Genomic DNA, 129,485 nt, shown 5'->3' with positions numbered 1-129,485 from the left:
TTTAGGAAGTATTGGTGTAATCTTTTGCTGCCCTTGACTTTATTAGTGGCTTCTTGCAAGGTATTATTTTGCACATCATCACTGCAATTTAATGGTGTGGATTAGCTCTGTGTGAAGCAGAGGCTGCTCCTGCTCCCTGTGTCATCCTGCCACTGCCCCAGCTCACCCCTGTGAGAGGACATGGCTGTTGCGGTCCATGGGCAGAATGAGCCCCAGACTGCTGCTTTGCTTGTGCCTTACCTACAACTAGTTAGTCCCAGAGTACCTGACTGTCCCAAGGATTGTAAGCCCTGTAATTTGTAAACTCAGTTTGAAAAGACTCATCTCATTCAGGAAGATTCAGGTCAAATTGTCCTCTCAATTTTTGGTGCAACCCAAAGTAGGGAGAAGATGGTTGTTCTGCTGGTCCCTGTTGCTGGGAACTGGGAGAAAGTCTTTTGTATGAAACATATATAAGCTGCTCTTGGAAAAGCAATGATGCAATAGTATTAGGAACAACTATTTTTGGAATGTTCTCATCACAAATGTTTGATTTAAGTTAACTAGCTCAGCACAACAGCAGTCCCACGGCTGGGGTTGGCTGCCCCGCTCCTGGGTCAGAAATGGGAAGAGACAGGAGTTTTTAACACTGGAGTGTTCTCCACAGGGGAAACTGCAGTAACATTGACTGGGACCACAGTACAACAGTTCTCTACCATAAACACTCAGAACAAAAATAGAATTTGATAAATTAAGTCTATAACTAAATAAATCTGTAACTAAATCTATTACTAAAGCAGTGATAAGCTCTCCGTTAGATCATTAAACATCTATTAAAGCTTTTCTTTCAGTTTCTGTAGGGTGCTGCATCTTAACTTCTCCCATTATTAACTTCTTTGTATAAAATACTTGATGCAAATATTTAAATAAACAACTTTTGTGATGTTTGCACACATCAAATGGATGGTGTAGACTCCAGAAATTACAGTAACAGACTTCACTCCCAAGTGGTACCAATTTCCCACTCTAAATAGGTTACATAAGCCCTAGTTAGTGGCTCTTTTAATTTATGGATGGTTTCTTTTTAATGGTGAAATGTGTAATTAAAAAAAGCTAGAAATAGTTTTTCTGAACTCGCTCTGGAAAGGGAAGGAGAATTTCTGCAATATTTTTTTTTCACCCAAACATTGCATAATAGAAGAAATGTCAAAGATTTCCATGGGGTTTAATTTCATTCTTCATGTGGCTGTGGTCATACAAGAAGTTTGAACACTGCAGGGGTTGGCAGATTTTTGGAAGATCATGCATCCTGGGATAAGTTTTCAGCCTAGGCTTTACCAAAGAATGCCAGTGGCCTTATTTTTCGAATTGTGGTTGTATTATACACTAGTGTGCCTTTTATTTTTTATTTCTTCTTTTTTTTTTTGTCTAAAAAATAGCCCCCCCCAAAAAAAGAATAGGTGCTGGTTGGTAACTGGGTATCTTACACATGGCCCCGAGCATGACCCGTTTGTCAAATCATATCACAGAATGACAGGTTGGAAGGGACCTCAAGGCTCATCTAGTCCAACCTTTCTTGCAAAGTGCAGGTATCCCAGCACCCTGTCCAGCTGAACTGTATCCAACGCTGGGGGATCCACCACTTTCCTGGGGAGATTATTCCAATGGCTGATTGTTCTCATTCTGAAAAACTTTCCTCTTGTGTCCAATTGGAATGTCACCAGAAGTAACCTATACTCATCACCCCTCTTCTTTTCCATGTGACTCCTTGCAGAAAGGGAGTCTCCATCTTCTTTGTAGCCACCCTTTAAATACTGGAACGTGGTGATAAGGTCTTCCCTGTGCCACCTTTTCTCAAGGCTGAGCAAACCCAGTTCTCAGCCTTTCCTCATACAAGAGGCTTGGCCCTTGGATCATGCAGAGCTGGCTGCAGAAACAGCATTGCTGCAACTGCAGAAAGGTAACACAAGGAAAAACTTCTGAGAGTAACAGCAGTTACTAGCAGCACTAAGTCTTGGTCCAGCACCTATTTAAGGTCAGTATCAAAACTGATGCTGTGGCTTCTTTGGGCCACAAGCTAGTGTTTCCAGGCACTAAAACTCTCTGGGTAGCGTGGGGCTTTCTAGGCTACATGGTGAATGTCTGAATTTTTGCTGCTTGTAATTAAGTTTATGGATGATGAGGATCTTGCAGGATCCGGCCTTCCCTCTGCTGCTCTTCCTCCCTTTGTGGCCTAAGACCTAACTGTTACTGGGTGAGAGGGTTACAAAAAAGGACTGTAAAATCATAGCATTCCCACTTTAAAGCCTCCCTCTCTTGGCTTGCTGTAATTGTGCACGTAAGGAGGAATATTTTGTGCTGTTCAGATTCTCTCACAGAAAGAAGTAGTAACAAGAACAATCTGTGCAAAAGAATTTAGCGCATTAAAGATGGGGGCAATAGTCATTCTCATTTGTCCTTTTATGTGAAACAGATTTTATTTTAAATGTACACTCTGAGTAGCTTAACCATATCCAGAAACTTGTTTACCAGGGTAGAAGTAGAATTACCCACAGTATAAATTAATAGCATGAGTAGAGGTAAATTGATTGTACTGCGTGATTCTGCTTAGTCAGCTCAGAAGTACTGCCGGTGCTCACCTTGGGCACGTGGGAAGTGGGTGTCTCCTGTGCTTGAGATTTCATCAGGCAGCATATTTACTCATGTGTTTCACATCTGCTTCAGCGAAGCTTGTGTTGTAGCTCTGCTGTAGGCGTTGTATTTCTGTGCCGCTAGACACGGATCTGTCCTGTGCTGGCTCCTCTCTTTTTAAGATGTGTCACTTTGGATTCATTTTGTGCAGTGCCAGATTTCACCAACATGTGACTTGTCAAAAAATGGTGCAAATTGAGAATGATTGGGATTCTTAAAATGAGAACAACCCATTTGTCAGTGGTACCATTACATGAAATGCCATGTAATGGTCTCCGTGAAGCATGTTACCTGCTCCTGCCGTAGAAAGAAATGCTGCTCAGCAGGAGCCTATAGGAAAGGCAGGGGATGCTGCCCGCAGGCGCAGAATTGCTCTGCGCTGTTTGTAAATTTGAGATTAAGGTTTTGAATAAAAGGCACATTTATAAGGATCGGTGTTCCGTCGGTCAGACAGCATCTCTGCTCCAGCGCAGCAGTTTCCAATGAATCATTACCTCCTGCTGTTGGTGTGACTGTCCTGGACCAGCAGAGCCATCACTGTCACTCTAGACAGGAAGGTCCCACATGGAAGTTGGCTCTCCTGGGCCAGCCAGGGTGCTGGGAACTCCGATGTGTCATGTTTTTATTACCTTTGGCTTTCATCCTGTTCCAAGAGTTAATGGATAGGACCTTTGAGGAGAGACCTCTGGACCGCAGCAGATGGTGGAGCAGCATGTCATCTTGCTGCAAGGGCAGCAGCTCTGCCAGCCAGCCTCTCAGCCCTGCGAGGCAGGATCTTTGCCCCGGAGATGTTGCTGGAAATGTTTATTGCTCTCCAGCTGCACCTCTATTAGGCTCCATCCTGTTCTCCTTATGTTTGACAACCAGCACACCATGCGCTGTAAAATTTCAGAGCCCTAAGTGAAGAGCAGCCAGCGTTTTAACCACTCCCTTGCCAAGGCATCCTTGGCAGGAGCCAGCAATGTGGGAAGAGCTCTTGCTGTTGGAGCTGTGCTGGTGATTAACAAGCCCCAGGAAGCGCAAGCACCACCCTGCGCAGCCAAGGTTCACCTCCTGAATTCCCCCTGGGCAGCATCGTGCCTGATTTCCCTCTGTGTGTGCATGTTCTCTGTTCATGCAGATGTAGTTACAAATCACTTGATTTGCACATAAGATCCTTTTCTTAGATTGATTTTTAATGCTAAGTGGAGCAGTTACATCCTGCTGTTTATTAATGTAGCTTTAATTATGTAGTATGTCATCTTGGCTTTTTTCTAGCCTGGAACAGTTATTTCAAGCCCAATGACAAACAGAAAAATGATTTTAATGTTGATAGTGAATAAAATTAAACAAGAGCATTGAGATCTTTTCACCTAAAGCGTGAACTGGAAACTAACACTGGTTCTTCTCCTTAACTCTTTCTGAGTCCAAGGTAAGTGAAATTCCTGGAGAAAGGGAAGGGAAGTTTTAAATAGGATCTACACTGTCATTGTCTGCTGTGAGCTACTCCAGAGAAGCCTTTATGAACTGTTGTTTCCAGTGTGGCATAGGGACTTGGACCTTCCTCACCCTGACAGCTGGGCTGCAAAGTGAATAAAGTTTCTAAAAGACCAAGGTTAAATGCTATCAATCCTTCATCTACCTATCTTTCTGCAGGTAGGCCTCTTTACAGTCTTTATTATCCATTTCTTTATTTGTCAAGATGCATTGCTGCCTTTTTGCTGGATCCAGGTAAACTAACCAAAGTGGCAGTTTACATTTTAGGCTGAAGCTAGCGCCAGAATTTCTCAAGCAACTGCCTATAGACTAAAGTTTGATTTGAAGCTGCCCAGTTTTGCTTATAGGAAGTCTCAAGCCTCCTGCTAATCAGATTTTGATATCTGAACTTTCTTATATATGAGGAGAAATGGGGAAGAAAACAAACTTTCTAAGTGAAATCACTATTTGTGACACTAACCTGTAAGGAGAAAATCTTTCCTAAATCAGGTGGGAAGAAGTGCATTATGTTAAGCGTCTTTGTGGAATACCCGTGGCTGGTGTAAACAGGTTACATCCATCCACACCCTCACCCAACTCTTGGGTTTTGTTCAAGTCCAAGTTGAATTCTTGTGAGTCCTTGTTACTGAAGTGTGGAACTAATTTTTGCAGGTGCAGTGTTCACCATAAATAGCCTTCAACAGAAAGAAACATCTTGTATTTCACATGTGAATGACAGCTATTTCCTTCCACAGTCTAGGTGTCTTTTGTGATCTTTCACCATCAGGATGCTGTGCAGGGCAGTGATTTATACAGGTTCCCACTCTTCTTTCTTTCAGCTCCTGCTGCCATTCCATCTCTGAAGAACATAATGCCACAAAGCCTTCAGTAAAACCAGAGCCTGGAGGAAATATCAGGTGTTAACATCTAATAAAAAACTAACACGCTTGAATGAACCGGGATTGCAAAGTACCTCTTGTACAGCCCAAGCAAGGATTGACCTAATGCAGAGGTTTTATGATGGTGGCAGGTAAGGACTAATTATAGACCCTGGACTCCATCATGAACTGACTTGTCAAGTTAACTTACTGACTGAAGTACCTACAATTACATTGTGGGGCTTTCTACTCCTTTGTGTAACTGAATGCAGTTGCTCCTGAAGAAATGTAGCGAGTCAATCTGAGGTGCTGAAAGAAATATTGCACTAGGAATTACACTGTAGGGAGCGCTTTATACGCTTTAGGGTAAATTAATGACCAGGTTTTGGGGTTTAGGAAAAAAAATAACACAACAAACTTTGTGCACGAATACATACTTTAAACTATATTTTCTTTCAAATGCCAACTCTTTTAACAACAGTGTAAATCAGATTTTACAGACCATGTATTTCAAGTCTGAAGTTCATTAAATGTGTGAAATTCCAGATTAGCTGCCGGGTGTGGCCAGAGCCCCAGTAATGAACTGTAAATTGTGTTCAGGATATAATATCAGATTCCCTTGCCTGGGCAGTGATATTAAAGGGATAAAACCACCTTTTCAAAACAGTCATAACCTTTCTTTATGATCTTTATTTAGATTTGCCACCATATGATGTAGTGAGTGACTGCATCAGTGTTTCCATCAAGAACCTAAGGTACAGGTGTCCAACTGGATTAGTTTGTGGGTTTATTATTAATAAATCATCTTATGTCCTAATAGAACTGAAACAAATGCTACCTACTTATACATGCATTTTTGCCAGTGCCCTGACAGTGGGCGGTAATCTGCCTTTGGATACAATATCACTCTAAACTGCAATTCACTCTGAACTTCTGTGAAATAATCACTTTGCTGTATTCTCCAGCTGAGTCAGGAGTCAATAGTTGTGGGCATTTGAGTCCAGTGATGGGTTTCATAGCTGTCTTCTTGGTCCAGGTTTGCAAAGTGCTTCCTGAACACGCTTTCAACCAGCCGTCAATGCTTTCCCTTTCCAAAAGCTTTGCAAACACCCCCTCCCAGCCATGCCACCCCCACCCCGAGAAGTGGTTGCTGCTGTGTGGAGGAAGGTCCATGATGAGAACTGGGAAGCTGCTGGTGTGCGGACATGTACCCAGGGGCTGTTGAACCCATCCCCTAAAAGGAGCAGCCAGGGAAAACTGCTCCTAACCACCAGCAGTCAGAAGGATCTCTGTAAATTTCAACCTTGGTTCTCTACAGTAACTCCTTGGAAGGGGAAGGTGAGTTGAATAGCTGGGAATAAAACAGTTAATGATGCCATTCTCATTCCAGAAACTCTCTGTGAGCTGGGAGCAATGTGTAAAAGTGACCAGCTATTTCCTTGTATTGTTGTAACAACTAAAATTTAGGGGACAGTTGTACCCAGCTTCTCATAACAGAGCAGGCCAGAAAGGATTCCTGGTTCTTATCTGCCCTGGGAAGGACACTGGAGAGAGCAGCTTGAGGGCTGCTGTAGGCTGAGCTGACTGCACCACCAGGTCTTGACCAGCAAGTCTAGTTTCTTCTTCTCCCTTTTTTTTCCTGTGCTAAGCAAAGAGAGTGAGCTTCATCAGCCATTTCTGATCCCGGTATGACCATTAATGGGAATTTCCCACATAGCAACTTTTTATGGGGCTAAACCCCCAGTGTTAAGAAGAATTGTCACTTCTCATGCATGGCTGTTTGTTGGTGATCTCTTCCCCAAGTGTGGCCTGGTCACTGCACTTACTGTCGCCTAAGCTCTACAGCACAGAGGTAAATGGAAACATGCTGTTTACTTGCCTTGCCCACATGGGGAAGCACCTCTCCAACTCCCAGTGTGACTAATTGTTCATAATTATTTGAGTAAGTAATTGCTCTATTTGACTTTCTTCTTCTTTCTGAACCATATCTTAAAATCTTGGATAATGAAATAAAAAACCCCAAACACATATGGGTTTACAATCTTAAAGAGAAAATATCTTTGGCAAGAAACTAATCGGAGTATGTAGCACTGTACCACAGACAGTAAATTATCCTAGAATGGGTAGGATTAGAAGGGGCCTTAAAGCTCATCCAGTTCCAATGCCCTGCCACAGGCAGGGACACCTTCCACTAGACCAAGTTGCTCCAAACCCCATCCAAACTGGCTTTGAACACTGGCAGGGATGGGGCAGCCATAGCTTCTCTGTGCCAGTCCCTCTGTCACTTTAAAGCCGTTTCCTTTGTGCCCTTGTCAAAAGTCCCTCTTCATTCCCCTTTTCCCTGTGATTATGGGGAATACATGTAAATTTACAGGTTTTCGGCTCGGATGCTCGGGTTTGCCTTCTGCCCGGAATCCTCGTTTTCCCTCTCGTGCAAATGAATTTCCGAGCCTCTAAAATTCCCGATCCGAGAATCAGCGCGGCTCTTGGCATAATGACGGAGCCAGGGCAGAGTGGAGCGGCGTGAAGGTGCCGGAGGCGGGTGTCGCGGCGGAGGCCGGGCCGGGGTGGGTCGGGATGCAGAGGGGCCAGAGGATGCGGCGAGGCCAGGACCGGTCGGGATGCAGAGGGGCCGGAGGATGCGGCGTTCCGGGGCAGGTGGAGCCACTGACATTTCCCTGGATAAACCCCAACCAGATCTGGCTTCTCAGGTGGCTGAGGCTCGGAGCAGGTTTTCCTCCAGCGGCAGGTGCAGCCCCGGTAACCCTTTCACACATAGCACGAATTTCCATACACGAGTGGTGATGAACGTGAGTAACTACCTTGGGAATGTGCTTCACTGCGGGCAGTGCCCCAGGTTCCTGCAACGGGTAAACCGGGAAACTGCAGCCCAGGATGGTATCATATCATCCCATCCGAATTAATTATATCTCCTAGTCCCATATGAGGATTCTAATTCGGGAGCTGCCTTACTGAAAACAGCGAGAGCGGGGTCCTATTGTTCTATGAGCGAGCTGAAATACGTTTATTTTTTTCCTTTACAGGAAATTTTCGAGAGGAGAGGGAAGAGAAAGAATGTTCTCTGCACTTTCTTCAGTATCTTTTTGTATTTGTAATTTTGTTTTCTGAGGTTGCCTTTGTTGAGGAAAAGGTAAAATTAAAAAAAAAAATTGCTCTTCAATTACAAAAAAAAAAAAATCTTTTAATGTTCACAAATAGAATCCGTTTTTAAAAGCCAGTTCTTAGGGAAAAAAAAAAAAAAAAAGAAAAAGAAAAAAGAAAAGGAAAAAAAAACCAAAACCACCCAGCAAACACACACAACCAAACAAACCTCAGCAGCAAAATTACTTTAACTAAAAAAAATTGCCTTTATTGAGTTTTGTTGGGGAGGGAGGGAAGGAAAAAAAATAAAAAAAAAAAATCGACCAATTTTCATTGTAGATGAAAAGCTATTTCTCATTTGGAAAAAATGTTTTGATGGGAAAAATTCAAGCAGTCCCAGTTCCAATCTCGGCGAGCTCTATGTGGGTAGATTCCCCTGGCCACGTGGAGCTCATTACAAGATCAGACACTCCTTTTGTAACTTAATTAGGGGAGTGAATATGTTATTTAGACAAGTGCATCGTCAGAACTGAGCCTGGGTTGGTGACATGGAGTCGGGATGCTCCAGGACTGTTCATGGGATGGAGGGAGGTGCCGGCTCGCTGGACTCCAGGAGGCCGAGCTGCAGCTGGGGAGGGATTTGGTCCTTTCTGGGTTCCGGTCGGGAGTTCTGTGAATGTGTAAGTGCAGCCGGGTGTGTAAACTTGGTGTCCGAGCACCGATCTGCTCAACGGCTTTAACGCGCCAAGGTTGCGCAGGGGAGTGCACTGTACGCGGTGGCAGACTGAGGGAGAACACTATTTACTTTGGAAGGGTGAGGAGCTTTTGTCAGAACTACTTATTGTTACTGTGAGTCTGAAATACCTTTTGCAAGTGGAAAACAGAGATGTCTCCATGAAGTCTGTGATGATAAACCCCGCCAGCTGCCCCAATGGCCTGAGAGCACATCCTCAGGAAGCCTCGATGCCTTATCTCCTGGAGACCATGAGAAATTAAAAGTAGCATTTAAAAACCAGGTTTACTGCCAATTGACAGCGCGGGGCCTCCCGCGCCGAGCTCGTTCTCCCCTGGGAGGGGCAGCGGTCCTGCCCGGCGGCGGGGCGATGCTGCGGGGGGAAGCCGGCACCCCCCTGAGCTGGAACCCTGGGCTCTTCCCGGAGGCCCCGCTGTCCCTGGCCTCCCGGAGCTCTTCTACCCTGAGCAGGGAGCCCTTTGCCTGGAGCCCGGTGCTGGGGACGGACTGAGCTGCTCCTGAGGTCAAGGCCGGTCTCCAAAACTTCCCCGCGCCGGGCCTGGCCGGGCCATGCGCCCCCTCCTCTGTCCCCGAAATCTGAGCACCTCGCTGGCAAATACCTGAGGGTGCCATGGGCATGGAGGGGAGAGGTGGGTCCGTGTTGGGGGGCAGGGATGCGGTCCAGAATGTGCCCCAGAAAGGAAGAGGAAGTATTCTCCTAAAGAGGGAATAAATAGCTAAAAATATTAGCTATTAATAGCTCCGTACCTCCAAAAATAAAATCCCTTAGTGATACCAAAATAAGAAAGCAAAGGAAAGTCGGAGGTATTTGGCCTTCCTTTGAAAAAGGACGCTAAAAATAACTATATATATATAAAAATCTCTCGTTTCTAGGGAAAGTCTCTGCCCCCGCATCCAGCCTGCACAGTTATATAAGACTTGAACCGCATCCCCCGCTCCTTCGCGGCCGCTCACAACGCGCTGGGGGCCGGAGCCAGATGGAGGAAGGTTCCGTCAGGAAAGTTTAACTCAGCGGGGAAGCTGCAGCCAGTGGAGGACACGATTCTCTCGCTGAACTCTCCAAAAGCCTTGGAAATCTTACAGTTGTGTCATATGCTGGTTTGGGGAATGCGAGCAGTCCGGAGGCAGCCGCCAGCCCTCTTTCACTTCTTTATTTTTTTTTCTCTTCGCTTTGCACTGAGTTTAATTTGGGTAGCAGGATTCAGCATTTTTAAATTGGAAAAATCTTGGTGGAAGAAGATATTTTAGGAAAACCCTGTCATGTGAACTAGCGGGAGCCGATCAAACCGAGCTATTAAAAGAAAGATATTGTATTTTTAAACGGTCCAGACTAGGGCAGCCAACCTGTGTGCCATAACCGCCGAGCTGGGGCTGCTCCCCCGGCCGTGGGAGGAGGCGAAGCTTTCCGTCGGGGTCGCCCATTCTCCATTCGCTCGGGGATGCCCTTTGGCAGGGCCCCGTGCCTTGGGGGCCCCCCAAGTCGTGTGTGTGTGTGTCCCTCCTCTGCACCCAGCTGCTCACCATAAGCCCCCAGTTTCCAGCTTCTCTTTGGTGCACCCACTCCTCTAAGCCTCTTCCCCAGTTCCTCCTCCCTGCATCTCTCAATGCAATTGGTGCTGGGGTGACCAGGTAGTGCCCCAATGAGGAGGCTGGGCGGTGGAGTGGAAGTCGGGCGAGATTTCTAATTGCTCTCCCACTATTAATTAACAATTGCTCTGCAGGCAAAGCAGCAACCTTGGTTTCCCTTTAATGACTCTAAATAGAAATCAGTTGGTTCTGACTTCATTTCACCTGATGCCAATAGTGGGTGCAATCAAGCACCCCAATTAGCCTGGACGGGATACTGCTCCAGGTGAGCTGCTGGGCTCCATCCCGCTTGGGGCCGGTTTTTTTTGCATGCTCTCCCTCATAAAGGTTTTAGCTTCAAAGCTCCTCATGATGAGAGCTGTTACAGGGTGAAGACCCTGGCTGGGGGTCGATGTCATGTGCAGCGTTTCGGCGCTTCGCTGCCCGCCTGCGGCTCGGGAAGGACCCAGGCCCCCGCGGGGCGATGCTCTCAAGCGGCATCTCTGCTGGGTTTGCGGGGGGGCGGTGCTCAGTCTGCACGGTGGCCGGGAGGAACCGGCTCCCCCCGAGCACCGGAGGAGGGATGCTCGCTGCCGGGGGCTGGGGGGAGCTGCGGGGTTCCCGGGAGGAGCTTCGGGGGGCCGGTGGAGGTCGGTTGCATAATGGACCCACGGAAGGTATTTCCGCCTCGGCACGTCCAAAAATGACAAGGGTTAGGAAAGTGAGGTGCGCTGAGTTTCCCTGGCCTGCCTGCAGTTGCTAGCCTGCAGGACAACAAACTCGAGAAGCAGAAAGTTTGATTGCGATACCTCCTTCGAGTCGATTTTGGGACTCAGGGAGTGAAAAATGGAAACGCCGGTGCGGGTGCCAGCCAGCCCTCCGCGCCGGGCCGGCCAAGTCCCGCCGCAGTGACTCACCCCGCTGCTGCCCGGGGCTCCCGCTGACCCCGGGGCCGCCTCCTTTGGGGGCGCAGATCGGGCCGCGGGACTGCGGCACCCCGCGTTTTCTACACGTGAATTCCTCACCTCTCCGCAATAGCGGCGTGCAAGCTCCATCGCACGGAGGTGCTGAGCCCAGTGCGGCATCGCTGTCACGCTGGTAAAGCTATACATTGCAAGGCAGCACACGGTTCATGACATCTCCGACTTTATTTTCCTGTTTTCTTTTGCTTTATTTTCCTGTTTATACATAGGACGTGTAAACACACGCGGGTTGTCTTGGTTTCGGAGGCTTCCTTGGCTATTTCATTCTTGCTAAGCTCCACGTGTATCAATGGAAATCCATGGGGTTGCTCCTCTCTCTTCTAAATGGATCTAAAAATAGAAACAGAGAGAGGTCTGTGAAATGCCACTAAACAAATTAACAGGGTTGTTTTATTTTTTTTTTTCTCTCTTTCTTTTCGTCTTCTGTATGAAGAACTGAGCCAGTGGCAATTAGAAGCCAAAACCTCTGCCAGTAACAAGATGGGTATTAATAGGGTGCTGGAGATTTTAAAAGACATAAATATAAGCTGGGGACTTCGGTTTTCTGAATGATTTATTCAAAGGTAAAGGCAGCAGCAGCCCGAGCTTGTCTCTACTGGGAAGAAGGAAAACTTCTGCACAGAAGCCCCGTTGCTTTGAAAGGCTTTGCAGTTCCTGCAAGTTTTGTTTAAAAAGCACACAGTGGGATTTTTAACATCATCCATATTTCTTTCTTTCTCGCTCTCTAACTTTCTGCTCAACAATTAAGTGCTTGTGCTGTAGACTGAGAAAGCCGCAGAGCTGCCTTGGCCCGGAGCTGGGAGACGTCATGGATTCCTGAGTGTGAAGTTTGCAGGAAAGCCCTCAGTTTGGGATATGGAGGCGATCCAGGGGTTTCCATGGCACTGGGATAAACAGGAGGAAACAGTGAGGGAATCCCGTTATTTTACAGCATTCAAAGACTATAAACACTCGGAGCAGGGAAGGAAGTGGCCTTTCCCTCTCTAGTAACCCTCATCTCAGAGCAGAGAACTGACTTCACTTCAGGAACAAGCTCAGCCCAGTTCGGATCCCTCTTTGCACCTCCAAACACTTACGGAGGAGGCGAGCAAGAGGGGCTCCCTCTGTCCGGGCGGCACTGGTTGAACATGGTTTAAAGAAGAGTTTTTTCTTCCTTTTTTTTTTTTTTTTTTTTCCCCTGCTACTGTGTGTTTTTTTTTTTTTTAATATATATATATATATATATAAAATTCCTGATGCAGAGAGAAGCTGCCTGCAGGCTGGTACACTACCACCACATCATGAGGTCTATGGATCAAGGTAGGGTCTTCCTCCCGCGCTGTGTGTCTGTGTGCGTATCCCCCATGCACTCCCCTGCTCCGGGGGTCCCTCTGGGTCGCTCCCCGGGTTATCCCGCCGGCTTCTCGGGGAGGCGGAAAACGTTCATGGAGAGAAAGTCCCTTGGGAAGGGACTGGCTTTAGGCTTGGTTTTGAACTGCTCCGCGACGGCGGGTACAAATCCGCGTGGAGAAACCTTTGAACTCCAGCTAGAGGGACTATCCTCTTCCACGCTGTCACCCCGGGGTCTCGCTGACCGACAGCTTAACCCTTCCACCGCCCGCCTGGGTAGGGGGCTGGGAGCGTTGCAGGCGGCTTCTCCGTCCGGGCCCGGCGGCTCTGCGGCTCCGTTGGGCTGAGGCCGGCGGCTCGGCTGCTGAGCTACCCGCGGGGATACCGGAGGCTCCCGCCGAGGCCGGCACCGTCGCGGGGGGTGCGGGCAGGGCAAACCGTGGAGGGCTTGGAGGGGGCTCGCTCCCCTCCCGCCGCGGTGTGCTGGTGCCGGCAAGAGTTAAGCGCGGAGAGAGGAGGAGTCTGCCCCGCTGTCAGCGCTCGGTGCGCGCCCCCGGCGCCCCGCTCCGTGGGTCCGCTCCGACCCAAACCAACCCCCGCCTCTGCAGCGGAGGTCTCCTCGCTGCCAGCCCGGCCCCACAGAGGCGGGGGGCAGCCGTCTAGGAGGGGCCGCGGCATCCCCCGTCCTCCCTAGCCGCTGCGAGCGAGGCTGCGGGCCCCGGGGGAGGGCGCGGCGCCGGGAGCGGCCCCGCGTGGGGACGCGGAGGGGCTGCAGGCACGGCAGCGACTGTGCAAGACCGGAGCGGAGCCGGGGGAAGGGGCATCCCCCGGGAGATGCTGGCAGGCAGGGCTGGGGGCTCTGGGGGCTCCGGGCGCAGCCGTGCCTGGAGCTGCTGGGGTCGGTGTGGCCGCTAGCGGCGGGTCCTGGCGGAGGATGCTCCGCATGAGGAACACCCCTCGCCGCCCACAGCCCGGCGCTTGTAAAGCACCGGTGGACCAACGAGCCCGGCTGCTCCCACCGAGCCCTGCCCGTTCCCCCAGGGTGCCCGGCGCTGCGCCCCGCGGGCCGGGCGGGAACCGCAGGTGAGTTGCGAGTTTGACAGGGCTACCGGTGCGGGGGGCAGGAGGAGGAGCCGGGAAGCGCTTTTCCATCGACTCGTTCCAACTCAGAGTTCCCCCCCCGCCCTCCGGCCACCCGCCGCCAGCGCTGGCCCCACCGCTGAGTCAGAACCGCCCCGGGGCCGGCGGAGGGGGGGCGGGGTGGGGGGCGAGTATCTTCAGGGCTCCGTCTGACCGGCCCTTCGTAGCGGCTGTTTGTTTTCTCCCACCGTAGCAGGCTCCCCAGGCACCTGCCAAAACACACTCGTTAACACGCACACCCGGAGCGGATCACCCGAGAGCTCTGATCCTAGGACAAGCCAATGGAAAGCCTCTGAGCGGCTTTATACCGCCTCAGGATCAGGCCATTGCCGTGCCTCGTCTATCGCGGCTTTCTCCAGACAGAACTCCCTCTCTCCTGAGAGCTTCAGCTGCTTTTAGTCACTCTCATAACACTCCGGAGAAGTTATTTTTCTGCAGAGAAAGCAGGAAAGGGAAAGATAGGAGATTTCTTTCTCAGTGCTGGCAAGGTCCCACTCTCACCTGCTGTAGGATAGCGGTGGATCAAAGCACAAGGCAGTGCTCCAGTGCCAGCTGCCACAACTCCTTTGATTGCTCCGCAGCTCTGCTTTCCCCAGAGCTGTGCAGTCACACACCAAAGTGAAAGGCACTGATTTATCTTTTTTCAGATCCAATGTTGAAGACCACAGTAGCCAGATGAGCAGGGCAGTCAGCTGCACAGCAGAGCCCAGAGATGCTTCACAAAGAAAATGTTCCTGGGCCCCAGCATGCCTTTTTCCCTTATATGAAATACGTGCTTCTGCCAGTGGCATAGGGGGAATGGGAGCAGACCGTGGCACCAATTCAGCATGAGGCTGCTAGGAGTTAATAGCGCCTGGCTTTGGAGGATTTCTGCACCCTTGTATAACAAAGTGCAGGAGTCTCATTAATGTAGGGTGTGGAAATTATGTGTTAATAATTTTAGGTCCTAGCCCCCTTTTATGCTTAGAGCAGGCTCAGAATGTGAAGGGAAGTCTTTGCATAGCCTAACACCCTGCTAGCAAAAAAGATGCTTCAGTAGCTTTGCTCCCTGAGCTGTGCTTCTGCAGGTTCATGCAAGACAAGCCAAGGCAGAGATTTTCATTGGGTCTTTCCCACCAGAGATTTTCATAAGTCCCTGTGTCATCTTGTTGTCCCACATTTGTTAGTGCTCTGTTACTTGAGGTAGCCCCTCTCTATCTGTGAGCCTCCCCTGTCACACCAGCTGACAGTCAGCAGATGATTTCAGAGCCTTTCGTACAGGGCAGGAATTGCATTCACAGATGGGATGGTGACATAATTGGAGCACTCTTCTATAACAGCCCAATAGCTATTCTAACTGAAATGTTTCATCATTCATTTTTTTGAAAATAGCCAAGGATAATAATATCCTAGAACTTCTTTTCCACTACTGGCTTAATCTACTTTTTTAAACTATGATATGTGCATTCCTTTGGTTTGCACAGCAGACTTCAGTACTTAATGGGAACATGGCGATATGAGCAATTTTTCCATTGTCCTTTCTTGCCAAACCGCCTTAAGCCTGAAATTGGGGGGTAATATCTCTGACTCAACCTGACCCCAAAATTGAATAGTAGTATGTGTGCCTCTCAAAGGAAGTACCAGGATATTTCTTTCCCCCTTGCTCTTTTTTTTTTTTCCTCTCTAATAGCACTCCCCACACACCAAACCAAGCAACTAGTCACTCACAGTCTGAGCTCATTTTAAAGAGCTTGGATGGAGTCCATGTGCAAGTTTGAGTTGCCTGTTAAATTTCTAATGCCTGCCACATACACCCTTAGAACACTTAGATTTTTCATTGACTCGTATTTTCTTTGGGTTTCAGCTTCTTAGTTTTTAATCCACTTTTCTCTACCTCTCTTTATTTTAAAGAGTTTAGTATGGGGGTATTATAGTATTACAGATGCAGTGTAAATTACATGTCATGTAGGCCACATAATAATTAGCAAAGTCACTGAGAAGATCATCCAAAACTGCCTTCAGCTCAGAGCATCATCTTATCCCTTGCATTAGTGAAGTTGTTGGTACAGGGAATACAATGGGATAGTCTAAGCAGGAACTGAAAATAGTAAATGACAGATTACATTTGCAGTAAGTTTAAACACTGAGAACTATGTTAAGTGCTTTTAAAATCATAGTTTGGATTACACTGGAAACTACTCTTTCTTTGCTTTGTTTTTGGATTCCTTGTCCCCTAGTACCTAGGTAGCCCAGTATTCACATACTTTTAAAGTTTATTAAATCAAAGCCCTGCCAAATGCAAGCACTGATCCAACCATGTGGAAAAGGAGTCCTTCCATTCTCCAGTTCCCTGAAATGGCAGCACAATGTATTTCCAGTTCTGCTCTGTGTAGAGCCTGCTGCAAGTATACGTGGCTGCAATTTTTGTTAATGCTGCCAAGGACAGACTTTGCTTAAGTTCTTGAAACACCTTTTTGGCTCATAAAAACAGCTTTAGAGGGAAAAAAAAAGGAGTTAATGCTGACTCCCAGATTTCTTGGGTGGGTGCTGTGAGTCCAAGTGAAGCTGTGACCACTTGCTGGGGTTGTGATCGTGTCAGCCTTTTGATAGTGGTAATGAGAAACAAATGGGGGATCCTTGTAGAAAGGAAGTGTTTCTGATATGAAAAAGATTGAGATTTAGGGAAAGTAGCTACTATTTCTAGTCTGTGGATGCTGTATTCCAGCCTTTCACTTGAGCCCTAATAGAAAATGAGCAGTGGGAAGTATTTATCACATTATTTGGGTTTTTCCTTTGATTTGGAGTGGCTTGATGCTTTTTCTGAGTGTATGTATTGAGCTGAAGAGTCCACAGTCTATTCAAGTCTAAGTAGCTTCCCTGCCTTTTCTTCATCGCTAATTATTAATGACAGACTGTGGGTAGTATTTCTCAGTTATGTAGTTATAACAGCTTAAACTTGAACCATTTATAATGTTCCATTCTCACTGTGGGCTCAAGAGCATGTTTTGGGTCTAAACAACGCTCAGCCCTCGGAGGGCTCCAAAATCTACAGCTGTCACTTCAGCTGAATTCTGCAGCTGCTTGCACCTAGTAATGGGTTCATGCATCTCTACTATTTAGGCCAGATCCATATTTTGTGACATAACACACTGGTAGATTCCAACACCTCCCACAGTGCATTATAACTCACACCTCTGTGCACTCAAAGCATGTGGAAATCATTATGCCTATATATTATGCCATAGTGGTCGTAAGGGACCGATGTCCTTATGTGCCCTGAGAGCTGCAGAAGGGAGCAGGGGGAACCGAGTGGATGGTATGCCTGGTAGCTATTGCTGCTTGCATCTGTCAAGTTGTTGCTGGGCAAAAGTGTTGAATCCTATAAGCTGAGCTAATTCCTACATTTCTCTAACACTTTTCTCATTGCTGTCTTGTCAACCTAATTCCTCGCCAGTGTCAGAATTTATGATTATATGTATTAGCAGTGAAACTATTTCAGATGACATGGTCATCTTGGAAAGCAAAAGGTACATTTTCCATTTGTGGAGTATTACTAATTCTAGGAGTAGCTGAGGATAAGTTTGAAACTTCACATGCTTAATGGATTGCAGGCGAGCTAGGAAATAAAGGATTGGATAAAGATTTAGCAGAAGTTGGGGTCGTTTCCCCATGCTTTCCTGCCCGTCACCCATTTCTTACTTAAAAAGGCCAATGTTATTGTTCATGTCTTTTCTTTTTCTGGCTAATACAAATAATGCTACCCAATCGTGCGCCATGTGTTGTTAGCTGCAAAGATGACAGCTCTCTTTAGTGCTAAGCCAAGATCAGCGAGTATATTTGGTTTTTCTAATGAATTTTAAATAGAAGGGCCAATGATAAAAGGCTAGCGCTCTGGCAAACGGTAAGCATCATTTTAGAACAAATATAAAAATAGGCTGATTTAATATATGATTTCTTCACATTTAAACAATTCAGAAGGAGTCAAGCTCTCAGACAGAGCAGGATGTGCTCTCCAAGGGGCCAGCAGCCTCCATTCCCCACTCACACTCCTGAGGGTAAGAGCTCAACCCCATCTGCAGCTTCCTGGGGTGGCCTCATTTCGGAATGCTGGTAGCCAAGACCGCTACTCACTGGGTGCTCTGACTTCCTTGTCTGTGCCTGGTGGCAGCAGAGCCCTGTCTCTGCCTGAACCAGACACTATGAAACTACAGAGCGCAAGTGCCTCATGTAGTATTAAGAATTGCTGCAGCAGATGAGATAGGCTTTAACTGTGGTCTCCAGCTCAATGACAGAGCGAGCACTGGAAACTTTTCAAAACAGGCTTCAGCAGTCCCTGCACCGTTGCCACATCTGGTCTGGAAGCAGCATCTCTGAGAGATGATTCTCTGCAAGGAAAAGCATCATCTGAGCATCTCTGAAAAGCCCATGACCTTCTCATGCCACTTACACATGTGTGTGTGTACACGCACGCAGGGCTGTGTGCTGCCCATATGGAAACCCAGCAAAGTACCACTCATGGTTGTTTTTGCAGTGTGTGCAGGAGAAAATTCAAACGCTTTGGTCCAAGGAAGTCATTGTGTTACTATGCATATTACGCATTAATGAGAAAAAAAAATGTTCTTTTAGTTTCGGCCAAGTTAAAGCATAGCATCAATTGCAGTGCAATCACTCATTAATCTACTGACTATGAATATGGGATAGAGGCTTTTCCCTCTCCATTTAAATTGTGTTTCTCTTTGGTGGGAAGTGTATAGAGTAAATACACCAGTAGGGCTCATGCTATTTCCTGGCACATCCCATCTGCAGGATCACCTGCCCTTCCTGAAAGGCAGGTTTCCTTATCCCTTGGCACTTCCCAGCAACAGATGAATCATGGAAAGGCCTCGTTCTGGTCTGATAGTTCTGCATCTGCCTTCATGCAGCTGCAACAGTGGTTTTTGCAGTCTCCTTACTCCTCTTTCACTCCCAAAGCACTGTGCACTCTTCCTGCTCACCTACAGATGCCTCTAACGTCTCCTGGCAGCTGCTGCAGGGTAATGGCCAGTACAAGGGTTGCTGCTAGGACTCTTCAGAAGCTCAGTATAGAAACTGATTTCAAAGCTTAGGAAAAGTCTGAATTCTCGCACACGGGACTGGCAAAGGATGGTGTAAAAAGGTGTGATTTCTCATTACTTGGCTGGCCACATCAATGATAAAGGTGACAGGGTATGAGCCTAAACGTAGATTCTGGTTTGTGTGTGCTGTAAAAGGCTTTGTGTGACCTTAGACAAGTAACATAGAGTCAGATATGTAATGTGGTTAATGCTGTTGCGCTAACAAGCTTAACAAATATAAACAAATTGAAGTAAACACCAAAATACTTCTTTAATGATCTTGGTCCATTTGCCTTTGCCTTCCTTCCCTGTGTACAGACTAAAAGCATTTTGCAGACTCAGAGACCTGCTGACAGCCATCGGTACACTAATAAAGGGAACCATACAAGCAGGTAAGCGAGGGAACAGAGTCTTCTGACCACAGATGCTCTGAACACACAAATTTAGGATCTCCAGTTACCCAAGAGTGAAATCATTGCTGGTTGGCACAGCCATTGGAGGGGTAGAAGGCTGTTGGGAGGCAGTGACCAGCACTCTGTGAAGAGCCTGGGGTAGATGTTGATGAATAGAGTCAATGTGGCTGAAGGTACCTGGGGAAGTTGGCAGGGCTGGCATTGTGGTCAGCAGGGAACATGGCAAGAGTCCATTCTGTGAAACGCTGTTTGTGAGGAAGGCAGGAGGAGAACAGAGACCTTGTGCTTGATGGACTTTATGTTTCTCAAGGTGCTTCAATCGAGAGGTTGGCCTGTGGCTGCAGAATGAGACACACCCAGAAATCTGCCCTCTGCCGCCTTAGCAGCAGGCTGTGCTGGGCGGCAGGAGCACATGGCGTGAGACACATGAAGTGTGGAGAGGGCAAGGGCAGCGTCAGGGCCGCCTGGAGTTTCTGGAGACCCTGGAAACCTCAACAGAAAGGGGCCCGACTGCTGGGGAGGAGGCGGCTGCACGGAAGACAGCAAGTCATGCTGGACGTAGAGTTAACAGCGCAGATGCTTCCCGAACGGGGGATGATCTGCAGGCTCCCACCCCCATGCAGTCCCGCCCCAGGCCCCATCCTCCGCTTTCCCCACCACGACCCCTGCAGGCATTCCCCGGGGATGCCCCTGTCCCGCGGGCTGCGGTCCCGCGGCGGGGCCGGTGCGGCTCGGGCCGGGCTCCTCCCCCCGGGGGCGGCCCCGGCAGCAGGTGGCTGCTCGGGAGCAGGAAGCTGCCACCGCTAATCGCGCCGGTCCCCTCGTGTGTCGCCGCCGGGCCTCCTCGCCCGCAGCCCCGTCGTCGGGGGCAGCCGCGCTCGCTTCGGCGACCCCCGGGAGACCTTCTCGCTTGTTTCCCCGCTTTGTTCCCTCTTTTCGCCTCCCCTCTACCTCCTCTCCACTTGCTCTGGGAAGGATACCAGCGGGCTTCGCTGCGCCGGTCGCACTTCGGGCTCCTTTTGCAGCCGGCCGGCCCCGGGCGAGCCCCCCATTCCTGCCCTGCCGCTGCCGGGCAGGCTGAGGCCGGCATGAGCGCCGCCCAGGCCCCGGAGCCCGACCTTCAAGAGGGGGGCCTCGGGCATGGCCCCGATGCGGCCCCGGAGGGCAGCCCGCAGGAGGAGTTTGACTTCTCCATCCTCTTCGACTACGACTACCTGAAGCCGATCGAAGGTTGGTGAGGAGCCGCCGCAGAAGCGGCCCCTGCTGCGCCCCGACGGGGCGGCGGGGCCGCCTCTGCCGGACCGAGCGGCTCCGGGGGCCGGGCGCTGCCTGAGCCCTCCGGCAGCCCTTCAGAGGGCGGTGGAGAGCCGGGGTGCTGCCGGGGCCCAGCCCTGCCCTGGGCCAGCCCCGCCGAGTCTGTAGCCGGGCCTGTGCCTCGGCCTGGCAGCCGGGTGGCCTGGCTGCGGTGTGGTGCGGGGCCGAGCGCCGGCGTGGCGGGGCCGTGGTAGCCTGTAGGTGCTTGAGAACGGGCACCAGCACTGACGGCAAGGGGCTCCATTGGATGATGGAGTATGTGAACGTGGCAGTGCGGCTTTGCTGTCATGTACAGAGCCGTGCTCCCGGGTGTGAGGGAACAGCTGTGGTCACCTTGTGATTGCCACCGTGATGGTAGAGAATGTTCTGGAAGCTCAGAAAGGCAACGTGAGCATCGGGGTTAGGAGTCCCAAGGAGTTAGCTACGTGCAGTGAGTCTGACCATCCTGCTTAGATGGCAGAGAGCTGCAGAGACCTAGTCTCCAGTTTGGTACCCAATACCGTAAGCTTAAGTTAAAAAGAGAAAGATTTGCTGACTGTTCTCCTTGTTTCTGAGTTCATACAAGTCTGTGATACCAAAACCACCGTGACAAGTGTTCCCAGACTTCCTAAATGATAATTCTGTTGATACTGAAAAGTGATACTTTCTATTCTGTAAAATACAGATTTGTGTAAACCAAACAAAGCTAAAAGAACATAGAGGAAGGAATTGCTGGGATACTGTTTCCAAGATACACTGGTTTTGATTCTGCACAGTCAGGAGGTGGCATTTCTCTAGGGCATTTGAAGGAAGAGATGCTGTGTTCCTAAGGGACAGCGCAGGAGGGAACCTATTAGGCCTGAATGGTGGCATCATTAGTGAAATGGAGAGTTGTTACTGAGTTTTATTCTTTGTATACTTGTTTAAATATACAGGATGTGTACCAGCATCAAAGCCGAGTGAGGATGGTTAATGTCATCAAATGTAGGGAGCTCAATTTTCTTTCAAGGTTTAATGTAGCTCAGGCCATGCTGAAATAAGTCCATGATGGGGAGCAGTCAATGATTTTTAATGAAAATACATTAAATCTTAGTGAAAGCTTCAGATACTGGGTTGGGTTTTGTTGTTTTTTTTTTTTTTCACATCTTCATAGTAGAGACTACTACTGTGAAGCCTTAAGTGGGAAGTTCCACAGAATGTAATAGTACGTAGGTGGGGGGTAGAAAGTTAAATCTTCAAACCACATAAATGCAGAGCAGTATATGCTTGTTGTAGAAGTAACTTCCTTCTTGAGCCTGCTTTCTCCACATTTGAGTGACTGGAAACCATAATTAGTAGTAATTTTGTTTGTTCCAAAGATGGAAATCATTAGCATAAAAAAAAAAGAGAGATCACAACCATATATACTAGCATTGTAATCTGGAGAACATTCTCCCTCACTTTGAAAAGGCACCAGCTAGAGTCTGTAAGCAATCCAGCATACATCCGTGACCTTTAATGTACAAAAGATTAAAGCATGTTTACACGAGAACAGAAAATGTTCAAATTTTGAGAAAGGGCTTTATCCACATGCCGGTGGTAAATGATGCTTATTGTTCATGTACGATTCTGGCCTCATCTGAACTACAGTTGAGAAAACAAGTCCATTTCAATGGAGGATTCAAAATGGAACCAAAACCATTGGAGTGTCTGTGGATCCCAGCACTTAAGTCTGGTTCCTATATTCAAAGCCTGTTTGAAAGAGGCTCTGGTTTCCTCCACCACTGCTCACAACAAGTCCTGTAATAACAAATCTTTATAAACATGCTGAAAGTGATTTTCTTTTTTTAATTAGTTTTTTTTTTAAGAAAAAGCAAATTCTGGGAATGAATTGGGATGAAAGTTTGTTTCTGATAAACAGTTTTTTAAAAGGTTGGGATTTGGCACTACCCACCTAAGCTTGTATTTTAAAATTAGGATCTATATCACAACTTGTTGCCATGGAAATACCAGAAATATCCTTACTGAAAGCAGTTGGCATTCGGTAGTGCTTATGTGTGCCTGAGACAACAGGAAGATGGACTGCCATAAAAGCAGCAGGGGAAAAAAAGAGTAAATAAAAATCCTACAGTCAATATTATTAATATTAGATATTCCTTTCTAAGCCAGCCATTTTCAAAAGGAGGAGTGCTGTACAAAGTGCCATTTTCCATGTGCCTTTTACTTTTACCCTCACTAGCCAGACTTCAGTTAGCTATGATCATTTTAACAGTTGCAAATGAGAAACACCTGCCTTGAACAGAGTGAACTCAGAGGCATGCGCAGGTGAACAGGCTTTGGGAGGCTTGGGGAAAGCAGGTGTCCTGTGTTGTTAGGGTGAAGCTGTGATTTTACATGGACACTGAGGATGCTTTCTGTCTCCTTTGGAAGAAAAAAAGGTTAGAGATACGTGTGGAGGTTTTGCTGGTGGTATCCCAGGTTTTAGCGCATTTCAAACTTGACAGGTGCTGAATACCCTTGTTCATCAGTGGAAAAGATTGATAGACAGTTAATGAGCATTTGAACTAGCTCCTGCAAATCGGACTCCCAGATGAGTAAGTTCTGATAACTGCTTTTGCATACCATAATACTTGTTGTTGGCCACTATGAGAGACAAAATACTGAAAAGCCAGACAACTGCTCTACTTCAGCAGCTCTCTCCATGTATTTTTGTGTTTGCTGTGGGATGATCCACTGATAGGTAAAGCTGCCACACAGTTTTTAATATTTGAGGTTAGCCCTTCTGAGAACTGATCCTCTGAGGTGTATTTTGAAACTTAAAGTCTATACAAAACCCATCTTTAAACAAGAAACCAGACACCCTCCTGCCCTAAGACAGCAGGTGAGAATGGAAATAGGAAGGAGCATTTTCTTGTAGGTTCAAGCCTTTGCTGTAGATCAGCAGACCCTTACATTGCATCTGGTGATACGAATCTGCAAGGTCGATGTATATATAATAGAGGGGGAGCAGCCATAAATATTAATATTCCTCTAGATGCTTGTTTGTACATAGACAGGCTCCCAGGGATGTTGCCACGTCTTATAGGTGTCAAGCCCTGTGTAATTTGCTTCATTCCTTCTTTCCATCCCAATGCAAAGCTATTAAAAGGAAAAAATAAATGCTTGCAGCCCGGTCCTGGTGACTGGCTCGCTAACACAGGAGGCAGTGTTCAGCGGTAGCCCTGCAGTGAAGAAACAAATATGCACATGTAACAGAGAATACCAGATTTCACTCAGGAAACCAACTTTCACTTTGAGCTTCCAAGCAGCTAGTGTAAATACCAGACGACTCGGCTCTTGAAAAATGCAAAAAGCTCTGGACTGGCCCCTTCAAGTGACAATAAGCAAATTCATTAAAAACCATTGACTTTTATGCAAATAAGGAACTCTGTTCAGATCCCAGGAGCTGCACTGCAGCAAACGGGTGTGAAGTCAAATCCAAACTTCTCCCCCTGCCCTCCCTTGGCTATCTTGAGCTTTCCCTAGATGGTGATCTGTTTAAGCCCATTGGGGAATGCAGTTGCTCCGGGTGATCTGTTGTTCCCTAATTTCATGCTAATTGGCAAGGTCATATTTGGCTAACTGAAGGGCTTTGAAGTTACTGCCTAGTTTAACAAACAGCAGAGGGTGGGCCCTTGCAGAGCCATGTGTGCACACACTGGTGTGTGTCCTGTCCAGCCTGGGGAGTCTCTGGAGCCTGGCAGGACCTGGCATGGGTTTTCCTTTCTGCCTTTCAGAGCTGTGTGAAGAGGAGCTTTTGAATCAAGGGTGAAGTCCTTTGACGCTTAAATCCCTTGATCTTTCTCACCTGAGTTTTGTCTCTCCTTGCTTATGGGCACTTAGGGCAGCCCTGAAAGCAGGTACCCACCTGGGGAGGCTGCCCAGTGAGCAGATAGATGGTTGGTAGAGCTGCCTGTGGTTTTCATGAGCCTGTCTGTAGGAGCTGCTTTGCTGTTAGTTTACAACATGGTAGCGTGCAGAGCCCTGCCTCTCTTCCCTATTGTAGGGAGAGATGGTTTTGTGAACTAGTAACTGGTTAAGGCTATGGAAAAAGAAGGGAATAAGAGTTGGCTGCTTGGGGTAGGATGCAGGGGGGCTTCAGTGGTTATGGGACTTGGGTGACATAGGGGAATAGGCTGTTTGCTGCCTGAGAACATGAAGAGGTGTCAGTGTTGTCTGGGTGTGAATCTCACTTTCTTTTAACCCCCTGTCAAACAAGAAGGATCTTTTGGTACTGAATCAGAGGATGATTCAGCAGTGAAACCTCAGGCTGGGAAATGCCTGGTTGAAAGGAGGCGTGGAAGCACTGTACTGCTTGTACAGAGGGGTGTTTGGAGGAGCTGTGCTGCAACTGACGTGCTGCTCACTGAGAAAAACAGCTGAGAGGATGGTCCTTTGCTGGAGTATTTCAGTCTGTGTTCTGGGATGCAATATGCAGGGGGGTTGGAACTAGATGATCTTAAGGTCCTTTCCAACCCTAACTATTCTATGATTCTGTGTAGGAGTGCATGAACCCTTGAAGGTGGGGCACCACAGCTGTGTGAGTGCTCAGAGGTACAAAGGTTTCAAAGCAGATTCAGTTCTTAAAAAACATCTTTACCAGGGTGATCCGTCACATGATTATTCTCTTGTAAGGGGGTGCAATGGCCTCTTATCTCCTTGTGGAGCCCAGCTAGTGGGTGACTGGGCTGCTCTCTGCTGTCTCCAGATGTGTGGCAGAGGGCCAGCAGTGTGTGGTCTGCTGCCCTCAGCTCTTGCCACCCTAACCATGCTCTCACTTTGGCAGCCCAAGGAGAGGCATGGGTATTGCCGGAGCCATCTGCCTGGAGCCATTCCTGTGCCCTGGGCTGCTCCACATTCCCACTGGTATCTGCAGAGGGAAAGCAGCTGGGCTGCAGGGGAGCAACCTCTCCTTGTCCTGTGTGTGTGTGTCCCAGCTTGCAAGGGCAGGAGCTTGATATTGTTTACAAAACCAAACTCCTGTGATGTTCACATGGGGAAGCTGGGATGTTGGCTGTGGTCTGCTCCTTTCTCAAGCAGATTCCAAACACCAGCCTGCCTTAGCCAAGTTGGCTGGGAATGGGATAGCCGGTCCCCTCCTATTGAAACAAAAAGCAGAATTTCTCCCGATTTTGATGGAAGAACTGTTTATTTCTGGAGAGCAGCATTTGCCCCTTTTCTCTTCCTGGGTGAGGTCAGAGCCTTGATTGTAGCATCACCGGCATTTCCATGGCTACAGACCTTGATGTTGCAGGCGTAGGCAATAGCGCACAGGACAGTGATTTCATTGTACCTCGAGCTCTGCAGGGCTGGGACTCTGTCAGGAGATCTCCCCAAACCCCTCAAGCCCCAGGTCCTGACGAAGCCGTGCCGATGAGTCAGGGCTGGCAGCCTCTTCCCTGCCCGAGACGCAGCCTCAGCCTCTGGGCATCTCTACCTGGCACGGTTCCCTCGGCTCTCTTCAAACGAGCCGAGGTTTTCTTGTCTGCAGTCTTGCCCACATTCCTGTGCTGCTGCCTGCTCTATTGATAACTTGCCATGTGGGGGAAACTAAATATTTTTGCTCTGCAGAAGGCTGTGGGTGTTGTCTGCTTGGCACAGGGCACCTGCCTTGCTTGCTGCCTGTGAGCACTCGGCTCTGCACAACCCATAGAGCACTGCCCGGGAGTGCTGTGTGAAGGCAAGGGCACGTTGCAGCTTGTTGTTGTGCTGGAACATGGATCCTTCAGGAGGGTGAATGCCAGGGATGAAAGTGCTCCTTTAAACACAGTATTTCAGGGAAAGGCAAAGGAGATTTAGGTTATCTAAAGCCCAGTTTTTAGTGGGCAGGAAGTATGGGTGGTGGCATCTGTTGTTATTCAGACTTTAAAAATTGCATGTGCACGTACAAGTATGTGTTTGCTTTTCCCATACCCCTCCACACCAATTTACACATGCTAGCTTTGCTGCACAGTCTGGTGTGAGGAGTTTTAATTCTTTATGTGTTGTCTGTGTATCTGGCATAGATGATGTGGTTTAACGAGTATAGTGGGAGCCGCTTTTACTTAGGTGTGTTGAATGGGAAGTGAAACAGTCACCTGTTGCTTGATGTGAAGCTGTTCAGAGCTTTCCTGCAGTTGCTGGTCACTGTACAAACCCTGCTTCAAGTCCTGGCATCAAGCCTTGCTTGGCGTGATGCTGATTTTGCTCCCTTGCATCAGCTTAAATCGGAGCGTTTCTTCTGAAGGTGGTGGGAGTGATGTTGTGTGCGGAGGGGTGTGTTGCTCTGTTGAGTCTGAAAGAGTGATGAGTTTAATTCAGAGTGAATCGTAGCATCAGTATCTAGGCTCGATGCGTCAGAGTTTGAGTGATGTGAATGACGCACTCTTCCTTTGAATGCCAAAGCTCTGATATTGGAGATCAACGATGCTAAAAATACGTTCGGCTCAGAACTCAAGTTCCTTGTTGCTGTTTTCCCATCCCCAGAACAGCTGTGTGCTGGGATTAAAAGCCAGAGGGAACCTTAAGAAATCTGCAAGCTGGACTCTCCCATTCATCTCCCATCCCGTCACATAGACACTCTGTGTGTTGGTTTGTTTGGTCGGCTGTCAGGGATTCCTGCTAAACACAAAGGCTCAGCAGTTCCTGTTACCTTTTTCTTTTAGTGGAGTTTTCTCCAGGTTGGGAAGTTCTGCCTCATGTAGTATAGGAGTTAGAGAAATGCTGGAACAGTTATTTAAATATTTAAATGAATCTCTGCCTATGACACTTACTGATGTGTGCCCGGGGCATGCAGTCTGAATTAATCTCAAACTGCAGAGCTGTTTCAGGTATTTCCTGCTGAATACATTGAAATCTTTCAAACCATATAAAAATCCTAACAATATTTTGCATGCTTTTGTGTAATGACAAATATTATTCAGCTCCCCGGCTGGGGAAGCTACAGGAGCTGATGTGCATCGAGGGCTCTCTTCCAGGGATTATAATACCTGGCATTACCCTGCTTTCTCAGATGCTGCTGGCATTAAGCACCCAATAGGGTGCTGGGAAGAGATCAGTGATGCTGGTGGGGATTCTGTGTTGCCTAGCTGCATCCCTGTACTCTATAACCTGGGAATAGTTTGCAAGACTGAGAATCTCTGAAAACTGAGTATTTTCTGCACCAGGAGAAAGTGCTGCGCTGAATATATACCTGTTACTGTGTAGCTTATAATCCATCTCTGGCCAAAATGTTCCTTGAGCTGAAATTGGAAAGTGATTGCCTGTAACTGTGGGGCTGGATCTTTTCTACTTCTCCTTTTTGTACCATACATTTGTGAATGTGTTTTCTGATCATCTGGTGCTTACTTATGTGAAACCTATCACCAAAACTCATTGACATGGAGCCAAACAAATCATCACACAGAACTGACTTCTTAATTTAAGAACTTGAGCTCAGCTTTGGTTTCATGAAGCCTTTTCTGGCTGGAATTTGCTGTGTAAGAAAGGGTTTTCTCCCTTCACCAAAAGCTGTTCCTCAGGTTTTTGGTTTTGTATAGACCTCTTTGGAAATGATTTTGTGATGTGATGGTCTCAGTCCAGCTCCTACTTGGCAAAAGCTGATCGAAGTCACAACGCCCCAATTGGCACTAAGTGGTATATTTAGCAGAAGGAGTAGGAAAGGCAGCATTGGAACGGGCATAGAGGCCCAGTCCTTCGGGATCATCCCTCTAGCTCAGGGTTCAGGTAGTGGGAGCCCAGCTGGGCGGTGTGGAGGTGTTTGCAGTGCTTCTATCCATGCTGCATCTACTCTGAGCACTTAAGCTTCCCTGGCTGTTAATCCAGTACTTTTCACAAGCATTAACTGCAGTTAAAGGGAATTAAACAATTATTTACTTAATATCAGATCACAAACAGGTTATAAATATGCATTATTTTTAATCCATGATTGCTCGGCTTCTGTAATAATATTTATAGTCTTAAAGAGACCCTTCTTTTTCCAGAAGAACCGACTCCACATAAAACCAACAGCCCACCCTCTGGAGTTACATACGCTCATGATGTCCTGGACTGTGGCCTCAAGCCATGCCCCCTGCCTTTTTCTAGCCTTTCTGCAGATCCCATGGGCAGATATGGACAGCCAGATAGCATAGGGACAACACCTACACACCCTGCCAACGCTGCAGGGGCCTCTGCTCCGAGCCCTAGGATTGAAATTACTCCATATCATGAACTGATTCATTCAGGGGGTCCCTTCCGCAGCAGAGACACAGATGTTCTTTTGGTAGAACATCAGTCAAACTCAGCTACCACTAGCCCAAGGGTTACCCTGCCTGTCCCTGGCTTTGAGGGCTACAGAGAACCACTGTGTTTGAGCCCAGCTAGTAGCGGCTCCTCTGCAAGTTTCATTTCAGAGACAAATGTATCTCCTTGCACATCACCATGTGTTTCACCAAATAATGGTCCTAGTGATGACCTTTGTCCACAGTTTCAAAACATCCATACTCATTATTCTCCTAGAACCTCTCCAATAATGTCACCACGAACAAGCATCACGGAGGAAACCTGCTTGGGACGCCATTCACCATCACCCTGTCCCAACTCAAGGTCTTCATCACCCGGTGCAAAACGGAGGTATTCTTGCACTGAGCTCTACAGTACTCAGCTGCCTTCCACTTCTCCACGACAGTCAAGGACCCCCTCTCCACAATCCTCTCCTCGCGTCCCCTTGAGAGAAGACAACTCTTCAGTTACTTACACGCAGTTGCCCAGTGCTCCCCTTTCCATGGATGCTATGAGCAGCCTTCCTGCGGATCCTTCCTGCGGCGTTCCCACGAAAATTTGGAAAACCAGCCCCGATCCTTCATCAATGCCTTCCCACAAAAACAGCATTCCATGTCACGTCTTTCAGAGTGTTGACTTCCATGGGCCTTGCGAGCAGGAAGACAGGAGAAACTCAGCCCCAGAATCAATTTTGTTGGTACCTCCATCCTGGACAAAGCAACTGGTGCCTGCAATACCTATCTGCAGGTATGTAATGCTTCTTGTGGCTGTGTGTTTTCTCACGGTGTGATGTCCTCTGTCATTCATGATGATCCCTAGGGAGTGTTTTCTTGGGCAGGACCTGCTACAAACCAAAGCTAAGTGCTCAGGGGCAGCACTGGTTATTGTAAGCCAAATCCATTATGATTCCAAGAAATGAAAGAATCTGAATTTGGAAGAAATACCATCAAAATGTTCATTTGTAGTGCAGCAAATGATAAATTCAGATTTCCAGGTTATTTGTCTAAAAAGCTGATTGCAAACAGCCTCTGACAAAGGCTGAATGCTCTCATTCCATCTTGCTGCTTTTAAAGAAGATAGTTTGATTGCTTTTCTAAAGTCAGAGAATGTCTCACTTGCAAATTTCAATCAAGGATGAAAATATTTTAAGTATTTCCTGATTCAAAATAGAGCATGCTGCTCCCAGTCAGACTGAGCATTTTGTCAACCCCAAGTGACTTATTGTTGGTTGTTAATTTGTTAATTGTCGGTTAACCCAAATCTCAGTTGGAACTACCCTCATCAGCTCCCTGCATTGTCTGGCACTGACAGCTGGACCCTGTGCTGTGGATCTGCCAGGATGGAGGTTGCCAAATGGGTGACTCCACTTGCAGTCACCACTGGCACCCTGTCAGTCCTGCCATCCTGCTCGGCAGCAAGGTTGTCCCTGTCCTGATATTATCCCGTGCTGCTCCTGACCCACTAAACACAAATTGTGAGTGAAACAGCACGGCCTGTGACTGTCCTTGGCCTGTTAGATGGGTCCTGGCAGCAGTTTGTATTCACAAAGTAAGAGTTGTTTAAAATCCAGTGCAGGCTGTAGTTGTCAGTGTATGAATTTAATGTTATAAACTCTTGCTTATTTTGGTGACAGGAAAACTAGCAAGAGGTAAGAATATTTAGCATTTCATTTGTGTGTATTTTAGTATTTATGGAAATCATAAGGATTATTAATTTACATAGCTCGTAAGGATAAATGGAGTTACCGTTTCAGGACATATATGAAATGTGATCTTCCAGAAGAAAAGCTGTAAATACAGAGAGAACATACTTTATCAGTGCTGTAATGCTATAGAGAAAGGGTAAATGAGTAGTTTAGGCAGGAGCTCTCTCAACTTTTGGGCTGATATCACTACAGAAATAGAATGTTACATCTCTTGAAGTATCAGAAATTCTGTGTTCACAGTTTAAGATGCACAGTAAAAGTCAAATAAGAGGGGGATCTTTGGAAAAATATAACTGCTACAGATATTTCTATGGAAGAGATAGAAATATTCTGTTCTCTCCTACAAGGATATAGGCCCATAGAAATTATTGCATTCATCCTGAATTTCAGCAGAATTTGTAATCAAGTGTGAGCAGGATAGCATGTTCTCATTGTAATTAATAGCAGACCCCTAAACATTTCAGTGGGGACAGCGCTGCTGGGGCACTTGGAGGAAGGAGGGGTCAGGGCGGTGAGAAATCAAGTGCTAAAGCATCTCAGCTGATGTGGTCTCTCTCTGCCCAGCCTGCCCGTCCAGTCGCTCCCGCCCCTCGAGTGGCCACTCTCCAGCCAGTCCGGCTCGTACGAGCTGCGGATCGAGGTACAGCCGAAGCCCCACCACCGGGCGCACTATGAGACAGAGGGAAGCAGAGGGGCCGTAAAGGCACCAACCGGAGGCCATCCCGTCGTGCAGGTAAGAGCTTGGAGAACAGCTCCGTAGAGGAACAATGGGAGGGTGAGTTGTTTTCTGAAAGCTGGGGCCCGAGCATGAAAGAGGAGGACCATGTGAACCTGGGTGTGTTTGTAGATGTGCATAAAGTGTCTGAAGTTGAACTGTGGTGAAGTCCTGGATGTTTGGAAAGCTGGTTTGGATTGATTAGCTTGCAAAGGCTCAGGAATTTAGGCAAAGTGTTTGCCACCTTTTCTGGGCTGTATGTTAAACCTCCTGTGACCCAACCCCGTTGCAAGATGCCCAGCTGTCCTGAATTCCAGCTGAGCCCATTTTACCTTGATGAGACTCTTCTGCGTAAACTGGGGCTTTTTGTGAAGTTAAAAATGTACAAATGTCAACCCTGGCTTTCAGGCTCTGTGTTTGTAGTAACCTACCAAACTCAGAGTAACTAGCAGATGGTGTTAGGTCTGAGATACCACATCCTCCTGCTGGGGATGAAGGAGGGGTTTGGAGCTGTGCTTCCTACAGAGCAAGTCCATGCAGCAGAATTGCTACTTGTGTTTCTGCATGTATCTAGCCCCTCCTGCTCTCTGATCTGCACAGCCAAGCTGTACAAGGCTCAAACACATTCTCTTGAAGTTTAAAGAAAGGCAAAGCAGCCTTCATTGGCCTGTATGGGAGCTGGATTAGGAAGGCATGGGTATTAAACTGGAGTTTCTCTAGATTTAACAGCTGCCTTTTGCTAGAACTATCTTTCATGTGTTTGCTTTTTCCTTAGCAATTTTCCTCCTTCCACCCCTCGTCCTCTGGTTACGTGGTAGAACTTCTAATTTTAAGCCCATTTAAGTTTAGGTCAGAGAATTTCACCCACATGTAATTCAAGCTCTCAGTACATCTATTTCAGTCCAGTGCCTGGTTTATATGTAACTTGCTGACATTGTGTCCCACCTTGCATGAAGTCCTGCTTGTCATCTGTGGTAATGCTGCCTTTTTGTCATGGATATATGCCACCAAAGGGAAACTTGTACTAGTGATAGTAGCTGTGTGATAAGGAGACAGACAGCAGGACAAGGTAGTTATATAGCAGTGGGGGTGATCTCAAGAATGGCCTCTCTAAAGCTGTAAATATAGACAGGACATATTTTTTTCTATGTTGTAATGCTACAGAAAAAGGGTGAATGAGTCGTTTAGGCAGGAGCTCTCTTTTGATTTGGGCTGATGTCACGACAGAAACAGAATTTTTCATCTCTTTTGAAGTATTATTTATATTGCTCTAAAGGGTCCAATTCTGGTGCTAGCTATGCTGGTGAGAAGGGAAGTCATCCTACTGAAACCAGTGAACATAACCCAAGCTCACAGTGATGGAGGTAACAAACTTTGGCCCTTTGCTGAGCTGAGGGGTGGATGAGCTAAACACTTATTCTGTTGTGGAGGTGAATTTTCCTTCCCCTTTCAGAGGGTAGCGTAAAATAATGGCTGAGTAGCTGCACTGTGGCCACGTGGGGCCACATCAGTCTTTTCACTCATTTCCTCCTCATTTCAGCCGGTGCCATTCAGGAAGGAAAGTTAGGCTTTTGGTCGGGGTTGCAAGGTGTCAGCGTGATACTGCTGGTAATGATGCATGGCAGCTGTACAGATCAGCTACAGCTTTCACTAAGCAAAGTTAGGGTGCATCCTACAGATGTTTCTGTCACACTCAGGACTGGCTAAAGCAAGCATGAACCAGGGAAATGTTAAAGTTTATGCTTGATTTTAAGCAGGTGATAAATACCACTAATTTCACTGGGTTGATTTGTGCTTAACTTCAAACATATGTTAGATATTCCCCTGCAGCCTCACTCCCTTACAAAAATCAAGCCATAAACCGTTAAATTAATGAATTTGTTTACTTTGGTTGAGCGGGACTTACACGTATGGACTGGATATTTGAGTAGAGGGTGCAGGATTATAATAAACAGCAATCACATTTGACATACAAACTTTAATATATGCAATCTCTTTGGTTTATGAATCTGACAAACTCATAGTCTGCTGTGGTGTGTTTGGCACTACATGGATGTATGAACTGCATGGCTAATCAGCACTTGTTCTTTTCTCAGTTTGCTTACAAGTAGAGTATCATTTACCTTCCCAAGATACTCCTATCAACCGGATGTTTATTGCACTGGAGGAGTTTCTCGTGACATGAGGAAATATAAGTGCTTTGTTTCCTTCCTGTAATCAATATCAATCAAAGAAGGATTTATATTTTCTGTTGGGGACAGGAACTGATATCCCTAGCTTTGTCATAATTTGCCATCAAGCTAAGGATCTTAAACTATAAATTCAGTGATCCACGTTAGTTTCCCAAGCAGATGTGTCTCTGCACAGCTGTGCCTGCATCTGGGGAGAATATGGATAGTTTCTTTATGAAGGCTTATTATAAACCTGGAAGTATTCATTGGATTTGTATTCACTTTAACAAGGTTCATATGGCTGCCGAAAAATGAGATAGTTGCACCTGTATGGTTTATGACATCTGAAACTTGGGAAGGCTTGTAAAATCCAAAGCTTTCATGTCATAAGTCATTTGGCTTTAAGTTTTCTTTTCTTTTCTTTTTTTTTTTTTCCCCTTCTTTCCCCCCAAGAAATTTCAACTTTTGTTAACTTTCTTGAATCCAGTGCTATCTCTTAGACGTTTGGAGTTAAATATTGAGAAGCCAAGCTTGCTCTGAGTGGGAGAAGCCCGTAGGGATTTAAACTGAGGCTGAATGTCCCAATCATGTCCCACACGTTTTACACCCATTTTCGATATGCTGCTTTTCCACTATTTTGATTACCTTTTCTAAAATAGAATCTTGTAAAAAAAACAACCAACTTAACCCTCTATATGAGCAGTTACCCAGCTGAACCTTCTGGAGGAAGAGATACTGGCTAGTTGTTGCTGTGAAGTGTTGGCCTGCACTACTTACTTTTTGTAAACTGCATTTTGCATGCAAGTTTCTTCTTTTGGGTGCTCTGAAGCTAAAGACCAGCAGATCTCATATCCTCCAGGCCTTATCTTGTGGTTTATCTTTCTGATGCTGCTTCCTCATCTTCACGTGTCTAGCCCCGAGAGTTTGTGCTGGAGACCCTGCACCAGTTGTGCACTCCAAGTATGATAGGAGAAGAGTCTGGTTAATCAAAACCTCTGGCTAGATGGGACACACACCAGAGGGCATTTACTTTGCCTGGGGGAGGAAGAGAGGAGTGCTGCATGCCATCTAAATCATAAACCATCTAGAGTCACATGGAGAAGCTTAGGCTCCCAGTTTAGGTGTTCTGAGTCACTCTGCAGAGGAAACCAGCTTGCTGTTGACTATAGAGAAACTCAAGCTTCTATTTTAGGGATGCAAGTTGAATACCACTGTGAGTATTCCTGAGATGTTAAGTCATTGAGAGCAGCAAGGAAATGCTCCATAGCAAGGACAAAGCTGAAGTTTGTATGCACCTACCATCTTGCAGGTCCATCTGGTCATTGAGACCACAGAGGAAGAGTAGGCATGATTGGATTCCAGCTCTTTTTCATCAGAGTTGAGGGACAGCTGCTTATTTGTACCCAACTGCTCCAGTCAAGTTTCTGAGAGAGACAGTTCATTAGGAAAGGCAGTGACTGCTCCTGTGAGAAGAGCTTATGGATGTGATTGGAATACAGGTGGCAATCCAAATACAAATCTTCCTTTGCTCAAGTTCACCCTGCGGCAGCATGCCCTGCCAAGAGGAGTAAAAATCTCCATCTTTGCATGCTTTTAGGCAAACAGCTGCTAGGAAGGAATTGATATATTTGAATTCTGTTTGGGACAGGAGAGATGAACTAGATGGTTCCTTGAGATCTCTCCCAGCATTATTTTCAATTATCCTTCTAGGAGCTCCTACCTCTTGAAAGGAAAGTAAAATGTTGGGATTGTTGGCATTGCTCAGTATCCTGTTGTCCAGGGGAAACAGGGGGTGTGGTAGCACTTGAGTAACACTCAATGTCTCTCACCTGCTGCCCACAGGAAAACGTGGTGATAAGAACCTCTGCTGCAAGGGGAGACAGATTTTTCAGTTCTTCATCAAAGGTTCTCCTGTCTTTAAGGCAGTGATGAGAAGGAAAGACCTTCCGTAGCAAAGGTTGGGTCTAGATGAGCTTCACCCCGTGGTCAGGCAGAATCTGTGGTACCTTAAAAGCCATAAAAACACTATTTTGAAGATAATCATTAAACCTAGTGGTTCTGGTTTTGACCTACTGCTTTGCATGAAGCCACATTCTTTGCCCAATTGTGTGGTGTTTCAGGGAGTTCTAAGCAGAGCTCTTGTCCTTCCTTCTAGGAGAGTGGAGGGGGAAGGAAAAGCTTTTAGGGAAGATGAGCAGTTGATCTATGGAAATGATTGTCCAGCTGTACTCTGGCTAGTTGATCTGTATTCAGTTTATTAGAAGTGGTTGCTTTTACTTATGTTGCAGCCCATGGGTATAAATGAGGCAAGCCCATTTCACATCACAGTCGTCCCACATTCTGAAGTCATCAGGGTTCCTTAGAGGTGATCAGTGTGAGATGAAAGTGTAATTTACTGCTGCCTTCACCTCATGTAATTGAGAGCAGTGACACAGGGCATCAGTTTCAGATGTGCATCTGTCACGGGCTGTAAAGAGGCTGAGGTATACTTGTTAAAACTCTGTTTATGAGAACTCAGCCAAGTCTCAGGGTCAAAGGGTAAATATATGCTTTTTTACTCTTTGTTTTTCTTATTTCTGTTTTTTTCCCCCAAGCATCTAGGTTTTGGCCTCACCTTGCTGTAAACAATCCTTGTGGAAGCTGCTGTTTTACACAGCTCTTCAGCACAGTAATTTCTAGGCATATTCTCAAAGGACTGTGCCTAACTGGCATTTTTTTTATTGCTGTCTTAGCAAGTCTTTTTCCTGATGCATCAATTTCCTAACTTACCTTTACAAAGGGCTCAAATACTTCTGAATGAAAACCAGCACATAAGTAATCAGTAGCCCATTTGCATCTCTCACTTTGTTTCTCTCACTTTAACCACATCATCAACTCTATTCTACATCAACAAACCTGCTTTTTTTCCCTCACTGCTTGTGTCAGATAATCAAATCCATTCAGTACACCTGTGGCTGCAGTGTTCAAAAGCAGCTGAGGATGTTGGTCACTGGAGACCCCGTTTTCCAAGGCAGCACTTTGCCCGGAGGACATCCTGCATCAGTGGTCCCTGACTTGGGGTGGGGAAAAACCCACTCCTCAGCCAGAAAAGTTGCACCTTCTTGCAGGTGGAGGTTCAGGTGCTCGGGCAGCCCTGAACTGAGCCAGTTGAGCCCATGTCTGGGATGTTATTCAGGGGCTGTAGGTCTTGGTGGCTGGTGGAGCCACTGCCTCCTGCCTTTAGGTGACAGCTCAGTGGTTTGGGGACTTCTCCAGGAAGCATTCCTGTGACCTGCTTCAGCAGCTGCTGCGTTCTGGGGTCTTTGTTTAGTCAGATGTGGTGGGCTAAACTGAGTAACAGGGCTGGGAGAGAGAGGGGAATGTTTCCTTCAAGTCAGAGCACTGGGGACTCCTCCTTCCACATTTTCGCTCTGCAGCAGGAGGAGATACCACAAGTGGACTGAGACTTCAGTCTCTGCCTGTTGCTGCTATCTTAAAATCACCTGGAAGTTATATTTAGTCAAGAAAAGCGGGGCCAGTGCAGATGTCATGGACATCACTGTGGTCTTCAGTCTCTTCTATTTGCACACACAACATCAAAAGCTGTTGACAGTTCCTCTAACAGAGGTTCAGGAACAGTAACCTTCAGCATGGCAGTAATGGGCAAACCGGGCACAGCTGGCCTTCCACTGGAAGCAGTGAACAGGGAAAAGGATGTCCTCCCATGGGCTTAATTTCAGAAGGAAAGGGGAGGAGGTAATTCTTCTATGAGCTATCATCCTACTGCCAGAATTAAATCTCCTTTACTGGCTTCATTGTAGTGGTAAAAATTAAATACATTACCCAGCTGTTTAACTGAGTACAACATCCAAACATAGACCAGGTCTACAAAAACTGGTGCTCAAGTGGAGGACAGCGGGGGGCATAGGGTACCCCAACCCATCACGTGCCTGTGTGTGCTAGTCTCCTGCTCGCTTCTCTTTGAAACAGGAGAGGTGTATGGAGGGGGGCTCCTGTCCAGCACAGCTGCCCCAACTGTTTCCATTGGTTTTAACTTTTAAAATTGTGGTGACTTCCACTGCCTTCGTTTTATTTCTTTTCTTTTTTATTAAAAAGAAACTGCAATAATAGAGTTGTCAATGGAGCACACAGGAGCTGCTTTACAATAACAAGCGTATGTTCTACTTTCCTTTTATATTTGAATTTTGCCATGTGTGTTTTCTTGTGGTTTTGAATTCAAAAGAGACATTGTTTTCTAGCCTAGGCTTCCTATGGGGCCCTGATTTCTAACTGTATGTGACTTCCAACATTCAGCTAATTCCTTTGTGTGTTAGTGAAACCAGAACCTTTGATGGAAACTCAAAACCAAATCACAGCTTGATACTGTGATTCACACTCTCACAAGTTGGGCTGCGCTGGAGATGTGCTTCTGCTGCAACTCAAACCAGCCTGCCCAGGAAGATTTACTGTTGATACATCAACATCAAGGGAGTTGAACTGGTCCTTTCCTGCCCATCTTCAGCAAAGGGGAAGTCCAAGGGATGAAGCCCTGTGTGTTTGCATTTCCATGGGCAGGCTGTGCTGGACTTGCATGATGGAGCCAGCTTGTGCTGTGCAACTAAGGTGAGAAGAGAACTGCTGGGTAACAGTGCAGATAATTAGTTACTGGGAGAATTTAACCAGAGATAAGTTGTGTCCTCTCTTGCTTGAAGTCTTTAAACTGGGTCTGCATCCCTCTGAGTGAAAGGGATGCTGTCACCCAGATATTATGGCTGAGTGCAGCTTGCCCCTAAGGGAAGAACAGGCAGGATAGCTCTAGGGTGCAGGGCAGTGAACCAAGTACCTCTGGCATTTTCCCATGTGCCAAGCTGCTTTGGGTGAGAGGTGAGTGACATATTCTCACTGAAACTTTTGAGCCCGTTTCAGAGTATGTTTCTTTTAAGAAAAAGTAATTTTGGCAGAGGTATGGGGAAGGAGGATTTACCAACTGGTTTGAGGGTGATGCCTGTGCTATGCAGAAAGCTTGGGTTATTCCTTGGATTAGAAAGGATTAGAAATATGCCTGGATTAGGCGTATGTAAGATTTAGGCTACTTTTTCATGTATTCTGTCACTGCAGGAATGTACATGGGGGAGTCTGTGCAGTAAACCCAAGCTGGAATTTGTGGCTGTTTGCCATGAATGTGCATGCTTCCAGCGCAGCAGTAACACTGACATAACTCATCCTGTTCAGGATGCACTTGAATATCCACAGAAGTCCATGCAGGGTAGATAGTGTCCTGTAAACTCACATCTGAGCTGTCTGTTCATGGGCTTCACCACACAGCTAAACTGCCAGTGCCTCCCTCCCTCTCTCGAGACCAGTGTCTGTTGAATTGGAAGTGGCTCATGCCAAGTGGTGACTCGTCCCTGGGTCTTCTTGTCTTGGGCAGTGTTGTGCTCATCGGGCTGATCGCTGTTCAGGGGAAGGGGACTGGACTCCTCCTGCTGCTGCTCCTCAGTGAAAATTTTCTAGGGTCTCTATTTCATTCTGAAACAACTGTTGAAACCCCGATGCTTCCAGCAGACCTGAGTTGTTCTCCCTCTTGAGCTTGCCTTGTGTTACGGGTTTCAACATGAGGAAGAAACTGGGGAGGAGAGAGATTTCTGGGACTTGCTTTTTTTGATTCTTCTTTCTTTCTTTTCTCTCTAAAATGCTTTTTGGCCTAGAATCTTTCCGAAATCTGGCTGACATTCAGTCAAATAGCCAGTGCTTGGGTATGGTTCCTGGACCCAAACCCACCTCTCAGGATGCCCAGCACTAACTCCTGGCAGAGGGCTCAGCTCAGGGGATCTGGTTCAGTGCAGCCATATCAATCATCTCAGGCTAAACTGAGTAACTGCAAGATGCTCTTGCTGCTGTCCCGTCTTGCCCATTGTCAGTGTGGTTGCTGTCAAACTTTGTGCCGTATCTTGGTTGCATAGCATGATGCTCCTGGGGCTGCATCACACCCAGCTATGCAGACTTGATCTCTGAATCCCTATATATGTACATATGCAGCAGTCATATGCATAGTGTTTCTTTTAAACTTTCAGCCAAGGTAGTCAAAGCATCTTGAAAACAGGATCAGCTCTTCACAGGGTAGGGAAACTGAGGCACAGAGAGGAAACAACTTGTTTATGTTGCAATGTGAGGTCAGTATCCGGACTGTTGGGAACAAAACCCCCAAGAGCTGCCATCAAAGTCTGAGACCTGCATTTTAACCCCATCTGAAAGCAGATATCCCAGTTAGGCGCTGGGAGTCTGGTTGTCATTTGCTGTAAGGAGCAGCAGAGCAAATGAGATTCAGGCCTTGGAATTTTGACAAAATTGTCACCAAAATAAGAAACACTTAAAACTGAGTATAATAAAAACTCATCATTTAGCAGAATCAGATGTTCAAAGAATTATCTTTGGAGGCCTTCTTAGACTGCTTTGGTAAGGAGCAAAAAGAACCAAGGCAGAGATTTCCTTCTGGTTTGCGTTCTTTTGCTATGTCCCAAGTACATTAAATTGAACAAAAACATGTGACAAGATTCAAGTTTGTTGCTCAATGTCAGCTCTAACTGAAGCAGGCAGGCAAGCTGCTACATGATATGGTGTCTGGATGAAGTCTTTGTCTTAATTACTGACAGCTATTGATATACCAGTCTTCCTGAACAATACAGTGAAATTTTCCATCTTGGTAGGAATACTGCTGTTCCCCCAGAATGCTTGAAATTGCTGCAATCAAAGGGTATTAATAATGAGAATTAATGATCAAATCCGAGATGCAAAGCTGCTTCCACCAGGAAGGGAGTAGAGGGGCACCACAGCAGCACTGTTCTAAGCTGGGGCACATCTTCCTCTTGTCTGCTGTCTGAAAATACTTTTTGGCTCAGAAAACAGCCTCGGGGCTGATGAAGAGTCTGAGCAGGGCAATAGTTTGTGGTGTCAAAAGCTCTGAGACAGGGGTTCAACTCTGTAACCTCTTGCTGTTTGTAGAGGAAGGTGGGCGTTGGATGAGCTGGGGCTCCTTGCGAGGGCAGTGGTGCCACAACCACGTGCCGCTCCTGGTGAGCTGTTCGGTGCTTTCTTATCTCCTTGTGTACAGCAGGAAAAGGGAAGCAGTAGGAGGAAGTGATTTCTCACGCGGCTTTGTATTTGCTTCTAATTAAACGTTTCTGGTCAAGCTCTGTTTTCCCACTTTTCACTACTGGCCCGGGATGGTCCCTCTGAATCACACCGGCGCTGTTCTCACAGCTGACCACACACATGCACGCCTAGTCTGGGGGGAAGCTGGAGTGACTTCCACAGGGAGATAGCAAGTAATATGCAGCAGTTAATGGAGTAAGCCTCGTGTTACAGTGAGCTGAAGCAAGCAAGAGAACTGATTACTTTCAAGCAAATAAAATCACCAAGACTAGAGAATTCATTCTCCAGTTTTATATTTTCCTTCTGGCAGCAGCTTGCATTGTCTAGACAGGAAGATGTGTGCAATCAACTTTAAAGATGCAGCTTTATACCTCCCAGGGGACAAAAAACTAAATTCCTGACAGACAAAGCTCTTTTGGGATGAATGGGAACCAAATTACTCTCTTCGTCTCTCTAAGGAAATCAGCCTCTGTATTACACAGGTTCTTAGAGGCTTTTCTGAAACCTGTCAATTGAAGAGGCAAAGGCAGAAGCTTGCAGTGCCAGTGGAAGCTGAGGTGCTATGGCTGGTGAGATGTGTTACCACGTGCTCATGCTGTTTGCAGAATGAGGTCAGCAATGCCTGCAGCAAGACAGAGCACAGGGGGACAGAGACTTCTGGTTTCTCACTGCACTTTGGCTGCCCATCCCCTGTGCGGAAAAATCATTGCACCTTTCTGCCCTTGCTTCCCCATGTAAGAATAAGGAGTTATCTCCTGTGAAGCCTCCTTTCTCTTGCCAATAATATAATTCTGTATAAAATATTATTTAAATTCAACTAAACGTGTCCAAGATTCAAAGATCTAAATTCTGCAGGTTTTACTAAATTCCCTCTGTATATACATATGTTGTATCTGTAGGTGACTACCTATAGAATCTTTAAGGAATTAACCTCTCTTTCTGCCTGTGCTGTCAATTAATCAGTTGGTTATAACTAAGCAGTGTTGCAGGCTTCACTTGTGCAAAGGGATTTGCTTTTTGTGCAGCCCTGTGTTTTTAAACCTCCTAGCCAGAGGCAGTGCCAGCTGTGTGGATGCAAGGTTTGGTTCATCTGAACGCTGAGGTAGGGAATGATTTAGATGTGAATTTTAAACTCTGGCTTTAAGTGCTTGTGCATTTTGAGCTGGGGTCTTAGTTTGTAAGAACTCGGTTTTGAAATAGCACAGGGTTAAAAAAAAGTGTTGTTTCATATGCCTCATGTGTGGTCTCGATGGCTGCGATTGCTGGTACTGTCACAGGAGTTGTGTTCAGGTGGGTAACTGGGCTGCCAGTACACAGGAGCTAAATTTTTTGCATGCAGAATTACACACGTGCCATTCCTGCAAATGGCACTTCAATAGCCCCCTCTCCCAGATTTGCCTGGTATTGATCCACAGGTGGAGTGCAGAATGAATGAATTTTATTTATGCAGAGGAGAGCCAATGATTTTAATCATGCCACACATTTCCATTTTGTTTAGAAACCAAATTGTAGCAGCAAACCAAACAAGAAAAGTCTTGTTTTCTGAATGATGTTATTTGTTTATCTGCCAAAGTGCTTTGCATTTCCTCAGGTCACAGACCAGCCCATGTCTGGCTATGGTAATATTGTAAGAGTTATGCAAAAGCAAAGTTTAAGAAAAATCTTTCAACTGAAAGAAATAGGATCTTAAAATCCCAAAATAGAGTATGGAAAGGTACACATCATGTCTGGCTTCTCTTTCCCCTTGTGGCAAATGTGACTCAAAGGAGTTGGGTTTTTTCCAGCTCGATCTGTGTACAGTTTGGGGGAGTTTTATTGTGAATAGGTCACCTTATAATACACAAAAATATTTCCTCCCAGAGTTCTGTATTCATAAATCTCTCTCGATTCTCACTCTCTAGAAACTGAAATCTGGATGATTTTGTTTTCTTCATGGAAAGAAGAGTGAAAAAGAGTGAAGGAACACCTTGGCGTGGGGCTGGTCCCCTGTTCTTCTCTGTGCTGCATCTCCTGCTGCAGCTCCCCTCAGGCAGCTGCAGGGCAAGCTGCTGTCCCCCTTCTGTCAGATGAGCAGAAGAGTAGGACTGAAAACCTGAGACTTTTAGAGCATTGTGGTTGTTGCTAAAGAAGGAAAGAAAAAGAATTTCAAAGTAGTTATTTAAAAAATGTTTTCAGTCTTCACTTCTCTGTAGGATTCTTTAAGGGCCACTTTTACTTCTTTGCTCTACCAAAGAACAGATTGGCGTTATGGTTAAATACTAAAGCAGCTGCCTAGCATAGTGGAGGTGTTTATTGAGAGTACCATAGTTCTTTTTTTGAGGAGGGGCATAGATCTGAAACTACCTTTAATGTGTTCTTTCATTCTAGCTCATGATGATTTTTTTCTATATAAAAATACATCACAAAACGCTAACTAATTTCTGTCCCTGCACAGTAGGGTTAGCATCACTGTAACACTGATAAATAGAGAGGTTGCATGACATGACTGAAGCTATGTAGTAAATTGGTTGCAGAGCTGGGTGTAAAACTGATTTTAAAGTTCCTGGAGCATTTCTGTGGGTTGTCCATCTTTGTCTTTTGTTCCTAAACATCCTGATGAGTTCTTAGCAAGTGAAAGGTAGATGGAAATGTTTATGGTAAATGATCATCTATAATATCCTTTAAAACTTAATCAGTTAGCTCAAGATAAGGACACACCCTTTTATTATGGGGATGCTTGTCACTTTCATGTATATTTTTCTCTTTGTATTTCATTTTATAAAGCTATTTTGATTTGACAGTGAAGTCATCCCAAAGAATTGCCATAATGCCATAAATTACCAAATAATTATATTACTTTCTTCCACTGATCAAACAATTTATTTCAAATCTGGTCCTCTGGAGGACCAGAAATCCTTTTACTACGTGTTTTATACCCCTTTGTCCAGCAGATGAAACAAACATTGCCATATGAACATGCAATCAATTCTCTTCATTAAGTATGTATACATTTATACAGACACACACTCACGCACATATGTATTATTAGAAGACCATGAGTATTTTTGCCTTGGGAACTCATTCTATACGTGAGCAAACACCACTCAAAATTACTTTTAAAGGTGGCCAGTATTAAAAACTGTGTATGTAGCCAGTTCTGTTACAGCTGCTACTGACTGTGCTCACTGGGGGCAAATTTTCCTTTGTAATTTATTATCTGTTTTCCTCCATTCCAGTCTCTCACCTAGAACTCTGGGATTTTGCTCTGCCAGGAGGGAGGGTAGAGTGAAAGCTGCTTTGCTGTCATTGTAGTAACTGCTCCAACCCAAAGGATGCTCTTGTCATCTTAGCTGGATCCACAAAGAATTACTCTGTCAGGCGTGACAATAAACATGCTCAGTACTTAAAAAATGCTCTTCTCTCCTCCCTCTCCCCATGTAAAGACAAAATGGCTTTTGCTCATACAATGGCTTTTTATTGAAGGCCAGGAAATCTTGGATTTTGAAAGTACCATGCTTAGGATGAGTTTCAGTATGGCTCCCAGAGGACCTGGGCTTAATGTGCCTCCATGGAAAAATAGGGGATGATTCTTGCATTCATGCCTATTCCAAGTAGATCTATCATTTTGACCTCTGTTGCCTTTAATCTTCCATACACTCTATCCATTTTTAAATCTCCCCATGGCTGCCATTGTATACATCACATTCTTGGCAGTGCTGCTTCTCCAGTACCAACCCTTATGCTTGCAGCCCGGCTCCGCTCCTCCAGCTAGCTCCCAGAGCCAACTGGCATGTCTGCACAAAGCCTTGTACCCTGTTTTCCCTCCTCACCATCTCCTGAAGCTCTGTGCGAGTGAGTTATCGTAGGTGCCTGAGCTGCGGCCGGGCTGGATTCTGTAATTCTTTCTTGCACAACTCTCACTTAAGGCCTGTTGACTTCAATAGGGCTATTCATGTAAGCGGAGGCTACAAATTCAGGCCCTTGGGTTGTAAGGTCTCTGGGGCATAGGCCCTGTCTTTGTATGCCTTGCAAATATGTGCTAGATGAGTAATGATAGCTCAGAAGAGTGAGTGTCGCTTTACATTTGCCATACTGGAGGAAGGTTGCCAGGATTGCACTGATGCTGCTTGTGGTCCCCTTCCAGGGGGGAATTAATCCTTCTGTGCAAAGATACCTCCTGCTGACTGGTGAAAAGAAAAAAAAAACTGATTTAGCCATGAATACCATTAGCTTAATCTTCTTTTCTCTGATCTTCCAGTACTATTTGTTTTGTATGGCTTCATCAAGGTTTTGTATGTGGACAGAATAATTGAAAACAAATTTAGCATGTCTCAGACCATAAAGTTCCCTTTCAGCTAGATCACTAGCTGTGCGGTAGATAAATGTCTGGTTTTCATTTTTGGTTATGTGAGAATGGTTTGATTTGTAATTTTGAATGTTAATATAGAAGAGGAAATTTCCTCGTCTCCTGGCCTATGGAGGCATTCTGGCTTTCTTGCTTCTCTTGCAGCAAATGCTGTTTATAAAAAGGTTATTTAGTACAGAAGAGTATGTTTATGTCCTTGAACCCTAGAGGCCCCACTCTCTAAGGTCAACTAAGACCTCCTTGTGCTGTACAGTCACAGCAAAAATGCCATCTCTACCTATACAGATGGTATTTTAATGCAGTGCAAGAGGATGGCTGAGGGTGAGCCAACTGGAGGAAGGGTGAGTTTCTCAGAGCAGTGAATCAAGACCAGTCCATCTAAGTGATTTCAGGAGAACAAGAACATACTTTCTGTTAATACCTCTTAAGAATTCTGCAGACAGGGAGATTTGTAGGGTGGAGATGTAGGTACTAAAAGGGAGCATCCTTCCTGGGCAAAGAGGCTGATGAGCAGAAAATGCAATGCTGTGAGTGTTGGAGAAGTTGATGCTGGTGTTTGGGGTTGGATTTAGGAAGTTTTGGAATAGGTGTTGATAACTGGGTAGAAAATGAGACATCAGAGGGCAAAGAGAAGAGTAGAACTTTGAAGATGAAGGCAGGCAGCTTATGTCTGGTATGAGGGGGATGGGAAGCGGGAGAGATGGGAAGCTTGGTGATGTGAGCGAAGTGGGAGGTTGGAAGCACAATCCTTCTGGCTGGGTTTGAAATGGATGTGAGCTGGGGCAAGGCTGCGAATGCCAAAGCCAGAGAAAGGGATGTGGCAGGGATCATTAATTTCTGAAATGTTTATACATGGTTTAAATTTCAGTCCTCAAAATCATAGGCACATTCACTAGATACTTCCTGTTTAAGGGGGAAAAGAATGTCATTTGTTTTAACTGCAGTTGAAGTAGGAATCAAAAGCTGAGCTGAGGCAAAGAAATTTTACTGAATGTTAGGCTGGACAGAAAGTAGGGTTTGCAAGTAGAGTGTCACATAGGGACTGATTTAAAGCCCCCTGTGTCAATAGGCATCTTCCATTAGCTTTGACAAGGTCTGGAGAGCGTGCATATGAGAGTACTATGTGTATAAATGCAAGTCAGAGACTTCTGCCCTTACTGTGTTTCCTGCTGACAGGAAGCAGGAATCACTGCCCAAGGCTGCAGGTGGAGGGAGTCAACATGGCTTTGCAGTTTTATCCACCCCACAGAGAAAAATCCTTTGAACCTCATTTAGGAATCAGTCACTGCAAATTACGCAAGTGTACTCAAAAATGTGTCTTTTGAGGGGATTTATCAGTCTGTTTTGGAGACAACAAATTTCTGGTAATCAAGAGCTTGTCTGGTATTTTTTTTGTCTTGATATATTTAGTATAATAACTATTAATTGCATGTTTTCCATTATCTCGCTTCCCTATGTATTGTGGACTCCAACAAATACTTTTAAGAGGATGTTTGTCTCTGAGAGTAGGAGAGTCTGTACTACAGATAGCTTTATGTTTTTCTCCATATCTGTATATGTGTCTGTAGATAATTTGGTTTCCTGACATGAAGGCATTGCAAGCCCTGTGTGTGATAATAGATTATTTAATGTCTTGCCAGCTTCACGGTTACATGGAGAGCAAACCCTTGGGCCTTCAGATCTTCATTGGGACAGCGGATGAACGGATACTTAAACCTCACGCTTTCTATCAAGTCCATCGCATAACGGGAAAAACCGTCACCACCACCAGCTATGAAAAAATCATTGGCAACACCAAAGTTTTAGAGATCCCATTGGAACCCAAAAACAACATGAAAGCAACGTAAGCACATTGCTTTTTATTAACAAGGTTGAGGAGGATTAAATTGTCATTTGAAGTTCCTTCTCCTTGGAAGGAGTCACTTAAATGAATAATGATGCCTGCTCTGGACGTACTCCCCTTTCCAAAGCATTGGAATGATATACGAGTGTAAGATCCTTTTTAAGAGCACATAAGCAGCAGTTACAAGCACCTAGGTAAAAGCTGCTTACAGAGTTACCAGTCATCAGCTGACGATGCAGGTATTTTTTACTCTTAACACCAATTGACTGTATTGCAATCATGTGTCATCTTCAATGTTAGAATGGGGCACCAAGGAAAACAAGATTCTGATCTAAAGTCCTTTTGCTGCAGGGACACAATGAGTAGCAAGGAGCAGTAGGCAGTGGAGGAAAGGTGTGCAATTCATTTTGGATTTGAAGGAATAGAAAATATCTCTTCTGAACTCAGCCAAGTTGCTCTGGCCATGAAATTGCAGTCTCCCATTGTAATAGGTTAACAGAAAAGCAAGTACAGGCACATCTTTTCTGTATTACTCCCTCCAGTTTTATGGAGGCAGAGGGATGAGGCGGGCACCAGACTGAAACTTCAGGCTTGAACGTGTGCCAGGCAGCAAGAGAATGATTGCTCTGCAGAGGGAAGAGCTGTATCTCCATCCTTCAGAGGATACTGACAAAATTAGCAGAGCAGCTGTGTTTTTAAGCCCCCTGTTCCATCACAAAATGCACATTCTTTCTTTATACACAACCTTTTTTTGGTCAGAAAATATACCTCATTCCTAACAAGTAACCCCGGAGTAATAAACCCTTGCACACATACAATGGTGAGGAACAATGTGGGTGTAGGAAACAGCTTGGGGTTTATGCCTCCCAAAATGTGATTTTAATTCATATCAAAAGAAGAAGAATGGTCTGTCTTTAAAATTGATATCAAAATGGTTTGTCAGTGCCTGTTTAATAGCAGTGCTCACTGCATCCTCTGAGGAGTGTTGCTGAGCTGAAGAGCTTAGGTTCTCTAAATATTAATTGCCACATTCTCTTAACATAGGCAAGTGTGTTTGCTGGGTTACACTGGACTCTTAAGAAGTTAACCTGCACTTACACCAACTTTAAGTTGCAGTGCTGGTTCAAGCAATCCTAATCTCTTTATTGCTGCTCAGCCCCATTCTGCTTTCTACACCCTCCCTTTCTGCAGGGACTTGGTGAATGGGAGCAGAGAACCATTTTCTGCTCTGCCAGGCTATTGCTTTGCTGGGAACCACATTCCTGGGCTCTGGAGGATGACACAGTGACCTGGGCCAGGGCAGGAGAGGCCAGCTCTAGTGGTAGCACCTACTTTGTCCCAGAGAAGGGGAGAGCAGTCTAGTTGCTGCTTTGGAGTTGAATTCAGTGCTTGCATTACAAACTGAGGGAAGATGTGCCTGGGTGGTACATACAATTAGCTGCTTCAACTGCTGTGATTCCCATGGAGCTGAACTAATTTGCCCACGTGCAGGCAATAGCTGCTGTGCAGTCTCTAGACACTGAGCTGTTTGGAGAGCTGGTGGTGGAGGCTTTCATGCTCTCTAGCTCACAGAGGGCTGCAGCACAGGCTCAGCTTATTGCCTGCCCCAGTGTGCACTTCTGGTTCTGGTTCACTCTCCCTGTCCCAGCATGCTGGGATGAGCTTTGCCATGTTTTCCCTTCTGCTTAGCACAGAGGGGAAACAAGACTTGGGGGTTTAATGTTTGGAGAGTGGCTTCTGCTGTCACCAGGGTAAAGGCCACCCCTAGCCCTCAGCTGGGACATGCTTGGGACCCACTGAGCCACCAGGCCCAGATCCCTTGGGGATGGTCCAGCAGCATCCCTCACTCACTGTATGTCTGGGATTTCTTCCCCTGGAATTGCTGAAATGGCAATATCTAGATCCTAAGTTGAGCAGTATTTGGAGCTGCTCTTAACCCAGGGATCAAAGCAAACCAGCTTAATCCTCTTGACTGTCACCTATTTCCAAACTGTTTGAGAGCAGCAGTGTTAAGCTAAACAGCATGTGTGTTTGGCAGCATTGACTGCGCAGGGATTTTGAAGCTGAGGAATGCAGACATTGAGCTGCGCAAGGGAGAGACAGACATTGGCAGGAAGAACACCCGCGTCCGGCTTGTCTTCCGTGTGCACATCCCTGAGTCCAATGGCAGGATCATCTCTCTGCAAGCAGCATCAAACCCCATCGAGTGCTGTAAGTATCTCCTGAGATTTGATCCTTCTCTGTCTTTGTAACAACGAATGTCATGTCCCTCTGCTTCATGCTGATGCAGTGGAAAAAAACCAATGTCCTCAGATAGACTCAAAGTGCTCTGTTTTTCCTGCACACTGGGTCTGTGCCACCATTTGAGTGACCTGCAGCTCCTACCTATGTGCACTCACTTTCCTGAAACAAGCTTTGGTGGCAGGTGGCTCTTCATGATGCTTATAATTTGTGAGGACGACAAGGGACTTTGGGGCTTTGCAGAGTTTGTGTTGCTGGCTAGCAGGTCTTCTCTGGGAGCAGGGAGCCAGTGTGACTATGCATACAGGGGCATATCTGCATTCCCTTTGTTTGTGTATGAGCATGCAAGCTGTCTGCCTTCCTGGGAGGGGATTCACTTTGAGTGGAGGCACAGCCAGAACTTGTTATCTGCAAGCTGGCAGGTGGTTGAGGGCTTTGAATTCAAACCTGGGCCAGATCCCAGCACTGTGGCCAGTCCTGCCTGCTGAAGGCGTGACCTTTGATGTGAGCTGTGGCAGGAATGCAACTGAAATGGAGAAACAAGTTTGATGTAGAGGCTCAAGAGCATCCTGGTTATTGTTTTGTGTAGATGTCGGTGCTAAGGGGTGTACAGCTCAGGAGACTGCAGCTGAAGCAGGGAAAGCCTGGGTTGTTCTGGTATTCCCCTGAGGGATAAAAGAAACCCTGAGGTTTGATTTGAGGAGCAAATCCTATCAGTGTGTAAGGTGAGAAACCTGCACCTCCCACTCATTTCAATGTACAGGATCCTGAGAAAGAGGCCTCTGATAAGGTGCCACCTGTGTCGCAGTCATTTCTGGAAGGGCTCTACCCGCCTTGCTGGTTCATGTGCATCCTGTGATGCTTTTTGTTGGTAAATGGCAAATTTTCAGCGGTTTGGGGATTTCACAAATACACAATGAACAGTTTTCCTCTACCTTTGCTAAATGACTCACCCCTTTAGCAGAACCTGTCTTGCTGTAAGTCATGTGAAGAAAGTCATTGAAGAGTTTCTCATGTGTGAATTCTATTTATTGAGATGCAGCTTTACCTAAATAACTGCTTAGAATAAGAGGGGAGCCAATTTTGGATGGGAAATTGAGAGAAATTGTGGTTAGTGAGTTACTGATGGCAGCTTTTTAAAAATCAGTATAAATGAATAAAACAAGGCAAGGCTAAGGAGAGGATGGTGGATATGTATGATCTTTTGGCAGTGTTTGAGAAGATACTATCTGACCATTTTAGCAGCTGAGTGAAGTCTCTGGGCACTATGATGGGGAAAGGAGTGGGAGTAGCCACCACCTTTCTCCATAGGAAACAGTTACGATTCTGTATGGGACCAGATGGCTTAAACAATAGCAGCCTCCACCCCAAACGTGTCCCTGCTGAAACAAAGGCCCATTTGCTAAAGGAAACAGTAAGCTGCAGCTTCTGTGGATGGGAAGGCAATTGTGGCAAAGGATCACCTGGTCTCTCCCTCAGTTTCTTTTCTGAGTGGAAACAGCCCATTCCTGCCTGAAATGGGGAGCTACTTGGGTGGGGAAACTCAAGGTGTAACTCAGACATACAGGAAAGTGGCACAAGCCCAGAGCAGAGGGTGGATGGTCCCTGGCTCATGCAGGGACTCCTGCAGATCACACCCCAAATATGAGTTAGCCAGGCATTTCTAAGACCCTTCCACAACTGCGCTTGCTATTTACGCCCTTCACCAAAGATTATTCAAGCAGAAATCTGGTCATGGTTTACAGAATAAGATCACATTTTTCTGAACTGTATGTGCACACCTCATTTGCTGTGCAATGACTGCTATTTGCGGTGGCTTGGTTAAGATGTCCAGGTGTTTATTCTGAGATGCGTTTGCTTTGATGAGTCTCAGGGGCATAAAGAAGAGCCAAGTGTGGAGATACCAGGATAAGTGGCTTGGTTTTCTGTTTTTTGTAATTAAAATATGAAAATGTTGGTTGCACAGAGGACAGCAAAGCTCCCACAACAAAAAAGTGTTTGTTCCCCAAGTTAAAAAAAAAACAGTTTTATTTGTATGGTACCGGATATAGTGGCAGTTTGGAGAGATAAGTTAAGGACTGTTCATTTCTGAGCTCATGGAAGCAGAGTATAAAGTGATCTGGAGTAATAAGCTGCTTCCATTTAGTGTGTATGTTGCATATTTAGCCACATTTTTGCATTTCAGTATGACTTCCTGATCTCAGCCCGGTTCTGGGAAGTTGGTTAAAAACATCAGTTGGTTCAGCCAGCATTAGTAATGCAGGCTAAGTCACCCTAGAGATGATAATCTCAGTTTCTTCCAGACAGTCCGCACATGTGGCGGAGCTCAGACTCAGGTAAATTCACGTGCTCTGCCAAGAAGGGGCTTTCTCCTTGTGTCCCACTTCCCACCTTTGTGTGCTGCTGGGATTCTCTTTTTTTGCCTTTGTTTGCTTTTCCTTTTGGCCACGTGGGAATCCCTTATCCTCAGGGACTGTCCCGTAAAATCTCTCCTGTCTGGTAGTTGTTAATAATATCCCTCTGGGAAAGCCCTAGTAAGTAGCAGATTTAAGATAACTGGCCATTTCCCTACCAGTGGGGCTCCCCTGAGAGCACTGTTGCTACCAACAGAATATCTGAATGCTCTCCTCAGCAGAAGCTGATCCTGGCTAAAAACTCCCACTGGTGTCAGCAGATCATTAGCTGCAATGAAGCAAGAACTGTGAAGTATCTGCTTTTCACAGGGCGATTTGGTTCCACCTCATCTGTGTCACATTCAGCACTTGACAGGTTTTAGGAGGGGATTTCACAGGTTCAAAGCATCATCCGGAGCCAGTTCCTCCCCAGGCAGCTGTGTGGGAGGACCAAGGAGGTGATATGTTATTAAACCATCAGTTATGCCTTAAAACGGACCTCATATCCAGACAAGCCTGCACATTCAGCAGCTCGCAGCTTTTTTCTCCTGTTGCCTGTTGATTTGTTCTAAAGCCACTGAGGAGGCAAAGGCATTTGAAAGCCCTCTGATAATTGTAGCAACAGGTCGTCTATTAGTTAGGGACAAAAAGCCACCCTCTGGCAGATGTGGTGCTGGAAAGGTGAGAAGAATCCCTTCTCCTGGGTGTTGCTCCATGCTGAAACGGCAGCAAGCCCTATAGGCACTGTGTGAGATGTCCCTGGGATCCAGAGCTGATGGGTCTGTGCAGCAGCGTGTTGCTCCTCTGCACACCTTGGTGCTATAGTCACAGTGCAGTCGTGCGGGGCTGGGCTTTAGGCATAAGCCAGGTTGTGTTAGATGAGCTCTTGCTGGGCCAGGCAGGGCTATCACAGAGCTGCTATCACAGAAGGTATTGAAATCACATGTGTTCAAATACCTTCAAATGCAGCCCTAATAACAATCAGCCACTTGGCAAATCGCACAAGGAGGGGTTTGCTGTTTGCAGACCTGATCATTGCTTTCGAACCATTAAGGAAATTTCTGTAACTATTAATTTGCTCTGATTTACACTATGACCTGAAATGCATTTCTCAGTGAGTGAGTCTCTGGAGTTTCTGTTTCTCCAGAGGAGGAGAGTGTTTCTACTCCTCAGCTGAAGAACCCATGTAGCACAGAAGGAGCAGTGTTGAAGGGAGTTTAGAGTAGCCACATGAGCACCAGGAAGGTAGCTTGGTTTACTCCATGCTGTCAGCAACCAAAAACGGCTTTATGTGAGTGTCTGTGAGATGTGGGTTTAAGGCTTAGGAGTTGTCATCCACACTCTGTGATGGCTTTTATTCTAATGTGTCCTGGTTAACTCTTCCCTTGTTTTGTGTAAGCTATGTTTGCTGATACCAGGCTGTGCTCATAAATCCCGTAAAATGCAAACAGTTGCACTTGGCACGAGAGATGGAGTCTAAAATCTTGTTCTTATAATAGAATCCCAAGGTGTTAAAAAAACAAAACAAACCAACCTCATTGCTAAAGAACTGTGTGTCCATCTAAGGAATTTAAATAGTTTCTATTATTGACCATATTTTGTTCCACTAAATTGGGTCAAATATCTTATTTCCCTTTAATCAATTTCCCTGGAAGTTTCCTTTATTTTTCTCTCCTTCTAGTAGGTTTTCCCATAATATTAGACAATCTGACTCTATGATATGTGAAACATTAATAACTACAGAGGAAAAAGCTAGTCATGTAGAAGAATGTTGTCTTGGCAAACCAGCGAGTGCTTTTCCTTGGCTGGGAGCTGTGCTGGTTGGAATACAATGGCAGGCGAGAAGGAGCCCTAGTTTATTGAGACAAATAGAAACGAATGGTCTCTTTGCACTTGCGAGAGACCCATTTGCAAGTTTAATCATAACCACGATTATTATGTGAGTAGAATGGTTTCCAGCTGAATTAAAGGAATTTCTTTTGCCTCCTTCATTTCAACTGCCAGGCAGTCACACAGTTTGCCCTAAATACAGCTGACCCAAAACCCGGTGCTTTTCCTAAAGTGAAAATATCCTCTCTTACAGCACAGAATTTGAAAGCTAATTCCGACAACATGTGCCACTTTTAATGTGCACCCAAAATATTTCAGTCTGGAAGGTCTGAGTCAGACAGAAGGAAAATGCCTGCCCTTTTTGCAGGCTGCAAGCCTTGCTATGAGGATGAGCTCCTGTTTACTTCTTGTCTTTGCAGTACCACACTTGGTAAAAGCAAGCACCCCAGCGTAATACGCAGAGCATGGATTTCTGAGCATAACTGAAGCTCATCAGATCTCCTCTGCAAGGGATTAAGGGGAAATGCTGTGCGTACCCGCAGAGATGATTGACAGAGAAGTGAACCGAGGCCATGGTTTTCCTGTCATTAATCACACGCTGGTTTGGTGAGCTGGCTGCAGTTCATAGAAAGTATCATAGTTATCTGACACTGCTGCCATCAATGGTTGTCACTCCTCCTTTGCAAGGACATCCTAAATTCTGTGCAGAGAGAGAGATGGAGAAAAGCCCTCTGTTTTTTGTGCTTTTTTTTCTTGGATGGCTCTACACAAACTGCTGAATAAGTCTTGCTGGCAACAAATTGGAAACTGTTGTCATTCATCCTGGGTTCTTCTTTTCATAGCGTTTAGGTTTTCAAGGTTCCCCATCTAATCACAAGGGTTGGAAATTTGCTTTATTTAGTTGATTCTCACTTAAGCATTCCACTGCCCCGTATGCCAACCAGGAGGTAAATCATCCCATCCCTCTGATTAGAAGATTCCTGCCCTCAAGGGTGCATTACCAATGTCTGTCTGCCTGCTGGAGATGTCTTCTGTCCTCGGTTCTCCCCTGGCTCTCTTACTGCAGCTCCCCAGCCTTTGCCTCTCCTCCCACAGGAGAGCTCAGGGTGCTTCTGCATGTGATGAATAGGATCAGAGTCTCTCAGGGCATTAATGTGTTGGATAAGCATTGGGCACAGGAGTTCTTCTCCTATCCATCCTACCCCAGGCAGGCAGGTTGTGGTAATGAAACATGGTGTGACAGGAGGAATGAAATATTTACTTTGGCTCATCCAGGTTTGCACTGAGGTGGAAGAATTAATCCCACTACAAATTACACCTCTGCTATTGCTTTTAGGGGGGAGATGGTGTTAGCTCTATCTGCTCTTCCCAGATCCAACAGAAATCAGTGGCTGGAGCCAAGAGCCTTTGGGGGTTTGGAAAGACAAGTCAGGAGTGATGAGTCACGGCTTGAGGGCTTCCAGCAAGCTGGGATGAGCTGGGGCTGCCCTGGGCAGTGTAAGGGCAGGGGGGGTCCAAAGAGGGACCTGGGCATGTGGCCTGGGGAGACCGCTGCACTGGGGTGCAACCTATCTTTTAGGTAGCCACGTTTTTGGGTTTACTTGGCTTGTGATGGCAGTTTGAGGTAATAAGAGGTGATGCTAGCTTTGATCCCACTGAGCTGCAGGTGAGCCTCAGTCCTCCTTGTGATCGCCCAGGGTAAGTTCTCTCCTGAACTCTGGTCAGCTATGGGGATAACAGGTAAGCTCTGGATTCAGTGTTGCAGCTGTCAGAAAGACTGCGTGGAGCATATTTCATTCTAGCAGCTATTCTTTGGCTTCTCTTTACACAGAGGTTTGCATGGAGGCTTTAAGCTGCTCTGCACAAGGTGGCACTGAGATAGTGCACTGATAGATGGAGGCTGTAGAGTATCTCTGCTCTGGAAGTGTTGGTCAGACAGTGCAGAGTTCACAAGCCTGTTCCTCCCGAGAGGAAGATCACGTTAGTGTTTTTGCTTTGCCTGCATTACCTGATCCATCGTTCTTATTGCACATGTGGGGAGAGATTGCCGAGATGGTTCGTCTCTGGAGGCTGTTAAGAGACATTTAGCTTCAGCTAAGACTCCTCATAAAACGAGTCAGCTTTTGGGCAAGACAAGGCAGTGCCTGGAAGCCCTCCAAGCCGGTAGAAAGAAACACACTGCTCAGGCAGGGCTAGAACTGCTCGTCCCAGGAGACGTGTGCAGGAGGAGCGCTGACGAGGAGAGCTGGGCAGCACGGGGGGAAAGGGGCTCTCAGGTGGAGCTGCAATTACCTAAGGAGTACGTTAGGGAATACAACTGAGGTTGTCACTTGGAACCTGGTAGCAGCAATGGATAACACTGTCCTGGGGCAGATGTGGAGCTGCAACAGACTTATCCAGGTAATCAATTGTTTCAAGACATCCCTTCTTTTCCCTAGAAGTCAAACAGTCTCTGCTGAAAAAAGGAGCAGTTATGGATGCTGCAGGCAGGTGGGAAGCAAGAAACACCTTCACCCTGCTGTAGCACGCTACAGTCAGCCTATAGGTTTGTGTGTCCCATGTGAAGAGTTCAGCCTGCTGACTCAGAAGTTTAGGCCATCTTAACTTTTCCCCCACGTGCTGGCATAGGGAAAGGGGACAGAGGCTTAACCTTTGGGTTAAGGTGAGCCTGGGTGGGCTGTGGGCAGTGGCTGGGTGATGTGAGCAGGGGCAACAGGGCAAGGGGCTGCTTCCATCTCGGGTTGAGGGTCGCTGGAGGTGGGCAGTGCTCTGAGACAGCAGCTCCCTTTCTTCTCTTGTGTCGCTGCATGCATTGTATTTCTTGGCACCATGTATCCATGACATCTTGATTTGCAGACAGTCAAATAAAATAGAAGAATAATGTCCCCTGTTAATAGGCCGACACACTGCTTCAGGCCAAGTGTGAGTATTTCTATAGCATTTGCTTTGCTGCCTTATGTCAGTAACTGTTGCCATTGAAAGTAAACACCCCAACTGGTTAAATCAACAGGGTTTTGTTTATTCAATGCTCATAAACTCCAGTAGCTATAGGTCACTTTATGAAGTGCCAACCCCTGGGGGAAGAGAAGGAGTAGTGTGAAATTACTGCATGCAGTCCACCCATCATGAGTCTTAGAGGAAGGGGATTTATTGGCAATTAATATTTCTTGCAGAAGGCAAAGAAGTAATCCTATTGAGGCAACTCTGTGTTGAACCTTGAGCCTTTTTACTGGTAGAAATAGGGTGAAACCTTCTTATAGGCCTGGGTAAATAAAAAAAGATCTTGGAAAATGAAAAGTGGGTTTTTGTTTTTGAGGAAAGGGTTTGCAAACTGCCTAGTGGGAGAAGATTGCATGTAAAATGGGCGAAGAAAACCTGGTGCTCAGTAGGTACCTGAGTTCTCCCATCTTTCCCTTTAGCATGATACCTGCATTGAGAAACTCAGCTGAAGCACTTCCAGATGGTATTATTCTGCAGCACATGTAAAGCACACGTGGGTTTTTGACATCCACAAGCATAACCAAATTTGTGTCAGGGCAGAAGCAGTTTTGGAGATGCCCATAGCCTGCTTGTGCTGTAGCCGAGCTGCTGGCCATGGGGCTGTAGAAGTCTGGATCCGCACCAGGGAACCCACAGAACGCTTCTGCCCATCGCAGGCTTCCAGGCAGCGCTGCTGAGGCTGCCCCAGCTTGGCTGAGGGGCACAGAAGGGTATTTGGCATTTCCTAAGAGCTGGGATGCACGTTCCCAGTGAACCGGCTGTCCTCCTGGCTCCCTGGTAGGTCGCAGCGTACACAAACACTGTGCTCTATGGAAGTTGGACAGAGGCTTGGTCTTCAGCAGTCATTTCCAACTTGCCGAGATCCAAAAGTAATTAAGATGAGTCAGACGGTTATTTCCAGGCTAAAATTTGTCCTTCCTCATCCTGAAGAAGCCTTGAGAACCACTGATCTGTGGGATGTCAGCATAAAGCTCTCTATTAAGACACTGAAATCTGAAGGAGACATAAATTAACCTGGAATTTTGATGATTTGGGATGCTTTGGAAGTGAAATTTGGGGACTGAGTAGGAATAAACAGTGTCCGGGGCAAAGCTTAAATACATTTTCTCTTGACTGTTGTAGACATGGTTTTGATTATTGTTATTTACTCTTAAACTTTTGAGGTTACAAATCTCTCTTTGTGATAAATCCAATTACGAACTCATCAAAAATTTGAGGATTTAGGGAAAGGAATTAATCAGAGTCCATGTGAAAGAAATTAGCAGCTTCTGTGAAAATAATCTGAATATATATTCTTAATTGTCAGTATCTTAGCCCAGCTGCTGTTATGTATTTGAAGGAAACAATGAGTCATAAGGTTGTCTTAAATAGATTTTTAAAACTGCCTCTCAAATGTCACAAGAAAGTTACAAATATCCAATTATCGATATTTTTAACAAGAGCAATATTTCCATATCACGGCTGGCAGAAGGAGTTCACCTGAGCTTGTCCGTGCTAGAAGAGTTGCTCCCCACTTCTACAGACACCTGTCTGACAGCTTTAATGCTTGTGTTTTCCTACCATATACGCTAGCATTTTCTTCATATGGTGAGAGAATTTGTACAGCTCTCACTGTGGCCAAGACCTGCTGGGTTTTTGGCCTTCTGAAGGTTGCACAGCAGTAAACCAGTGCTGGGCCCAGGTCACAGAAAGCACAGCCTTGTCTGTGTGCAAGTGGAGAGCTAACACATAGGATAACGTTTAATTCTTTTTGGCTCAGCAGCCAACGGTGTTCAGCAAAGGGAAGACACAAGGGCTCAGAGTCTCTCTTGGGAGCAGGCTCTTTGTCAGAGAAAGTTAAAATGCAGCCAAGGCAGCTGTTAAATCGATGAGCGGCATCCTCCAGAGGCTTTTCCAGTTGGGGTGGATGAATCTGGAGGAGTTTGAGTGCAGGTCATGAACTCACAGCTCACCAGACCCAAACTGCTGCCCACCTGGTCTCGTCACAGGGAAGCTTGTGATATCTTCCAGCTGTCTGCATTGCAGGGAGCAATTCTCCCATCTTCACTTTCATCTTCTCCTGCGCCTTCTTAGCAAACAGTTGGAAATGGGCTTGCAGGGATGGTGAAACAGGACTCTGCTTCTCTGACCATGCAGATGGCTGTTTTGATGGGATGAGATGGTGCTATCCTGGCTGGGGAAATAGAGAATAACTTGGTGAAATCACACTTCAAGTTTGTGGCCAAGAACAGTAAAGACCCCAGACAGCCTTGATCACATACATGCCTATCTGGCTTCCACCCTACCTTTTCTTTCGTTGCCTTTTATAATGATACTCAGTCTGCAGCACAGGCCCTGCTCCCCAGATGTTCAGGCCTCTGCATAACATGCTTGAAAAGCCCTGGCTGCAGCAGTCCTGATGTGACCCCTTCTGCTTGCAAATACAGCTTTGTGATTGCCCCTCTTGTGTGCACAAGGCTCAATGCCTGCACATGGAGACTGATTTTGTTGGCAAACATGCTGTTCCAGGCCGCGGGTAGTCCCTGCTCTGTAGGAGGCAGTGGACTTTTGTAGAAAAGGTTTATTTTTACTTTTTTTCTGAAGGAATTCAGTGTTATTCAGTGGAATCCTCTCTGCAGGTGGAATTTTTGGGCTCCAGGGCTGCAGTGTGCCTGCACTTGAAAATTTGGCCATTTATTTGGAAACAGACATGGGCAAGTTCCAGCTCATTCATCCAAGCTGTCCTTTCTCAAGGACAAGGAGTAAGGCCAGCACAGCTGAAACGCTGCAGCCAGGTCCTGAATGTTTCCAAATAAAATGCCTTGAGTAAGTTTATTTTTCCCTCTCAAACCTAAATTTAGCACCCTGGAGAAGCTGCTTTGGCAGTCAGTGGATGGTAACGATGACAAGATCGATCTGTGGATAGTTCTGGGAAGATTTGGAAAGTCCTGGTAAAACGAAGTTGGTTTCATTCATGTCTGCAATTTATCCACAGCCCAAAGGTCTGCTCATGAACTTCCAATGGTTGAAAGACAAGATATTGATAGCTGCCTCGTTTATGGAGGACAGCAGATGATCCTGACCGGCCAGAATTTCACAGCAGAGTCCAAGGTGGTGTTCACAGAAAAAACATCAGGTAAGGCAGGGTTTTTTCCTAACTTTCCCTAGTAGGATAAGGAAAATCTGTAGTGCTGATGCGTCCCATGGTCTCATCCTAAGGTTTGTGCTCATGAGTAACTCTACTTGAGTGAGTAGGCCCATTCAGGTTCGTGTAAGTAAGACCAAATCACTTGACCTAACCATGTGAGTAAAATTAGTCCTGGGAGCAAGTATTTGTCTTATGGGTTCGCAAGAATACAGACACTGGGAATCAGCAGGAACAGGATATGTTATCAAAGAAATTAAATGACCATTGCATGTTTCTCTGTGCTTGTTCAGTCTCATGTTTAGTGAACAGTGCTGCAGAAATCATAACTGGAGTTAATATTTTTTATTGATGTGAACTCCAGGCAAAGACTGTGTTTTCTTCCATTTAGATATCTGTGGTGAAAAATGTACATAATGTGTATTTTTATATCAAAGTGAAATTGTTTTTGTACACATACTGAGATACACAAACACATCACTTCATCTTCCATGGTATTTTCAGGTATTTTTATAGAGGCTCAGACTGTAGCAAAACAAAACCAATTCAAAGAGAAAGGCCAAAGGCGTCCTGTTACAGCCTAGTGCTGCTTTTTTCCCAGTAGAGCTGCTTCTTTTAAAACATGTTTTGCCAAAGTTTTCAGGTAACCTTGCAAGCTCTTGAGCAATCATAAAGGGGAAATGAGTGGCAGACTGTAGATTCTCTCTCTTTTTCCCTTTCATATGAGTCTACTTACTTGCTTGACCTGCAGAGAGCCAGTACATGATGGTTCCAAGCCCTCACTGGTGTTGGATGAATGTAAATAAATAATAGGAATAAAGAATGGTTACCAGGAGTTATTTAGTTGCCTAGCATCACCTTTACTGCCTTTCCTGAGCTCTCTATGTTGTGTTTTCATAATGGCATGCTATAATAAACATTACTTGATCTCTAACTAAAAGAGTAACTGACCCCAGAAAAAATACTTAGCATGATCTAATGGTTAAGGTGGGCAGCAGAAATCCAGGTCCTCTTGTATACAGGAGGAACAAACAAATCCATTCTGCCGAAGTTACCTGTTTTTTCAGAGCTGAATTGTTTGTAATATCATATGCATGCAGGCATTTCATTTCAGCTCACTAAGCAGTATGTGTATTTTATTGGATTTTCGAAGGCTTTTGCTAAAGGACATTGTTTCTTTGTAAATGGTCTGGACTTGTTTAACTTACCCTTCATTAGGCTTGATTTTTGTATTCTAAATACTGTGCTCTGCAAGGATAATAACAATGTCCAGGGATCCAAAAAGCACTTTGCAAATATGAAGTGCTGGGCTCTGCCATCCTTTACTCCTGTTGATTCCAGTGAGACAAGGGACTCTGCAGTACAAAAGGCATCAGCCTGTTTTATGTAGATGTTGTGTTCCCTTTGTGCTATTAAAAAATCATGTTGCTCCTAAGTTTTTTTTTGTCAGTAAACTGAGGTAGAGGCAGCTTCAGTGATCGATCTCATGACTTGCAAGGGATTTAAAAAATTGCATTGCCCAGGTGAACAGCAGCTGTGTGATTTATAGGGTAATGCCTTTGGCAAAAAGTAAGAATTGATCCAAAAATCAACATATGTGGACATCAGCTGGTGACATGGGGTGGGGCAGGAGGAATCAAGTTGTGGGTCCCTGTTTCTTCCCACACCACCAGCAAGCCATGCTATTTTACAGCGAGAATGAAAGGCTCTGGGCCTCTGAATTGTGGAGGTTCAATGAGCCTGTGCAGTCAGAGCAATTTTCTTGGCACCCTGTATTTCCTTTTAAGCCCATGTATTAATTCCTTCCCACTGTGCTGCCACTGTTCCGTCAATGTCAGTGAATCATGAAGGTGCATGGGAGCATGCTTGGCAGCCCATGACAGTACCTGTCCCAAGAATGTTTTGCAGTAACTAAAGGAGATGATACACTAAAAGGAGGTAGCTTTTAATGCCATTTCGAGGAAACATCCAAAACACCCTGCCCCTGTTTCCATATAAGAGCAGAGAAGGCTCTGGCTGGAATAGATGTTAGAAAGTAAAAAGAACAACAATATTTTCCACACTAAATCTAAAGCTTTTCTTCACTGCTGGGGAAACTACATTTTTGTTGTTCTTTTTTTACCTCCTGGTAGCGGAGAGCCATGCCTTATCCCAGCGGCAGCGCCCAGTCTGGAGCAGGGATTTGCATGCTGGTGTTCCATATCCGGCTTCCCCACCACCCTTCGGTCTCTGCAGGCAGTCTCAGTCTGCTGGACTTTGAATAAATGACTGGCAGAGAGGAATTCACAACATGGGAGGCCCAGAGTCAAATCTTTGCTCTGAATCAGAAGTCTGTGTAGTTTGCAGTGGGTTATCTGGGGACCCTGCTGAAGGCAAGCTAATCCTCTGTGTATACATGCACTGTGTTATGCTGCAGCGATACCTCTTACAGATACACTCTGAGGGGCTTTTAAGTGAAGATTGCTTTCTTGAATAGGTATATCTTACGGTGAGGAAGGTTAAGAAGCTGAGCTGGATATGCAAATCGTGCAGGGGCTGATCAGACTCTGGCTGCAGCAGATAGAGAAATAAGCCTTCGTACTTGGGTTGTCCAAGGTTAATGAGAGTCCCAGGCTTTCATGAAAATTACGGTCTTAAGCACCTGCAACTTTCAGGTTGCCTCACTGTACATTGCAGACCATTTTAATTATCACTACCAAGGCCATGCTTCGTTGTCGTTGCATGAGGCTGCATGAACGCGGAACAAAAGGCCCCGTTTCATCAGCCCGATGTGACAAGGAGAAATGTCACTGGGTGGAAGGAGGAGGTGGATCCTGCACTCGCCTCGGGGAGCTCGCTCGCTGCAGATCCAGGCTGCACAGCACCTTGCAAAAAGCACCGATAAGCTGCTCAAAAGCAAAGCAAGCCACAGTAGACATCCCGGTGGGTGGATAGTGCCTCGCTAGTGTCACACTGCCATTGTTGCGCCCTCTTCCAGAGCGTGACACGGCCCTGGGGAGCCTGTGAAACAGTCGCACCTTCACGAAGGCAGGAAGATGCCCCAAGCTCGCATGGTTTTCTTTGAGTTGCATTTTAACAGCGCACAAGCTTTATCTGTGTTAGCAAGTGGTACTTGATTTCCCACTTCTGCCACCAGTTTTAGCTCTGCTGGTAATCACACAAGGGTGAGAGCATGATAACCATCTAATAGCTTTTGGTATGCTCTACTCCACAATGCTCCTTGACTTGTTTGTCAGGTGTTTAAAGAGAGAGAAGCAAGACTCTTTTCCCCAGAAAACTTTTGTGCAGGTATCTTTGTGCAGTGAGATACTCTCCTGTTAGTTGTTTCACAGACTCCAGAACCTGGGTGCACCTTGAACCCGAGGTCTGGATCAGTGTCTGCAATGAAGCAGGTGGCAGCAGTCAGCAAAACAGAGGAAACTGCTGTTGGGCCTCACAATTGTAAATTAAGTTTTATCCCTCAGGCAGATGCTCAAAACCTGTTTCAGTTTCCTGTGGATCTTGTAGGCAATTCTTCACTCACTAGCAAACAGAGAAATGTAGAACTGTTCATATGTGACCAAAATACAACATGCTTCTATAGATAGGTATATTTTCCCCTAGAAATACCTGGAAAACAAATATTCCCCAGATTGTCCTGGGATGTCATTATAAAAATAACTGTCTTGTATTACATGTACTACAAATTGCTGCAATGAGCTTGCCAATGAGAAGTCTGAGAAAGTCTCTCATTTTAGGCTTGTGACAGGAAATGGCAGCAGGAAGCGAGCTGAAGGGGCTGGAGCTCAGTGCTTAGTGTGAGCAAGGGGATAAAGTACTTGCATGTGAAATGCTGATGCATAAATAGAGTTCATTTCTCAATGATAAAATTTACCAACATGCAAGCATTACAGTTTTGAGTTCTCTTTAAGGTTATCTCTTCCTGCTGAACGATTGTAACTTGTAGCTGCTGTAAGCCAGGAGAACTCGTGAATTCAATACAGTCCGTCCAGCACACAAAGCAGAGTTTGGCTGGAGCAGTTTTAAGGTCTGAACTCAGAAACACATAAGCGAGCCCAGCTAAATAGAAATAGGGGAAGCAACTAGATTGGATTGTACAAACAGAAAATATTGAAGTGCATGTATTCTTTTAATTTTAATCTGGATGAGAGAGTTTGAAAAATCAAGGATTTGGAATATGTTAAAGGTCAAGGGTGTTAGTGTTTGGTTGTGGCCCAGATCTTACAATGTAGTTAAAAAAAGAAAAGGTTTGGAATTCCCCCTTTTGTTTTAATTGTCATGTAATAATTTGCAAGTCAGCTGTTGGTGGTTGCATTGTGTTTACTCCCATTTGTGTACTGGTTACTGCTGCTGTGCTGTAAGTGATAGAGGAGTCTCATGTTTCTCTTGGAGAAAAGTGCAACTGGACTGTGCTTTCCTCTGCCAAACTCTTATGGTGGCCACATGGACATCATGAATCATCGCTAGGACAATGTGGGTGGTGGAGGAGCAACCCAAACAGAAAGTGTACATCTTTGGAGAAGATCCACCATAAATCTTTCAATTCGGCCATACGGTGTGAAGAGAGGAGGTGGTGCTCTCTGTGCCCTTTGAACTGATGCAGCTGTCAAGGCCTCTAAAGAATGGACACTCAAAGTGTGACAAAAATAAATCTGATCAGCTCTAGATTCAAGCAATGGACTTGTAGTTTCTTTTTCTTGTGAGTTTCTGCATGTCTCTCACCTAGGTGGTCTTTTTGTGGTAATGATTTCCTAGGGTGCTGATAGCTAGGGCAAGTGAGCTTGGACATACTTGAGTGTCTACTGGTTTCAGGAGAGCCCACCACAGGGCAAGATCAGGACTATTGTGTTCAGTGTCTTGGTAGTGAGTTGAGGTTTTCATCTGCATGGTGCCCAGAATGCCATGTCTAAATGAGGCACTTGCCTCTGTGCCCTAGAAATAAAACACAAAGCCTGTGCCAGGATACCACAAGCAGAAGCCTTTCCTCTTCCCACCCTGTCATTCCATCTTGTACCCCTTCTTGCTCCATCCTGTACCCCCTTTGGAATACATGGCAGCTTTACTAACATACCTGAAATATGATTTGTAGAGTTTGTTGCTCCAGGTTGGGCAGTAGCATTCATCCTTCATGCACAGCAGGAGCAGTATCATGCTGCTTGAGGTGTGCATCAGGTGTCCAGCCTTTGCCAAACCTCTTTGAAGCTGGGGACTCTGCTTCTTTTTGTGTGTTGCTGTCTGTTGGGAATTGCTGTAGGAGATGGACTGTCATTGCACATCCAGCTGTGCTTAGTGGCTCACGTGCTCAGAAGCACCCATGGCCACATGTACCTGCAGTATCCCACTATATTCATTTGCATTCTTTGCACTGGCTTGCCTATCACTAGAATAACACTAATGATAACTATTCTGATGATAGCTGTATTACTTCACAGTGTCTCTCTGATTTCCAGCGCTTCTGTACATCTCTAATTGCAGATATGCTTTATTTTAACTCTGAGCAAATCATTTCATGTCTTTGAAACGTACTACTTTCTCTTTTAGAAGCAAACAAGCAGGCTTCAGAGAGATTTAGCTCTCAAGTTTGCACTTTTCAGTGTTCCTGCTGCACCACAAGCTAGCAAATAAACACACCAGTGCTTTCTGGTTTTGGAATTTCCGCTTTCTAGAAAAAGTCTTGTTTATAAAGGCCAATAAGTTGGACCCAGTGATGCTATCAGTCTTCTTGTACCTCTCCTGCAAAACTTAAAAGCAAATCATAGCTCCTAGAAAAGATGCTCCAGCACCTGAAAGTCTTGTAGTGAGGGGCCCAAAGCATAGTATTTGAGGTCCTTTGTGGGATATGTGCAAGGAAATTGTTAAGACAGTCCACAGCAATGTTCCCCTTTTCTGCTGTGTCAAGTCTGAAATTTCTCACTGTGCCCCAAAGAGGGAACTTAAAGCCTGTTAGTAATCTAACAGTTTCATGAATGATCAAAAAATTCCCAGGGAATGCAAAAAATAGCAAACTGTTTTCAACAATTCTCTCTTTGAACTTAATGATGCAAAATTAATGATGCAGTTTTCTCAGGCAAAGATAAAAGAGATACCAAAAAACAGTAAAAACTTTTTTTTTTTTCCCAGATCCATCCCAAAGATGTTTGCTGTTTGACCCCAGTCAGATAGCAAACTTCAAATATTTAGTTCAAGCTCCAGTTCCCTCACTAATTTCCTAAATTAAAGAACTGAAATAGAAGGCTGCTTGGAGACCTCATAGCAGCTTTCCAGTATCTGAAGGGGGCCTACAAGGACGCTGGAGAGGGACTCTTCATCAGGGACTGTAGTGATAGGACAAGGGGTAATGGGTTAAAACTTAAACAGGAGAAGTTCAGGTTAGATATAAGGAGGAAATTCTTTACTGTGAGGGTGGTGAGGCACTGGCACAGGTTGTCCAAGGAAGTTGTGAATGCTTCACCTGTGGCAGTGTTCAAGGCCATGTTGGACAGCGTCTTGGGTGACATGGTTTAGTGTAAGATGTCCCTGCCCATGGCAGGGGGTTGGAACTGGATGATCTTAAGGTCCTTTCCATCAATTCTGTGATTCTATGGTTAAGTTATGGAGGACTAGAGGAATGGGACATATCTTAAAACTAGGATCATAACTGAGTCACAGATGCAGTCTACTGCTGAACATGCATTGCAGGGTAGGTTTTAAGGCATTTTAACCTGAGACAAAAGCTCAGCATCTGGGGAAAAGAAGCTATTGTGTGTTTCTTTTAAGGGTAAAGGATAAATTAAAAAACATAGTTGGGAATAGTTACAGAGTTAGCAAAAGTAGGAGTGGTACTGTAATCCTAAGTGATTCAATTTGTTTGCAATTCAGTTTTTTTGCTCTACAGAAAGTATATGAAATAAATTTGCTATCTTGCTATTTTCTCGGTAATTTAGTTTTCTCTGCTCCACGCAGTCTTTGGCTGGAGTCCAGCCTTTCAAGCTGGATGCGTGTCTTCTCCACTGTAAAACTGGACAGCAACAGGATGAACCAGGGGATAAATTACAGCTATCACTGTCAGGAGGCCCACCTGATTTTTGCATTAGCTAAAGGCGATCACTTTCCAGGTTAATCTTCCCTCCTTGTGCCTTGCAGTGCACCAAAGTAAAGCGGCTGCAGTACAGGGCCTGCTTGGTAGTTCTGTTTGCAAAAAGATGTCAGAACTGGGGCAGTCAGAGAGGTTTTATTCTCTCTGAGTTTTTGTTTGTTCTTCCTAAGCAAAAGAGGAAGGTGTCTCAGCAAAACCCTGTTTTTGTGAACACTGAAGAGTAACAAATATTAATCAAGACGATTAGAGTTTGCCCTTTTCTGCCGTGCAAATGACAAAGTTCCAGGGTAAATCGGATAACTTCTGCTTTTCCTTGCTATTATAACTGCTGAAAACCCAGCAAACCTTTGTGCCTCCAGGTTTATCCCATGGCTGAAGTGTGCTGTCTGCCGCAGGTGTTCTTGTAGTCCCATGGGGCAATTGTCTGACATTAAACGGGGGATCCCAGAAAAAACACTGCAAAACAGGAAAAAATCTAAGGATCACACACACAAAAATGCAAAAGTGTGTGGCTGCAGAAATGGAGTTGCCATAGCTGTTAGGGACTCAGTGAGACAGGGTGGAATCCAGTGTTTTGGAAGGTTTCCCCGTATGACACAAGATTTTGGAATTTTACAGCTGGTAAATCCTTATTAACACAGGCAGCCACTACTGGCCTGGATTCCCTGGCTCACTGTTTACTATGGGGGCGCCTCGTGGAAGTATGCCTGGTCCTGATTATTCAACTTGGACTCTTAATTGTTTAAAGGGAATATTAAAAAATAATAACTCTTGGAATAAACAAAAGGCAGAGAGACAAGCTCCCATCACCTGTTGACAGAAAATTGATCATGTAGAAAGCTGGCATGGGGAGTGGAATTCCCTGTTCTCCCACTTAGTCATCGCATCCTGGTGTGACTCATTTTATTACATGGAGGTTCCCAGTGGTTTTATTTTGAGAGGAGCTTTTGTTTAAGAATTTATACACACACACACACACACAAACACACGTATAATCTTGAAAAAACAACACATCTATTTTGATGAATTGGCATAAGGAATCATTTGGAAGAGCTGTGGAATGACAGACTGCCCCTGCTGCTTCACTACTCAACTACTGTGTTTATGTTTTCTTTTAGTGTGAATTGGATTCCTCAACAATAGATGGGGAGAAATCTCCTCTAGACTTGTGCAAAATGTCAGATTTGGGGCTGGGCTGGGTAGTGGATGACTAATCCATTGGCCTTTTACCTCCCAGACCTTGACTTGTATCTTTGGCCTTGGTGACTCAAACTTGTGTCCGCAGTGAAATGAAGGCACTGGCTTCTGCTCACCATAAACAGAGCTTCATTAGCTGCAGTGGACAGTCTTGTTTCAGAAAGAAAAAGAAATCCGTGGAAGTCAAGCTTAGTGAAAAACTCAATAGCTCTGCTTTTCTGAGTTTTAAATTCTTTCATTCATGCTGTGTTTGCTGTAAGGTTTGAAGTAAATACTTAGGAAGACACAACCGCTTAGGACTAGATGCTGAGCAGCCTTGCAGTGGCAATGAAGCACAGTAACTTCCCACTGAAATCAAACTTTGTCCCTGAAAATAGCAGCAGAGACTGTGTGAGCATTCCCCTACCCATCAGGTTTCCACATCCCAGAAGTGGTGCCTGTTCTGCTGGAAAGCATTCATTGTTGTTTACTTTGTTCTTGGGGTGGTTTTAAAAACCCTTGACTGTTTTCCAGAGATGCTATTATCTGCTGATAAAAGCTGACAGAGATAATTACCGTGTTTTTTTGGAAGTCCTTCCAGGAAACACTGTGAATAGGGACAGTTCATTGCAAGCCCAAAGGGAACTCTGCAGAAATGTGTTGTCAGAGCAGCTGTCCCACTAACTACCAGGCTCAGTTTCTTTGGTGAACTAGTGTGGTTTGCTGCCTGGGAAAAAGGTAACAGGTTGTTCATTAAGTAATTTGTGTAATGCTTGACTGAAAAGCAATGCATATTTTCAAGCATAAAATCACATCCAGGCACAGAATCACATACAGAATTGGCACAATTGTATGCTTAGTCTTCAACTGGAGAGAACTGCAAAGAAAATTTCCTGAACCTCTCAGTCCATCAGTCATGCTTGTTCAAATAAAGTAGTAAGTTTGTTTCTCTGCTAGTTACTGACCCCAAAGTCATGACTAAGGGACCATGAATAATGTGTAAAGGCTGTAACTGGTTCAGAAAACCTTTAATTGGCTAATTAAAAAAAGCCCTATAAGGGGCTGCAGAGAATCACCCAAAACGTTCCTAATGCAGACTGACGTTTTGATTTTCTCCAAAGTTTGAAGCAAGACTTTTGGTATGATCACAGTTTGAGTTAGGGAGGGTAGAATTACTTTCTTCCAACAACTCATTCATTCCTCCAAAGAGTGCTGACACAATCAGATCTCTCATCAGGGTTTAATGCTAAGTCTCATAGTCCTGAAGCAGCACAAAAATCTCTATTTCCTGAACATTTCACTGACCTGTGGTGTTAAAGACTTGCCAACTAAGACAAACCATTAAATGAGCAGGGAACCACAACAGTAAAAATATTTCATGAGGCAGCCATGGCTGGTAAGACCTCAGGGTCTAAATCCAAAAATATTTTATCGTCTTTAGTGGAGCTACTACTCTTTTCAGAGGCACGGATTGAATTCCCCATAGCGGAGGTAGAATTTGAGACACACCACACACGAGGACCTGGCACTAAGTTCCCATGTGATCCACACATGTAATGGAACATCCCTGCAGTGCTCTGGCTGGCGTGTATCACTGTCAGGACAGCCCAGTGCTGGATGTGAGTTGTACAGCGCACGTTCTCTGCTTCTCCATGCTCACACTTTTACTGTACTTCAGCAGAAATGATGCTGTTCCTTTTCTGCAGTTCTCTTACGTCTCCACTTTGAAGCGGGTTTAATTATATGCAATAAACAGCTTTCTGGCCTTGTAGGCTTTAGATTAAATTATTAGTCAAGTTGGGGCTTAATCTTCTTGGTTTGCAAGCAAGGAGGGGACCAGGCATTTGTCCCACTTGTGGCATGACAGAATTACAGGGTAGTGAAGGCTGGGAAGGGACCTCAGGAGGTTGTTGAGCACAACCTCCTGTTCAAAGCAAAATGCATCTCTAGTGTTTAAGCACCATCTGGGTTGCAGCACTGGCACTGGAGAAAAAGGCCTACTGTAGTATACCCAAGTTGTGACACATGTACTGGGGGGCTGTTCTCTACCATCATATTAGCATTATGCTTTTTAGCATATCCTTACAATAAAAATCCCATTTTTCTTGATGGCTTTCTTGAAACATCCACTTTAATTTCTTCCTGTTAAAAAAAAACCCAAACAACCAAAATCTAATTTATGCACATTCTAAAGATGATAATTGTGTTGACAGCTTGGTACAAGTTTTCTCTGTTCAAAATTTCTTTGAATTGTCCCACAAATGGGCCTTAAACTTTGCAGTTTATTCCTCCTGTTCTCTATTAACTCTGACCGTGCATAATCAAATTATTTCATTACCAGCAAAAAGGATAGGTTAAAATAGATTTCTGAACACAGTTGTATTTTTGATTTTATTCACAGCCTCCCTTATCCTTCTGCCTGAAGGTCACCGTAATGTCTGTATCAAGAGGGGTTAAAGGAAAAGCAAATATGATTGTCTTGAGCTAAAGTGAGTCAGTGAGACAGATGGAGCCACATCAGGATATTTAAGCATAAAGGTCAGGGAGTGAGCTGCAGAGTGGCTATATTCAACAGGGCTTTCGTGCTTAAAGAACAGGGATTGCTGCTGCTGACAAATTTGTTAGAAACCTGTTTAGCTGCCATGAGCATGAATATATCCAAACAAGCATCTATCATCATTAGAGTGATAACCCTAAATACATTTATTTCTTGTTTGTTTGGGCTTATTTTTATTTGTACTCTTAATCCCCACAGACTTTGGACCGAGTCTAAACAACATTTGATTTTTATGGTTGGCTTCATTAGCTTTTAGTGCAATTTCAGTGGCTCTGTTACTAAATCAAATCCACTGTGATTGTGGCTGCATCTGCTTCACAGGCCTCTTGAATACAGCAGATGACTGTCCTTTATTTCATGCATTTTGGACCAACAATTCCTTTTGATTTCTACCTTCTTTGTGAAGTTAGTGCTGTTGTATCTGCACAGACTGTTTGAATTTAGCAGTACAGAAACAAAGATGAAAACATTCTGTCTGGAGGAAAACCAGTGTCAAATATTCCTGCTTGGCTGTCCTTGTTGTCAGGACATCTTCATATTGCATTGCTTAGACAGGTCCTGATGTGTATCTCTATCAGAGCTCTTATTTTATGACATGTTATTTTGTTTCCTTTTCCCTCCTCTTTTCCAAAATCATCTTTTGGGGTTATTTTGGGGATATGGGGAAGTTCCTTAACACACATGATGGTTTCTTTTCACAAAGATCACCTAGAAGAGGAATCTCTCCATTAAGTATTTAATGCCTTGTCATCAGACAATGTATTTAGTATTTGCTGGATTAAACACCTAGTATTTGCTGGCTTCCCCCTTCTCCGAGGTGTTCTGAAAGTGTTGTCAAGCACTGGAATAGGCTGCCCAGGGAAATGGTAGAGTCACCATCCCTGTAGGTATTTAAAAGACTTGTAGATGTGATGCTTAGGACATGGTTTACTGGTCACCTGGGCAGTGCTGGGTTAACAGTTGGACTCAGTGATCTTACAGGTCCTTTGCAACCTAAATGATTCTATGTTTACCTTTTCAACAACGGTGAAGAGTTCACTGCATCAATAGAGGTATAGATTTAACCTTCAACAGTCCAGAGCCATGGCCAGAGTGAATACTTATTGTTGAACAAGTATTCTCCATTCCTTTGCACAGCGGTCCTTTGGGATGCGAGAGCTAAACAGCACATCTTCTTGCTGGCTCTGTCTGCACAGCTTGGTTAGGCAGTCTCTGCTCTGGCAGTCTGTCACTAATCCACGTGTTAGTGTAGAAAAGACAGCTGACTGACAGTGGGAAACTTGAAGCACTTAAAGAAAGAGAAGGCAGAATTATTTGGCTTGTCCTTCCTGCACTAGAATGCCGTGGCAGCAGTAGAGATGTGACGTGTTGGAGGCTCAGGCGCTCTCTCCCTGTGAGGTTTATCGTCCCAGGTAGCTGATGAATGGAGCCAAACTTCCAACCATTCCTCAGTTGCCTCCACGTTCCCAGCGGGCTGGACTGGGGGTGAGGAGGCCCAGCCAGTGCTGTGTGCCCACTTCTGCCCCACCACAAGCCAGGCACCCTGCCCAAACACCCTGGGGAGCTGAGCTATCCTAAGGGAGGAAGGGGCTCGCTGTTGGTGATGGCTTCGGGCAAATGACTTCCTTGTGTGTATTTGGGGCCCAGAACATAGCAGAAGTGTCTAAGGTGTGGGGTGCTCGGGAGGCAGTGGGCACATCAGGAGGGATCCAGGGCTGAAGGGATGTGGAGCTGGGGCATCTTGATCCCTGTTAGGAAGAGGCACCCTAGGGAGCTGAGCACATCTGTCAGTTCATTGTCTGTGTGGAGTGGAGAACAAAGAGGAAAACAACAGAAAAAATGCAAAATGCATTTAAAAATACTTTTTCATTTCCCTTTTCGCCAGAAGCAGAAGTACTTAAATAACTGAGGACAAAAGCAGCTCTTGCAGAATTTCCAAGAATTGGGAAAAATACAAAGTCCTGTGCGAAGGACTGGTTTTAGGAGACTTCTCCCCCTGTACTGGGTGTGCAGTCTGGGGATCCCCCACAGACATGCGCCCAGGAGCTGCCTCCCCCTCTCTAAAGCAAACACCAGCCTCTGCGGCTGCAGTATTTCAAGTCACATTGGTTCGTTTGGATATGTGTCCCCTATTCATTTTAAAACCAAGCTTTCAGAAAGGTATGAGGCAGGGGTTTTTCCCCATCAGTATTTTTATTCTGCAAATTTCTTGGCTAAAAGGCTCAGTGGAATATAAAAATCAAAGGGCTAGAGATTAAAACCTATATATAGAGAAAAAAAGCAGTAAGGAAGGCATTGCTGAAGGATGTTTCTGGAAGTATAGGTGACAGTAGATATAAGAAGTATTTGTAGCCAGATGAAGTACCCGATCTCTGTACAAACACCCTGTCAATACTGATATACTGTTATAGCACGGGGTTACTTGGGTTGTATTCCATACAAGAGGATCAAATTTTATTTTCCTCTATAAATACAGTTATGTGTAACTCAGAATGGAGACAAGCTGCATGGATGTAATTAAGAGCAGAAAGACTCCCGGTGGTTCAGTGGTAGAGTCACACATGCAATGAGGTGCTTTTATACTGAGTACGGTGAATGTAGTGACTTTAGGAGGGCTGATGGCACTCTGTCACAGCCCGCAGTGGTGGCAGTGCTGAGGCATGGATTCACTGTTGGAGATGGGCATGTTCCTTGATCAGAGGAGATGTACTGCTCGTTATCGTGTGTTGATGTTTCTTATTGCACGTATAAAAGCATACATAGTAAGAAGGCGCACACAACAAGCACCCTATGTAGCAGGTTTCCCAATTACCCATAAGGATATGTCCCTGTTGAACTACTTCTGGGAAAAAACTATACTCCTGTGAGAATTCAGAGCAGTTTCACTGTGCAGCACCTCTAAAAGTCAGCCCTGAAGTAACGCACTTTATTTGCTTCCATCTATGCATCCCGTACAAGATCTGGATTTTTAGCTAATCCTTCCTTCACCTCCTTACCCATTCCACCACTTACACACTGGTGGGGAGCCATGTGGTCTTAGCTTAAAATAGCAGATAGTTTGCTGAGTTGCTGACCAAATGGGACCATTAACAAGTTATCTGACCTTCTGATGCCCTCCATCAGTCAAGCTGGCTGAAGTAAAGTCTGGTAAAAAGCAGATGTTGCACCTGTGCTAAGTATTTCATTCCTTGGTTTGGCTAATTTTTACATAAATATTTAATTTTAATATGTATGTAAGCTTTTTCTTGGCAAAAGAAGTGTTCAGTGATGTATTTAAATTAAATGCTATTAGTTAGGACTGGGAAGGTGCTTGAAATTAAGTCCATTTCGAGAGCTTTGCTAACTTGATGCCCTTAATTTGTTTCCTTTTTTAAAGTCAAGCTTTATGATTTAATGAAAGTGCAGTGAGGTTAATATTGTAATATTCTTCTAGATGGGCAGCAGATCTGGGAAATGGAGGCAACAGTGGACAAAGATAAGAGCCAGCCTGTAAGTATGCAAAACATTGGATGTCCTCTCCTTGAGCTTCTCAGACAGCAAGTTGTATTCAGGGAGTAGTTTTCAAAGAGCTTCTCAAAAGCAGAAAGAGCAGCTATCTTATTGCTGTGGTGAACAAATGTCAAAAGCTTCAGCAGTAAATGTATTGCAAAAAGAAACTATTCATTTAGCAGTAACCCACAGCAAATTGAATAACTGCTAGATTTTGTGTTCTTGCAGAAGACTCTATTGTATCAGCCCAGTCCTCTGCAGGATGCTGGCTGTCCTGACTTCCTTTTGCCTGCATGGAAGTCTTGGGTGCTCTGTACTTTGCAGGACAGGATTTGGACTATAGTATTTAAAATGAACACTAATCTTTCAAGGGAATGAGCTTCTTTGTTCACTTTGCTTAATGGGACCTTACTGTAGTTGTTCAGTGTATTTAGGAGCTAGCAGTTACATTGCCATGGGCCATGCCTGCCCTTGCGGAAGAGAATGGGAGACTCACTGTTAATTTCCATGGAAGCAGGATCTCTCTGTGTATAAGTAAAAAGCCTATAGAATAATGAAGTTTATTCTAACAAGAAGAGAGACCTCAGCAATACAGACTTGTTCATCAAGCATAGTATGATTAACAGTGCTCCCACTTTTATCTCCATTCTTGTGTGTTTTATTTGTAGCTGAGACTTCTTTCTCCAAGTTCAGGACAACATCAAGTACAAGAGAGGATACAGTACATAGAAACCAGCTTTATAGTACCAAAAATCTTCAAGTCTTTCACCATCTTTTTTTCCTTCCTTCTTCTTGTACCCTACTTTATAGTGATGAGTAGCAAGGTTTTTCTTCCTTTATGCCTGAATATGTAACAGGGGAGATGTGCACAAAATCTCCTGTCAGCTTCAGTTAATAATCCTACATTGTCACCTTTTGTTGTTTCAGAGCATGCTTTTTGTAGAAATACCAGAGTACCGTAACAAGCACATTCGCACAGCTGTGAAGGTGAATTTCTATGTCATCAATGGGAAAAGAAAAAGAAGCCAACCCCAGCATTTTACCTATCACCCAGGTAACTCTCAAGGACAGAGCAAATTGTTGCCTAGTTCTCAGGAGCAAGATTATATTTTCTGCCACGTTGTTTCCTTGCTGTTATTTCAGGTTCTGAATTTTACAAATTTAATTCAACTGAGTGCAGATGAGCACTCAACAGCTCTTTGGTTTAAATGATGCATGTGATTTATGATCACGAATTTCCATAAATTTAAGGGGACAGTTACCTTGGTAATAGCCTGATGCTGCCCCATTCACTTGGTGGGAGTTTGCCAACAGCCTCAATGGGAACCGACTCAGTTTGTGACATGACATGACCCTGTGAAAACCATAAGTTTTGCCTTCCCCAGCTGACGTGTACGGCAGTAGGATAATATCAGATCTGGGAAAGTAACAAGGGCTTGGTATGGAGGAAGACGAGCAGTACATGTTCTTCAGAATGAGGCTGGTTGAGAAAAATATGAATGCTTTTCTGATGTTCTTCCTCTTGGGAATTGGTGAGCCATGTCACAATAAATGCAACAGAATTACTAATGAGATTCTCGGAATTTCTCAGCTTTGGCTGAGAGAAAAATATTGTGAGAAAATCAGAGTATTGTGTTTGCGGAAACCAGAAAGCATAAAATAACAGTACCAGACTTTATGCAAGCTTCAAATGATGTCTTGACTAGTTTCTAAGGACAGGCAAACATTTATCCTTATTCTTATTTTAGTCTCCTCCTGCCTCAAAATCTCTGGTCCTCTTCCTGAATTTATGAACTGTATATAGGGTGTCACCAATGTGATGGTTTTGTATAGTTGTTAAATTGTTCTGCTATGGGATAGTATTGACAAGTACAAAACTATCTCCACATGATGTCTAAAATAGACCACTTCAGAGAACGAATCCTTATACTTCCAAAAAAGAACCCTGTTGCATGACAACACAACTCTTAGTAAATCATAGTCTTTTAAATGATGGTGTCAGAAAGGTCTTCATCTCTCAGTATGGAGGAAGTTATGTGCAGGAACTAAAAGGAAAGCTCTAAAATAGTTCAAACTCTGCCTTTGGTCACTACTTAAATGTTTGACAGAAAAATTAGGAGTTGTATGTCATGGGATTTCTATTTATTCAGTCTTCCTTTGAGATGGAAGTACTACATGAAACACCCATCTATGGCTCTTATTTTGCTTATGTTTTGGTTATTTAGTTCCTTAAATGAATTAAAATATGAGCTAAAGTATTGAATTTTTCAGCTTTAGAAATTTGTGGTTAAATAGTTCATTAAAGATTTTCAAGAACCTCTTAGTACAGAGTGCTTTCAAGAGAGACTCTGCCATGATTGCATGTACGTGATTTATTAAACTCAATGCCTGGGAGATACGAGCTTGCACATGCAAATCTTGTAAACAGCTTATATCTCTTATTACTTCAAGGAAAACCTCTGTTTCTTATCAGCTTGTTACGAATAATATCCTTTGCATGCTTTGTTCTAGTACCATCAATCAAAACAGAGCCCATTGATGACTATGATCCGGCTTTAATCTGCAATACAGTACACAGTGGTCTGGGAACAGTAACACAGCCTTACTATTCACAGCATACAATGGTCACCGAATCCCCTTCCTGTCTTGTGGCCAATATGGCTCCTTGCCAGCAGTTGCGCTCAGGCCTTTCTTCTCCTGATTCTCGATACCATCAGCAGAATCCAGCCGCTGTAATATACCAAAGAAGCAAGAGCCTTAGCCCAAGCCAACTGGGCTACCAGCAATCCAATCTGATGGCTACACCAGTTGCTATTTCAGATGCCCATAGGTCAGTGCTGGTGCATGCTGGTTCTCCAGGCCAGACTTCAGCGGTGCTCCACCACTCTCCAGGCAACCAGCAGTCTTCTCCAGTGATTCACTATTCTCCAACCAACCAGCAGCTGAGGTGTGGAAGTCACCAAGAATTTCAGCACATCATGTGCTGTGAAAATTTTACATCCAACGTTGCAAGATCCAGCCAGCCCCAGGTCAGTCAAGCACAAAGGTTAAGTCCAAGTTCATACCCTACCGTGATCCAGCAGCAGACAGCCTCAGGTCAGCGAGCAGCAAAAAATGGACCACCGGTTAGCGACCAGAAAGAGGTGTTACCAGCTGGAGTCACTATTAAACAGGAACAGAATCTGGACCAGGCGTATCTGGATGATGGTAAGCAATTGTCTTTTTCTTGTATGGGTTGGTTTGTTGGAGGGAGGGGGGAGGTTTAGGACTTATAAATCCCACCTATTCCTTGTCACAAAACCAGTGTGGCCTCCTTTTGGTGGTTGTGGCTATCTGCTGTTTGGTCATGCTGCAGTTCGGTGTTTTCATCAACTGCATTTTTGGTAGATGGCAGTGCACTTTGGCAACCAAGCAAAAACCACAGTGTTCTCCAGAAACCCTGCTGTCTTGCTTCATGCTATGGAGTGAACTGTCAGGTTTTAAGATGTTCCATTTTGCTAGTTTGGAAAATGGAGAATCTGAAGCAAAATGCACTTTTAAATTATTTTTTTATTATTCATATCATGGCAAAGTTCACTTTGTTAAATGCTTTTGTACATTTTGTACCCAAAAAAAAAGCTCATTGAACAGTCTATCAAGGCCTGTAATGAATGGGGTAGTGCTGCAGGCAAAACTATTGCAGATGTTCTAGATGAACAGTAGGACATTGATAAGTAAAACAATGCTGTTTCTTTGCTGTGAGCCAGCAGATTTAGCCTTTAGGAATGAATATAAGTTAGAGTAAAGCTTTCTTTGAATATATCCTGCTTATTCTTAGGTAGGCAGCTATTGGCAATCTGGTTGATTGTTTCTTTTATTAAAGTATGTTCCTTGCAAGAGGAAATCAATGCAAGGTTATTCGTGCAGCTGGATGCTGAAATCGTAAAGGCCAGTAGCAACCCTAACACCAGTTTTCATGGGAGCAGAGTGATGTTGTTGGGTATGTTGTTGCAAATATGGAGTGCTCTTATGCATGAACTACAGATGTAATTTTCATATATATTCACTGCTGCTGTCCTCTCAGTCTAGGCAACTGGATGCATGGTTTGATCTTGTGAATGTGTACTGGTATGTGCTTTGTAAGCTTCTAGTGGTCTGGAATTTTTACTGCAGTTACTCACCTAGAGTTGTGAAATTATGCCCATGAAAGCTTTACTTTCTTCAACTTAGGTACTGGGTGCCCTGTGGTTGTATCATGTACAGTCTTTATTGCTGGTTTCGTGGGCACAGTAGAGTTTGGATGGTTTTCTTCTTTAGTCTGTGTTTGGGATGTGGTTGGTGTAGCTTTGGTGCCATCACAGTAAAATCTAGAGAGTTTTTACTTGTCCCCTTGCCTCTGAAGAGCAATGTTGAATCTGGTTTTAGCAGTGGCTGATTTAGGAGATTTGCAAGAATATAACTAAGTAAAATCCACTTCCCATTCAGGGAATGGGGCATGATAACAAAGCAAAATAGTGTTTCTGATAGTAAAATTGAACACTGTGTTTTAAGGTAATTTTAATACGAGAAGCTAAGAGATTCTTCTATGCTTCTAAAAATATTTGGTACAAACCTTGTAAAATAAATAAAAAGAAAGAAACTTAGGTAAAAGCTTGCAAACTTCAAAGTCAAGCCTGTGTCCATTTAAATGAACTCCCAAAATGGACTGCAAAATCAATTTCATTGGGTTTTGAATCAGGCCAGTAACATCTAACTCTAGCATAGCTCACAAGGGATGTACTTGACCTCTGTGCTAAGAGAAGCCATTAGGCAGAATGGCATCAAGTTAATAATGAAATTCCAGGCTTCTCCTGGGGTGACTGGATCATCTTGAATTGATTTCAACTGGAGATTAAATTTATCAGTTAACGCCACCCAAGTCAGGCCAGGAAGGACTGGTCTCATGCAGTCTCTTTACTGACCTCAGTGAGTTTACATTAGCTAGAAATGTGACTTGGAGAATTGTGATTTACTTTAGGACTTCACAAAACATTTCATTCTGAACTGTTCAGGACTTGAATTGAAAAGCCACTTTGTTTGCTGCTGGGGAAGAGTGACTCAGAACATAACAAAAGCCATATTTTTCCTGACTAGAAAGTTTATTTTTGTGCTTTATAGCATTAAAGGAAAGCAACTCCAAAGGCTTATGGAGGCTTTACTCTCAAATCCCTTTATCCAGAAAGCTCTTCTGAGATAAAGTGAGCTGTTAGGTCTTGCTGCGATTTTTCACAGATAGATACTGAGATGATAGGTTCCCAGCCAAGCTTGGCATGAGTGCACAGCACTGCTGTTGGTGCACAGGCTTAGGTAATCACCATTTCAGTGTCTTTCACTTCCCTTCGCTCTTCTTCCCTTTCCACATCTTCCTCCCCATTCTGTGTTCTTATTTCTCTGTATTTTCTGCTGACTGTCCAGCTTTCGTCCCTTTCTGTGGTTGTGACCTCTGCTCATCAACTCTTGTCCTCTGCCTTCATGCTCAATGTGCAGCCTTGGAGTTCTGGACTTTGCTTCTATTCCGAGCTTGGTCACAAACTTCTTGAGTGACCTGGGACAAGCCCTGCTCTGTCGGTTCCTCATTCCTGAAGCTGTTGCCTCTCAGAGTGGGTATGCTCATCCAGTCTTTGTGCTGTTCTGGAAGTGACCAGAGAACACCTCATAGCTAACACAATAGCTATTTCTCTTTACCTCGCCCAGCTTCCTGCTGCCACTGCTGACAAGACCCTGCATTATTTTCTTACTTTCCCTTCTGTATAAAGAAGGTATTTTTCCTTCTTCCTGAGACTGTGGTTTCTTCTTTGCTCAGAGCTCATAGGGTACGTAATACTGGGGACTTGGCACACCTGTCTTTACCTCCTGCCTTGTGAAGACAGGAGCTGATTCCACCTCCAGTCCAGGAGGATTAACAGTCAAATGTGTCACCATAGCTCACAAAGCTGTAACCTCTCAAGGCTGAATAGCACCAGCAGTCAGGCCAAAACAGCGTGGACCTTAAGGGAGGTATTGTCAAATATCTACCCATCTTCTCAGGTGGATTTTGCCACGTGTGAGGACCTCTTTGTGCAGAAGCCGCACAACTGGCACAATCCATACTGGCTACCTTAATGGTAACTTTAGCATATCTGTAGCTCATTTCTGGCTGTACTGCAGATACAGAGACCTGCCATGTGCTTTCTTGAAAGGAGACATTTGCCCCTGTTCTCCTCTTGCCGGTGCTGCCTTAGAGCAAGAGGTGCCTAACCCAGCCTATGCAGCCCCCTTTCCAGCTTTCTCCTCCCAGACAGAATTACAGTGTGTGGTTGCTGAAGGAAGGCTTTGGAAATCCAGAGGCTGCCTTTGGAAATGCAGCCATTAGGGAGACTGATGCAGGTTAGACATTGTCATACGTATGTGTATCTTCATGTACACATTCCTCCATATATCTCCATATTTCTTCATCAAAAAATATATCCATCTGCAACTATATCAAATAGTAGTGAGATGAATCCCCAGAGGAAGGGACTATTCATGAAAAATTACCAGAGAAACCTTTGTTCCACACTTCTGCCTTGTTTCCTGTTGGAAATACTCTGGAAGTCAAGATAGGCCATGGTCAGGAGATCCTTCAGGATCCTTCAGGGTGTCCAGGCTAATGCTGGCAAGCAGTGATTAGCTTCAAATGCAGGTGAAAGCCCTAGTCTCTCTCAGAGAGTGCTCAGCATGTTTCAGCCAAGGCCTCATCTTAATATTATTCATAACCAAAACCACCCACAATGGTAAAAGTTACACAAACAACCACAGAAATATGCTGACAAATAGAACTTAGTTCTTCCAGGACTTTCAGAGCAACCAGATTAGCACTTTAAAGTACAAATCTAGTTAGAAATTCAGTTACTTGCAGCACAGCCCAAAATCCTTTGGTGGGGCAGGATGGTGAGGGCTTGGGGTACTGGCCATGCCCTAGCCTGCTCATGCTCATGCTCATGCTGCAGGGCCAGAGGTTTCCTGTGTAGCTCTGGAGAAGCCTCTCAGCTGCTTTGTGCCACAGTTCCGCATCTGCAACACAGAGTTACAAGGCTCTTTCCATATACAAATAATGGTTGTGTAGCTGTTGTCTTGAATGTTATCGACTTGCCTGCCTTAGATTTAGTTCTTCTTTTCAGTTCAGCTGTCATGTCGTATGCTTTTTACTTTACAAAGAAAACCGATCGTCATTATTCAAACAGTAACTAACCACATCTGACACTCAGAACTGTCTGCTCGGTACAGCAGCTCTAAATTATTTTTGGTGCACCAGCAGTCTTTAATGGGGAGGAGAAAAGCAAGGCAGCTGCTTGTGTAGTGGTTTATCAGTCTGCCGATCAGCAGAGATGCTTCAGCGTGAACTCCTGTATTTCACAGAAAATGTCAGACACAGCAGGTAGTTCTTTAGGAAATGGATCTGCAGGGTGCCCAGTGTGATGCTCATAAATCACCCATTGCTTTCAGTCACCTTCACTAAGAGCCCTGTGTTAATTTCTGCTGTTCTGTTCACTGCAGCAACCATTGCCCTAACCATGGGTCTCATCCCAGACCATTTGGAGTGTGCTAGGTCCCTATATTTTTGTGTGTGTGTTCTTTCATTCAACAACAAGAAAATCCAATGGTGTAAAATGAAATTCAGTCTCTTCTTTCCTCCGTGTTCAGGAATCTTTCTTTTCTGACCAGCTCTTTTCTCCTTAGGCCGGTAGCTGTTAGGCAGAAGCCTGAGCAGGGTGTACCTCCAGGAAATGCCGGGTCTCCTGGGGACCCAAGAATCAAAGCTACTGTGTCAGCCTTGAGTAAGCAGCAGTCAGGGACTGAGCTCTTTCCTGCCGGCTTTGGTCTCTTGCTGCCCTCCCCATTCACCCGTGCTGGTCCTTCGTGTTCCCTGGGGAGACCAGCGTGCGTGTGTGCATGAGAGGAGAGGGTCAGTACAGCCAGGAGGGAAGGCAGGATGCAGGCCTCCCCCTCACAGCCAGCGTGGTCCTCGTGGCTTTGGCTCGGGTGCTAGCACGTTGTGAGCATCCTGCTCGCCCTCCGCAGCCCCTGCACAGCGGATGGAGGAGGGGATGGCACGAAGCCGAGCTCTGTCAGCTTGCTGCCAGCTGGGGATTTCCCTGTGCCGGGGAGCCTTGGCTGCACCATAAAGGCAGTTTGAAGCCCTTCGTGCATTGAACAGTGGAGCAGCAGTGGCAGGGGCCAGGGGTCTGGCCTCACCCCGGCCATAGAGAAGCCACTTCTCTCTCTTAACACTGGGTTGATTTCATCCCCAGAAAGCACAGAAGATGGTGGTTTAAGAGCATGTTTTAGTTTGGTTTGTAGTTGTTATCATCATGTGTCCGTGCAAAGTAAACCAGCAATACAGGGAAGGGGGGTGGATGTTCTCGTTTCCTGGCATTTTAGACAGGAGTGAATTTGAATGTTGCAAATGGGCTGTGGTTCAGTTAGAGCAATAATTTACATCAAAAAGAGCCGTGCTCTGTTTTTAATTAGAACTGCTTTTCATAGAAGGTGTGGTCATTTCTGCTCAGGCAGAGTTTGACTAAGAGGGAAGCACATACGTTCTCTACAGCATTTTGCTCAAATGCTCTAGCAAATCTCTGTATTCATCAGAGTCATTCTTGAAGCTCTGACTCATATTATTCCAGATTTTCTTTTCTCTACTGGGACCTTACAGCACTCCATGCTTTAATTTTGGATCACTGCTATTGTGGGTTTGTGTTGCGTTAGGATCTGACTGCCCCGTCATATGTCAGTCTTGCTTTTCTAGAGGCAGTATTTAAAGAGAAGATAAAGGTGGTTCTGCTCCCAGCAACCTGTAGCGTGTTGGCAGGAAGCTGGAAGAGCTGTCTATCAGGAGGAAGGTCTCCTGGGTTGTGTCTGAGCAGAGTATTTAACTTCCCTGTACCTCAGTCTACCATTACTAAAAAGTATCTTGTTATCGCTAGTACAGTTCAGCATTTAATTCATTCGTGTTACTAAAACTCCCATGGATTCTCAGAAATAAAAGTATCTGTATACCTGAACGCGAACTAAGTATTTGTATTGCTATGGCAGGCTGGCATCTGCTGTTCTTCACCTCTAGAAACAATTTGCTATTCAAAACCTCAGACGCATCCAGCCCCTTTTCAAGACTGCTTTCCCCAGCAGTGTTTCTGAGCGCCTGTCCTGCTGCCTAAAAACATGCAAACCAAAACAAAGCGAGAAAAAGAAATCAGTGGAGGAAGGAAGAAAATGAATCAAGTGATTAAAACCATAGTTCCTCTGGCACCTCTTTGTTCTCGAGCTCAGGAATCTTTAATTGGTGCAGTAAGTGCCCACAGGCAAGTTGTGTTACAAAGTGTTTCCTGTTCAAAAGAACATGCAGACTCCATTAGGAGACCACGGGCACAGCCGCCAAGAACTGACACTGCAGGATGGGTACGTGGTGCCTCAGTGGGCTGGGTCTCACCACGAACTGATGCTCTGAGTCAGTAATCCCTAGTTCTAGCCATTTGCTGGTGGAAGGCATGCCACTGTTTGAAGGCTACGCCAGTGGACTGTTATCAGCAGAAAGCGCTTAGTTTTCAGAAGGCATCAAGCACTTTTCAGTGATAGTTTTGAAATACTGGCAAAGAGTTACTTAAAATAAAGAACTTGTTCATGGAATTGGGAGTTGAAAGCTTCTAAACCACAATAAAGTCCTTTCCCAGACTTGCTGTCCATTTACTCCATGCTCATGGCATTCCTTAGGCGGTCTGAATCACAGACAGCAGACAGCTCTTATAAAGAAGACCATAGACACCCATGTGTTGGAAGACATCTGCCAAAATAGACCGTACATTTACTTTTATTCCTTCAATACACTTTCAATTTAAAGGGATAAAAACAATAAAATTTTTCAGTCCAGTGACATTATTCGTCCAGTGACACTGTTCCTCCAGTGCAGAGAAATGGTAGTGAATTAAAGTAATTCCACTGCAGAAAGAAGCAGACAAGCTATTCCCCAGCTCTTACACATGGGTGAAGTAGGGTACAGAGCCTTTGAGTGACTTGCAACAGCTGATGAATAAAGTCAACTGCTAAAACTGTAACTTGCCTGGGGGGATCCTAGGCTGCTAGGTCTCCCCACCTGCATCCCTCATGCAGAGGTGAGGGTACCAAAGGTGTGTGAAGCTGTTGTCCAGATGTGCAGGAGCTGGGGCAGCACTGGCCATGCTGAGAACAGGAACACCTTATTAAGAACACCCTGATTTCTTAGGGCAAAGACTGGAGACAGAGCAAAGCTGCTGTATAAGCAAGTACAGGATGTAAGGAAAAGGAATCAGTGGTCTTGCTGCCAGGTAGGGGTGACACTGGGTGCTTTATGCAGAAGTTCTTTCAGTCCAGTCAAAACCATAGCTGTTTTGACAACATCTTCTGAAAATGGGGGCTTTGGAGATGAGAAGCAAGAAGTGTGTAGATAGGAAATGGCTTATAACAGAACTTTTCAAAGCAGGAAAGGGGGTTAACTCCTTCCAGTGCTAAATTCACCATTTCACAATGAACCAGAGAAGTGCTCTCTGGAAACCTTTAACAAGGCTTGTTTCACACTTGAGGAGCTTACCACATAACTGTGCTGGTTAAGGTGGTTGATTTCTTTTTTTATGTTATTTTGCTAACACAGCTAATATGGTAAAAGCCCTTGTATAGACACAGCTCTGTCGGTGTAAAAACACTGGAATCAGCACAGCTTATGCCAAGTCAGGGAACCACCACCGGCTGTTTCACTGAAAGGCTTTTGTACTGGGATGACTATGTCTGCATTGGAAGGAGGGTTTCCAGCAGCAATGCCAGTGCTGCTAGTCTGGCTAAACTTGTGGGGGAGCTCCAGCCTGTGTGATAGAAGGGGTTTTCACATGGGCAATAACTGCACAAGCTTAGCCTGCTTGCTTTGGATGTTGACCACCTCAGAATGAATCCTCTTGTTAGTAACTTCCAGCACAGATGATGCAATGGGCTGAATTCACTGACTAGAAAGAAGCTTTGCTGAGGGGAGTTGTACCCTCCCTCAAACTATATAAGGAACATGTATTCAAGTACATCTTTGTCCTCCCAGTTTATCCTGTTACCTCCCCTTTAAAATGTGCACAGTGTAATTGAGTAAGTATAACCAGGAAACTGGCAGCTTGAAGCGTTTGCTAATTCTTTGCAATTTCAGTGTGAATCTTGGAATATTTATAGTGACTTAAAAGTCCCCGTGCAGGTGACTGCTACAAAATACAAGAGTTAATTTTTTTTCTTAGTGATCTTTTCAAGTCTAGTCCAAGAAAACCCAAACCATTAAAAATATGAACCGTGTTGTTTCGGTCTTTCAAAATCCAGGCAGACAAAAATGATGCAACTTAAGGGGGTGGGGTATTGATTGCATGATTTTAAAACCAGTCTTATGATTATTAGAGGCCTGAGTCATGAATGCTGAACGCTTGGATTTGGCATTGCTGCTCCTCACAGTTTGATTTGTCACAAACTGTGTTTATGCTAAGGATGTGCAAATGTGGGAAAAGGGTAGGGGTCTTTTCTCCCCTTAAAGCTCAATATAATACACTGGGAGGATTTGGCTCCTCCTGTGATGGACAGTGAAAAGGCATCTTGGGCCATTTTTGAACTGCACTTCTGAAATCTTGCGAGCAGCTGCAGAAGAGTCCTGCTGCTTTGAAAAGTTTGGACAACATCTGCACATTTCTCTAGCTATTGTGAAATAAAATGCTTGGCAAGGATAACCATCTTAAAGATGTACAGTCTGGTTATGGTGCAAACTGAAAGCCAGTTAGAAAGTCTTCCACTATAGAAAAATGGCTGGGTTCTCAGCATTATTCACACAAGCAGAACTTTTCCAGTTAAGGCCACATCCTTCCATGCAGCATGGATAGTTAATGGGGACGTGTTGTCTCTATAGATCTTTTATCTCGCAAGTATGAAGACCTATAGGTGATTGATTTAAAATCCATTTTTCTTCTGCTTGCTTTTCATACTTTGTTTCTTATGAAAATATTATTATTATTAATAATAAATTCCTGGCCACTGTTAAATAAAAAAATGATGATGAATCATATGAATTTCTCATCAAAGTTAGTGTTCTTATGAGAACTCTAAGTAGAGCTTTTCTGTCCAGCAGAAGCTGGTATGGCCTTTTGCTCCCCAGTCATTTTGCAGTGCTGCTTACTCACCAGTTCCAAGAGGCTTCTGAGCTCTAATTTGGATGCAGTATGTTTTTGGAGGAATTTTAAAAGCAGACTGGACAAATGTACACGAAGACAATCCTGCACTGGCTGTGAGAGGTACTAGATGACCTAATAGGTCATTCCTACTTCTCTGATTTGAAAAACAAGCAGCACATCTGTAGTCGCGCCAATAGGAGAGTCAGAGACAGGGGGAAAGAAGAGCAAATACTTGAAGGCCACAGAACTCCCTTCCCAGTACATTAGCTCGGAGTTTGAATTTTCAACCAGCTGCTGCTTTCACACTTTTTCGCATTCTGTAATGTATTTTCTTCTGTGTTTACCAAGAAGAAACCAGTGGAAGGTAAAAGCCAACCTAAAATGTATAAACAATGCAGTTGTGTCTGAGTCATCACTCCAAGTCCCCATGCTTCAATTTGGGAAGCGCAGAAATCTGGGCGTACATCCAGCTGTGAATTTCACAGATGGATCCTCTCTCTGAAAGGGGTCTGCACAAAAATCCCTAAATGCAAGTACTCCCAGCTTTGCAAACATTCACGTTCTCCAGTTTAGGTGCACATCTACTAGAAATGCTACAGTCCATTTGGCAATTAAAACTGTGATCTCTCTGTACTGGCATGACTAATGGTCTGATAGCAGTGACTGAAAACTTGGTCTTGAGTTGGATTTAACCAGTGTTAGGTATAGAAGAGTTAAATCTTCAGCTACAGTTAACTAGAGAAAAACCACTGAGGTTCAAAGGGCTTCAACAGTGATGTCTGTGTGACTCAGCAGGGCAACACTATTTCACTCTGAGAAACTGGTCTGATACTCTCCATCTTCCCACAGGTTATCCTGATCCACACAGTTCACATTTTAATTGGGCCGTGTCCTTTTGTGGGTTTTTAATTTGGAAACTTTGCCCTCCAAAACAGGCTGAACTCTGCCCTCAGCTGAACAAACACAGTTTCTTTAGAGTGAAACCGTAGTTGAACTAGATGTAGTGAGAACAGTGCTATTGACTTCTGCCTGTGGATGTTGGAGTGATAGGTTTGCATTGAAGGGAGAATGTTTCCGCGTGGGTAATTGTGAGGTGTGGAAGTAAAGGTCATAGTGGACTGTCCCTTGCTTCCACCCAGCTGTGCATCTGGGCACGTTTTGAATGGTGGGTGGTGGGAGGGCGCTGACAGTGTGGTGGTTGTGTGCCAGACCTGCCTCTGCACCCAAGCAATGCACACTGCATGACCAGGAAACCTTGAGGCCCTGCAGAAGGAGCCAGATGATGTCACAGCAAAGTGACAGCACAGTTTAATCCTTTTTCAGTGCTTACGTGTTGACTTGCTCTGCCTTTTTGCAAGGACCCTGAACCTTCCCCTTTAATGCACAAACAATAATTTGGGCTGGGGCGAAAGCAGCAGTAAATTAGAGGAGTGTGAGTTTACAATCATTCCCTCTTGATCATCTATGCCACAGGAGCCCAGTCAAAGATTCCCAAATTATGGTGTGGTTTGGTTTGGTTTCTTAATGATGTATGACTTCATCATCTGTGAATGAATTGAGTCAAATGTAGGACAAATAGTGAGACACATGAATGACTCTTATGACATTTGCAGTGTCTCAATGGGTGCTGGTTTATTTAGGTGGTTTCTAAGTTTCTTTGGAAAGAGTGAGAATGACTAAATGAAGGGGGAGCCACTTCAGAAGTATGGGAGTCAATGGTGAAAGTATTGTGACAGTTAAACCACCCTGGGCTAAATATCTGTCATTATGAGCAACACAGCATTGGTTATTTTGTAAGAGCTTGGTTCCAGGAGACTGTAGCCACAAGGCCAGGGGAAGCAGGATGATGTATCAGACATTGCAATCCCTTTATGATCAAATACCTCCTGGTGCTCATGCTGGGTCTTCATCAGCCACTTTGGGGTTTCTGATTCTTACCAGGAGACAGCAGGGCTGTTCTCTGAAAGTGTGGAGGTCCTGACTTTGAAAGGCACCTGCCCTCGGATGCTCTGTGTGGTTCTGGTACACCCAGCTTGCCCCCAGGCAGTGCCTTTGGCTGCTGCTTTTCAGGGGAAGGGGTACTGCAGGGGTCACTCAGGGCAGTGCTGTACCTGTGCTTAAACCTCGTGTTTCATGGGTCTGTCAAAGCCGTGTAAAAATAAGGCCCAGCATTTTTGTAGATAAATGGTCACCAACCTAGGAACCTGTCCTTAGGGCTTGGGGAAGTCCCTCAATTCAAGTCACTGGAAAGGAAGTAATTATGATTTTGTACAAATTAATGTTTGCAAAGGCTGGCAGTAGTCTACAAACACTGGCCACTCTAGGCCTTGGGTAGGTCCGGTGAGCAGACTGACTTGGTTTTAACCAGAACTGAGGCAAATCAAAGGAGGACTTTTAGCAGCTGCATTTTTTTAATTACATTGTGTTTTGTGGGTCTTTTTTCCTTGAAATTACATTAAGATTTTTCTTGTCTGGTTTCTCCTCCACGCATTTTCACTTGCTTTAAAAGCGGTGCTGTCTTCTTCCCTGGAAAGCACCCTAAGATCCTGATTTCCAGCAGGCAAACACTAGGGTGAGATTTTCAGGTAGGCAGGCTGAGAACTCTTCTCCTGAGATCATCTTGCAGCTTCATGTCTTCAAATGGCTTTTACTATGTTTTCAGATATGTTTCCTCTTTAAAAAAGTGCCATCGATTTTAATACAAATTTGAGCTCAGTATAAATGTTATAGTCTATTATTAAAGTAAGAAGCACACTAAACTGTTATGTCTATTTTAGAAATGAATATCCATGTGTTTTATACTTCATTACATTTCATAGCTCTTCCCATCTTCAAAGCTAGTACAAGTTTTAGATCAAGATTAAGAATTGTCAGAAGTTCATGCTGTTCTGGTAATGGTCTTAGTTGAGATGTGGCATTAAATCTCCTCCAGCATTTCCTGTCATGCCAAAAAGCATCTCTGCCTTTCAAAACCCGATGCTGAGCGTGAGTGTCTCTGCAGGAAGGCTGGATGAAACCTCTCCCGCATGTGACATTCCAGTGCAGCTATCGGGCCATGAAAATAATCTAGCCCTTAATCACAGCTAGACTGTAATATTTACTAGCATTTCAACAGATTGTGGTCACTGTAACAAGACATTAATTTCCTTCAGTGTATGCAACAAGAGATGCACACAGTTGATGGCTGGTTTATTACAGGAAGCTTGCGTTGCCGCACACAGGCACACTCTGCTGAGGCCAGCTCAGTTTGGGAGGATCAGAGGCTGAGAACGAAAGTGATTAGCCGAGGGCAGCCTCTCCCCTAGCACTGTAGCAGAGGTAACTCGCATTGTGCCACACAGACCAAAACCTCTCGAGGATTTTTCTCTTCACACTGCATTCAGCCAACAGGCAGATGCACTGGTTATCTGGGGAGTCCCTGTCTGTGGCACCTGGACAAAAATGCTTTGGCAGACGTATAAGCAAGGAAATTAGTTTTCTTGTCTTTAGAAAACAGTGCGCGCCATCACGCCTGGATAGATCGAATTTGTTATGATAGCAAAACAAGTTCTATGGAAACCATTGTGAACCCTGGAGCGAGGCTGCCCAGGAGAGTTGGGGAAAGCCGCTTTTGTTTGTTGTGCTTGGCATCATTTTGCTCTGGATGAAGATGCTTTAATTTTGTGGGGAGACCCAAGAGAGCATTCCTCTTTTTCCATACCAGAACGCCTTCCAAGCTGGCATAAACGTCCCCTCTTTCCAGCTGCTCCTTTCCAAACACACTGTGCCTCCTAAAGATAGTCTTTACAGTGGCTGGGGCTGGTGGAAAACATGAAGCCTGCATGGATTAGTACAGGAATTCATTTGGGCTGACGAATTGGGTTTCCCTCTATAAACAGCAGTAGTGTTTTCATCTTCTGGACAGCACAGCAAACTTCACGTCCTCTTGCTCCTCACCCTGTCTCTTGCACTGCATCCAGGCCAGCCGTGGTAAAAGACATACTAAGGCTTGCTTTTGGGGGATGCAAAAACATCATACATTTCAATGAGGTGTTTTCAACTATCTCCCTTCTCAGACAGGTTTTTTCCAACCCTTAAAGGAGGTGATAGGGTTATTTTTTTTTTTTTCAGGTTGTTTTTCTTTCCAGATAAAAGGGAAATTAAAGTAATCCCCTCTCCACTGGTTTAGTGACTGTACAAGCAGCTCACATGAAGTATTTTCTTTATTTCATTGTTTAACTTCCACTACAGTGTGCTTATAATTTTGCAGGAGTTAGGGATTCCCAAAAGAGGATTTCTGTCTATCCCTTTCCCCTGGAGCTTTAGGCACACAGAGGCAGGGTGGCAGGAGCACAGCCCTACACTGCATCACTGCCTCCAGGGCCTGCCCTAACCCTGCCGGTGAAGCACTCCCCCCAGCACACCACTGAACACCTCTGCTGCAGCAAATACGCTTTCGTGTCACTTACACTTTCTTTTATAGCTTACTTGGTAAATATAATCATTATGGGTTATTAATCACCTGACATGGCTTCCATTATTGCTTGGGAGGGAAAGACCCATAAAGGGCAATTACATGATCAGGCTACATTTAGTGGTAGTTTGATTTACCTGTCTATTCAGTAATGGTCCATGTCGCTGAGTAACCGAGCATGGGATTAGAATTGTGTGGATGGAAATGAGGGGTTTGGGCTTCTGCTGTCAAATTGAAGAATTATTTAAATAATAAGACCCTATCATCACTTAACTTTCCCTTTTCACATGTATAGCATGCACCTCATTCAAAGTTTGTTTCTTGGAAATAAGTCTCAGCAAGCCCCCACCTCCTCCTAACGTACTGCAGTCTCTCTTGTAGGCACTCTGGATCCAGCCGTTCTCCACCTCTAGCAGGGGTGTCTGCTCTTGGATAAGGGGAAAGAAGAGAGGGTTATTGTGGCTTTGAGAGAGAGCAAGCAACTGAAATAGGCATGGGAGAAGCATACTGGAAGGAAAAGGTGCGAGGGTAAAAGGCATTACCCTCCTTCATGTATACCTGCCCTGTTGCTGAATCATGATCATTTTATACAAAACACAGATTTTACTCATGACAATATGGGATTTAAAAAAACAAACTGCAAAAAAAGCAGAAAATATATAGAAAAACACTATAGTAATGCTGTAGTGTTTTGGAAGTTTATCGATTCACAGTATATTTATTATGCTGCAGTTCACAGTGTGAGCATTGCCAAGCATTCAGAAGTCAGGCTCAGGATTCTGTTGGCTGCAACTAAAATATATTCTTTGCCACATCATTTGATGTAGATACTTATTTGTGCAGTTCTGATGTGCACTCTCATCTGATGTGGTTGTGATGGAGTTAAGCACCGTTCCCTTTACGGCAATGAGGAGGCTGCCCAAGGGGAGCCCCTGCATGCTCCCAGGAGAGAGGTGCTAGCGAGAACTTGGCTTTTCATGTACAGTTGCTTTAAGCAGGCTCAGTGGCTGCCAAGAGTTTTGCAGCTGGAGCATCAGCCACACTGAGCCCACGAGGAAAACAAAACCCAGCAGATTTCCAAAATACTAACAGCTGGATGCAGATGACAGTTCTTGATCCACAAAAAATAAGGAAGAAGCCCAACCCAAACCAGCCGCTCTCACATTGCTCTCTGTCCCCCTTCTGATGCTACCCCAGTGCAGTGGCAGGACCAGGCTAGTACATCGCACAAGAAGAAATGCAGCTAGGGGAGGTTTTTGGGGCACCTGTCACAAATGATGAGAAGGGCAAGAGTGTCTACTGGAGACAATCACTGTCTTGAACTGTACAGATTGCCTCTTTGTGGCCAACTGCAGCCATCCATATTCCGATCATCCTTCAGATCTCCACCAGGGTCACAGTGACCAAATTCTCTCTGGAGACTCTGCTAGCTGTTGCTATTAACAGTGGTGAATTCCAGCCCAAATATAAACTGTGCTGTTATTTTTAGGGTTGATTTCAGTGATGTCGAGGGGACCCACTGAGAGGAAAGCCCTGTTTTGTGATCTGTGGCATAGCCAGGTTAGGCCGTGTTCCCCGTTCACTTTCTGTGTTGATGGGCCCCACAGGGATCTTGGCTGCTGGCTTGGCCATGAGGCATAACTGATCTCTGCTTGATGGGACTCTTCCAATGTTAATAGTTGCTCCCAGCTCACATTGGGAAGGTTTTCAGTTCCATGATGGTCCTTCAGCCCTCTCCTAGCACTCACTGCAGCATAAGCCTGCTCTGAAGTCGCTATGGCTTAGCCACCTGCTTCAACTCAAGCTCATTTTTACCTTCCTAGCAGAAAAAGGAAAGCTTCTGGGGTAGTTTATTCTTTCCCACCGATAAATTACTTTCATTTTTAGGTGTCATTTTCATAGTACTAGAATATTCCTTCCCCTTTACCAGGCACCAGCCTGTTTTGGTGCTCCTGGGCTCTGCAATGGTGTGGCCAGCAGGTAATTCCAGTGTGGTGTGAAGTGTGGCAGATGCATTTTCTGCCAGGCAGTTCTGCAGTGCTAGCTGGGACAGGCTCTAGAGCACATGCTACAGCCCACAGCAAGTTCTCTAAGCCTCATGAGTTATGGGGGAGCACAGGTTAGGATGGACAGCTGTCCTGTTGCTTCAGCTGGGTTTCTCCTCACCATGGCTGTCACCACTGTCCTTCACCTACACATTGAGCAAAGCATAGCAGCTGGTGGTAGTCAGCCATCAGAGCTGTTCCCTAAAGAAGAGATTACAGTAGTGCTGTGCAGCATTGCTCCATGATGGTGGTGATCGTGAAGTCACATGGTGCTGCATAAACACACTGTGAGCCTTCCTTGTGATGATGCTGCAGAGTGTGTGAGGAGTCAGCATTACATCCCCTCCCATGAATCAGCCTTTACTACTGCAAAAATTGCCCCATCTGTACTCAGCATCCTAAAGGACAACCCTCAGTTGCTGTCATAGGACATCCTCTGTTGGTGTTCCCAAGCACTTGTACCATCTCATCTGTTAGGAAACACTGGGTACAGCCTAGGCCAGATTCTGAGAGGTGATGCGTGCTTGTCTCTTTGTGTATTTGATTTTTTACAAAATGGATAGATGTATAGTTCACAGTGGTTTAGTTGAGAGTTATCTACCAAAATCTGCCCTTGTGGAAGATGTCTGGTGGCTTTATACAGTTTCATTATGCTGTGTGTGTGTTAGCTAGGGCATTTCATTGCTGTTGGCAATCACTCTCCTTCCAGGACCACTCAGAAAGAGTTATGGTGATCTTGGCCTTTAGCTTCGCTACTACTGTGTCTCCCAGCTGTCTGTGGCTACTTCCCCAGCTTTAGGACAAAACAGTATTCCCATTCAGTCTGTGTTCAGAGCGGATGGCCTGCCAATTGCTTCCGAATGTGTTCTGTAGTCAGATGAGATCATATCAAACATAAGCAAGTTTTATCTTTATTTTAGGCAAGAGGGTGTTTTATCATGATGTGGTTCCAAACCCTTCATTGTTTGGTTGGAATTCACCCAGGAAGTGTAGCAATGGATGGTTAAATGCAAACTAATAGGTTCAATATGAGCTACAAATGCAGAGCCTGTAAGCTGGCTGTGCAAACTTGTGTAGGAGAAGGAACATTGTCATACAGCTGACGAGAACTTGGGAGTGATTAGGATGGTCTTTCCAGGTACTTACAGTGTCTTGCAGCATGCCCTTGAGACACTGCAAGAAGCATAATATTTCACGTCCTGCTTGAGTTGCATGGGGATGCACACAGCTCTCAGACCTCACAGTTGGAAAATTTGGGATGGCTCATCATTAAATCCTGGGAAGGATTCCTTGGGGCAGTCTCTTTGGGTGGTTGTTCCTATGTCTTGATCTGGAATTGGGATGTGAGGTCTGGAAATAATTGAGGGCTAATTTTTGAACAAATGTAGGTTATTGCTGTTGTGGTGAGGTTGGGAAATGCCCAACTTCAATAGCGCCAGCTGCACTTCAGCTAAAGATAGTCACCTCGGCAGCTATAGGACATCAAGGAGCTCAGTTCTATTTCTGGTAATTAAATCCTTTTATTTCTTTCTTTTTCTTTTCCTTTTCTTTTATCTTCTTTTTGAGAAAAATAGTTTTCTCGTTTGTGCCATTGAGTCAAATTGGAAGTTTGAAGTCTTTGGATGATGCATATACCTTTTTCTTATTCTCTCAAGCTATTTCCTGTCAGACGTTCCTGGCCTTTTTGAGGTGAGATGCAAAGTCCATTACAATATCTGCTCCCATAGTCTTTTGCACTCCTTTTTCTAGTTATAGGTGTCTCTTATCATTAGTTTGCTCTCTCCGTTCATAATGGTCTCTGATTTGTACATATACTCCATAGTATTATGTATTACTTTCATTACTACATTATTTTCTGTTAGAAACCCTGCATAAATGAGAACTCTGTTGTGGCAGATGCTGTATTGACTCCAAAGGGAAAAAAAAAGCAGTTCCTGCCTCAGAGGACTGGCAGTCAAAGTGCAAAATAAAAGTTAACAGATGGATGTGGGCAGACAGAGTATCCTGTATGTGGCACCTCCTTGACATTGTTATATGTGAATTATAACACTCTGTCAATAACCACTTAAATATTTAATGGTCTGGATTCTTTCCAGCTAAACTGGGACTCATAACTGTAGCCCCAAAGTTAGGGCTTGGCTGTCCTGGACTCCCATTGCCAAGACCCGCAGACCTCTCTAGTGGTGCCCGTTGCTTCCCGTTGCCTGCAGAGGCAACCAGGGCTCCTAAAACAGTGCTCACCATTCAGTGCCTAGCAGAAAGGGGGGATGAATCTTACCCCAGACATTCATTTGCTGAAGGATGTGGAGTCATGATAGAAAAATAATCTGTGTACAAAAGTGATTTCATGTGTTTTTCACTAGGAACAGTGTGCCTACTGCCCATAGTCCTCTTTAAAATAAAGCACATAAGAAACATATGCCTTCTTCGCGCTCATCGTTCCAAAGTTGTTTGTGAAAGCAGAGTAATTGCAAGCAGAAGGTTATTTGCATGCTGGTTCCAGGGGAGAGTTTGGTTTGTCTGACAGAATTGTTCATAGCCACTTGTCCATCTCCCTTGTTACCTTGGACAGTGATTTTCTGTTGGCTGTTTTCTCCTGAGAACCAGGCTCAAAATTCAGTTCAGACACGTTTGGAGGGAAACCCGGTTTGCTGGAGAGGCCCAGATTCTGCAAGAATGCACAAGCCCTTCAGTGGGGATGCTTGCAAAGTTAAGACACAGCAGAAGATAAGATGCCAGAGAGTTAGAGCCAATAAATAGTTTTGTGGATTAATAGACATAAGCGCTAGTGCTCAAGGGAGGAAAATAGATTATATTATGGACTGTTCATCCCCTGCAAAGCTGCCTAAAGGGAAGGGTAATATGGTTTGTTTCCCTTAATTAAATATTTGTTAAATGGTTTGTTTCCCCTCAATTAAATATTTGTTCTGGTAGTTCCTTTGTGACAGAAATAAAAAAGCAGCAGCATTGCCTATTCTTGTTTCTTTCAGCTAATCCTGAACATGCTGTAACTCCTCTTCAATTCCTACCTCCCAATTATTTCCTGTAAAAAATAGCTTTCTCCCATTTATTCTCTTTCTCTTCTTTATTGAAGCATTTTGCTGAATGACTCATATCTCCTCTTAGTAAATAGGTTAAGTCTGGGAGAATGATGAAACTGCGAAGTCACATGTGAATAAATAGTGCCACTGCTTGCGTGCTTTTCCTGCCAGCAGTTCCTATTTTAGAGGCATTGTGGTATCTATTATCAATTTCATTAGCTTTCAAACCCTGAGGTGCAAGCTACTGTAAGAAAAAGTCATCACCAACCTCCTTTGGTTTTGCTGTTTCTAAACTAAAAGAAATATGTCTTAATGCCAAATGCCACTGCTTATCTCAGCATTTATGTAGCAAATTCATAAGGTTCACACCGTGCACACAAAAGTAAATGTGAGAACAGTTCACCCCTGTACTTTGCAGCAGCAGCAGCAGCAGCAGCTGCTGCAGAGTTAGATTGGGTTAGGATTGACAAAATGAAGACTTTCTTCAGCTTCAGTCCATCAGCCTAATGTTCCTGTATTGATTTAGCCAGTAATGTGATTTAAGAAGATGAACTCCTTCCCCTTCTGGTATAAGTTTTGTATATTTATTTATTATGTACGTATTCTACTTGGGAGATTTCACTTGATTAACTAAAAACTAAATACAAGCTTCATCTCTTCTCAGTAACTCACTACCTATCAAGTAGAAAGAGCCAACTGCATGACTCAAACATGTGTCCCTTCCCTTGCAATTTCAGCCAAAACTATCTGGCATCCGAGCACTGCAGAATGAAAGTCATATCTAAATATATGTGAGCAGAAAGAAAGTCAGTTAAAAAAAGACTTTGTTATGGAAAGCTACTACAAACCGAATCCACGGTGGCCTGGAGTTCCTCATCACACCCAGGCTGATCTAGTTTTCCACTTTCAAGGTACGCTTCCCAGAGCGGCTGCTGATGCTGGTAAAAGAACTGCACATATTTTTGCAGTTCCTTTATGCCTTACATGTAGTCACTAAACAGATTTAAAGGGTTTATCTAGTAAATAAACAGGATATTTATCATCATCTTAGCAAATTTAATAATACAAGAGTTTTTGCTTCATATTCATATGGTTCCCAGCAGTGTCAACATCAATATTCAGAGCCAGTTCTTTGTCAGGTAACCCGTGAATGAGATTGGCAGTGCCTGGCACTGGGTGCCACCCTGAATGTGTTCACTTTATGTGCAGCACAGTGGACCAGGCAGAAAGAAAGTTCTGAGAATGAGATTTAAAGAAACACCCCAGTTTTATGGCATGCCTCTTCCCATTGTACTTATGCAGTGACTTCTGCAAATTAGGGTTTTTACAACAGGGGGACTGAGCCTACAGATGGGCTCCAAGGGCTTCTTCCAGTGATATGCTGCAGCCTAAGGGGGCAAGAGTGAAAGGGCATGAAATTGTGCCTAAAGGTGCGCTTTCCTGCTTGCCAGCTGATGTGTCTTCCTCCTCCAGTCAATGTGTAGGCAGGGTTTGCACCTACCTTAGAATCTTCTGATAAAAAAATTGATGACTAAATACTGAAATCTACCAAGCAAACAGGAAATCACACTCTGGAGCAAAAATTGCTCTTTCTCTTGCTGTTCCAGCCAGTAGCCCAGGATGAGAAAGCTCGAGCATGTGTGCATGTGTGTCCTACAAGTGCCACATAACCCCAGCTTCCTGGTTCATGAAGAAGATGCCTAGAAAAGTTAACTTACTGATTTCCAATAGACTCAGACAGGGATTAAATGGGTTAAATAACTGAAAGCACAAGTGGCACCAGCCCATCCTTAGAAGTCCTCCATTCAGCTCATTTTAGGGCAACATTTGGCACCTCTTTCTCCAGGAGAGTATGTGAATTGTAAGCTATGTAGTTCTCCCGTATATACCTTGCATTTCAGATTTCAGTCGTCTTGCTACAGGGTCTCAGGAAACTGGTTTTCCAGGGAACTAAACAACCAGTTAACACCCAATTCTTTTCTTAACTGATTAACTGTGTGAAAGTCCTTTGGCCATGGAAGTGTAATGATTTTTTGCTAATCACTTACAGGTTCAGGTGCAACTTATTACTGATTTACAAGATTGTGGTCACCTGTGTAACAAGCTGAAGTGAAGCACGGCAAACTAGGACAGGCACCCAACAGCTCTGTGTGCAGCAAGTCGTACAGGGAGAGCAGCATACATTTCACCTGTCTCCACTGCTGCAAACTGCTTTGTTTCCCTTCCCTTGTAACTGGTCACTTTGCTTTGTGTTGCTGGGGAGGACTTGGCTGGAGGGAACTGCAGAGTAAGAACTTCTGTCTAAGGATAATGCATGAATAAACAAAAGCAAAGGGTTGCTTGTCGAAGTTATTCAGGCTACTGTCTGGGGATACCAGCCCCAGACTTCTTGCACAATCAGTGGAGAGAACATCTGTGAAGCTTCTCACAAGTGATCCCCCAGCATCTCTCAGGACAAGGCATCCAGGGCTGAGGGATGCTCCTTAGTCTCCTGACTTTAGGTGCCATACAGCAAAGTCGGAACAGATCACTGTCTCCAAAGCGCTGTTACCTGTGTTGGCTCAATTTCCTAATACAAATACTTATGACCTAAGTTTTAGAGATGAGGACTGCAACATTGACTGGCATTTATAGGTTTAAAGGTTTTAGGCTGGTAACTTAAATTGTTGCCTATTAGTATTTTTTAGAATGCCTAGGTGAGCTCAGCACCTCATGCCTTTGGTAGTTTGAGATCTAGACTACTTAAGGACTTTAAAACATCCCTGTAGGGACTTCAGAAAATGATTGCTCTCTACTACATCCACATATTTAGTATAGGCTCCTTCAATGCACGTCATCATTTTGGGCTTTTTTCTGTTACCTAGGCATGTATTATTGAAGTTTCCTGAGTGTGACCGTCACAATCTTTCTGCGTTTTTCAGACCAAAGCAAGCTAATAATAAATCTGGTCCTTCAGGGCTACCATGGACTTGGCCAGGGCCATATGGCAAGATGATGATACAGGAGAGGTCCAGGCCCTGGACTCCCACTGTCCAGTCTTCTGCTTTAACCACTAGGTCTTGCTTTTTTTTTAACGCAGGCTGTTGGGGTCTTTATTGGAATTGCACTGGTAATAGTGAAAGTACTTAGAAAATCCTTGCAGTTTCTGGGGTAGTGTCACAGACAGAGTCGTGTGTTATTTCCTTGATAGTTTTGCTGTGTAGTGCATTTAGGACACTGATCATTTTTAATTTGTTTTTAGCAGAAATGCTATCTTTATTTTCTGCTCTTTCTTACAGGCACACACAGCTTCCTGTTAAAGATTTTGGGTAGGATAGTACCATAGATACTGATAATTTTATCTGTGCAGCTTACTCTGTAACTAGCTTGAAATATAAGGGACGGATATGTAAATGTCAACAGTGAAATCCAGATCCTGTGAATCACAAGGAACTTAAGATATTGATTTCAGTTGGGACAGGCTTCAGCCAAAAATATGCATTTTATTTAGATCCTGTTTTCCATCAGATATCTATGTTATGCTGTTAAATTCATGGAAAGATGCCGATGGGTTTTGAGTCTATTGAAACTATTATAGCAAAAATGCATTACGGGACTTGAATTGCCACTTAGTTTGAGATCAGGAACATCTTCCAAGAGTTTGCTTAATTCATGGAGATGACCTGATTGCTGATGGGCTGGATGGTGTAGAAGAGGTGTATAGTTTACACAGACCTCGTAGGTTACAAGCAGCACAAGGAAGGAAGGATGTGGGGTGCATCTATGGGCATTATTTCAATAGGAGTAAAATTTTTTTTGATGTAAAGAAAAGTAAATGTAAAGCTTTACAGCCAAGTGCCTCATAGTTGTTCTATGTCCTCATTTACCAGAAAAAAAGCCTTTCATTGCTGTTGATTTATAAAGCAACCCCTACACATGCACCCAGTGTTTTTCCCCAACACAGTCTGTTGGGTTTGGGCTCCTTGTGCCTGATACACCTAAGTTTGTATTTACCAGTCAGTTAGTTGCTCTGCTTGCATGTGCAAAAGCTGATTTTCCAGGGTGCAGAATATAAAATAGGCTGTGTACTGAGTGGTAGGTTCCAGTGTGCAATCTGTGGGAGCCAAGTAAAATATTTCTTTTCTATATATAGTCACCTGAAATCCAGCAGCAAAGATACTTCTGAATCTTGCACTCAAAACTAGCTTAGTTTTTAAGAGGCACTTTTCCCTCCTTAATATTGCAACTTCTTTAATTTCCACATGGTTTTGCAGACGTGCCAAATGCTCTGATGATGAATTTAAAAGAAATCTCAAAAGATCAGCCAAAACTGAAACAGAATTTTAAATACTGCCATTTTATGAGAAATAAAAATCACCTTATTTCTGTTGGAAGCAAAGACTGTAACTTCCGGAATTTCTTTGCATGTATCTTTCCTGTTCTTTACAATTAAGGCAAAGTCTGCTTTACATGGCCACTGTGGTTAGATCTGTTATTTAAAAGGGACTGACTTTTGATCTGGCATAAACGTGTCGTGCTTGATTTGGGCCACTAAGATGCTAATATAACTGAATTTTGCAAAAGGCAGTGACTAGTCTTTGACCTGACTTCCAGCATGGACCTCCTGTGCCTCTGAAGTCTCAGATCAAATTATCACCATTTTGCATGTTTTGTGATCAGTTCCAGAGTGTAATTTTTTGCATACTTACTTTTAGATAATATCAGTTGAGAAAAGAGGGGGAAAAGTAAAATCTAGTGCTGGATCTGAGCAAACAAAAAGGTCAGCGGTTAAGTTCTGCCTTATGTATGGTATATGCTGAAATGTCCTTTTAATAAATTAAACCACCAAATGAAAGAGTAGCTGAAAACTGTAACATTTGGCCTTGCAACACAGGTCAAAGGTTACCTTTTTTTCTCAAAAATGGTTTTGCAAATCTTTTTCAGAGCTGATAGATACACACCTTAGCTGGATACAAAACATTATATGAGAAAGAATGGCTGTGATCTTTGATCCAAGCAATCAAAAAGAAAGGTAATTAGTGTTTTTCTGCCTTTTCTCCAGCTGTGTGTTTCTCTTAACCTTTATTTATTTTTTATAATTAAGAAGTCATGCCCCTTTTTATTTGGCTTAAAGGGTTTTTTTCATCCTTTTTCTTCCCCACTTGTGTACCACAGAGCTGTCCTGAAGTAGCTGGGGCCTGGTGGGCACGGAAGGAGAGATGGGGTTGTGCATGCTGGGCTAAAGCATCCTGTTCTTCCCTGGCAGCATCCAGAACTGTGTTAGGACCATGGTTTGCCTGGTCATGTTTGGAGGGCACACTAAAAATTCAGGGTTCAACTTTCCTCCCCAGCCCCTGTTATGCCTTTAGTTCCTCCCTGCGTGCCTTGTGTTTGCTTTGCATGTAAAACGCTTCTTGGCCATGTCATTGGCACAAATGTGGAACATCGCAGGATCCCTGCCTGATGCAGGGAGGAACCGCTGGAGCTGAGCTTTGCCTCCTCTGATGAGGCCCTCGGTCTTGCAGGATCCCCAAAGGGCACAAGACCCCAGCCACTGCCACTGGTATAGTGCTGTGACAGCATCGACTTCATTGGTGTTACTCCAGACATACATGTGGAATAACGCTAGTGAAGTCGTTATTCCGATGCGTGTGTGAATGTGTGTGCATGCATGCTGATGAGTGTGTGTGCGGATATATAATCAATTACAAGGAGCCTGACTCATTGCCAGCTAAAATTGGAGGCTGTTTTCTGTCTCTGGACTACTAGTCGAAGCTCGGTATTTAATACAACCCACTATCATCCCGCAAGTGAATCCGCTCCAGATTTCTATCTGAGAGGATGTGAATTAGAGTCTTAAATGTCTTTGAGGACTGGAGCCTGAGAGACTGACTCTAACCCATCAAAGATGAGTGATTAGAAGAACGCAGAAGTTCTCCCATGATTTCAGCCAGCCCCTTGCATTCAGTTAACTTGGGGATCTCCAAGCACCAGGGCTGTTGTAATATTTATACAACAGCAGTATCTAACAGAGGATATGCTGAAGAGATTCAGGCCTCACTAGGCATTTCCTTGGTCAGCTGTAGTTTCAATATCCTTTTTTATGATTTAATCTTTCATTATCTTTTCGTATGTCCTCATGGCTCCATTTAATCAGTTCTATCATTAAATAGACCAATAGCTGTGTGCTCTAGAGCTGCCACATGCCAGGCACCTTAAATAACAATATTTTATTTATTAATCTCATCATCTCCATTTCTTCTCAGGAAGCAATGAGCAAATAAAGAGAACTGATACTTGGGATACATTTTAACCATGCTACCAACAAAGATAGGTGGGAGTTCAGAATAGCAAGTTCAGCACATGAGCTCAGCTTCCTCTGAAGTTTAGATATGTCTCAGAGTACTGATTTTGTTCAATCTGCTTTTGAAGCCCAAGTCACTGAGATTACACCTGGATCTGGATCCATCGGCTCCCAGATCTGGAGCAGATCTCCAAAGATGTGTGATTTCACTAGACTTGGTCTGGAGGTGATTCCAAGATATGAGAGAGATACTTGCCTTGGGATCCATTCCTGTTATGTTTATATATTCATTAGATTTAGAGGCTCTGGTTGTAGATTAGGACTTTTTGTGTTGGGACAATCATTGACTTCCACATCTTTCCCTTAGAGCTCCCAGACTAGTGTTGCCCAGCTTAAACTCCACTTAACTCCCTCACCACTTGGCTTTAGGTGAAATTCAGGATGACTGCAAGATGTTCGGGCCCACTGACACAGGAAGCTCTCTGTTTATTCAAATGCTTACAACAAAAATCCAATTTGTTGCCTGTAAGAGCTTACCCAGAGAGAGCCTGGCTGTGCTCGAGCATGGTCCTGTGGCCCATCTATGGGGTTAATGTTTCGTACAGTTCCCACGCAACTCTTCAGCTCTTTTCAGACCGTAGTACCCCTATAACTTCAGCCCACAAAACCCACTGCTGACCTCCCATGCAGCATGCAGGAGGGAAAGTGAAGTTTGCGGGCTGAGTAAGCCTTTCACCACACCATCTAACCTGCCTGGAGCCAGCAAGAGAAGGTCCTTGCACCAGCTGGGCTCCAGGCTTGTGGTCTACTGTTGCTGCATGATGGATTTCACTTTGTCTAAAGCTCAGGCTGAGAAACTGCACCAAAACCAGCCCCCTCAAAAGGCTGTGGTAATTAATGGTAACTCCATTTAATTACCTGCTCGTTTTTCACTTACTAGTTAACCCTTCCTAGACAAAGATGACTGTTGGTTCTGGTATTTCACCAGTGGTGGCTGTGTTAAATGAAACGTATTCAGCCACACACTGCACTTCTGGCACGCTGGCTGCTCAAACAAACGTGTCGATAAATAGATCAGCCTGCAGTCTCAGCCCACTTGTCTTTAGAAAGGAAATGACCCTGTAAGAGTGGGTGCCCACTTCTTTTACCTCACTGCTATTTTTAGCTGAGGCTGTGAAAAATTTCCATTGAAGACCTGCTCCTCTCATTTCCTGGGTAGAGCAAACAGGAAGCTCTTCTGACTGAGCTGAAGGACGGGTTTTGTCTGAAAGTGGACCAACCTCACCTCCCGCTGGTTGCTTGCTTGCACTGCAGAGCAGCAGCACACCAAACACCCCACATAACACGCTTTATTAGCAAGAATTCACCCAAAAGGCTCATAGAAGCCTGTAGGTGATTGTGGTAGGTAGAAAGCTGGGCAGCAGGAGAAGACAGGAGTTCTGCTCTCAGCCATTCTTTTTCATCCATGTCCTTTCCAAGAGGCTGGAATTAGAAAGAGCTAAACTCTGGGCTGTTAACAGTGGGATTTTTGACCATGGAGGGATGGAAAATGCCTTGCGTGTCACAGGCTACAAGGTCCTTTCAAGAGAATTTAGCATACCTGGATATGCAGGCTCCCTGTCCCCCCATCAAGGAAGCACCTAGCCATGATGTGTGTGAATACTTAGTCCTTGAGGAGTACAGCCCACCTCAGCAGACATCCATACAGCGATGAGATGGAGCTCTGCATAACACATAGAATTTACTTTGTCCAAGATAAATGACATTGCATGTAGAGTGGAGGGAGACTTCAAACTACTAGTCAGAACTATTGAAAACCAATACATGTGTTCTCCCTTCCCAGAGACAATAAGAGATTGGCCACCATTTCTTTTAATAGTGGGAAGTGGTGAAATATTATGTGAATTTTTTTCTTAAACATTTGTTAGATATGGGCCTAAATATGGAGTAGTCCTAGAGCTAACCTGAGGATGAATCAGTCTTGGGTGAGGGTCAGCTTTGGTTGGACTTAGTCCTTGTCTTAGCCCTTAAATATCAGCAGGAAGAAATCGTTTAAATCTGGGGCCTGAAACCTTAGAAAATTTGGTCTTCTGGTTTTAAGGCAAATTTGTTATAGTAGAGAAACAGTTTCCAAACTTGGACCCCCTTGGTGAGTACAGCACCAAGGAGCTGCATGTGAGATGGAGCCCCAAAACAGGCAGTTCTGATGTTCCTGAATAAAAATACCCATGTTCTAGGTCTCTCCTAGTGGAATTGCAGCCTAGAGAGAGATTTGCTGTTCCAGGAGGTACCAGAGGATGCTTTAGGCGAGTAAGTGTGAGAGGAGAGAATGGCTGTTGTAGTTAACATGTACTATTGTTCTGCTTTTTTAAACAGAGTTCTTCAGTGTCTTCTCTGGAGCTTTATTAACAAGCCTCTCGGTATCACAGTGGTGCATGGAAGTTTGCTTATGCTACAGTCTGCAAACAAACTGTAATAAAAATGTAGAGTGAACAGAGTCTATAGCAATATTTAAAAACCAATCAAACAAGAAAACCACAAAAAAGCCACTTTTCCACCTGAATTTCAATCTTTGTATTTTCATCACTGTCCATTTTATTTTCTCCAAACCTGGCCTTTTTCTTTTCAAAATATTCTTATTTCAGCCTACTGAAGATGTTAAAGTGCTCAGAGACTTGCAGGTTTTCCCTTTTTACGTTGTGTAAAGGAAGTGTCTGTGAAAGAGGGAAGGCGTTGTGTACATAAGGGATGTAGCCTGTACTGGAGACATGGTACAGCTTCTCAGTTGTGTTTTTATGGTACTCGAAGCATGCTGAACACAGCGTAAACCCCCTCTCTCTGCTCTTTCTCCTGTGCCTTCCAAAAATATGTAGTCTGAGTAAACAGGACTAAAAGTTTTTGGTTTTAATAAAGTTATGTTATAAATACAGAAGGGATGTTTTCAGCTGAACAGCAAACTGCCCAAGGATTGCTTTTACTTCTTGTGATTTGGAAAGCGCTCTAATATGTCTTTGTCTTCTTTTATTTCACAGTTAATGAAATTATCAGGAAGGAATTTTCTGGACTCCCTGCCAGAAATCAAACATAGAAGAAGAGATCTGTGAGACAACTTTTACTGAATCCTTCCATAACTGACCTCTTAGATCCTTCCAATGCCCCTGCAACCTCCTGCTTCCTTAACTCTTCATCTCAAGGCACCAATTCAATGCAAGGAACAATGTATTGGCATCAAGCTGACAGCCTTGACTAAGCAACTTGCCACCTCTCTCTGTAAACATTGAGAAGGACACCCTTCCTTTCGTCCAAAGATCGTATTGTTCTCATGTAACAGAGCATCTGTCTGAGGAAACTCTTCAAGCCTGCTGCAAAATATCTGTCTACATCAATCTATCTTAGTAATAAGGGAGAAGGGATATGTCACTCCTGAACACAGCGCAAAGCAAGCGAGGTTATATCTTAGTGCTTATTTGGGTGGGGTGGGAAATGGGGGAAGAAAGAGTAATATATTCTATAAAAGAATAACACCAATTTGCGGTTCACTAACAATGACTTGCCCTCCAGGTCTCAAAGCCCTTTTAAGACATTTTATTGCTGTAGGAAACTGAGGCAACCCAAGCTTGCTGAGCCTTTATCCAACCTGGGATCAAAAGCCATTTTTCTCTGACTCTGAGCACTGTGATCAGGATTTCAAACAGTAGATGTCAGCTGAATCCAGGAGTTTTCTTCATTTTTCTTGTCAGACTGGATAGGAGCGTGAAGGAGAGGGGTGCTCACAAAGAACCAGTGAAGAGAGCAATTCAGCAGCTGTAACACCTGTCCCAAGGTAAAATAAACCCAGATAAAACAGAGGTTACTATATAGGAGTCCCAGTCAATTCAAAGAGTTTATGATTGATCCTCATTAATGTTTAGGCATTGTATGAGCACACCTTATTTTCTCTCTGATGAATTGTTGCTGTTTCTTTACCTATAGAACTTACTATTGGCTTGTAACTTGTCTCATTTAGCAGCTGTAGCATTTAACCACACAGGCTGCAGAGGAAAATAATTGCATCTTACAGAAGTCATCAATTGCATGTTACAGAAGCCGTATGTTCCAGAAAAAATACACACTTACTTATATTCACCTTGTTTCTTTAGCTTTGCAAAGCTACCAGCAATTTCTCAGAAGGTTAAATTTCCATGTGAGTTAGTATGTTTGTTATGTTCTGCTTCATGTGTTAGAATATACTGTACTGGCACATGCTTATCACAGTACAGGATAACCGCTGCCATCTGCAGTTGTACAGCTAGCAAGTTTATAACATTTTGGTGTGGCATTACTACCACAGTGTGATAAAAAGGCATCATGAGTGGATAAACAATGTACAGTAGAAGATAGCAATAATATTGTAGGAAAAGCATAGTAATCTTTTCTGGTTTTGTAAATGAGGAATGCTGGTATTTTTAAGAGTGCAGAGCCTGAGCTCTGTTCTAGGAAATGCAGTGGAACTACCCTGTTTTCAGTTGTTTCACAGTAAACTTTGCTGAGTACCAACGTGCCCACATGCTCACAGCAGGAATTAGGTTGTATGAATACAGCAGACCAGAAGGGCAGCTGCATAATTTGTTCCCCAATAGTGCAGAAAGATCTCGCACAAACCCTGCAGAGCACTTGGTCAAACAGAAATCATTTCAGGAGTGTTGACAATAATATATTTTGTACCACTAAAAGCTGGTACTTAAATTTTGCAAAGTCTTCAGTTTTAGAGTGGGAGACAGTAGCATTAGACTTTCCATAACACCTGACCTAGGTAGGCTTAGCTATAATCTTGTATCTTAAACAGAAATCTGAATTTCATAAGACCAGCTTTAATCTCTTGATTTAACCAAACCTAGATCCAGAACCAGCGCAGAGCCTTTCCTGACTGTGCATCCCAAACTGGTATTAATAACACAACTTGGGGGGGATTTGCTGCTTCTCTTTCCCCTGGAAGTACTGCTAACACCTACCAACAGCACCAGAATAAGCTGGTCTTCTTTGTGAGATTTGAACCTTCTGTCACAAAATGAGTCAGTCCCCTGTATCCCAGCACCAAAAAGTGTCTCATGCTGGTGCTCATATTGTGAGCTGCACAGAGTAGGAATGGCAAGGTACCACAGTGCCTGCAGAGGTAAAAATGGCTTTTTTTTTGTGGCTGACTTCTACAGAGAGAAAACTGAGGCTGAACTACCTGAAAGGACTTCTGCTCAGGGGAATTCTTGATTGTAGTATACAACACTTGTGTAGGGCTTCAACTGGCTCACATGCCTCAAATTAGCTACTTTGGACTGTTTTAAAACTGCCAGTGCACCAAAATCTGATGTATAGTATGGATTTTTAATGCAGTCTGATGGTTTTGACAATTTAAAAGAAATCCTCAGTACAGAAGTTGCCTGTCAGGAGTTCTTTGCTGCAGCTGAGTCAGAGAACAGACGAAATGTGTCTGCTGGTTTCACAGCATTCAAGCTGTGGACGTACCAAAAAAGACCATTTAATTTTTCCTGATCCAACCTGTAAAGTGTAGGGGAAATTTAAAACAAACCAAGCCAAAAAGCCATTCAGAGAAAAAAATCCCTGAATAGGTGACATACATAAACTTTTCTCTTGCTGGATTTTAACTAGAGTATCAAACAACATTAAGGGCTTTTCAAATCAGAAGGCGCACTGATGTAGTTTAAAAATATTTCTGCTTATTTGATGATTGTCCATAGCAACTGCTTATCAATAGTCCTCTGTATGCAGCTGAATGGCTGATCTTGAAGTCAGATAACACACAGCAAATGCACTGGCAACCTTCCTGCTGCAGCGTGCGATTGCAGTATGTAAGTTCATGATGCAGACCGAGTTTTATATTTTGCCACTGTCCCCCACTGATCATTTAAACACCTTCCTCCTCTTTTTACTATACAGCATAAATGTGTATAGCAGACAAGAAAAATGTGGACTCATAGCAAAGGCTTTTCAGCATTTTAAGGGACCCAGGCAAGCAAAGCCCTGAGCCCCTGCACTGCTCCATTGAAACTACTTTGCAGGATGCATCATTGAAACATGAGCTCTTTAACCAAAAGACAAGTTTTCCACTGCTCTTCTGTGTTCCTTCGGGCACTTTGCTGTAGAGGGGGAGAAGACTTGTTATTTAATGGGCTATGGGCGCTTTACTCATGCTTGCAGTAGTTGTATTTCTTCCTCGTTTTTAATGCATAGATATTAATCTGTGTGTTTGTGTCAGTGCATATACATATATATTTATATAATATAACCATATATAGCTATATGGATATATTATATGCATATAATTGTATATGAACACACATTTCCCTCCCCCCACAATTACAAACTTGGGGCATGATCCTGTAATTGGCTCCAGTTGGCCAGACATATGCAGCCACACGAAGTCAGCTACTGGATCGAGGGTTCATAAAATGTATATAATATAGACTACATTTTAGTGGTTTTATTTACAGCTACATGAGATCAGGCTGTGCTACTCTATCTGCTTTTACATGCAACCATTAGTTAAATAATACAGTTTTAACCAATTTTATATTTATTTCCAGAGAAAAGGACTGTCCTCAGACATAGCGTTATGCATTGGTGTATCTTTTTAAAAAGAAAACTGTTATGTTAGAAGTATATAGCTAGGCTGAAGAACTTTGAAATATACATTACTAAATTATTTCCTGTTCTTGCTGAGCAGTGGTTTTCCAGTATTAATATTTTGTTACTTAATACAACTTTCTCTCTTTCTGTAGAAGCATTAGCTTAACCTTGGAAGAGTTAATACCATTTTGTGAGTAATTTGTTCTCACTTTATCTGGAAGATAGCCATATTTGCACATGAGGAAACTGTCTTTCCTCAGTTATCTGAATGTTTCACCACAGTGCCTTCCTGCCATTGTACCAAAGGCCTCCAAATATATTCTCAACAGGGTGAACAACTCTAATGCATTTTCCATCAAAGTTATACCATGTGAAGTGCACAGGGCTTGTTGGAAATCAGAAGTTCATCTCTTTTTTTGTGTGTGTGTGCAGTTTTTTTTACTTCCATTTTTTTTTCATCCAAGCTTTGGCTGCAAATACAGGATGAGCTTCTATAAACTTCTGCATGAAGTATATGAATACCTAGACAAAAATCATCATTCATGATATGTAAACAGTCTGAGAGTGGAATGGGAGTGGACAGATACCAGGAAGATTTGGTTTTGTCAGTTATGAGTGTTGGAAGTACAGTTTGCCAGGAGATTAATGGCTTGTGAAGATACTTGCAATGAAATATGAAGTCCCGGTTTTGTTTTTCTCCATGAGAATGAGCAAATGTCAGATCTGAACAGCAGCAATGGAATGAAAGTGTCTAATGTATGTGTTTTTATTGGTAGAAAGAATGTAGAAGAGCCATGGTTTTTGCACTTGCTTTATTTGTATCCATGTAAATACGTATCACTTCCATTCTTCCTGTAGGAGTACAGCATTTTCTGAATGTAGAATATTTCCAAAACCAGCACTATGTTATTCTCTATTGTATAAAATGCTGCTGCTTAAGAACATATCTAAAACAGTTCTCAAATTAGCTAGCATGGGTTTTTTTGAAGTATATTTTGTAATCCATATCTTTACAAAAAAGTGTCTATGCTTTTTGTCTGACCAAATATGCAACACCTTTTTGGATTAAGGGTAGTATTTATAAAGGATCGATTTTCATTTTCTGAGTGTATTTTCTATGCAATTGTTGTGGAATTGTTATTGTCCTAAAAAAAGATGTATTGGATAAATTTTCCAAAGACTTCAAAGACAGCTTTAAACACTTCAGAAATACGTTTCTAAATATTTCAGTCTGTCTTTTTCCCTTGCACTTATTTCCAAATTGCTACTTAATAGGGAACAATTCTGCCAGATGGGATTCAAGAAAATGACTGTCTTAATTTCAAATCTTACATTGATTCGGTTCTTCATAAATTTTGCACCCCTTAAAATCTTCTCATGTTCCAGTTGATCTGCAATTGTGAGTGTATGTTACTTATATTACATATTGCACTAGGAAGGGATGCCAGAGTTGGGTTTATCCTGGGTGTATTGCAGCTTCTTCAGAAATCAGCTGTTTTCCTCATCGTTTACATCGCGGTGATTTCTTGCCTGTAAATAAGGCATGTGTCTGCCATCGCATGTGGAAAGTTAGAATTCTTTATTCATCTCAGTTCAGAATGAATAATTCACCGTTTTGAATGTTTGACATAAGATTGACACCTGTCTTGTTCAATGTCTGCTACTTTAGAACTGCAGCGGGTGACAGCTGATAGCAGGCTGTCTAACTACCAGTCAGTATCTAATCTACCATGGGCTGTTTAAGATTTGTTTAGTCATTCGTATTGTTCCTGGGTTACAAAAAACCTAAATTGGTAGCTGGCCCACATCGTAATAAATTTCAGATGAAGGTGCTGATAATGTAGAAGATCATACAGGCTGCAAACCCTGTTATCTGGGGAAGGGTTAGGATTTTGAGTTTCTTTTTAATAACACTCATAAAATAGCAAAACTGCATGGAAAATTCTAGGATGAGTGAGCCACAATAATGAATAATGATGTATGTGTTTGTAATAGCTCAGAAATCCACAGATGTGGTGTTGGAATAATCAGTTATTCCAAGATAAACTGCCATCATTTTACTGATGCTTATCAGTACCTTACTACACAGGCAGTGTGGTGAGACCTGGGACTACAGAATCAACATACAGGCTGAATAATGGTGGCCTAATTGGGACTTAACATATATGTGAGTGTGTGTATGAGTCTGTGTAATTATAAAGTGATCCTCCCTCACTGAAATCCAAACCTCCTTGCTGAAGCCCTGCCCTGTACGGTCAGGTAAAGCCGTATGTTTATAGATACACGAGTGAGCAATTGGCACTCCAGTCATCCTAACAGATGTCTTTGTAGTCGGTTTGTTCAAAAGCCTACGTTTTAAGAATTGAAAAGGGATTTGTATCATTCACATTCCTACAACAACATTGTAAACCTCCAATGTAATGAGTTTTTGCTATCTGTAAAATATTTTTATATATTGCCTCTACTATGGTAGCTTAGCAATAAATGAAAGGATATCATCTGCTGCATGAGTGTTTGGTCTGTTCTTACGTACCTTTATCGCCTTTGATAAAGTAATATCAAGGGGTGACTCATCCAATGGATAGTTGTCCTCATCACCCTCCTAAATACTCACAGAGACATGCATAAGGATTTCAGAGTGTGGAGTACTTTGCTAATGAGATTTCATTTTCTCTTACCATTTGTTTTCACTCTATTTTTCCATTCCCACCAGCACCATCCCAATAAAAAGCTTTAAGCAACCCACATCAACAGTTTTGTCCTAAATACAGCTATAATTGCCATCTGTGTAAATGTCCTTCTGCATCAGTATGTGCTTTTTGGAGACTGGGGATGTACACCATTGAGTTTTTTGTTCATCTAAATCTTAATTCTTCATTTCTCTACTGGAGACACTAAAAGATACATTTTCCTACTGCTGTGCTGGAAGAATGCCCAGAGCCCATTATGTCTCAGTACGAGTCAAGTTTATACAGCATACAATTAAAGACATTTACCTTAACAAAATCAATATTATCCTTTGCATTTAAAAACAGAGAATTCAAACCATATTTGATGCATTTGTTGGACAGAGAGCAAGCGCTTTGCTTTGCTTATTCACAAAAACCTCAGCAAGCGCCATGTGGAAGTTCTTAGCTCCCAGTACCCTGTACAAAGGCTGGGAAGCTCATAAACCAGACAGGCTTCGCCAACAAAGCAGCTGTTACTGGCTAGGAGAGAACGTTTTATGATGAGCAAATATATGGCACACAGGATTTGAGCTTTATTCAGCAACAGGAAAAGTTAAGTAACCTAACCTGGAAATTCCACAGTTAAGGGCTGAGAACTTGAGCACCTGACCTGATACTCTGGCTTTAATTTATATCTTGGGTCCAAATTAAAAGACTACAACAGTACCCCAGATTTTTGCCTTAACAGGAAATTTCCTGGATTTTGGAGACTTAACTCCCTCCTTTATACCCCTTCAACACAGCTGACTTTTTTTCCCCTGATTTACTTTTCAGGGTAGCAGCAAGGAAGAAAAATTCGTGTTCCTAATGAACATCTGGGTTTCGTATGAGAACTCACTTGCTCGCGTGCTCCATTGTGTAAATAGGCAATTTACAAGTTCTTTTTTTTTTCTTTCTTTTTAATACAAATGTAATTTACTCGATTTAGGAAGCTGCCTTTCAGCTTCATACCAGATTCTTTTCTCAGTACATCATCACTGGCTTGCTCAGGTGGCCATGCTCAAATGAGCTGCTGCTAAGGGAGCTTCACAGGGAAGGATGAGCCGCCACCCAGCACTCGCCTCGTCCTCCCTATCCCTGCTTACCCCCTGTGGACCATCTCCCCCTGTCAACATCACCTCATTGAACTAATGTTGTAGAGAGGCTTAAATCATTTTTATTCATCAGTTTAGGGAAGGCCACAGCTACTGAACTGAAGGGCAGGACTGCTGGCACAGCAAAAATGCTGAGGTTGTGAGGCCTGCGGCAAGGGGGAGGCGGGAGAGGCTGGCAGGAGCTGGGCTGCGTGAGGCACAGGTTCTCAAATGGCTCACCCCTGACGTGCCTGCCTGAAGGATGTGCCCACACAGCCGTCTCCTGCTGCCACTGGCATCCTGAGGCCCGGCAGGGCTGAATTCCACCCCATGAACGCATTGCAAGTGCTGCACATCGGCACTGCTCAGCTCGCTCACTGAGTGCTTGCAGGACAGTGAAAGACCAAAGGAGATGGTTCTGGCCCCATGCACTTGGCAGCCCAGACTTCATCCATTTTACTGCCTATTTAAGCACCAAAGCGTGTCTTTGTGGTTGCAGGGGGCAATGTAACAATTGCCCAATGTCCCCAGTGAAGCTGCAGCCCCTTCAGGCTCATCCCCATTCCCTGCTGTGCAGCAGTTCCAGAGGGCTGCTGTGATGTTGCAGCCGCGTTACACCAGCAACCGCCCGTGCCCACAGAACAACTCAGAGCGTCGCCCATGAACGCACACTTTTCCTCTGTTCCCGCTTGTTTACACCAATCCCTTCTGCCCAGCCCTTCCCGAGTGCTCCCAGCCCTATGCCCTTGTTCCCAGCCCTACACTCTTGCTCCCTTTACCCTTTGATCCCATGTTGGAACCACAAAATGGAGCCCCCCAGGAAGAACACCTTCGTCCTGCTGGTGGCCGAGCTCAGCCCTTGCGGAGGCGAGGAGGCAAAAGGCTGCCTCCGCAGAGTAAGGAGCCGGTGGGTGCCGAGGCAGGTGTGGGGCCGGGTCTGTGCCCTGGCCCCCAGGCAGGGAGCACGGCCGCTCACCCCTGCCCTCGCTGCTCTGGCAGGCCCTGAAGCCGTTACCGCCCCGCAAGGCGCTGAAGAGAAGGCAGAGGATCCTCCGGCTGCACGCGCCAGCCTGGCAGGGCTGGTGGGTGCTGCTGGACAAGCGGCAGGGCTGGTGGGTGCTGCTGGACAAGCGGCAGAGCTGGTGGGTGCTGCTGGACAAGCGGCAGGGCTGGTGGGTGCTGCTGGACAAGCGGCAGGGCTGGTGGGTGCTGCTGGACAAGCGGCAGGGCTGGTGGGTGCTGCTGGACAAGCGGCAGGGCTGGTGGGTGCTGCTGGACAAGGAGCCCCCGGCCTCCTGACAGCTCCTCCTGCAGACGTGCCTGGGGCCCCAGCGCCCCACGGCTCTGCCCGGGCAGCGAGAGGAGACCGGGGTGCCCAGAGCCCTGCCCCACAGCTGCGCTCCGCAGCTCTGGACAGCACCAATGCACTCTTCTCTTCTGCCTGGCATTTGCCTTACACTTTCCCAACGCATGCGGGAGCTGGAGGAAGAGGCCACCAGCAGGACCCAGCTGGGGCTGCGCGAGGAACCGATGGATGTGGATGTGGAGGAGGATGAGGCGATGTATACCAGCTGGTGAGGGGTAAGGCAGCATGTGCCCCCATCCACTGCTGGCAGTCAGAGTGGGCTGGCTGCTGCCACACTGGGGCTGTGTGTGCCGGCTCCACTGCACGGACACGGTGCCCGGTGGCCTCATCCTGGCGGCACAAGCGCCACCACCACGCTGCCCTTGGGACACGCGAGCCCAATGTGATCGCATAGAGCCCAGCTCCCAGCCCCAGCCAGGGCTGAGCCCCGCGGCAGAGTCCCGCTCTCCCCAGCGTGTGGCAAACACAATGACCATCAGTAGCCTCACTGAAGTGAGCTTGTGCTGCCTGTTTCCAGGGCTGGTGGAGAGTTATGTTGTAACGGCATTTGAAGATTTGTTTAGAAGAGTTCCAGTTTTCATTGAAGATTGTTCGGTTTAAAGAAGATTGTTCGTTTTTCGGTAGGAGTTGTAGGTTTAGGTAGAATAGGTGTAGTTTTAGGAATAAGCGTTGTTCTTTTAGGTAGAATAGTTGTAGTTTTAGGTAGAAGAGTTGTATTTTTGAGAAGAAAGGTTGTTCTTTGTCGTTTATTTTATTTTTTGTTTTGTAAATAAAGTTCTTGACGTTCTTCTTACCCAGTCTCTTTGTATTCACTGCGATCACACGTGGCTTTGGCAGACAAGTGGTTTCCACTTGCTCTGAGCTCCCAGGGCTGGAGGGGCCATGGGGGCTGGCGCTGGGTGCTGGGGCACCCCAAGTGTCCTCACGTGGGCTCCCTGCCCCGGCAGAGCGGCTCTTTCAGGCTCTCTGCAGCTGTGGGCAGGAACGGACATGGGCGAGGGACCAAAGGTCTGGGCGCTCACCCTGACCCCTCAGTGGTTTCAGGGCACCTGGTCTGGTCCTGCCATCGGGCACAGCCTGGGCCAGCGCTGACCAAAGCTTCTCGGGCTGCTCCTCAAGCTGGGGGAAACACGGCCACATACAAGGGATCAGTCATGGAATCACAGCATCACAGCGTGCCCAGGCTCGCGTCACTGTGGGGAGCAGCCTGCACCCGGCATCCTCACGGATGCTGCTGCTGCCCAAACCAAGCCTTTTACCCCCTTCCATCCCTTCCTCCCAGTGAGTCCCTTGGTGCCCATCCCGCAGGGTGGGAATCAGGTCCGGGTCTGGAGCTGCTTCGGGATACCAGGTGTTGGCGGCTGCAGCTGGAGCCATGGTCACCCGCCAGTGCTGACATGTGGGACCCTGCAAGCGGGCAGGGAGGGGGAGCGGCCAGCAGCAGAATGGCAGCGGGGTGCAGGGGGAGCTGCCGCGTGCATGAGGTGTGCGTGCAAATGCAACGGGGACACGCGAGTTCAAGGTGCAGAGCTCTTGCAGAGCCCTCCTGAAGCAGGCAGCCCTGGACACCCGCTGCTGGCACCGCATCTTGTGCTGCCCTCGCAGCCTTCGCTGTGCATGGGGAGCAGGTTCTGGCATGGGCTCAACTGTGATGGGCACAGCTGGAGGATGGCTGGGCAGGGCTGAATTCCAACCCCATGGACGCATCCCAATTGCAGCACATGAGCACTGCTCAGGTCGATCATTGACTGCTTGTGAGGCAGGGAAGGAGCGCAGGAGATGATCCTGGCCTGTGGCAGCACGTGCCCCCCATCCACTGCTGGCAGTCAGGGTGGGTCGGCTGCTGCCGCGCTGGGGCTGGGGCTGCAGGGACATGGTGCCCAGTGGTCTCATCCCGGTGGCACAAGCGCCACCACCACACTGCCCGGGGCTGCTTCTGGGACACGTGAGCCAAGCCTGATCACACAGAGTCCGGCTCCCAGCCTGGTCTGAGCCCTGCGACAGAGTCCCGCTCTTCCCAGCATGTCCCAGGGCTTTGGCAAACACAATGACCATCAGTAGCCTCACTGAAATGACCTTGCGCTGCTTGTTTCCAGGGTTGATCGAGATGGAGGTGTTGTGGAGAGGGAAGGAGGTTTTTGTTGAAGAGCTGCTGCTTTTCTTAGAAGATTGTTTTTCGTAGAAGATTGTTGTTTTTCTCATCAGATTGTTGTTTTTTCATATCAGATTTGTAGTTTTCATAGAACAAATGTAGGGTTAAGAAGAGCTATAGTTTGTTTTGTTGTTTGCCTTTTTTTTGGTTGTTGTTTTGTAAATAAATTTCTTGAGGTTTTCCTGACCCAGTCTCTCTTTCTATTCACTGCGATCACATATGGCGTTGGCAGATAAGTGGTTTCCACTTGCTCTGAGTTCCCAGGGCTGGAGGGGTGGGAGCGTGGGTGCTGGGACACCCCAACTGTCCTCATGTGGGCTCCATGCCCTGGCAGAGTGGCTTGTTCAGGCTCTCTGCAGCTGCAGGCAGGGCTGGGCACAGGCAAGGGACCAAAGGTCTGGGTACCCACAATGACCCAGGCATCAGCCCTGCTCAGCTCACTCAGGCTGGTCATAGGACAGTGAAAGAGCAATGAACATGGTCCTTGCCCCATGGAGTTGGCCAGAGCAGCATTCAACCAGTTTAATGTCTATGTAAGCACAAGATTCTCTGCACAGTTCTCTCGCAAGAAAGCATAGAGTTTTGCCGATCTGATGTCTGCCACCAAGTTTCACACACCAGGCAGTGGATAATGATGATAGATGATGCCTACAGCACCTCTGTATTAAACCAACACAGCTTCTGCAGCAGCTACAAGACTCCCTGGCCTTTTTCTTTGTTCCCCAACACTGCACACTCCTATTTTGGCCTCCGAAGCCCAACCATCACACAGATAGGAAAACCACACCAAACTTACCTGAAAAACAGGAGATGGTCGACCAGCTGGGGTACAGAAACCAGAGCAAGGATGGAATGGAAACCAGATCAATCATGGAGACACTGTACCCTATATAAATTATTTCTGACAATATTGCTGATTCACGCAACAGGGAGTGGGCTTGGCAACAATCAACCATTGTTTTAACTATCCCTTAGTTCTTTGGAAACAGGTTAAGCTAAACATGTATTTTTTTGTAACTAAGGAGCTACATTGAAATGAGATCCATTTTTTGTTGCTTATAGTCCAGGACTTATCCCTTTTCCTAATGTTATATGAGACAAACCCAAATCTTGCTGGCCAACCTGGAGCCCTCTGAAATAAGCATAATGATGAAGGCGGTGAAGAGGCCGATTCACTTCTGCATGCAATTTCACCTGTTGGGTGTTTTATAAGCAATAAGAGCTGGAGGCTTACCTGGCAGGAGCTGAAAATCAGACTTACGCACTCAGCCTGGCCATCACTTTATCCAGAGCATTTTTCAGTGGTGAAGGAATCCAAGAGCAACGGAAACAGAACAGCACTGAAAACAGGATTTGCAGGCACACAATGAGGGATGGCTGCAGGTTGTATTCTTTGAAGAATTGTGCACAGTCACACGCCTGTGACTATTTAGCAGGACAGTCCATCTGGTTACGCTTTGGAAGACATTGTGTGTTTCTAGACAATAAATTCCTACACGTATCAGTGTATCCAGTTTTCCATGTGGGAACCTAAGACAGAAGACCCACTGCATTCACTGTCAGTCACAGAGAAAACAAAACATGCAAAAATTTAAACATTTTAAGATTACAAAATTCCTTGGGTTTACCCAGTGGTTTTTCACCCCCACAGCACTAATTTCTCAGGGAAATATTATGACCTTGTTTGGACAGATGGTGAAACTGGGGCATGGGGAATGGACTTACCCAGTGTCCCAGCTCCAGCAACTGCAGTAATAACTGGGGACAAATTCCAGTTATCAGAAGTCTGATTCCAGATCAATGCCATGCTCCACTCCCTCAGATTCATGAAGTTTGAGGTGAGTGCCTGCATTTCTTACCAAGGAATGACCCCTGATGAAGACTGGCTGCTGGCTCGCTGGAAGGTAAGCAACCGCAGCACTCAAGTCCCATAGAATTGTCTGGCATGGAAACCACGGATCATGTGAACGTTGTTGCTGTTGGCACAGGGTATCTGGTGCTCTAGAAGGAGAAACACCACCCTGTTATTCTGCTGTCCTTTGTTTCTGATTTATGTTCTCTCTAAAGCATGAGTGAAAGGTATTCACTTCATTTCTGCTATGTGGTAGAAAGTGGGATTTCAAGAATGGCCAAAATACCTTCTACATTTGCTGCAAAGATAGCAAATTCCACATTTAATTCCTCTTCAATAGATGCAAAATTTGCATACTAATACAGAAGCCACTGAGTAGTTGTTATGAATATAAATTCAAGGTATATTTTCAGCTCTGGAATAACATGGTTTTATTAAAATAATTTTTTATTATTGTTTGGTTCAAACCCAAATCTTACTGTTCTAGAGGCTGGAATTACTCTTAGGTGTACAGTGACATCATACCTGGCCAACCCTCACTACTCCCCATTGAGTCAGGGATTGCTTATTCCTTCTAAATTCTCTGCTGCAGGATGACATCTACCCAAATGGACACATGCAGTCAGTTTGAGACAGGATTTTGCAAGTCTCTGATTTGGGCATCATAATATAAACCAAATTTCAAAGGGAGAAGTAGGTACCCCATCACACTGGCACGCTGGAAAACACATGGTAGCGGGCAATTATATACTGGAGAGCAAAGCTGTTTTGGTGAGCTGATATAAGGCTTGTTTCAGTCACAAAATTTCATCCATCCTGTTGCCATGAACTCACTCAGGCAATTCCCATCTGATTTATTTTTATTTCAGACTTAACCATAGGAAGATTTTTCTTTTCTCTCAAACTATATTGCAGGCCTTAGTCCAGCCCTTACTGAAGAAACATCAACGTCACCAATGCATCAGTAATCCCAGATGGCAGCAATTGCAGAAGCCTTGGCAGCAGGGAGGAGGAACACCCAAAAGTGGGGGGTCTTGGCATGGTGAAGCCACATGAACCTCTTACCTTGGTGCAGATCCAGCTTAAAACCCATCAGCGCTGTAGGCAAATTGAATTTGTCCCACAGAGGATAAGGGGCTGGGTGCAGCTGTGTTCCCACTGTGAGAAGGAGAGAGGAAGCTGGGGGTGAGATGACACAACAGGGACAGCAGCAGCAATGCCTCAAGGACTCTAGCACAGGGGCATCAGACAAACTTCCATGCTTGGCTCTGCCCATGCCCATGCCCAGTCCTACCCAAAACCAGAAGGAGCCACAGGCACAGAGCCATCCACATGCCAGACAAACTTCTCTTTCTGTCAAGCAGACCCCTCATCTGTGCTGTTTACCTGGAGTGCTGCTTAAAGCCTAGTTCATGAACCTGTCCCTTTTTTTTCCTGTTCACTTTTGTGCAATTTTAAATATCCCTCTCTGGAAAACTGAGTCTCTGAGATGTACAAACCCAGCTGAATAGTCAATACTGTCTCCTCAGTTGTCATGCTGCACATCAGCAGGCCAGGATCAACTCGCTGATAGCATCAGGCCAGTGCTGTCCCAGATCTCTTTTTTCCCTTAGCTGGTAGAAGACAGGAGGGTGGAAGAGGGAGAGGAGTTCATCCAACAAAGCATATTTCTTGGTTGCTGAGAGACTTCAACTCTCCCTAATGAATAAACACAGTGCACTTAATTTTGTTTATGAAAACAGACTTATTGTGATGGCAAAAAGCATGAGTCAGTGCCCTGAGTGAAGGGGAGTGCAGCAGCTGGAGACACTCACCAAAAAGCAACGCCTCGGAAACCAGAATAACTCTCATCTCACCCAGGGCCAAGAGATGCAATTTCTCCTTTAACACAAACCACCAGGGTACAGAGAGTGAGAGAAGGCTTCCTCATGGCCTGGCCGCTGGCTGTTGAGCAAGCACTGCCACTGCTATCAAAAACCTTTGCTCATTTGAGAATGAGCAGCAGGTACCAGCTGACACCACATACCCTGCTCCCAGCCCAGCAGCATCCTAAGGATGCTCCTGATGAAGCTGGGCTGAGCCTGGCTTACGGGTTTGGGCTCCTGGGTAACAACTTTGGAGCTGCTGCTGGTCCCTCACTGAAATACAGCAGACACACAAGGGAAGGTGTGTATTTGAGCCTCTCAAGGAGAATGAGTTACAGACTCCAGGAAGTACATTTCTCCATTCATCTCTGCATCCCCTCTGATATTTGTTGACATTTATTTAGCTCAAACAAAATAAGCAAAGTGGGATCTGAACCTATCACTGTGGCTTCCTGGCCTCGTGAATGTCCTGAGGCTTCAAAAAAGCAAATACAATAGGAACACTCTTTCCTTTAATTAATTTTACTGTCTGTACTTACTGTTGAACTTACTTCCCATATGCATTCCTCATCCTCTGAAGGGGAGAGCCTAGTGTGCAAAATGCACACTACAAAGTGCCTTTAAGGAGCCCCAAGTTGCCAAACATGTTGCCCCCTTTGCAGCATTGTTCGGTGGCATGTCACCCTGCCACCAGCACCCTTGCAGAACAAGGCTCATTAGATCTTCATCTAGTCCTCAGGACATTACTGGCACTTCATAAATAACATGAGGCCTTCTTTTAGATCATGGGCTTTTTGTTTTCCTTCCTCAGTTTCACTGATGTAAATCTGCCATGTATGCACGAGGCTATGCCATGGTGATGAATGACCCTGAATAAGGACCCACTTAGCCAATTTTCACTGTACAGAGTTTCATTGTGCGGCAGAGGGTTAACACACAGGGCTCTGTTCAAACAAAATGAGGTAAACAGAAGTTCAGTGCTTTTCCTTCCTTCCTTCACAAAAAAAACACAACCCAAAACCAAAACCATTTTCTGAAGGCCAAGCATGGAGGAAGGGAAGAGATTTAAATTAAATACCTAAATTTGCTTATCCTGTGTCTAGGTCAGATATGCAGGCAAATATACTAGATATAAGAGCAAACTATATCAAGAGGAAGATTTTTAGGTGCTGCAGAGAAGGCAGCAATTGGTGACATTATTCACAATGTAGAAGGCAGATCAAACTACCCAAACTCCCTGAAAATGTCCCCAAAGACTGAAACAGGCAGAGATTTAAAGTTCTGTGTGTTCCACTCTCCACATCAAGTAGAGGACAGCCTGTCAGTCTGCAGGATGGTGTGTCCTGGGTTCAGCAGTAGCAGTCATTTTTTCTCCTTCTTGGTAGCTGGTGTAGTGCAGTGTTTTGACTTTCGGCTCGGGAACAGAGCTGATAACAATGATGTTTTGGTTTGGCCAAGGACTTTGTGAGCCTCATGCTCTGCCAGGGAGGAGGGGAAGCCGGGAGGAAGCAGAGACAGGACACCTGACCCAAACTGACCAAAGAAGTATTCCATACCACAGCACGTCATGCCCAGGATGTAACTGGGAGGGACCCGGAAGGGCTGGGAGACGGCAGAGTTGGAGGAGGTATCGGTCAGTGCTTGGTCGGGCTGGGGGGGGCGAGTTATCGGTCAGCTGGTGGTGAGCAGTTGTATTCGCTTCCCTTGTTATTTCCTTTATCATTATCATTGGTGGTAGCAGCAGTGATTTGTGTTATACCTTAGTTACTAAACTGTTCTTATCTCAACCCGTGGGAGTTGCATTCTTTTTGATTCTCTTCTCTGTCCCTCCGGGAGTAGGGGGAGGGCAAGAAGAGGGGGGGGGAGTGAATGAAGGAGCTCTGCCTGGTTTTAAACCACGACATGGTGTCAGCCCCAAGCATGCACACACCAGCACATCCAGCTCCCCTCAGTATTTAATACCCAACACGAACAGGGCTGCCAGATTTCATCAGCTGCCTAAAGAACACTGCAGCTGCACGCACAGCCTCCAATTATCGCATATTTTCACCCATGCAGTCCACTGGGACTGACTCAGAAAACTGAAGGTGTTATAAAAATTTAGTCTTGGCCATGATCTGATTTAATTATTTCATTACAATTGATTAATATCAAGAGGCAATAATAAGCAGCACTGGGTGCGCGGGGAGTCTCCGCTCCGCCAACAATGCGCACTGGGTTTTTTGGGGTACATCTCTTATACCTCTCGGTCCAGGATTTCAGTTCCTGGTTTTGAGTTCCAGCCAAGCCTGTTGTCTTCTTTGCCCGAAACTTGATGTGGCTCCTTTTCATTTGCTTCTGTCCCATCTTCTGACCCTGCTTCTGACCCTGGGGTCTTCTCTCCAGCTAAAGAAACATACTGAAACTTCTCGGTAATACATTAACAGAAAGATGCCTATCACAAGCTTAACCACAATCTTAGACCCATATATTTAACAGGATGTGTCTCCTTGGTTACCTAACCCCCTTAAAGCATTCAAGCAGTTAAACAAAGCTAAAAGCATTCCTTATTGTTTTAACAGTCTAAATGATTAAAGAGGGGACTAGCTTATTCCCTTGTTTCTTCTTTCCCATCATTACATTGACAGCAACATTTATTATAATCAAGGTCATTTTTATACATTCCACACATGGTACACTGATCACAGGTGCATTGGTAACAATGATTCCTAAGTTCTTGACACGAATCATTCTCGTATTCTTTACAAAGGTAGGTGAGAAATCAGTGCAGGTAATATCAGTTCTTCAGTTAGTATCTTTGATGGCTAAATACAACTAACCACAAAAGAATGGTAGACAGCTCTGGGCTGTCCATTATCAAGGGACTCTTCAACAGCTTTGGCCACAAAGCAGAAGAAGGGATGGACTTGCTGGAGGTTGTACTTCACCTTACCACCACACAGCCATTTAGTATTTTAAACTATACCAGTTCTCTACAAGCTAAAACTACTGCAGTGAGTACATCATGCCTGCTAATAGAAAAAGGTAGAGCAGGGATGCGACTAGTGGATTTTCATCACAAAAGCCTACACCTTTAATTGAAAAACCAACAACTATAGAAAATATGTATTAAACAATTTGAAAACAAAACAAAACAAAAACCCCCAAAACCCCAGGCTGACCAAGATAGATATTTACACTGATTTTGCACTAGCATACATCAAAATTTAGGTACAAAGCACTGAGATCTGAGAATTAATGGTTCACAGGACTACTGTTGAATTGTATCAGTTACTTTTACCTTTTATGTTTTTGCTTTGTCAGCACAATTAATTTGCTCCCTTCCTCATCTAGCCAGTGCCCCCAGCTGATGTCCCCCACACTATGAGAAAACCAGTTTCAGAGGGTTGTTAGTTCAGCACCTTTCAACTGTAACTGTATGTTTAGCTCAACAAATTCTGTTAAAAGCGTGTTACATATCAAACAGAGCCTTAGATAAATAAAGGACAGCAAGCAATATTAGAAGTCCTGCTGCAGACTGTGCTAGTTACGGGTCAGTGCCTTCTGTTACTGTAATTCACAGAAAAATTGCCTTAAAAAAAGGTGAAAACTCCATGATCCAAGATCTTTTCCTCTTTTTGGTACCAGATTTGTCCCCCAAAGCTTAAGATTGTTGAATCGCAGATGGATTCTTTTCCTGTTCCTTTGAAGTTTCTAACTAAAGAATGACTTTTCATGCACCCAAGTAACAAGTGATAGGACAAGAGGAAACAGCCTCAAGCTGCACCAGGGGAGGTTTAGGCTGGATATTGGGTACAATTTCTTCCCCAAAGGGCAGTCAGGCACTGGAACAGGCTGCCCAGGGCAGTGCTGGAGTCACCATCCCTGGAAGTGTTCACAAACCGTGTAGATGAGGCCGTCAGTGACATGGGTTAGTGGTGGCCTTGGTAGTGCTGGGGAACGGTTGGACTTGATGATCTTAAAGGTCTTTTCCAACCTCGTTGATTCTGTGATCTTCAATACAAAACCAATTCTTTATCTGCCACAACAGCAGCAAATGGAAGAGAACGTGACACCAGCCCAAACAAAATGTCAGGAGTTTCATGCAAACCTGTGGAAATTCCTCCACTAGTTCTCACAAAGTCAAACCTCTCTGATTTCCTGACTCCACGAAGAGCACGAAGCTGGAAACACCCATCTCCCCAGCAGCATCCCTGAGACCAACAGGTCCTGGATATGTGATTTGCCCTTTTGTTGTGTGCTGTAATGCACCTGGCACAGAAAGCTCTGTCCCTTTGTAACTGTCATACACAAGACACTAATACAAAGAAATAGTGGTGAATGATAATTTTCCTATAAGATCCATGTGAAATAGTCTGTATCCAACAGCATTTATAATTCCGGGGGGGGGGGATTCTATTAAAAACCAGTTCTGTGGTACTAAACTTGGCTCAAACCAGCCCCTTAAAAAACAAACAAAAAACCCTGGAAGCCCTGTAGATTAGTTGGCTTTTCACCAACCAACTCTGATTGAAAATCAAATGCAGATGTGAACAGAAAAAAAAGCAGCAATTTCAGCTCTCGCAGCAGCCGCTGGTTGTTGGCATGCTCCAGAAAAACATCATTGCAAACTGGTACCGTCTGGACCATGCTGTAGCCTTCATGGCAATTATGTGGCCAGAGTGTTCTTGCTGTCCCTGTTAAGATAAACAGTGCTTTCCGCAACAAAGAGAAAGGAGGGATTAAGGCAAGCAAAAGAAGAAAAAAGGACTCAGATGGGAAAGCTTACTTCTCTTACAGCTAAGGGGTATGTATGCAACTCAGAGCTAGAAGCCAAGAAATTCATCCTCTGGTTTCTTCTTGAGAATGCCTGGATGGGAAGAGTCCTTCTGCACAGGGCAAATGTGGGCTTCATCACCCCAAATCATAACCACCACCAGGAGAACAGCAATGGGCTGGAAAAGGGGAAGAACACTGAACAGTTTTAAACCCCTTTAAAAAAGAAATGAAGAAGAAAGAGAGAGTGTGATGATAAAAGATGTTTTGTGCTGTACTGGCAGAGGAGCAGAATTGATGATGTGATGAGTCAGTCCCCTCTTCAGCATTAACAATCCTCAACATGCATCTTCCTAAAGCAGCCTCTGTTCAGGGTCCCTGATTCTAACATCAGCAATACTTTCCTTGGGACAAGGATCTGTCTTCTCTCAAACTTAACTCTTCCTCTGGGGGAAGAGAAAGCTACCACCTTGCCATTACAGATTATTTTAAGGGTGGAGGGGCTGCTTGAGTAGCTGGCTGTCTTCAGGCAAGAGAGAAAGTTTTGTATCAAAATACATTTCATGCGACTGATCCTATTTATTGCACAAATTTCAGCCTATTCTAGCTTGCCATACCCAGAAATACAGAGAATTCAACTCCTGAAGACTCATTCCCTCGTGCAGGATGCTTGCGGTGCCTGTCACACAAATGACACGTTGTCATTTGTTGTCTCTTGGCAAAAAGATGTGCAAAATGAGACTTGATTCACCAACAGCAGCAAAAAATTCCCCTCAAAGTTTCCTACAGAAGTAGAACCAGAAGGTAACTCTTAGTTAATTCTCTCTGGAGAGTGAGAACTTGGAACATCTTTGCAATACTGTGTAGCAGTATGGTTTTTAAAAGACAATAATTAAGGCTGTAATAATACAGCCCCAGAAGTACGAGTTTTATTAATTTTGTCCCATTTATCTACAACAAAATGATCTGAGATCAGAAAAACCATTGGAAAATGAGAGTGGAAATAAGATCCTTCCATTAGTAAAGCATTCACTAACATGGCTACGGATAAAACATCATCTCTGCCTCCTGACTCATCTCAGAATTTGTAACTATTTAAATACCAAAGTACTTTGAATTTTATGTGGTCATGATAAACAGCAACTAGCAATTCAGTTCACATCCTCAATGTGTAATACTTTATTAAGGCAGGCTCTCTGACTCGTCATCTGCTTTCTCTTCACCCCTTTTCTCATTTCTGCATCATCTTGCATTACTACCTCCTTTTTCTCCCAAGAGAGTATCAGACTCTCCACTATCTCCCGGTATCTCCACACAGGACACCCACAGCTCTCTGTGAGCTCACGCTGGTACCTACTGCAGCTATGAAAGCAACTCCGACCCCTGTGCGCTTGAATCCCACATTGAAACTCCCTGTCCACCCACAAGAGGTGGATAATAAATGGTGTTATCCAAAATATTATTTAAGGTGGCTCCACCCATAGTTCTGCACTTACAACCACCAGAAATTACAAGTAATTAGTTTAGAAACTGTCCAGTTTGGGATTTGCTCATCCCCAGATCATCACCCTTCGGGTCAATGTTGCGAGCAGGCTTTGGGCACTGCAGGCGGCAGCTCAATACTGTATCGTCCCCATTGGTCCTTCCACTAGCAAGGGAACATGCTGGCTTCACTCTTTAAATAAAAATAACTGCTTTAACATTGCACAATAAGCACAGTCCTGCTGCAGAGAACAGCTGCTAAGCCAGCTTCAGATCTTTACAAGCCTGCAATCTTCAAAAGAAAAAGAGACAGAGTTCAATTTGCAGTTAGGGATCTATGAATACCCAGTTTAGTTTCTGCTGGGGAGACCTGCAGGACACAGTCCCAGGGAGAAAAGCTCTGTGAGTGCAGTGAGGATGTACTGCTGGATCAGGGCAGAGGTGGCTCATGATGGCTGCACTTCAAAGCAAACTGTGACAGAAGGAAAACAGAAAGAACTGGACTTCCCCGACCCCACACCCCCCCCATCTATTAACTCTTCAGTGCTAAGCTCCTTCTCTAATATGAACTTATAAATTTACACATATCCAGTGTTAATGTAAGATTTAATTCGTCATCACTGTCACCCCAGAATGCAAACACTACTGCAGTGTCCATCTGCAGGCCTGGAAGCCCTATGTAAGCATTATTTCGCCTGCATTAGCACACCTTTGTTATTTGATCTCAATGAGGTAGGAAGTACTCTCCGTTTTGAAGAGCAAAGTGGTTTATCATTAGGCAAACCACTAACAACTCGTTAGCACAAAGTAATGAAATCCAGGAGTCCTGGCTCACTCTCCTTCCTCTCTGACTCGGAACCTCTGCCTAACCAGACTTTCCTCCCTCCTGACATTGCAGTATCAGAGATCTTCCCCAGCCCTGCAAGTAACCATCACTGCATGGAAACTGGATTTCCCAGTTTATTCTTTCCACCCTATTCACTTTATTTGTGGGGTATATTCAGACCACTGCAGCTGAAACACTCCAAAATCTCCCTTTCCTGCAACGAGGACCCCTGACCCATCCCTGGAACCTGAGCTCAAGACAGAAGTGCTGGTGTCTCACAGGTAGTGCCTCAGCTACCCAAGGGTTTGAGCTGCCACAGAAAGGACAGCATGCATTCCTAGTCCTGTGGATTATGAGAGAAATCTCCTTCTGCAAAAAATGAGCCAAGAGGGCTTGACCTCAGAGCCTGCCTGCAGACAGAGGCCATGTGCATGATGAGCACATGCACATGGGGACAAGCTCTGTGACACGCAAGTTTCTGCCCACTTGGCTAGCTATTGCCCTAGTGGTAATTTGGGTCTGGTACACATAGAAAGCATTTCAATCAGATATTTGGATTCGTGCTGGAAAACTGAACCCCTGTATGAACAGCCCTGCTTTTGTCTAATCCACCCAGGCTGCACCGATGACAGCCTGGGTCTGTACAAAGACATCCATTTTGCTCAAACTCTTCCCTCAAGACAGAGCAGAGCTGGACTTGAGCCTGTGCCAGAGCTTGCATGAAAGCAAGCTGCTCATGGGCAAGTCTGGACTTGGAAGTGGACTTGAACATATGGTCCATTAACTGCAAAAGCATGTCCCGAAAGTTGGGTGATCTGGCCCTTCTGAGATTGATGGCTGCTGACCCTGAAACCTAAAGACTGACCAGGATTTCAATAGCAATATTTTACAAGAGCCTTCCAGCTACTCAGAACTGGATTTTCATCCTTTCTCCTGTTGCCAGAAAGGACTTCAGAGCATGTGCTAAACCCAAAGCCTTTCAGCTCCTTTGCTGTGGAGTTCTGTCCTCCACTGGGACAGCCTGAGCCAGAAACCATCTGCCAGCTCCTCCAGCATGGCTGCAGCCTCCATCCAAAGAGATTTAGGTCCTTTTCTGCAACATCTGCCAGTTCTTACCTGGCTTCTTTAAGACTCCAAGTATTTACCAAGCTCTGTGGCTCCACCATTTACCTCCTATGTGTCAAAGTGTGCACCCAGATGGAAGCACCTGCGGTATTCCTGATACCAAGATCACTGTGGGAGAATGTGTGTGGGAAGTTGGATCAGATGAGTGCTGCTTCAGTATTAGGCCTTATCAGTCACAACTACCCAGGTTACATCCCTGCATCCTAGAGAGGGATGCAATGTGTACGTTGCTCCCTTCATCATTCTCTATGGGAATTTGTGACATCTGCAATACATTACAGTGTTTTCAAAGAAATGCTGTCTACATTAAGTAGAAGTATTTGATTAGCACTTCATTTAGAGCATGTGGTACCGCTCACAGTTCCATTTTGGGCCAGAGATGATTTTCAAGGGTGGGTGGAAAACAGCCGAAAATGCCAGGAGGCCAGTGTAGTTTGCAACAGCCACTCACCGCTCATTTCTGTTTGCACATTACTGCAGACTTTGCAAGGAAGCTGCTGGAGTTTGTAGCCCCAATGAACTGAGAACAGACCCTGAAAGCAAATACACACACAGAAAGTCACAGGAATGAATGTTACAAATGCCATGTGTCTCCTTCATCTTGTTTCTCACCTGTGGCTCCCCTACCAGCATAGGGTCCTTCAGGAGGGAGACTGCTCCTGGGGCTGTGGAGCTCAAAATTCCTTCCCCATCCATCCCCCCTGCCTGGGGATGCAGCAGGGAGCTGTGCCCAGTGCCTCGTCCAGGGGAAGCCCCGATGATGATTCAGACACCCTTTGAGTCATCATCCCCCCTCCAGAGAGGCTAATGTGCTGGCCAAAGCTAACAACAGCTCCTAAGCCCTGGGCTAGGATCCGAGTGTAAGGGGCGGTATCACCCCATCTCTAACCCAAGGACACTGGTTCCTTACTCCCCACCTGCATACCCAGCCTGAGTCCCTTAACTCAGGTTTCAGGTAAGTAACCCCGAGTTATTTACAACAGGCACAACCTTGCTGTAAATAATTCTGAAAGCAAATCTCTCCAGTGTCATTTAATGGAACTTGCCCATGATTTTATCAGCTCCTGTGAGGACTGGGAAATTCATGCGTCCATATTGGCCTAAATAGTGCTCCTTAGAAGGAGTGCCAAAGCCTCAAATCTAAGCTTCTTGCCAAGGTTGAGAGCAAGTCAAAAGACATCTTACAGGCAGACAAGAGCGAAATCATTGCACTAGAACTGCTGGAGTGATCCAGCTGTATATTTCACACCTCTCAAGCTTAAATCTTGATCTGTCCAGCCTCACATTTTTGCATCTGCTTGAAGCCTAAGCCCCAGCTACCTATTACCTTCCTGATGCATACAAAAAAAACCCAAACATACAAAAAAAACCCTGGGTACATGGAGCAAATGTACTGTAATATTATCAGAATAAATCTTTGACTTGTGAATTATTATAGCAAAAGGACAAAACCAAGCAGCTGCAGTTTTGTGCAGTGTTACACCTGAATGCACACACATTCATCCATATAGATATCTACTTATATTTATGTAATAAAAATTCTTCCTTTGCTGTGTACAATCAAGTGCTATTAAAGTCAGTGTGACTCTGTGGTGAACACAAACACAATCATTGATCATCACTTGCCTATTTTTTGTGCAGTGTTTCATCAAGTTTCTATACTGCAGTAACATCCTACACCATCTCTCTGCAAAACTTCTCACTGCTGCAGGTGACACTAGTTATCTCTTTTTCACATTTAATTCTGTTAGCATATTGCCTTCAAGTATCAAACTCTACAAGAATATGGCCATTATCACTGGGGATAGTAAATAACACAATTCATGGACAAACAGGACTGTTGTCATTTTGACAACTAGAGATTCACACAAAAAATGTAAATCTTGGTACTAGATGGGAGGTAACACACATCTC

The 129,485-nt window shown here is 44.8% G+C and overlaps 1 protein-coding gene and 2 long non-coding RNA genes across 5 annotated transcripts in view; 2 read left to right on the top strand and 1 right to left on the bottom strand.

Moving 5' to 3' along the window:
- Positions 1 to 8,409: 8,409 nt before the first annotated feature.
- On the top strand, positions 8,410 to 10,180 carry LOC134161245 (uncharacterized). The gene is made up of 2 exons (XR_009963900.1): positions 8,410 to 8,785; positions 9,733 to 10,180. It is a non-coding gene; the product is annotated as an uncharacterized LOC134161245 (long non-coding RNA).
- A 9,956-nt stretch (positions 10,181 to 20,136) lies between these two features.
- NFATC2 (nuclear factor of activated T cells 2) lies at positions 20,137 to 110,849 on the top strand. Of its 3 annotated transcripts, XM_062613948.1 has the most exons (11): positions 20,137 to 20,592; positions 28,635 to 29,661; positions 31,184 to 31,352; positions 46,622 to 46,824; positions 48,863 to 49,035; positions 59,263 to 59,403; positions 73,654 to 73,709; positions 74,637 to 74,763; positions 76,221 to 76,916; positions 100,366 to 100,453; positions 104,758 to 110,849. In XM_062613948.1, the coding sequence occupies exons 1-10, from the start codon at positions 20,451 to 20,453 to the stop codon at positions 100,407 to 100,409; spliced, it is 2,778 nt and encodes a 925-aa protein (XP_062469932.1). In that variant the 5' UTR covers positions 20,137 to 20,450; the 3' UTR covers positions 100,410 to 100,453; positions 104,758 to 110,849. The 3 variants fall into 3 exon arrangements, with proteins under 3 accessions (XP_062469932.1, XP_062469931.1, XP_062469930.1); XM_062613947.1 differs by lacking the exon at positions 100,366 to 100,453; XM_062613946.1 differs by lacking the exons at positions 100,366 to 100,453; positions 104,758 to 110,849 and adding an exon at positions 90,153 to 90,505.
- A 5,641-nt stretch (positions 110,850 to 116,490) lies between these two features.
- Positions 116,491 to 129,485, bottom strand: part of LOC134161267 (uncharacterized) — a 17,121-nt gene continuing 4,126 nt past the window's right edge. Inside the window, exons 2-5 of the long non-coding RNA XR_009963916.1 lie at positions 128,023 to 128,104; positions 118,584 to 119,131; positions 117,526 to 117,667; positions 116,491 to 117,222 (exon numbers count right to left, since the gene is read on the bottom strand). This is a non-coding gene — a long non-coding RNA (uncharacterized LOC134161267). The remainder of the gene's footprint in view (positions 117,223 to 117,525; positions 117,668 to 118,583; positions 119,132 to 128,022; positions 128,105 to 129,485) is intronic.

The sequence above is a fragment of the Pezoporus occidentalis genome, unplaced genomic scaffold (genome assembly GCF_034315485.1).
Source record: "Pezoporus occidentalis ecotype Australia unplaced genomic scaffold, CSIRO_AGI_Poc_V1 ctg171, whole genome shotgun sequence".
In the NCBI taxonomy this organism is placed as follows: domain Eukaryota; kingdom Metazoa; phylum Chordata; class Aves; order Psittaciformes; family Psittacidae; genus Pezoporus; species Pezoporus occidentalis.
Note: the sequence above shows the minus strand (reverse complement) of the source record. Positions and strands in the feature narration are given on the sequence as shown.

What these genes read in the sequence shown, in the direction of transcription:
- NFATC2 (XM_062613947.1), top strand. Translation starts at nt 20,451, where the DNA reads ATGAGCGCCGCCCAGGCCCCGGAGCCCGACCTTCAAGAGGGGGGCCTC. An exon ending in GAGGCCATCCCGTCGTGCAG is followed by an intron (nt 31,353 to 46,621) that starts GTAAGAGCTTGG and finishes ATGTCTTGCCAG; the next exon opens with CTTCACGGTTACATGGAGAG. An exon ending in ACAAAGATAAGAGCCAGCCT is followed by an intron (nt 73,710 to 74,636) that starts GTAAGTATGCAA and finishes TTGTTGTTTCAG; the next exon opens with AGCATGCTTTTTGTAGAAAT.